The sequence below is a fragment of the Cheilinus undulatus genome, linkage group 24 (assembly GCF_018320785.1).
Source record: "Cheilinus undulatus linkage group 24, ASM1832078v1, whole genome shotgun sequence".
Lineage (NCBI taxonomy): Eukaryota > Metazoa > Chordata > Actinopteri > Labriformes > Labridae > Cheilinus > Cheilinus undulatus.
Window position 1 is genome coordinate 7,977,937 of NC_054888.1, and position 144,179 is coordinate 8,122,115.

The 144,179-nt window shown below is 39.3% G+C and overlaps 6 protein-coding genes across 8 annotated transcripts in view; 3 read left to right on the plus strand and 3 right to left on the minus strand.

The window, feature by feature from the left end:
- Positions 1-6,763: 6,763 nt before the first annotated feature.
- Positions 6,764-84,427, minus strand: cckbra (cholecystokinin B receptor a). Its single transcript, XM_041782208.1, has 5 exons — positions 84,143-84,427; positions 49,993-50,241; positions 26,372-26,633; positions 9,558-9,685; positions 6,764-7,338 (listed from the first exon to the last, which is right to left on the minus strand). The coding sequence occupies exons 1-5, from the start codon at positions 84,285-84,287 to the stop codon at positions 6,764-6,766; spliced, it is 1,359 nt and encodes a 452-aa protein (XP_041638142.1). The 5' UTR covers positions 84,288-84,427.
- A 9,626-nt stretch (positions 84,428-94,053) lies between these two features.
- Positions 94,054-105,557, plus strand: LOC121506528 (carboxypeptidase O-like). Its single transcript, XM_041782370.1, has 10 exons — positions 94,054-94,084; positions 97,914-97,986; positions 98,845-98,884; positions 98,983-99,084; positions 99,183-99,287; positions 99,367-99,483; positions 100,781-100,874; positions 101,720-101,922; positions 104,629-104,713; positions 105,292-105,557. The coding sequence occupies exons 1-10, from the start codon at positions 94,054-94,056 to the stop codon at positions 105,555-105,557; spliced, it is 1,116 nt and encodes a 371-aa protein (XP_041638304.1).
- Positions 105,558-106,588: 1,031 nt separating this feature from the next.
- LOC121506001 (carboxypeptidase O-like) lies at positions 106,589-116,038 on the plus strand. The gene is made up of 9 exons (XM_041781468.1): positions 106,589-106,760; positions 109,175-109,214; positions 109,289-109,390; positions 109,482-109,586; positions 109,666-109,782; positions 110,035-110,128; positions 111,185-111,387; positions 113,244-113,328; positions 115,588-116,038. The coding sequence occupies exons 1-9, from the start codon at positions 106,690-106,692 to the stop codon at positions 115,845-115,847; spliced, it is 1,077 nt and encodes a 358-aa protein (XP_041637402.1). The 5' UTR covers positions 106,589-106,689; the 3' UTR covers positions 115,848-116,038.
- A 1,725-nt stretch (positions 116,039-117,763) lies between these two features.
- nudt15 (nudix (nucleoside diphosphate linked moiety X)-type motif 15) lies at positions 117,764-119,082 on the minus strand. Its single transcript, XM_041781469.1, has 3 exons — positions 118,859-119,082; positions 118,109-118,305; positions 117,764-118,034 (listed from the first exon to the last, which is right to left on the minus strand). Exons 1-3 carry the CDS (start codon positions 119,005-119,007, stop codon positions 117,907-117,909), a joined length of 474 nt encoding a protein of 157 aa, XP_041637403.1. The 5' UTR covers positions 119,008-119,082; the 3' UTR covers positions 117,764-117,906.
- Positions 119,083-120,934: 1,852 nt separating this feature from the next.
- Positions 120,935-129,608, plus strand: trim25l (tripartite motif containing 25, like). Its single transcript, XM_041782300.1, has 16 exons — positions 120,935-121,555; positions 124,135-124,230; positions 124,336-124,569; positions 124,876-125,035; positions 125,128-125,160; positions 125,240-125,275; positions 125,378-125,422; positions 125,514-125,567; positions 125,661-125,708; positions 127,562-127,624; positions 127,814-128,011; positions 128,122-128,232; positions 128,355-128,390; positions 128,553-128,621; positions 128,728-128,793; positions 128,975-129,608. Exons 1-16 carry the CDS (start codon positions 120,935-120,937, stop codon positions 129,547-129,549), a joined length of 2,445 nt encoding a protein of 814 aa, XP_041638234.1. The 3' UTR covers positions 129,550-129,608.
- A 2,135-nt stretch (positions 129,609-131,743) lies between these two features.
- trak2 (trafficking protein, kinesin binding 2) overlaps positions 131,744-144,179 on the minus strand; it is a 25,635-nt gene continuing 13,199 nt past the window's right edge. The window contains exons 5-15 of one of the 3 annotated variants that reach the window (XM_041782139.1): positions 142,881-143,099; positions 142,604-142,682; positions 142,383-142,513; positions 140,104-140,178; positions 139,335-139,472; positions 138,929-139,008; positions 138,652-138,792; positions 137,375-137,661; positions 136,771-137,271; positions 136,569-136,668; positions 131,744-135,093 (exon numbers count right to left, since the gene is read on the minus strand). In XM_041782139.1, coding sequence (XP_041638073.1) covers positions 134,313-135,093; positions 136,569-136,668; positions 136,771-137,271; positions 137,375-137,661; positions 138,652-138,792; positions 138,929-139,008; positions 139,335-139,472; positions 140,104-140,178; positions 142,383-142,513; positions 142,604-142,682; positions 142,881-143,099 — 2,532 coding nt within the window. In that variant the 3' untranslated portion in view covers positions 131,744-134,312. The remainder of the gene's footprint in view (positions 135,094-136,568; positions 136,669-136,770; positions 137,272-137,374; positions 137,662-138,651; positions 138,793-138,928; positions 139,009-139,334; positions 139,473-140,103; positions 140,179-142,382; positions 142,514-142,603; positions 142,683-142,880; positions 143,100-144,179) is intronic. The other 2 variants (XM_041782137.1, XM_041782138.1) reach the window with 2 other exon arrangements.

The window sequence follows — 144,179 nt, forward strand, 5'->3', positions numbered from 1 at the left end:
GGATCTAAAAAGCTAACTATGCTAACTTTGACGCAGCCAGGCTAAGCATTATCTCAAGTCTTTATGTTATGCTAAGCTAACCTTCAGCTTATGTCAGCTAGCTGTTTGGTTTTTGTGGACTGTCAAATGCTACAGTTGTTTTGAGAGATGGCCACTGTAAATAAAAACACATTCAATTGATACCACTATTTTAAATAATGAGGGCGGCTCGGTTTGGCTTGACTCGGCCAGACTGGTGTAGGAAAAGCAAATCAGCCTGTCTTGGCTTGGTTTGGCTTGGTGCAGGCAAAAGTCGTAGTGGAAAAGCCCCATTAGAGTTTGCACATCTACTAGCTACATTACGGTAGTTAAGCTCTCAGCCTGCAGTGATAGATGAATTTATTTCTATATTTTTGTGGGACTATGCTTAAAAATATTTGGGTATTTTAAGGAAAATTTGGGAAAATTATCTGTAAATTTTGAGAAATTTTCGGGGGGATGGTTTCCTTTAAAATTTTCTAACATTTTCATGGAAATTTCCAGAAATTGGTATGAACGGCTAGGAAATTTTATGATAATTTTTATTGAATTAAGGGAATACACAGGAAATTTTTTGTATTTTAATGGAAATTTTGGAAAGTTATTTATAAACGTTTTGCAAAATTTGATGGGATGTTGTGTAAAATTTCAAGAATTTTCATGGCTATCATTTTCATTGAAATTTGGAGTATATAAGACACTGAAAATGAGTACAAAGTAGCTCAGTAGCTAAGACAAGTAGCCAAAATAAATAAGATATATAAAACTTCTGATCACTTTCAACTACTTACTGGTTGTGACATACAGACCCACAGTCCTACACTGGTCACTTGTCTTGAACTGAGGAGTCTTTTTCAGTCAAACTAACACGATTGTGTTAGTCTGTTGTTCTCTTTAAAAGTAGGATTGTTAGGGAGAAAAGCTGTTAAAAAGTGGTGTCAACCCCACTAGCCTGTTCTACATCACTTTGTATTCCAGCTCACTGTGAGAAATAAATAGATGCATTTTTTATTATCAATCAGGATCTGCTACTCTTGTGGCAATAATTTTCCATGCCAATGTTTCTGCATTTTTGCGAAGTGTGCCTTATACACTGGATTTTTCCAGTACCTTAGCATTACTGGAAGGTTAACTTTTGCAAACTTTGGATAGCACAACTAGTCCCAAGTCTCTTTAAAGACCTTAGCTTCGGTTTTGAACCTGTCAAATTTTGCCGATATTTTGAGTTTGTTATGACCACCCTTCTCTGGAACTCGCCAACCATTTCCCCAAAAACGAAAATGTGAAATAAGTTGGACTTTTGGGGGCTACTCCATGTTTGCTCGTTAAAAGCAGTAGCATAAAGTAAAGGAAGAAGGAAGAAGCAGCTCTTCTTGTTTTCCTTGTATAAATAATTCATATGCACACCTGCTGGCCTGCTTAGCTGAAGAGAAAAACAGATATAAAATTCAACAAAAGTAGAACATTTTCAAAAAACAGAATCTGGGTCCCTGTGACAGACTTATCTTTTAGTAAGCAAGCTTTGCCACAAGCTGGTCCTTTTAATATGCATATGAGATTAATTTAGCCTTGGAAAACAAAACCAACTCAGAATTAAGAGGCTTACCTTCATTACTCAAACTAAGCTGTGGTCATTAAAAATGCTTAACAGTCTGGGGTTCAGTAAATAATTGGACAAACTTTCTTCAGAGTTTTGAAGGAACTTGGATGAATACCAATGCAGTGAAGGGTTAAAAGGTGCACAGAAGTAAATAAAATAAATCCTGACTGAATCCTAAAGCTTTTTCCAGTGCAAAAATATGGAAATCACTCTTCGTCTGTCTGAATTACAACAGGAAACACAAAGCACAGGCCAGTGACACTGTGTTTACAAGTAAGCCTTGATTTTGTGCCAATTGTTTGTATCTGAGCCAAACTCGCCGCCACCTCTGCCACTGCCGGCACAAAAACTTTCGGACAGTGCTTGTTGCAAATCTCAGCTGTCACCCACACACTATTGTCATTCATGTATTCATACTCCCGCGCTGAAAAGGGATACAAAGGAGGGTGGTGGGTGTACGGGGGAGCTGAAGGGACAGGGAGTGCTAGGAGAAGGGAGAACATGAAAAAGAGGAGCGAACTTGAAAGCAATAGGAAATGACAGCACTAAGCTGTCAACGTACATGGTATGTAGGACAAAAGTATTACATCAGCACCAGAAATGTTCTGCCAAGGAGGCCAACTTCTAAATCCCATTGTCTACTTTCTGTCTTAATGGCGTGTTAAATGGTTCAAAGTAATGCTTTAACTGGGGATAAATAACTGAATTTGTGTATCCTGTCAAAGAAACATCATTTCAATGGAGTTTTTAACTTTTAAGGGAAAAAATCTGCCATAGCATTATAGATGTTTATCTAATGTGTACAGTTCAATGGGTATTAAAAGAGAAATTTGCTTATATACGAAATGTTAACTAACAAGTTTCAGCTAGTTTGCCCTTCCCTGAGTCATCAGAGTTTTCAGGTCAATAAATTTGACACAGGTCAAGTGCAAACTAAATATCCAAAAATACTTTGAAACAGTCTTAACCGAACACTTTTTATTTGACAGGATCATGGCAACAGGGGAATAAACCTGTGAAAAGTCAGTTTGTAGAATGTGGCTAATGTTAGCAGGGCTAGCACCATTTGCCTTAGATTCTCTTGCAGATTAACACCCACATTCCTGTGCTGTAAGTGCCTTACTTTATGGAACTGACAAAAAGTTTTATCCCCATTTTCTAGACCCTAATATAGCTAAGTATGTGGTCCTATAAGATGCTATCATTGCAATCAATTCGCTGTTGTTTACATCAGAGTTAGAGCGGCTACAGTGGCTGCTAGTGGTGGGAGGCTGTGTTACAGTTTAGAATTTTAACGCCATTTGACTGAGATTTTGGGCCTAAACTGACCAAGATTTGGGTTAACTGACAAGTAATTTTGATGCCAACTTCTACAGTAGCTGGTGTTTACTTGACTAGCTAGCTAATCATGCATATCTCCAAATCTAGCTAAAATGAGTAATTTAAAGGGAAAGAACACTGTTCAATTGGTTTACATCACTGATAAAATTCGGTGTGGGGGCATCAGGTTGTATTTTGAAGTCACCAAAGGTGTGCCTTAAGTGTCAGTCCTTTGGCCACTACCGTTCATTCTTTATATAAATAATATCAATCTCATGCTAATTTCTCTCTTATATCCAGATGACACTGTAATACACTGCTCAGCCCCAACCCAGACCAAGCTCTTCCCCAGATGCAGCTTGCTTTTGATACTATCCAGCAGAATTTTTATAACCTAAAACTCATTTTAAACGCAGACAAAACAAGCCATGCACTTGTAAAGTGCTCCATCTTAACTACTGAGCCCGCAATTTATCTGAAGGAGTAAGCGCTCAAGCAAACAAAATAGCAACTTGCAGATCTTGTAGATTTCCATGTATTGACTCTGATAATCTACCATCAAAAAACCCCCCAAAAAACTGAAAATAAACAAATGAAAGAGGAACTACAACAAAGGGAGGGTTGCGCTGCAGCAAAGCTAAATCTGAAAAGCTAATGGGTCAGAATACAGCTAGCTGGCTTGGGGGGAAAAACTGAAATTCAAAAAATTGAAAAGCTTTGGAGTCCATACAATGGAAACCCCAGTCTTTGTTTTGTCTTGACTGACCAGAGGCTGCTCAGGGTGCCCCGGTCAAAATCCACCCTGTTGCTCCTTTCCTGCATGTCATTCTCCGATCTCTCTCCCAAGTTTCAAATTCTATCCAATGTCCTTTAAGAATAAAGTCATAAAAGCCCCAAAATAAATCAACTTTAAATAAGTTGTTACAATGGGATATAGGTTGTTTGCAGTCATGTGATCTGGAATGTCCGTTGGGGGTCAGAAAGCGGGGGACAGCCTTTAAGAATGAATGGGAATGGAGGAAAGTTAGTAATTTGCAGCTCTAAATGGACCTCTACACTGCAGTTATCATCAAGAAATGTCTAATTACAGTGAATATGATACTTACATTTTATAGAAGTGATTTTTACCACAGCTTAACAGATTAACCTGGTGTGGAGGCAATCAATAATGCAGTTTATTCAGTTCTTTAGACTTCGTACAACTAACTTCGCCTATCCAGATAAGGAAGAAAAGAGTCTAGAGGAGTCTTGTACTGAGCTAAGAGGCTAGCTGAGCCCCTTTTACATTTAAAAAATCTGAATTTTGGCACTAATATGCTTCTAATTGAAACAGGGATATACCAACAACTGAATAAAGGTTGTGGGTTGAGTGACCAGGTAATGATGTGCAGTTTATGAACGAGCCTGTGCTACAAAATGGCTCTTTAATGTGAGGCACGGTAGCTAGCGCCGATTTGAGTGCCAGTTTTCTTTCCTCAAACCTTTGTGGTTATTTAATCCACATTTAAAAGCCAAATTGGTACCAATGAGGAGCCATTTGGGAGCCAAGCAACCAGCTCTAGATTTCTGTCACAACGAGAGAGGCTGGGCAGACATCAGCTAATGGACCATACATGAATGTTGTGTAATGCTGCTCGTCCAGGCTTTTGACAGAGACTTTTTATAATCACATTGTGAGATATTACAACAACAAAACTGTTTTTGTTTTTTCCCTAAAATTTCACTACTTTCAGGACTCAAAAGTATTATGAATAAAGAATGTTTTTATTTTTGTACTTGAAAGCTTGGCATAGTGCTTCTCTATGCAAAAATCACCACTTGCCCCCCAAGGGCAGTTCTCCATTATTGCGTGACATCATCTGCAAACAGCCTATACTTTATCACTGTGATAATAATAAACAGTCAAGACCTACAGAAAATAATCAAATTAGCTCATTTTAAAGTTTTTGCTAAGCTATGCTACCTAACTTCATTTTGAACTAGCCAATACGCAAGAGTGGTATCAATCTTCTCATTCTAGCTTTTAGACATTTAGCATAATTTACAAATCTCCCAAAACCTGAGCTTTACAGTCCATTGGCCCGTCAAGCATTTTATCCAAACCCCACATTAGAGATTCAAAAGAAAAGATGCACTAAAGTAGAAAGGACCACGCTGTTTACTTGTGTTTCCAGGCTAATTTTATGATTGTGAAACAGTTGTTGATGTTTTTAAACCCTTCTTGTAAAGCACATTGAACTTTCCTGAAATGAAATGTGCTATATAAATAAAGTTGATTTATTGATTAATTGATTAATTAATGCTAACTTTAGCTACACCTTTCCAGACCCAAGCTTCGATACTTTCATATTACTCAAGAAACTGAGTAAACTTTCAATCCTAAATGAGTGATTTTCATTCCGACTTGTATACTTGAGTTACCTTTGTTGTTTTTGCCCATTTCCTCGTGCTAATTTTCTTGATGCTTCTACCTGAAGCACACTTTTTTCTCCATTATCTGAATGAAACAGGTAACTTTAAAAAGTTTGTTGTTATTGTTAGTATTTAAGAACTGAGGGGCTCGTCAGAAGAGCAATTTGTCTCCGGTTTTACAAAGGCAAAGCCGTGAGGTTTGCGCTGCAGGCGAGGGTCCCTGAGAAACACCTCGTTAGTGCGAGCCTGGAAAACGGGCTCTTTGTACTTAGGTAGCGCTCGGAGTAATTGGCAGCACTGAAGCAGAAGGCAGAGCGAGTACATTAAAGACACCACAGAGATAATTGAGCAGAAAAGGTGAGTTTGACTAAAGCGCTTTGCAAGAAGGGGCAGAAAGGAGCACCGACAAGGTGCATTCAGCCTTTCATGGATGGACTATCTGCACTGCTCCTGATAATCCACATCCTGATGTTAATTTGCGCATCAGTATTCAACATACATGTGATTGGGAAGCAGCGGAAATAGGAGGTTTATGTTCCATGACCGGAGCTGTTTGATCCTGGTTTGTTACACTGCAGACTTTCTTTTTATGCATATCGAGCAGAAAGGCTTCATTTCCATCTCCACTTTAAGATGTTTAACCACCTGCCTCATCAGCTTGCATCACTAAGTGCTGCTAAAGCGGGACAAAAACATCCACGCTGACAAAATCTTCAAAACATACGTTTGAGTGAAGTGATGAAACATAAGTCAATAAGACCGAAACATTAAGTCACAGCTTGTCCAAAAAAACTGGACTAACTCTGTTCCCTTTGATAACTTTTTGGTGTAAACACGCTGACTTCTTGGCATTCAGCAATTTCAGAATTTGGGAGTCGGCAATGTGCAAGTAATTCATAGAATAATTCTGAAAAACGACAGAAAGAGAGAGAAAGATGCCCTGAATGAACATGAAACATTAAACAAAAAAGGATGAAATTCAAACAGAGTCGCTGCTGAGTGAATGTCCTTTTTCGTCTCATAAATAACCTTTGGCACAGGAAGTATTTACAATGTAGTTTTTCACTAAAATGTCTCTCAGCCAGTGAACAAACTACCAGAACAAAAGAAGCCACACAAAGAGCACAGGCACTTGATGTTCTTTTCAGGATGCAACAAAGCGGATGCTGCCTGTAACATTGAAGGAAAGAAAAGTCACCAAACTGAAACGGCGTTTTCCTCGCCTCACATTCTGCAGCCATGCACACAGATTTGAAGGGGACCTTTTAAAAAAGGCCTCATAAATGAGGGCAGGGGTATTACTCAGCTCATGACTCATAGCACGTTACGATGAAATTCAGGAAATTGGGAAAAAACAGATGGTGCACGGAGTCTCCTCTGCTCCGATGCCACCAACTTGGTTTCCCTGCAGGCTCAGCAGGTGCCGGTGCTGACGGTGGTGTAGCTAATCTTAGACATAGATGTGGCCATGGATGTAGCCATGGAGACAGCGGTGATGCCGTCTTCTCCCGCCTCCCTCTTCCTGCACCACCAGCACTGGCGACAGAGCCGGTTGCGGCAGCAGCAGGCGAAGGTGGAGAGCAGGGCCTTGCGGAAGCGCGTGTTCATGAAGCAGTAGATGATGGGGTTGACGCAGGCCGAGGAGTAGGACAGCAGGTGGATGAAGGAGATGGGAGCTCCTGAGAGAGCTTTGGAGGCCGACCTCAGGTCAAAAGCCTTCCAGGTGTTGGCCGAGTACAGCGGCATCCAGCAGATGAAGAAGAGCGCCACGATCACCATCAGCATGCGGATGACTCGCCTCTTGGCCTGCAGCTTGGCCTCGGAGGTGTTGCTGCGGGCGCGGTCAGTCTTGGCTTGGGTGGCAGCGGCAGGGCCAGAAAGGGTGGGGAGCTCCACAGAGGAGGAGGGTTTCTTAGACACCTGGATGTAGCAGCCATCATCGTCATCATTGGATCCTGCAAGAGGCTTCGCAACACCATTCTTCTGGCCTAAAGAGGAACAGAATATTAGACTCAGTGTTAGTAACTGGAATGGTTTGGTGAATTTGTGGTTGTTTCATCTTATATGAACCAAAGTGAATGTGGTCCCTCCTAGAGTTTTCAAAGCTCCAGATTGAAAACTATGACTGACCAAGCCTTTATTTATTCTGTCTTTTTAAAGAAAGATGGCTAAAGATGGCTGTGTACATGTCAGTCCAGTGCTGCTCAAGGTTTCTATCAGTTATAAGTACACTCACCATGTCATTGTCATTTAATAAAAGTCATAAATGGAAATTTTCTATTTTATGACTGGCACATGAAAACAATCATTTTAGTCAGGGTCAAAGCTGCCAATAAGAGGTGATAAAGGGGGCAGCTTTCCTGGGTCCAGCCGAATGGCGGGGTCCATGAAGGTCAGCAAAGTCATGAGCCATTGTAAAGTCAACCTATAATAAAGGCAAAAATGGGTGAGAGAATGGTGAAAAGTGGATAAAAAGCAGCAGAAATGGGTTAAAAGAGGCAAAAATGGGTGGGAAAATGGTGGAAAGTAGATAAAAAGCAGCAAAAATTGGTTAAAAGAGGCAAAAATGAGTGAGAGAATGGTGAAAAGCTGATAAAAGCAGCAAAAATGGGTTAAAAGAGGCAAAAGTGGATAAATTGGGATAAAAGTGATCAAGAAATTCAAAAAAGGGGTCAAACAGCCATTTTCCGTCAACTTTCAGCGTCAGGTGTTTTGGAAGATACATTTTCAATATGACAACCAATTCAACTTATTCAGCTAAAAATCTCAATCGCCCCCTTGTGGCTGGCTGCGATATAGGGACTGATCTCTCTGTTGGAGTCTAAAAATTACATACATTCGAAAGAAAACAAAAATACTGAAACAAAAATATGTTAATTAGACCATTTTAACACTTCTTTAGTTTATTTGAAATTTCTGCCACCAAAGTGTCTGTGTAAGAAAAAGCTGGCACTTGTGCAAATGTATTGATGGTGTGGTACTGTAAGTGTCATTTATAGTGAATGAAAAGCACAAGCATACATTTCTAGATTGAAATCTAATTTTAAATTAGCATAACTTTTTAAAAAATAGTCCCAGAACCAACAACACAGCCAGAACATTCAACTCAGGTCCCCTTTTTAATTTTATATATTGTCTGATGTACAGAGCTGGTGTCATGGTTTAACTGGTATTGAGTTAATTGGTGACACTCCATTAAACATTCTACCAACGCTGCACACTTCCTAATTATAAGATTTTATCAGCGCCTTCAGAGACTTCAGTGTTGCAAGGAATGAGCTTTGCAGATTCACAAAGTGTCTACAGAGGGATGAATATTAGCTAAGAGAATACTGATGGCATTGCAGATTTCTGATCAAAACGTTTGATGGGGGCTTGGTGACTTTACTCCATGACTCTACAAAGGTTTCTGAGTACTCTTAGTGTCTCAGAAAGTCAAGAGTTCAAATTTGAATTATGTTATAACAAAAAAGTCTTGAAACGTTTCACTTTCTATGAGATGAATCATGGAAGTTTGACATCGAGATGATTCTCATCCTTTCTTTTCAAAGGTAAACAAACTGAGCATCGAAGATTTAAGCCCATTTTTGCTACAAACTCTCTCTGTTTACAGCTGCTTCTGAAGGTTATTTCAGATCATCTCAACGGCGATGAATCACGCAAAAGACTGGACGCCATGGAAACTGGTGCACCTCATGCGCACGGTTCTGAGAGGAGTTATAATTAACCTGAACTGACCGTTTTCCAGCTTTACCTTTCATTTATTTCCTTCTTTCAACAGGAAACATTTGGTACAAGTCTGATCAGAAACTCCAATAAGAGCAGGCAGAGTGTATTTTTGGATGTAACAGGTGCAGAACCTGTAGGAAGCAACAAAATATGTCACTGTCTGCTTGAGGCAAAACAAACAAATCTCCCTCTGCAGACGTGTGGCATTATTAGTTTGGCTGTTTTAGCACAGAGCAGTCATTTGCATCCATTAGGAAGTACAACGCATTAATGCCAAAGCACTAAAATGCCATCCAGGGTTTTATTTTTACAGATTTTTTTGATCAATCCTGCTCTTTCCTATCTTTTTACTCTTATTCGTTGCAGTTTTATCCATGCCAGCTGAAGTAAAACTTACATTTTCATCCCCAGTTTGAGCTGAATCAATGCGAACAAAAAGCCGTTTGCAGTTTTCAAATGAATTTATGATGAATCTCACCGGTGGTCTCTTTGTTCTGGCCCATCTCAAACTGCATGCCTCGGTAGAGCTCTCTGGAGATCAGACCGTAGGCTATAATCATCACCACTCCCGGGACGAAGAACAAAGTGAACAGCAGCAGCACATACCTGAAAAACAGCCAGGATAGAAAGAAGAGGGGCTCAGAAACAACACTCAGAACTCACAGACAGAACAGAAAAAGTGAGTGCATCAGCCCTCAGGAGCAGCCGAGAGCATCTCACTCTTCTCTACACATCAGAATGTCTTTGCTCCTGAATCCTGCGGATGGTTAAACAGCCTTTTTTACTCTCATAGTGTCCAGCTAAAGTTACTGAAGCATCTTCGGTCAGTTGTGCAGCTTCTCCCTGATGGCTAATTTAGCACTACTACACTGATGCAATGTTTGCTTATGTGTGAGAATACTAAATGCAGCTGCGAGTAACTTCCCTAACATTCCTCTTTAAGAAGGGTCGCACTTTAATATTCCTGTTTTTCTGGCTCAAACCTAGAGTTTGTGTTTTGGGTATTGATCTTTTCATAAATATTTAACCTCTATTTAATTAGCTGTCTTGTTTTTATATCCTTTATATTCATTAAATTTACATGGTAGAAAGTCTGAGTAGTCTTCAGATGCCAGCTTTTACTGGCTAAAAAGTTTGGTTGGATTTTTAACTCAAATTACTTGGTTTTAGCAAAGTTTAAGCTCAATAACCTGAACTAATTTAATAACTATTATATAACTAGATAATAGTAATATAAATTATATAACTATTGATCTACAGTACTGGTATCAGTGCTGCAGACTATGAGTAGATTTTACTTTATGTATTATTTATTATCATTTTAATACAACCCCAATTCAGAAAAAATTGAGGCGCTGTTTAAAATGGAAATAAATGGGAAAAAAATAAAATGGGAATAAATAAAATAATAATCAAAATAATAATAATAATAATAATAATAATAAATAAATACATAAATAAATAGATAAATAAATAAAATAATAATAATAAATAAAATAATAAAAATAATTCTAAAAAAATAAAATAATAAAAACATATTTTGAAGATCAACAAAAAATATTTTTAAAAATTAAAAAAAAAAACACATTTCATTCACAACATAAAATAAACAACATAAATTATCTCCTTTTGAATTTGATTGCAACACATCTCATGAGTAGGATAGGGCCCTGTTGTGTAGCATCCCCTCTTCTTTTAACAACAGTCTGTAAACATGTGGGAAGTGAGGAGACCAGTTGCTGGAGTTTTTGGGGAGGAATGTTGTCCCATTCTTCTCTGATGTAAGATTCTAGCTGCTCAACAGTCCTGCCAGATTTTGGTTTTATAATGTTGTGATGGATGTGGTGTATGGTTTGGCATTGTCTTGCTGGAAATATGCAATGCCTTCCTTGAAAGAGACGTTGTCTGAATGGGAGAAATTTTAGTGTTCAAGGCTTTCTCTTCTACATCTTATAAGACAAAGACTTGATTCTCATCCCAGCCTCTTTAAAGTTTCAGATTTTTCTCATTAGTTCCTTTTTTATTTCTCCTAAAATTCACCAGGAGCAACGATTGAGACTATAGCTAAAGGAGTCTTATTTGAGACCTAAAGCCGGTATCTTGGTAATGTTTCATTGTCATCTCCAAAGGAGAAAATAATGAGACATAGAGAGACTGTGAGGTGCCTATAAACCTCTAATAAAAATTCACATCCATCCATTCATTGAAAAAATGCCTGATTTTAATGACCCCGTCCCTTTCACACAAAGATTTCTCCACATTCTCTGAATCTTTTGATGATATCATGAACTACAGATGATGGGATATTCAAAGTATTCCTAATTTTTGATGAACATTTTTTTGAAATTGTTCCACAATTTTCAGAAGCAGTTTAATTGAAGTTGCAATTAGAGAAGTTATTTTTTTAGTTGGGCTGTTTGCTAAGTTGTTAGCAAGGTCAACTAGAATTAGGTCCAACAGTCATTAAGCTGAAAGGAGCTGTAGTGCCATCTAGTGAGTCTAGCATGTTCCTGTTAATAAACCCTTTTCCCCAAAGTAGGAGTGTGTGCCTGATCCCAGATAATGTACAAATGATCCCCCAAATCTGAGGAATCATGGGATTGCTGTAGTTTGTCAAAGTAGGCTGCATTGAGGAGAAGCTTCTGCCATAAAGCCCAGATGAGTGGAGGGCTGCGGTGATGGTGGTCCTTCAGGAACTTAGGATCTCTGGAGCTCAGTACCAGTGGGCTCGTGGTCTCTTACTAAGGCCTGTCAACACTCCTGTCTCTGAGCTCTGCAGGAAGTCCCTTCAACCTCATGGCGTGGTTTTTGCTAAGCTGTGAGGCATTTCATAGAGAGGTGTGTGCCTTTCCGAATTCTGGTCAGTCAATTCAATTTACCATAGATGGACTCCAATCAAGGTGTAGAAACATCTCAGCAAAGATCTGGAGAAATGGGAGGACACTGTAACACTTTAATGCACCTTGTTATAGTAAACATGACTTAATATGACGATCACTGTCAGCTGTCAGTCAGTGTTCTAGTATTTTGTTAGTTAGACGACAGTCTTAAAACAATATTTGATGTCGGGATTAGGAAAAGTCTGACTGGTGCTACTTTGTCGTTCCCTAAAGGAGCTATTTGCTCATCTCATGCTTGTCTCCTCATCCCGTGAACCGTGTTGTTATTGTCACTCTGGGAGGAGTCTTCCTAAAGGGGCCTATTCACTAACCTACAATGCTGATTGTGTGTATGAAAGGCCACAGATAAACCTTTAGAAATATCCAACTACATTTGGACTAGGCTTGAGAAAAAAGACGCACAGATATGGACGATAAAACTTAAAAGATATAATGAGACAATCAACAAAATCATGTATCGTCAGTTAAGTGCATCATGCTTTTTTACATTTCATTTATAGCAGTTTTGCTAGCTTTTCAAGACAGAGAGACATGAGAGATAAGTACATTTACACAAGAGCCAGTTTCAGTTTTTACAGAGACTCTTGGGGCTGGACTTTTAAATAAACAAGAAGAATAAAATTCATATTTTGGTTTGATTAACATATTACTGTATTGATATTTTCTTTCAAAACACAGGGATTTTTTTAGGCATTACCAGTGAGATCTGTCCCTGTCATCTGTAAACCAGCAGGCCACAAGGAGGGCCCCTGAAAATCCCAGAGAATGAACCCTGCTGCACCAGTATCAACTAATTTTTGACACTTTTTAACCCCTTTTCACTACTTTATTTGGCCATTCCTACAACATTTTTTTGCAACTTTCCTGCCAATGATTGCCCCTGTCTGTCCCTGGCTGTTTCTGCTATATTTTCTCCACTTTTTGCCATTCTAACCCCTTTTAACACACTTTTTCTGCATGTATTATCCCCTATGTGCAGCTCTTTAATCAGTTTTTGGAACCTTTCTTCTATTTTTGCCACTTTTTACTCCTTTGTATTATTTTTTGCACAATTTTTGCCACTTTTTGCTCATTTTGCCCCTCTTCAACCTTCTTTGTTGTCAATTTTTGCCAATCATTGCCCCTGTGTGCCACTCTCTGACACATTTTTTTACTTTGCCGGGGTACTTTTGAAACTTTTAACTGTTGTTTGGTACTTTTTGCCCCTTTTGCCTCAAGGCCATGGGGCCAGTAACAGCCCATGGTACAGTTGTATCCGGCCAGCAAGATCATATGATCTTTCTATTATAACTAGCCCACCAGTATGAGGTCTGCAGATTTCCTCCAGTAAACATGTGAACTAAACCTTGATGATTTTAAATATCCTTGTTAAATTGTAAAAATTTGAAAAGGTAAAGAGTAAAAGAAGTTAGATGAAAAGTCAGGAAGGTGAGAAAAGAAATTAATGTTGTCATTTCATGTTTTCAATTTTGCATCTCACTATTCTGACTAAAATCGTGATTCTGACTTTTCATGTTTTGACCTTCAAGATTCACAATTAACATTTCTAAGTCATATTTTTACCTTTTAAACTTGTGATTTTGACTTTCTATCTCTTGTATTTGCCTTTTAAAAATATTATTTTGCCTTTCAATTTTGTGTTTTGACCTTTTGAACTAATAAGTTTGACTTTTTATCTCAGATTTTGAGCCTTTAAACTTATCATTTTTACTTTTTCATCTCAGCATGATTTATTATCAGTGTTATTTATATTTTTCATATTTAACTAATGGTGAAAATGAGGTTGACAGTTTATGCTGAAATGTTGACCTTATTAGCCTCTTAGGTCAGGATCTGTGATTGACTTTCACAATCCTGGCCTAAATAGTCCGGCCCTCAGGACTTCTCGTCGGAGCAAATCTGACCCCAGACTCAGTATGAGTTTGACAACCCCTGCTTTTGCATGTTTTATCCCTTTGTGCCACTCTTTTAACCATTTTTTTTGCCACTTTTTAACTCCATGTCATGACTTTTTTGTCACCATTTTAGCCACTCTCAACCAATTCTTTAAAACTTTTGCCCCTTTTTTCCTCTATACCCAACTTTTGCCACATTTTAACCTCCAATCTTTTTCCCTTTGTGCCACTCCAAAATCTATTTTGACACTTGTTACCCATTTTTGCCACTCTCTAACCCTTTTTCATCACTTTATCTGGACATTTTGGCAACATTTCTGCCAGTCTTCTCTCATTTTTTAAAAATATTTACTAATAATGGCTGATACGTGAATTTCTGTGAAAAGAGTTCAAATGTTAAGTCATTCTAAAACTATTTCTATGTCATTTTTTTTAATGGATTTAATTCAATCACTGATTTTTAATCAGTGCTGCAGACAGTGACCAAGTGAGGTGACTAAAATTTGGACACGTGTCTGCTAAATGCTGTTGTAAATAATGTGTTTATGGGATTTCCACAGAAAAGCTTTAGTGTTATCAGCCTTATATGGTATTTAAAGATAGTTAGGCAGACTTTGCACAGCTCCAAACATAAAGATGCAGTTCATCTTTAAAGTGTGCAAAATGTGTTGGCCCAGTAGGACCAGTTAGACCAGTATGCCTCTAAAGGGGCTACCTCCAACAACAGGGCTGTCTAGGACAGCAGCATCCACCCTGTTTAACCTATAGACCCTCATCAACACGACCTTATTAGACTGCTGTGTTGACATATTGACAGTTTACACAGCCACAAAGCAAATTTACACATGACAGTGACATACAGGAACAACCTGACATTGTATGTACAGAGCACATCACACAAGTCAGCGCTGAGGGCTGAGCTCGACCTGACACGCAGAATTGCGGCTATTTTTCCAAATATTAAATTACATTTCGTCAAACAAATATGGTTAAATATGACTATTGTGAGACATTTTCTGCTCCTTCGGGCTGTGTACTCGGCTGTTTTTTTGATCATAAAAAGATCCATTTCTCTCATGCAGAAAGAACAACCATAATGGCTCTCGCTTGCTGGAGTGCCTGGAGTGATGACACCTCAAAGAATAAAGTAGCGAACTGAATAAAGAGTGAAAAAAAATGAATAAAACATAGGAGGGGGGGTAGATTGAACAGTGTACAAAATTCAAAGGGCTCAGGGACCCTCACTATCTGTATCAGATTGCAGAAAGCTTTTTGCATATCGGCTTTATGAGACTTTTAACACTGCAACTTTGTTTAAATATGTTTTAAAGTAAGATGAATGCAGAGGTACTTGAGATTGTTTAAGTCGCAGTGAATTAAAGGAATGAGTGAAAAATAAAGGAAGGTAACAGACGGATATTAAGAAGGGGAAACCTATGAATAAATAAGACTAAAATAAACTGCAGATGTCACTTTGATCGCATTACATCTTTACAATCTTCTCAACATCTCCTTTTTTAATGAATCAAAGAATCCTCCTCTCAACATCAGTCACATAAAAGTGGCAGCAGACAGGACGAGGCCGGGGATTCATTCATTCTCTGATATTCTAATGTCTTCCTCGGTAATCCTCTGAACTCCACAAAGCCCACCGCTCTCCTTTCTCTGGTTTCAAAAAAGGCTTCAGTCGAAGCGTCTCATCAGCCGGCCGTTTGATAGCGTGGAAAAACGGGTTCGACAAAAGCTGTCAGGAAGTGAACATGAGAGAGCTGGTGGATGTCAGCGCTTGTTTTGTCTCTTGGGGGGAAACCCTGGAGGACATGTGATGAGAAAAACATGATGAATATTCACGGGTAGCGTGCTCTTTTTACTGCGACATCACCTGAATGCATCATCATCAACAACCAGCAATGATGTTATTCATCAGCGGTAATTAGACGCACTTGTTGCATCTTTCTGCACTACAAACAAGCAGAGTGATTTCCTCTTGTTTGTGTTTTAAGCAAATCATGGGGCTAGGAAATGAAGCCAAAGGGAAAAAAGCGCAGTTGATAAAGTGCTCATATGGCGCTGGACTGATAGTCATTCCCATTAGGCCCCATATTAAAAAGACAAATTCTACAGCAGGACTAATCATGTGTGCAGCCTGGTTACCTAAGCGGTTTTGGTATTGAGCGCTAATTTCTGCATTGATAAAAACAGTATAAGGGGTGAAATCAAGTTTTAATCCTGGGATCACACTTCGCTTGTAATTTCATCAGGATAGTTCCGCTGCAAAAACATGTTTGAGTCTCAGAGTGAAACTTAACAAGTAAACAAATCATGAGTCCCAGGGCTGTTAACACAGAGCTGAGAGCAACAAACCCAGAGGGAGTTTTTAGAAGTCTATCCTTCATCGGATATACCTGAAATATTCAAAGTTAATTTAAAGAATATGGTCGGTTATAAACGATTTGAATGAAGCTGTCTAGTAGGTATATCCTTAGCTGAGTCACGTAAACTGTGAGCTATAATTGAGGTGTTAGCGCCTTTTTTTGGAAAATTCTACCATCCAAAACACATGTAAAAATACTGCTATGCAGTTTTCTTTACTAACAAATTTATTTTTGTTGTTCTTTTTTTTTTGTTGCAAAGCATGCAAAAAAGAGCATCCATTAATGCATTTGTTGCTGCCTGTGCACTTGATTGAAGACTCTAATTTTTATTTTAATCTTTTTTTTTTAGTTTTATTTTACCTTTTTTATGCCAATGTGATCACCAAGGCTGGAGGCATTATATTTTTGTGTCCAGGTCATGTTCTGAACAAGATATCTGGAGAAAACTTTGAGGGATTTTCCTCCAACTTTGTGCTAATTTCCACTTTGAGTCAAGGAAAAAGTTTATTAATTGGGCCTCATGTTCATCCCTTGCTTGTAAACAAAATAGTTCAAGAACTATTTGAGGAAACAGCACATGTCTATGGAAACTCACGGATGGATTTTAGGCCTCATGTTCATCCGTTGCTTGTATACACATGATTCAAGTGGTCATCCTCAACTGTACCACAAATGTCCACTCTTACTCAAGAATGAATTGATTAGACTGAGAAGTCAATGTGGCCCACATACTCATCACATGCTTGCAATGGCAATACTTCAAGAAATACTTGAAGATAACTCTTCAAACTTCTCACAAATGCCCACTCTGATTCAAGAATGAGCTTTAAGAAATCATAGGTCAAAGGTCACAATCAGGATCAAAACCTTACATTTTAATAACTACTAATGGTACACAAATTTGTAGAAATGGTTTAAAAGTGGGAAAAAAGGGAGCGCAGATGGTCGAGTGGTTTAAAGGCGCTACCCATGTACGCGGGCAGCCTGGGTTCGAATCTGGCCTGTGGCCCTTCACCGCATGTCTCTCCCCACTCTCTTCCCTGTTTCCAAATCTATCCACTGTCCTTCCTCTATCAAATAAAGGCATGAAAAGGCCCAGAAATAAATCTTTAACAAAAAACAAAAAAAATGGGTAAAAACACTGGTGAAAGGGGTTAAAATCTGGAAAAAATGTATGAAAGGTAGCAAAGTGGTTAAAATGGGTTAAGGAAGCCAAAACTAAAGTAAATAACTGGCAAAATGGGTTAAGTGGCAGCAAGTTGCAAAAATGGTAGTAAAAAGGTAAAAAAGTGGGGGAAAAAAATTGTTACAGTTTAGATAAATTGGTGCAAACTGGAAAAGGTATAAAAATGGGCGGAAACAGTGGTGAAATGACTATAAATGGGCAAAATGGATTAAAGATGGCAAAAAACTGGTGGTTTATATCTTAAATGGTTTCAAAGTGGGAAAAGTAGCAAAAAAAATAGGCAGAGTAGCAAGAAAAGTTGCAAAAATTAAAGTAAAATGGGTTATAGGGTGGCAACAATTGGTTAGAATTTTGATAAATTGGTGTAAAGTGGACAAAAGTGGCAAAAATGGGCAGAAACAGTGGTAAGAGGGGTAAAAACTGGCAAAAATGGGCAGAAACATTAGTCAAAAGGTTAAAATTGGCAGAAACATCAGTCATAGGGTAAAAAATGGGAAGAAACAGAGGTGAAAGGGGTAAAAAAAGTAGCTAGATTTAGGCAGAAACATTGGTGAAAGGTGTAAAAATGGGCAGAAACAGTGGTGAAATGACTATAAATGGGCAAAATGGATTAAAGATGGCAAAAAAATGGTGGTTTATATCTGAAATGGTTTTAAAGTGGGAAAAGTAGCAAAAAAATAGGCTCAGTAGCAAGAAAAGTTACAAAAATTAAAGTAAAATGGGTTATAGGGTGGCAACAATTGGTAAGAATTTTGATAAATCGGTGAATGTGGACAAAAGTGGCAAAAATGGGCAGAAACATCAATAAAAGGGCTGAAATGGGCAGAAACAGTGGTGAAAGGGGTGAAAAACTACATACAGTGGAAGAAACAGTGGTAAAAGGGGTAAAAAGTGGCACAAATAAATAGTTTGAACATCAGGACCCAATAATAGCTGGACATCCTTCAGCTCCAGAAGGAGGTCACTGTTACGCTAGCACCAATCATCAATAAGGGGCCCGTTCTCTGGGTTTTTCAGGGATCCTCCACAGGTCTGTGGGCAGGCCGGGGTGAAATTACAGTGGCTAAACTCAGTAGCTGTGCAGTATTGATTTTACAGCAGAGCTGTGATGGAAGTATCAGTCTGCAGGACTGTAATATCCCAACTTTGAGATGGATTGTCCTCTTTCTTTTAAAATTCATAATCCCCAGAGGAGGCCTGGTGATTTCTGACGATGAGATTTGAGTAAAATGAGTCAGCAACTATTCGATGATAAGTCGCAGCATTTTGCAATTCGTGCCCTATTTAGGATTTAATACTAAAGTTTCACCAATTTTCTTTTAGTGCCCTCATTTCTTTTCAAAATTCTATTGTAAGGTAGATTTACTTTATAAAGCTAGAGTCTGGCCCTTAGTCTTTTCCTTCGTGTGGAGAGAATTCAGTAAAAATGTTTATACCCAGAACTGCACTAATATTAACTTTGTCCAAAGAGCGATGAACGTAATGATGAGCAGAGAGTCCCCATTTGTCTTTAGCTGTGATTTCTGCCTATGAGGCTGCGTACAGGCTCCTCTTTATTCTTGCAGGAGGATGAAGAGGAAATGTGCAGCCTTGGATTGGGACTGTGATTGTCCTTAAATGATATTAACATCATAAAAGAGCTTTATAGGACACTACATCTTTGAGTTGAGCTGTGTTTAAGGCAGTAGTTTCAGTTTTACCTTAGGTGATTTTTGGATTAAGTGTGCATGCCAGGGTAATCTGTATAATGTCTAACAGAATGAAAAGTTAATGGTTGGGAGGAAGGGTTGGCGTTCAGTCATTTCAATATTCAGGCGTCCTTATTACCTTCCATTACTGGCAGATATTTGGCTCAAAGCTCCCAGTGGACTATTATAGTTTCTCAAGTGTGCCACTCATCAGTAGACGGGTGTGTTGGACGGCGTTTCAGCCCTGAATGAAAAGACAAATCATGATAACATGACTGCGTGGTGAGAGCTGTCAATGAGCTGCCGATTTGTCGACACGTTGTAAATCAGGCCGTGATGTTTCCGTCAGCTCTCAGTGTTTCCCCTCCTGGCTCACTATCCATCAAAAACAAACCTTTATTTATAGAACTGATGTAACTTATTTGTTTCATTTCAGCAGAGATTGAAAGTCTTTTGTGTTTCAGTGTTCTGAGCAATGCTCGGCCCACTTGCTCCCACTGAGGCCGAGTTTTCATCTTTGACACCGCTGTACCGACTGACACCTTTATGATTCTTCTCAGACGCGGCGCCAGGATATGATTCCTGGCTGAGCCTCGTACCTGAGGAGAAAGACACATCTGTTTCCCTCTCATACTCCACTGGCTTAGATATTTCTCCGAAACAGTTTTTGTTCACCCTCTGACTCTTTATACATATTTCAGCAGACACATGTGAGTGCTGCTTTTGTAGTGCAAAAATATTACGGATGGCGTACACCAACACATCCATTTTTTACAATAGTGATTGTGACTCTGTTTTTAAAATTCTCTCTTTTGGATGATCTGAAATGATTAGAACAGATTTATATTTAGAGCAGAAAGGGAGGGAGACTCTGGTAGGTGATCCCATCAACTTTCAGTGAGCGAGATAGCAGAGCCACCATGCCGTCTGTTTTGTTTTTGAGACAATCTAGACAATCAGCTCTCAGCACTACACCCTGCTTTTCTCCTTTTGTTTCTTTGATTTTTTAGTCTCAGTCGTGATGAAACCAGACAGAGGCAAAAGGAAGAAGAGCTTGATAAAGGACAGACTTTAGTTCTGGGTGAAAGTTGAGTCCCTGTCCTTCACTTGTTACCCTTTCTGCCCAGTCAGCAGAGTCTAATGACCTGATGCTAGCCAAAGTCACACAACATACAGAGCCTACAAAAAGTATTTCTGCAAAGTAATGTCGATAAAACAAATTAAACTAATAGTCTCATTATTAAAGAACTGGGAATCAGTGAATGTGTGTCAAGTGATTATAGTATAAGGACGCCTGTTTCTGGAAGAGGGGTGTGGGAGGAGCCTATGGAGAATGACTTTCATTGGCCGCAAAGATGGTCTGGCAAACCATGAGGCGTATCAGATTCTCAGAAGGTGAGGGGAACTGCTGACCTGGAGTAGGGACATTGGAGGATTAGAAATCCCTTAACACTATGAGGAACTTCTTAAATCCAGCTAACACATTCTCCAAGGAGGAGGCAGAGCCTGATGATCCAGGGGAACCTTTCAAAATCCTTAGCAAAGGTCACTGAGGTAGTCAAAAAGGTCCCTGGTGGCAAGGCGCCAGGTGTAGATGAGATTTCCCCTGAGAGGCTGAAATCTTTGGATGTCGTTGGGCTGTCATGGATAACACGTCTTTTCAATGTTGCATGGAGGTCTGGAATGGTGCCTGAAGAGTGCCAGACTGGAGTGGTGGTTCCCATTTTTAAAAAGTGGGAACGGACAGTATGTTCAAATTATCAGTGTATCAGGCTACTCAGCCTGCCATAGAGGGTTAACTCTTGGGTGCTGGAAAGGCGGCCCTGGCCAACTGATGAACCTCAGATTCAGGAGGAACAATGCAGATTTTGTCATGGCCATGGGACTTTGAACCAGGTCTTTACCCTTATAGAGTTCCTTAGGGGAGCATGGGAGTTTGGTCATCCAGTTAACATGTGCTTTATGGACTTGGAAAAGGCTTATGCTCGTGTTCCTCAGAAGGTTATGTGGAGGGTTCTGCAGGAATGTGGGAGTCCGGGGTTGTTGCGGCGAGCCATCACGTCCTTGTATAACCAAAGTGAGAGTTGTGTCTGCATCCTTGGCCCAAAGTTGGAGTTGGTGTGTTGGCCCCACCAGGGCATCCCCTTATCACTGATTACATTTGTGATTTTCATGGACAGGATCTCAAGGTGCAGTCAAAGAAAGTGGTGGATTGTTCTCTCCAGGGTGGGGAATGAGTCTCTGCCTCCGGTGAAGGAGTTCAAGTGTCTAAGGGTCTTGTGTGCGAGAAGTTTACAGACAGACTGGTGCAATGCAGCTGTACAGCGGCATTGTGTCGGTCTGTTGCTGAGACAGAAGGCAAAACTTTCGATTCACTGGTTGATCTGCCTCCTGGGCGCCTCAGGAGTCATCCTAAAACAACATGTGCACAAGTCGTAATATGTTACTTTTTATCAATGAAATCATATCCATTACTGGTTTGGAAGTTCCTAAATTGGCTGGGAAGTAGAGGGACTCTAAAACTGTCAATGTCATGAACTTTATGATAATTATATAAGTTAAAAGCACTCATTTTGCCTTTCACCTGACAAGAAATGGCCCTTTAGATCTATTTCTTTCTCTTCTATTATCGGCTTCAATAACTCCATGTACTGCTTCATTAGCTGCAGAAGAGGGTCCCATTTTCCTTTAGTCAGAGGTACAGAAAGAGAAGGTGTTTTAACCCCAACTAACCCTGGTGTAATTCAAAAGATAGCCATGATGGCTGAAGATGAAACTGGAGAATTCAAACTTAAAAGGACATCACACTTCATGACACATCTGGACTTTTGACATTTGAGCTCAGACTTCTCCTCTTTCTCCTCCTCCTTCTCCCTCTCACTGAGCAGACTAATTAACCGCTCTCCCACTGCCTCGTCTTTCCCAGAGAAGCTTTACACTTTGATGGACAGTCGGAGAACGGGGAATTGTTCCAAGTGTTAACCACAAAAGGCTGTCAAGTCAAGAAATGTACAAGCTTTTGTTATGTTCAGCTTCCTTATTTATTTTAATCGTGCTTTCCCGCAGGATCTCGAGTTGTTTACAGGAAAATCCCTGAGCGATGTATCCAGAGATGCTGTCCATGTTGCTTATACATCTACTTTTTAACAACAAAGCAGCATTAATCAGCCCTCAGAGGGCAGTAAGATGGATTGGTGTCTTTCCAAACATCGAGCAGTCAAAACTACCCAGGCAATCGTTTCTCTCTTGACCTTTATAGGCTTTCCTCTTCAGTCTTCTTCGGCGTGCGGTCAAGAGCAGAGAAACTATCTGGTTAATTGGAAATGATGGCAAACTAGTATGTTGCATCCGAGATGGCAGAAATAGAAAGGGCAGAAAAATTATCTCGAGTATCTCTGTCTAATGGAGTATTCCACAGCTCCTTTTTATATATCCGAACAACCTCTGCTATGATAGGAAAAAGCTCCATTTCAAACCGTCTTTAATAAAGGCCCAAAAAGTATTACCTGGGCACCTTTTAAACCCGTCTCCCATTTAATGATTTCATTCTTTTTCCAGACACTGCCTCTGTAACCCCCTTTATGGTTTCAGTTCAAGGGTTCAAAAGAAACGACAAGACTTTTAGGAGACGTCTCTCCACCATTAGCTACTTTTTACCTCTCCTTTTTCACTTCTTATGTAGTTATAGAGGAAATACCCAGTCCTGACAGCTCTTTCCTGACAAAATTAAGAAATCTTTTGAGAAAAGTTTAGGTGAGCATTCACATCCTTCATCTCTAATACCAGGTTTCTGAAGTTTTAGACTGTCATGAGACAGGTTAGTTTTACCCTACTGAAGGTGTGTTGAATCCTGCCGACAACACCAAATATGCAAAGGCAAAAATTATAGACTAATCTGCTATTTCCAACCAAGTGCAGGATTTCATTGAAGAGTCATCTGGATGTAAACCGGGGCTTCAATATAAACAGAGCGAGCAGCCTCTCTTATCTTACTACAATCAGTATATACATCGCCTATAAGAATAGTACTATCCTACATGGGTATTTTAACCTTTTACTGATTTTATTCTAAATCAATCATGGTCATTATAATTTCACTTTTTTAAATAAAAAATTATAAAAAATACCACTTTAATGTCAAAGTGAAAACAGATGTCTACAAAGTAATGTAAATTAAACAAAAATAAGTAAAGTAAAATAATTGACTGTGGAGTGACTGCCCTAATTCAAAAGAGGTCCAGCAAATTAGTGCTTGTAGTCTCACAATAAGTGAAATAGGGATCACTTTATTGCAGTGAATGTGTTTCAAGTGATTGTATAGTATAATAGACACCTGTGTCTTGAACATCCAGTCCCTGGTTCATCAGTATTCATGGCTACCATTACACCACGAAGACAAAAGACAAACACTTAACTTAAAGAAAAGATTTTTTGAAAAGTGCAAGTCAGGGGATGGATATAAAATATTCCAAGGCGCCAAATGTCCCCCAGAGCTTAGTTAAATCCATCATCAAGAAGTGGAAGGGATATGGCACATGCATAAATCTGCCTAGATCAGACCGTCGTCACAAACTGAGTGAGTGTGCAAGGAGACTAGTGAGAGAGTCCACCGAGACACCTATGACTACGCTAAAGGAGTTACAAGCTTCAGCAGACGATGCATACAACAACTGTTGCCTGGGTTCTTCACCAGTCAAAGCTTTATGAGAGTGGCAAAGAGACTCACATTGAATCTCCACTTGAGTGACCAAAAGGCATGTGGGAGACAAAAGTTCTTTGATAGAGACCAAAATGATTCTTTTTGGCCATCAGACAATTACTGCACATCACCACAAACACACCATCCCAACTGTGAAGCATGGTGGTGGCAGCATCATGCTGTGGGGATGCTTCTTGGCAGCCAGCCCTGGAAGGCTTGTAAAGGTAAAGGGTTAAACTAATAGGCAAAATACAGGAAAATCCTGCAGGACAATCTTATCCAGTTTGTAAGAGAATGATGGCTTAGGAGAAGATTTATTTTTCCAGCAAGACAATGAGCCGAAGCACAGAGCTACACAGCTGCCTTCTGAAGAGTACATCTCTCCATTTGTTGTAACTGATGTAAATGCAGAGCAATGTAAAGCTATATTCTACATATTGGTGAATGGCTAAGGCTTTGCACCACACTGAGCTCTTTTTGCTGTAAGAAACTTGTAATTAACTCCAAAACAGTATTAAACTTCAAGTGTATTGACAAAAAAGTTAATAAAACTAAAAAGCAAAGCTTTCTTGGAGCATTACTTGTTTTAATAAATCCTGTGATTCTTTGTAGGCCAGCTGAATCCGCTATCTTCTTCCTGACGTCAGCAGGAAGAGAGGCGTATTTCTCTAACGCGAGTCCTTTTGGTAAGAGCAAAGTCTATTGAATCTTCAGCTGAACAAACATCTCTTTGAAGGGCCATGTGGTCTTCTTTGGAGCTTTTTCCTTACCAGGATGTTCTTGACAAGAGGCTCTAAGAGGTGCAGGAGTGGAGACGTTTCAGCACTTGAAAGGACATGAAGGTTTTCATTCAGTGTTGGAGGTGAACAGTCTGTCTTTGCCTTTTCTGATATTAGAAATCTCAAGGTCAGGTCCTCCTTGATGCTGGCCCTATGTCCATTTATGAGCTATGACATAAAAGGATGAAGTTCCTTACTGCGTCTACAATAATGCCTCTATCATCTCCAGTCTTCCTCAAGAAGTAGGTTATTATCCTGACACCAGTAGGTTCTGTTTTTTAAGTGTTCAAGTAAGAAATTTTCTTTATTTCTAATCAAATCCATCATAGCTTTTTCATCAGCAAACTTCACTATGCTGGAGAACTGGGCAATATTAAAAAAACAAAGATCTGAGATTGTTCACAGCAAACTGAATTCCACTTTTGGGGTTAAAATGTGAGCTGTAGCCAAGTTTCAAAAGCGCATTATGTAGTTTATATCATTTATCAATACAAATACAATTTTCATTTTGTTATTTACCGTAAAATCAAGCATATAGGTTGCCCCTAGTCTTTAAATCTCCCAAGGGAAAATAGGTTTAAACCATCCTTTGTGACCATTTCTTTCATTCTGCAAAGTCCAAACTATGCAGTTACTCTGCAGCTGTGTTGCTCTTTTAGTACCATCCGGGGCCTTTTTTGCCAAAAGAAGTTGGTGCATCTACTAGCAATGGTAAGGTAGATGAGCTCTCAGCAGTACACAGTAATACTAGCGGTATACTTCCAGTCTAGATGCATGCAAAGAAGTGGAGTGCCGGTTAAGACATGAGCTACTTACACCAAATTTGTTGGGTGCAGCAGGCTGTAAACACGTTTATATCTGCTGTAGAAAAAAACATCTTAACATGGGACCCAATGGGGATTCTTTGACTTTTGATGCTAGCCTCAAGTGGACACTTGTGGAACTACAGCTTCTTCTACTTCTCATTTTTCAACACTAAAGATTGTGGCTTGAGAAAAAGGCTCTGCAGAGCTATTTTCTTTGTTCCTTTATGGCGTGACCAGGCTGTAACCTTGTCACTCTTGACTAGAGAAAAACTCTTAAAACCCTGAAATATTAATAAATCCATATAAAAGAGCAATCATGAAGTTCCCCATCTGTGAGAGAAAATTTTGCCGGTTAATGCTAATAAAAAGAAGCCTTTTTTTTCCCTGGACACCCATATAAATTAAGAGGCTCATGTGGACTGAATGTGCTGCTGTGAAAACAGTGGAAGAGCTGAAGTTTTATGCAGATATTCGAGCTGAATTCCTAAAAGGTCCTCATCAAAATTCAATAGGTGTTCAAACTGTGAGTAATAATTTTAAAAAAAAGTCTGATTGTTTGTCCTGCTTATCATGGAGTGAAACTTTAAATTATCCAATTACATGAAAATGCAAATCAGGGCATATCTGCCTATTTTGAACCAAGCCGAGCTGACTGAATTAATTTCATAAATCTCCCTCTATTTATCTTTTTACATCCACTTTCTGGGGTTATGGGTAAATATCCAGCAGTTTAAAGTCATGCATGGGTTATCTCTACTAAGTTTTTACTGGCTTTGTGCAGCTCTCTAATCACTACGGCATCTGTCACTGCTTTAAAACTTCCGACAAGCCTCATTACCACACGTCATGCTGGCAAGATGGATAGTATTCCTTCTGTCATGAAATTCACATCAGAGACTAGTTTGATGTGCTGATTAATGACTACAAACTGGCTCTATATTATTTATTTTAGGTGGAAACCTACCAGGTCTGCTCAGCCTGCTGGCTCGGCCAGTCCAGGCGGCACATATGGCCGACAGTGCCGTTGGCCTTGGGGAAAGTCCTGATGACGCTGAAGACGGGATAGGGCACCATGATGAGCAGCGACACCACCCATGTGGCGGCGATGACACGGTAGGCATGGGATCTCGTCTGCCACGACCGAGACTTCAGAGGGTTGCAGATGGCGCTGTATCTCTCGATGGCAATGGCAACAAGGCTGAAGGTGGAGATGCTGACAGAGATCCCTGAAGAGAAGAGAAGGGGGGTAATTAGATAAACCATGGCATTTTGATCAAGGCCTGAAATCAGAATGTTGTCAAGATTGCTATGAAATTTGGTCTTGATATTCATAGTACAAGGCCAATACTAAAAGTATGCTCTAATGGTGTGATCAGTCAACCTTTAAGAATGACTTCTCGACCATTGATGCTCCTCAGAGTAAAAACCTTTACATTTTAGACACACCAAGACTTTTTGGTATCACCAAAGGACTTAGTATCCTCTGCCAGTGTGCAAGCACAATTTGAACTCTTGTACCAATGCTTTACCTGTATTTTTGTGTATTTGAACCCTCTAACTGTTTGATGTTAATGTCAAAATCCCCTTTTACATTGCCTATTCAAGACAGGACTGCTTCACATGTCAGGGAGGGAGAATGGTGGAACAAACGGGAGTAATAACTAATTCAAAATGGCATAACTGTCATCATCAGACCTTGTTGGGTTTGATATCAAATGTGAAAGTACAAAGACATCATTGGAGCTTTGTTACAGAGCTTCCGTGTAATATTCATGTAAAAAAGGCTGACAAAGAATAATACTAAATTTAAGTGGGGTTGTTTCAGGAGGGTTTTGGCAGCGTAGCCCATGTAAGTAGTATGGTACCACATGAAAAAAGAGGCATTAACAGTCTGTGTCTGTGTGGGTAGGTCTTAATCAGGCTTGCCCATTTTAGGACACTGCAATTTTACCCCATTCTTCTTTGACAAACTGGTCAGGTTGCATGCAGACAGCCCATTTCAAGGCCAGCTGCTAATTCTAAATTGGACTGAGGTCTGGGCTCAGTCCAGAAATTCACCTTGTCTTCCTTTAGACCGTTTCTGTGTAGCTTTCCCTGTGTGCTCCAGGTCATTGTCTTGGTTGAAAAGAAATCTCCCAAGCCGTAATTCTCTTGCAGGCTCAGTAAGATTTTCCTCCAAGATTTTCCCCTCTTCTTTTACCCTCAATGTTTACCAGCCTTCCAGAGCTGGCTGCCGAGAAGCTTCCCCACAGCATGATGCTGCCACCACCATGCTTCACAGTGGTATATTTGTGGTGGTCTCTTGTCTGATGCCTAAAAAAGGCACCAGCTTGCTCTCATCAGACCAAAGAACTTCCTCCCACCTGACCATGGAGTCTCCAACATGCCTTTTGGCAAACTCTGGTGGAGATTTAAGGAGTCTTCTTCAACAGTGTCTTTCTCTTTGCCACTCTCCCATAAAGCTTTGACTGGTGAAGAACCCGGCCAACGGTTATTGTATGTAGAGTCTCTCCCATCTCATCTGCTGAAGCTTGTAACTCCTTCAGAGTAGTCATAGCTGTCTTGGTGGTCTCTCACTCGTCTCCTTCTTGGACACTCAGTTTGTAAGCAGATTTTCTCTGAGTTGCTTGGAGTGTTCTTTTGTCTTCATGTTGTAATGGTAGCCATGAATACTGATTAACCAGTGAATGGACCTTCCACTTCCTATTCCTCTAACTGTGAGACTGCTAGCACCGATTGACTTGACCTCTTTTAATCTGCATTCCTAAAAAAGCCTCAAAATAAATAGTAAAAAGGTAAAAGTGATCATTCTGGCAACTAGTTAAGAGTGCGCAGAGCATGTAGCTCCACTCCAGAGAACTTCAATAGAGGGATTATACCAGAAACAATGTTTTTTTATTTGCATTCCCTAATTTTTCCAACGAAACCCAAAAATAACCCTTCCAAATGGGAAAAGACCAAACTGGACTTATTGGTTAGAATTGGCAAATGGGCTTGAGCTTATATCCCACTTTTGTGTTTGTCTGATATCTACAACTGCTATGTAAAGTGTCTATCAGAAATATTCAAACCCATTTATATAACTTCATACAAATGCAAGTCCAGCGCTAATGCAAATTGACTAAAATCTCTGGAGAAAAGCTGTACAATTATGATTTATTTCAGACTTTTTGGTTTAACAAGTCTTGATTATATTCACATTAATCAAAATTAAATAAAGATCTCCATAGACATCATTTTCATTCAGTAAAAAATAGGTTTATTGCTAAAAAAAGGATTCGAAAACATCATCTAGCCTTGTATTTGCAACAGAAAGTTGATTAGCAGTTGAATTAGCCTAATTAGACTCTATAAAACAAGTACACAGGAGCACTTCAGTGGCTGTTTACGACACATGAGCTCCCCAGCACCTTTCTGCCAAGCCAAGGACACTGTCTCTATAGGATGTAATAAGGGCTAAATGCCTTCATAGAAAATTCAAGGCCTAGACGCATTTGCATGTATGAATATGCATCAGCTAAAGAGGGGGAGGCAGTTTCAGCAGCTCAGTCACTGCATAGCATGTGATCCAAGAGTGAGCCAGGTGAGACAAATAGCATTAATAAACCTATTTGTGTGGTACTAGCTGCTAGAGAGAAGCCCCATAGGAAATAATCCATCATTCTGATCCGGTGTTGCAACAATAAGGAACATCCTCTCTCCACTGTTTGCTTGTCACATATTAATCCCCATTCATTGTGTCGTTACAAGCGAGGAACTTATCCAGGCCAAACAATAGCTTTCATTATCATTCATGGGAGGAACTCATTATGCATTCTCCTATAAGCATGCAGCTCAATCTACAGGAACCATGCTGAGCGTTGGACCGCTCTGTGGTTTCGTCAGAACAGTCTGTCCTCTCTGGAAACGGCGGTGATCTCGCCTATAAACCTGCGATTAAATTTGTCTTTCTTTCTCTTGTAAAAAGCGTTATCAGGAGCTTTAGGATTTTGCGGATATTGTCGAGGGCAGGGAGTGCAGCAGTGGTTTGTAAGACGGAGAACAGTGTGGGATTTGATATGGAGTATGATAGGAACAAGGGAACGGCTTTGTCTTTATTCCTGCCTTTCAGAAAAAAGGAGGTTACTTGAATGGATACTCCAGAACAAAGAGAACATCACTGCAGCAAAAAAGCCGTCTAAATGTCTTTATACTCCAAAAGCAGCTGGAGACACTCTGCTGTACATGATCAAAATCATTTCTACTCATTTAGAAAGGGACAATTCTCTTGATTGCTGCTATACTGATATAAAACCTGACACGACACTACATTCAACTGCACATTTAGCCGAAATGAGAAGGACAGGTACATATTGTAGTTCCAGTTCTATTTCCACTACATAACATGGGGCTTCAAACAGTGAGACATACCTCCTAAGAGTGTGCTAAAAGAGAAGTGTGAGGCATGAGAGTCTGGTGAATATGATCATTTAAAACAACAGTTATACTAGAGTTATTTAAACTAGAGCAGAACTGGCATGAATGACAACAGAATGACGCTGATTAAGTCAGATAAAGCATAGAGGAGGAGCTGGGGTGGAGAAGGGTTGCAAAAGGGAAGCTTGCAGAAGGAGCAGCGAAGCATAGCCAGGCTAGAGCAGTTTCAGTATGGCGATTAGCCGGGGCATGGCTAAGACGTGGGACGGGGACGGGGCATTTAGAGGCTGGAAAAGTAAGTGAAAAATACCTGGAGGAGCATTTTGCAACTAATCTTACTAGGGCTGCATGATATTGGATTTTTGATGAAATCCAGATTCTTTTTAGCTGATACTGATACCAATATTTAAACATGCTATTCAGTTCAGTCCTTTTAACACACTTTAAGGTTTGAGGATGAACAAAGAAATGAAATTAAGTCCTTAAATCACGCTTTAGAGTTTAACAAATGAGGATAAATTTAAAAAAAAAAACTTAAACTGATATAAAGTGCTTAACAAATTTATTAGACCACCACCCAAAGTAAGGTTTATGCCACAGCTGCCCTAAATTAACAGCATTGGTAATTACCAAAATCATTTTTTATGTTTCTGCAATGGTTAATACACCAATATGTAGAAGCTCTTTAACCCAAATGATATTTTTAATGCTAAAATATAATTATTATTGTTATCCATGAATTTTCAAATGTACTGATTTAAAAAAAAAAGAAAAATAGTAAAGCACATCATTATTTCTTGATTAATATGTCAAATTATAGTTATTTACTTGCATTCCTGAACAGAAAAATGAGTTTTAGAGGTTGAATGTTATGCTTGATTAATTTCTGACTTCTCAGAGAAGCCCAGTGAGCCGGCTCAAATTTGGGTGAATTCAGTTTGAAATCCCTCATTCCTGTTTAAAATGGTAAAACGTCGAGAGCTCACTTAAAAAGTAAAGAGTCCACATTAAAGCACTTCATGATGCTGACAGGTGGTCTAATAAATTTGTTAAGCACTGTAGGTCTGTTGGTCCAACCTAAAACTCCACAAATTCATTAGCATATATAGTCACCATAATTGGTGGCCATATATTCTGTGCGTCTGCGTTAATTTGCACGTCACACCATTGCTCCAATTGTCCTTGATAGCTCCCAGAAGAGTTCTTGGGTGCACTGTTTTGAAATTGGTGCCATGAGTAACTCATAAATATGTACAGATTTTCAATAAAATCCAAAATGATCGTGCCTTTTACTTTAGTTTACCCCCCTCCCTGTCCCATTCCTCCATTATTCCCCTGCATAACACTTACGCTCGCTCCGCCACAACGCTGAAGAGGAGACGGCCTTCTCTCTCAAACATGTGAACTAAAAGAAGGAACAGGCTCATGAGTCTGCTGCAGGCACAGGCAAGCTTCTTCATTATTGTTCCTACCATGACTACTATAGCTTGTGCAAAGTTTGGTGAAACATCACATGTCAATACGCTTTGTATTGTCAGTTAATTACTATTGCAATGTTGTATAACCTTCTGCTTTTGCAAGCCCTAGGTGACACAGCTGTTTGCATGTTTTAATGATAAATGTCAAGTTTTTATACTTCAAATCATAGTTAACGACAAGGTATGGTTATCAGCAAAAGTCTGTGACTTACTATGAGGGCTGCCAGTCATTTCTTAAAATATGGAATCATCCCAGGTCAGTAACATGACAAGGTATAAAAGGAGCAATTTGGAGAGGCAGTCTATCAGCAGAAATCATAGGCAGAGGTTCAATCTGCAAAAAACTGCCCTTTGGCAGTTATCATGCTAAGATGATGATATTTGACAGAGATGTTCATTTTTTAAATGATTTTTTGAAATTTTATTATTCACACTGTGTTGACAGAATTTCCACTGTGTAGACAAAAAACACACTCGCCCTCCTAATGCCCTTTTAGGCCTCATTGACTACAATTAAAACGACTTATTTTCATTGTACTACCACTGCAATACAGAAAGAAGAAATCCTGTTAATTCCTCTGTAATTCAGTCATTCAGAGGTAAAAATATTTACACACCAAAAAAAAGACGCCAAATTTTCACCAATTTTTAATGTTTGCAGAGGCATTGTGGGAGATAATGGCCTTGTTTGAACTAACAGGATATATCAGTGACTGTAGGCAAGTGAAATTAATTATTTCAACTAAAACTACTTTGGGTGTTTTCTATGGATGTCAGAGTCTGGTGAAAAATTAAAATTATGAAAAAGAATTCACATCTGCTATCCATGATGAGGACTGGAGTTAAGGACCAAAAATAAAAAAAATAAAAAAAAAAGGGTTTTCTTTCATGTTTAATATTTCTAATTATATCCAATGTCCTAAAAGGGCTTTAAGAGGGAGAGTGTGATTTTTTTTTTTTTTTTGTTATTACACAAAACTCAATAGTATGTCAAAATCAGTGTTGCTGCTAATCAATGACATATCCAAGACTGATAATCCCTGCACACAAAAAAAAAATCTGATTTGCATTTTTCCAATAGGAAATGGTTCATTTTTTGTCAGAAAATGTGGCATTGTGTAAATAAACTGGCATTTACAGGGTAAAAATTATGAAAAATAATTCACATCTGTTATACATGATGAGGACTGGAGTTAAGAACCAAAAATTTAAATTAAAAAAATTCCATTTACTTTCAATACTTCTAAATATATCCAATGTCCTAAAAGGGCTTTAAGAGGGAGAGTGTGATTTTTTAAAGGAGGGCCTGAGGGTTAAGACAAGACATAACACCACTTGTTCCCAAACATGTTGTGCCCTTGTCCTCCTATGAAAGGATCTACTGGAATTAAATGTGAGAATAGAAAACAACGATGGAGACTCTGTGATGTATGAAAAAGCAGAAAACTCAGAGGTTATGAGTTTAGAGAAAGTAACAAAAGTAATTTAAGTCTAGTCATCTTAATGCTAGTGTTTATTAAGTCACTGATTCATCAGGAGGGCTGTATTTATATATCTGCAGTGACAGACTTCAGACGACTCGCTAAGTCTTGTAAAGAGTTATTTCTGTGCACGGAAGAACAGAGGAAAGGGGTGACTCATTAGCACGCTCCAGCTGACATCATAAAACCAGTGTTACAAATTCTCTCACACTTTCTCACGCTGAGGGTGACAAACTTTTCTGCAGAGCACAAAGTGGAGCGGCCACCAACCTCGTTCAATGCCACAATCCTGACTGACCGCTGGCCTCGGTGCACTAACGATCGCCTACGACGTCCAGCCGAAGCTCCGGTGAAGCAGAAGGACTTAAGTGGGTGGTACAGTCGACACATGCAGATCTTATCGCAGCGCCGGCACTGTAAGAGTCTCGCACAGCAAGTTTCTCACACCCACACATCTCTTTCATGTTCACAGAGAGGACTGAAAAGCATCGAGGAAAGGTGAGGGACGGGGGGCTTCCAGGGAATTGTTGATGCTGGAAGGTGTTCATGCCCAGCTCTGATTGTGTAAATGAGGAAAACAGAATACAGAGGTTTAGGGGGGGGTTGGCCTTTTTGTTTTTCTCCTCAAGGATGCACATTTATCAAAAGAAACAACAGAAGTAATGAGGAGAAAAGCTGAAGAAGAGACATTTTAGTGGAACTTTACAAAACAAACAGACACAGCAGGATTAAAGGATAATGGGCATTTTAAGAAGAAACAAACATGCTGTAAATGAAGATAATAAAACCATTAATTTACGCTGCATAAAGCTCTTTGATGATTGTTGTACTTACTTGAAGAAATTTACCTCAAAATCTGCTGTATTAGACTCACTTTAAATGCCTAATTTTCATCTGAAAAACTGGCTTCCTGTGCAACCAAATACCAGCATAAATGGTTTAATGAACAAGGCTGGCATTGCAACCTTTTAGCCGCTTTTCTCCTTCAAAATCATGTTATGGAAAACGGTGCATTAATTAGTAAACAAACCTTGAGGAGAGCTGGTTTCATAGAAAAAGACTACAAGAGTCACAAAGACCTGCCAAGACAGTCCTGATATTTCCATTGATGGGTATTTGGTGAAGTTTTTTGCAGAAAAACAGAGGCTAATAAATCAGTTTTAAAAAACAGGGATAATTGAGCTGTTTAATAAATATTTAAGGGAGTATCTGACATGATCACGTCATAAGTGCAAGAATGATTTTGGCTGGATTAAAGCGTGAATAAGTCCAACAAAGTGGAGGAAATAATGTTGGTAAAAATGCATTTAAATGAATAGATGGCTGTCAATTTCATTTCTCGCTTTGTCAACTTCTTCGCATCGAAGATGGTCGTCTTCAAGAAATCTTTAAAATCCCGTAACAAGAGCTGACTAGAAGGTGGGTAGTGTGACTCTGGTCTGCATTAAGCAATTAAGTAATTGCATAGGCATGGCAGAGGAGGCCAAACGACAACACACTAACAGTGTAGACCAAAACCTGGCAGCCTCCTGGTGAGTTTACAAGCTCAAATTTACTCAAAATGCAAATATCTAATAAGACTTTTGTTCAATATACATATGAGAGATACAAAAATCTATCCAATTAGGTGAATTCGTCTGATCATGTTGGGTTCCTTTTAAGAGTTTTGCTCTTATATTCCTTTAAGGTCGTCCTCTAAGTAATGTCTCCTTTTAAGCTGCAGTTTGGTCAGGTTTATGATGGTCTGAGCTGAAATAAAACATCAATGTTTAATCTTGATTTCACACAGGATATAACAACAGTCTCAAAGATGAGAGGAGAAAAAGCTCTGTTGAGACAATCAAAGAGTTTCAGGATGTGTGAACGGCTTCATCCTGCAAAACTGCTCCCAGTCGGGTTTATATCAAAGTTTAAGGAGGGCACAGCCCTGTTCTTGGCAAAAACAATTTACTAACCGTTTCTATAAAGCTTATGCACATCACTCATTAGCATGTTAAAAATACACGTTCATTCAGGAACTCTCTCATCACACGTTTAACCATTTTATTGGCTCATAAGATGCTCCCTGGGTTAGTCAAGCAGCATGCTTAGACTTTCCAGGGAGGTCATGGATAGAAAACCCCACGTGGATAGATATATTTATGATAATGCGTATTAAGTACAACAAAATTAGGTAAAAAGCAATTAATCTATAGCAGCATGAATCTGAATATGAGAGTTCAACAAGCTTTATGCTATAAAGGAGGAGGCTGGGGTGGAGGAGGCTAAGCTTAACCCTAAATCTACTCATGTAGACATTATGCAATACTTTTCAGAAATGCTTTGCATGCAAGAAAACAGGCAAGTTAATGTAAAATTAGACATTTTACACCACCAAATAACTGAAATAGGATGGTCAGGTGTTTGACTCTAAGATTTGTAGTCCAATAAGGCTCTTACAAACAAATCGTGACATTATTTTAGGCTTCGGGACTTGAATTTGAATTAATTTTGTCTTATATTTGGCATAAAGGAGATAAACATATAAAGAAGTAAAAGAATCTCGTCAAAGTGACAAAAAAACCTTGTTAGAAGCAAGGCTGGTGTTATGTTTAAGAGTGATGTGTCCTGAGGAGGCAGGAAAGAAGAAATGACTGTTATTTTTCCTAACAGTCATGATAAAACTGCATTAGAGGTAAGGAAATATAGCTTTCTATATGGCCAACCACCATTAGTCTGAATCATTGTTCAGCAGTATTGATATAGATAGCAATTTTACAGTGTAAGGAAATGCAAAGACTATAACCTCCGCCACACTACCACTTTAAATCCCTACACTTAAATGCTAAAAGCTTAGTTGTATTGACATACGGTGCACTGCCAGGTGATGCTCTCAGCTCCCAGCATCCTTCGGTAATTTAAATAAATGGCAGAGCTGTAGGTAAGCAGACAGCTCAGAGAAATTCAAAGTGGACTAATATACTCCTTGTCCAAGGATTTAAGAGTCATGTTCGAGAGCGTTGAGCCAAAATTTATCATCTCATTCAACATTTCAATCCAGGTTCACTCGACCATCCGTCTCATTACAGGGGACGCCAAATCCGAGGCCAGGGCCAATTTGTAATGGAGGCTAGTGGAATGAAATAAGAAAACTTAGACGAGTTAAAGAATTTACCACAACAACTTTTATTTCATACTCCGCACGTTAATAGCGTTTATGCAAATGTGAATTTCTCAGATTCATTACCTACACTGGCTCGAAAAGGTCTGCACAGCCCTGTTAAAATGCCACGTTTTTATGCTGGAAAAATATGCAAAGAAAAATCATTACAGAGCTTTTTTCCACCCTTGATTTTTCTTGGAATAAAAATGATTGAATAAAAAAAAAAAAAAAAAAACATTTTTGTGCAGCTGGAATTGGGGTTTTAGTTAAGGTGGAGGGAATTCTGAACCATTGCAAACACAAGTCTGTTCGGCACAAACTATCAGGTATCTGCTAGACAGTTTAAAGAAAACATCAAAATCTACAGACTGGCCCAGCCAGAGCCCAGACCTGAATCTGTCTGAAAATCTGTGGGGTGACCTGAATAGTGCTGGGCACAGGAAATGTTTGTAATCTGACTGATTCTGAAAGGAAGAGTGGGAGAATACTACCAAGTGGAGAAGGGTTATGCAGATTGACTCCTACCTAAAAAGAATTAATGTTGTAATAAAATCAAAAAGTGTGTCGATGAAGTTTTACTCTAGGAGTGAGCGAATTTATGCAACCAGGTTTTTATTTCTTATTTTTATGAATTCCTCTTTTGAATAATTTTCATGTTTTCTACTGAGTTGTTTTTGTTATGAGCTGCATTAAAGGTGGGAAAAGTTCTGAAATGATATTTTCACTTCATTTTGACACAGCAAAAATGTGGCATTTTAACAGGGGTTTGTAGACTTTTCAGAGCCACTGAATTTCTGCATTCATCACATATTTGCTTCTGTTGTTTAACACTCCAATGCTGTTTCTGTGTCTCCATGCTGGGCTGTAGTTTTGACTCAGAAATAGTAAGGAAAAAAGGAGTGCCTGTATGATTGGCTCAAGCCCTACATCTTTAATACAGTACACAACAATTCTTCTAATAATAGATAAATATACAAAAACATGCCACCTGGTTCTATAGCATCCTTTTCCATTGTCTTGCTGTAGTGTCGGCATCAGGTGCTGCGGGACGCTCCCTTGTTTTGAAAATTCTTTTGGCTAAATTATTTCACAAACAGGCTACTGGATTAGCATATGACACAGCAGCATTACAGACTGTAGAAATGCTACATAATATACCTGCAATAAATCATGATTTCTTTCTTTGAATTTCTTTGAATTAAAATGACCACAGCAGTGATGCTAATTTTCTTAGCCTATTAAGGCTAATTTCCATTATGAGTTAGCATCAAGCTAACAAGCCAGTGAGAAATTGTGCCCCCTTTGTGGAATCTGCTGGTATATAAGACACTCTAATCATGATTGTTCACCATATTTATTGCTATAAACAACAGCTCTGAATTTGGTAGGACCATATTTTAGTGAGCCCTAATTACCAAGTAATTTTATGGGAAATAGTGTTAATTATCTAGTAATTTATCAAGAATAATGTGGTAATTACCCAGTAATAGGATGGCATTTTACCAAGTAATAACTTGGAAATATGGCAATATTAAGCAAGTATTTACCTTGTTATAGTGTATTAATAAACCAGTAATCCTAGTAATGTTGTGACAATTCTCTGGTTAATACATGTTTTTACCCTACACCAAACCCCTAACCCTGACCTTAAAAACTACTTGAAAATTATTCGGAAAGGACTCACTTTAATTTAGTAGAACAAAATAAAGAAATTACCAGGGAATTATCGAGCAATGTCTACAGAAAATTATCATCTTATATCTAAGAAATTACTTGGTAAATATCAGAGAATAGCCACAATATTACCAGGATTAAGGTAAGGATAAAACACCAACTTATGACTGGGTAAATACCGCCTTATTCTCTAGAAATTACTAGATAATTTCCACTCACCTCTATAAAATTACCAGGTGATTAAGGCCGACTAAAAGTAAGTGCTAGCTTAAATTTGATAGCAGCAGTTTTTAACAAATATTAGCATTGAACTTCCTAGCTAAGACTACCAAGGGATAGCGCTACAAATGACCTCACATGATGTGACAGAAAAGTTGTGACTTCTTTGTCTGCACTCATTTGTGCTAACTTGCAATACTGTGAGCTAGGAATTATCTAAATGCTAATATTAGCTGGCTAACTAATGGATTCTAAAATAGGCTGTTGAAACTAAATTTGGTCCAGTGAACCTACAGAGATTTCACTGTCCATTACCTTTTTGGTTTTTAGTACAATTATCATTATTTTATGTGATTTGCAACCTTAAATATTTGACAGTTGAGCAGTCTCAGTGAGTCGCCATGGTTTCTCAAGTGTAGTTTTGGAGCCTAGCAATGTCAGTCACTTTAGCTGAATTGCTTTCTGGGGCCAGAGATTTGCTAGCCGTTTTAACGTTGCATTCATGTACGCGTCTTGCTGTATCAACTGTACACAACTTCCTGGTGTGTAGGATGTAAACTACAAAAATGGATACACTTTAGGAGGTTTCTCTGCTGTTAATGCTGAGATCAGAACTAGCATTATATAATCAACAGTAATATCAGATTAGCTCAGGCTGATAACTCGTGGCCAGAGCACACCATCTTCACTTTTTTCTTTCTTTTAAGATTTTATTTTTGCACCATTTTGTGACTTTATTGGATAGAGGAGGACAGTGGATAGACTCTGATACAGGGACAAGAGAAGGGGAGGGACATGCGGCCCACACGTTTTTCTTAAACAAACTTAATGTGATTGTTACAAAAGACAGAAAGAGCCCTTGCAAATGACCCTTTGTTTAGTATTTTTTTACACATTTGACTGGCCACCACTTTTCAGGGCAACTTTTCAAACTGCTACACCTATTATACATTATTATACAGGTTTAAAATTGATTTTTAAAACAGAAGCTGCCTTTGCACTAACTAAGGCTGCCATGTTTGCTCCTTCTCCACTTCTCGCCACGCCCCTACCTACAGATAAATCTTAGCCTCGAATTAACCAATACAGCCAAGTCATTTCTAAAAATATCCACCTGTACAGTGTGTACCAGTGAAAGATGAGCTTTTCAGACCAAAAATATTTCTGAACCTGGCTGTAAACATGTGTATTTCTACTGTTAAAATGGGAATTCTAACATGGGTGTTAATGGGATTTCCTGGGACTTTGCAGCCAGCCTCTAGTGGACAATTGAGGAACTGCAGTTTCATGCATTTTTGCATCGTGTACATTTTCTCCGAATCAGGATGCTGCCTTCTGGCTTCGATAGATCTGCTGGTGTGATGTTGGAGGAAAAAGACCAAATGTGTAAATACAGACCTATAAACTGACCGTATATTTTATACTCATCCAGTGTCTCTCAGTTTCTGCAGGGTTGTCATTCAAGCTGTGATTTCAGACAGTGGTGCAGATCAAAGCTCCCCTCCCTGACATTTTCCAGTATTGAGTGGCTGATGTCTGAGCTGAGGAGATTCTGCTGTGACTCTGGCCAAGGTGCTGCCAAGCTAATTACCACTCAACTAACCAACTAAATACTCGAATCTCCCCCCTGTGCTTTATCCTTTCTTCTGGGGATTAAAAAATGGTCTCTAATCCCTTTTTCTTGTTCATTAAAGCCGAGTCAGGCGAGCGCTCACAGTAGGCTGCTTGATAACTGCCATGAGTTAAAAACAGCGAAGGGGTTCTCAGTGTAACACAACCTGGGAGAGGAGTTTTAGATTCAGCCGAAAGTGCGCCTGTTCATCCTCGGCTCACGCCTATAATTCTTCAAGTGTTCAGCTGAGTGCTGCCCTGCAGGAGCCTGAAGGCAGAACGACTTCTCAAACCAAGACATGTGTTGTAGCTGCCAGTAGTCCTCAGAAGCCACAAAACAAAACACAAATTCTAATACATAATGCAGACGTTTCTCAGGATGATGGGTAGGGCTGACGTGCTCAGCTGGTAGCTGGTTTGTGATTGCATCATATGATCAGCAATGAAAAACAAACATAGATACATGAATGTGAATGAGGACTGCACAAAAAGACCCAGAATATTACAACATTGACCTCACATCTGCCATTAAAACAGTGCTGGGTTTATGATTTATGACCATCTGTCGCATGGATGAAAATAAGGATGGACGGAGGATTATGTCTAATGGGTGCATGCTAACAGATGAGTCTGCAGAACGACTGATACAGAATCAATGAGACAGGATAGTCACAATGATCCTGTGCATTGATTGGTTTGGGCTGAATGAGGGTTTGCTTATGAGCTCAAATTAGACACTCCAGGGAATACTTATTGCTATGGATTTTCTGTATGCAGATGATGTTAATATCTATCTATATATTACATTTAGCTTGAAACAATTCTTCATGTAAAGAACAATCATCAAGTGCTCCCACTGCACCATGTTTTCTTACATTGCTCACTCAGAGCTTAATTACTTATTGTTGGAGCAATAGGATGATAAAAGAAATCGGGATTTTCCACCAGAAAATAAGAGTCTGTAAATCCCAAACAATACAAAAACATACGAAGCCAAGTAACAATGCAAATGAAGAACATAATCCGTCAGAGTACTCCATGCCTTTAGGGGGTCCGGCTTTGTTTTTGGAAGAGAGACTGGGACAAGCATTGCATTAATTACTCAGACCAGAAATTAACTGTCGCTGCCTTGGCCTTGCTTTCATTTGGACTAAAAACTTCCACCCTGTGGTTGCCAAGTTCATCTCTGAGCAATTTCCAAAAAAAGTGTTCCACTAAACTCAGTTGTAGTGTGTGTTCTTGCCTTGTGACGAAGAATGCCTTGTTCTGATCCTGTTATAGGATATCATCTGACACTGAATTAAGCCCTAATCACACGGGATTAGTATTACCTGGGGATCTCTAATAATTTGTGACAACCAAGGAGGACGTCAGTGGATTTAATCCTGTTTCATACCTTTTTCACAAGGGATAAGTATTATATAGGGGCCTCTGGTAATTTGGAAAAATCCTGTGGGATGTGTGTGTTTTTAATCCTGTCTGATACCGTATTTGCACAGGATTAGTATTACCCATGGACCTTTGGTAATTTGTCATATTCCAGTTGGACATATCTGTGTTTTTAACACTGTGTGAAACCCTGCAAGGAATGAGTATTACCTAGGGACCTTGGGTAATGTGTAAATATCCCCTGGGACGTCTGTGTGCTTAATTTACGCTATTCAATATGTTACGCTATTCACATGGGATAAGTATTACCTAGGGACCTCTGGGAATTTGAACTCATTCCATGGAACATCTGTGTTTTTATCCTGTGTGATACCCTATTTACACAGGATTAATATTATCTAGGGACCTCTGGTTATTTGTAAAAATCCATAGGGACGTCTGTGTTTTTTTATCCTGTGTGATACCCTATTTGCACAGGATTAGTATTATCTAGGGACCTCTGATAATTTGTAAAATTCCAGTGGGATGATTGTATTTCTTATCCTGTGTGATACCGTATTTGCACGGGATTAGTATTACCTGGGGACCAATGGTAATTTGAAAAAATCCTGTGGGACGTCAGTAATTTTAATCCTGTGTGATACTCTATTCGCATGGGGTATGTATTACCAAGAGACCTCTGATAATGTATAATATTCCAGTAGGATATTTGTATTTTTAATCCTGTCAGCGCACACAGAGGTCCACAGGTAAATACTAATTCTGTGTTAATTGCCATGTCTGTAATTTAAGGTGGTAATTATGTATTTTGTACAGTTTGTGAGGCTTTTTCTGATCAAAACATGATAAAAGAGGCTGTGTAGAAGATTGTCTTTAATGTTTTGACTCAAATGAGCCATTAATGTGCTTTTCTTTCAGCTGACTACGTCTTATTTTGGAATGCACGTCTATATTACCCAATTCTGTTGTAGCTTTCTAACATTATTCTGTTATTACTGCAGATTTTACACTTTTTAAAAATAATTTATAGTCAAATTAACACCAAAATATACATTTTTTAGCATCACATTTAGCAGAAATTGTGAATTTTTGACCCCACAAGAAAACAAATGCTTTACATTTTTTAACACTCCCTTAAATTCATAAGCATTCAACTTGAAGGGTATTTTCAAAGGGTGTGGTCCATCCATGTTATTTATGGCTATTAGATATGAGAAAAACATATTTATTGACTAAAAACTTTAAAGGTGGGTCAAAATCGACCCCAGGTAGACATAACAGTTAAATTAGTCTGAACAAAAGCAATGATGCACACCTCGGCTCTCTAAATACACACAGTACTTCTGCTTTCATCCTTTACATGTGCCATCACTTTCCTCATATCTCATGCATCACTTAGTATGTGCGATGAGATGTGTCACTCTGTATTCAGTGATCACAACAGGTGATCTGCATATGGATAAGGGTTGCAAATGTCTGTGTGTAATGCAAAGGTCTAAAATTAAAAGAGTGAAGAAAAACGCTGACAGCGTCAGCTGCAGGAAACTGTTAAAACACTGGAAGGAGAGGTTCATATTTGACATCTCACTTCTCTCATATGAAACAGAATAGGCTCTCTGTCTGATCACATGTTCAGTAAATAGGCTCTAGTTAACAGTACGTAAAAGATACATAAAGGAAACGTCACCTGCTAAAAAGATGCACTACATTTCCTTGTTTTGTGTGGAATTTCAAAACAAAAATGAAAAATATGTGTTGCATTCCCATACAAGTTATCACTGTTCCCTATAGGTGCCAAACTAAAATTACATACCTTGTCAAATGAGCAACACACTGAAAATGCCCACAGCATAGTTTAGATTTGGGTCCAGCCCAAACCAGCCATTAATGAAGCTTTTTTTTTAATGTATGACAGTCTTGTAGGGATATTTTACCACCTTCTTCCCGCAGTCAATTTGGTTCCTCTTGAAAAGGTTGCTTAATGATGAAATAGATAACAACTCAGTGCCTCCAACCATGCTATGTTATATACAGAGGAATCCCAAAAGCATTGAAAACTGAGGGTACTATTGGATCCAACCAAGTGGAGAAACTGCATCATAGGGCGTCACGCAGGTTTTGTTCTTTCTTTAAGATAGTCTTGTTATTTTTTGTACAGGCCTGGTTACAGCACATCAGCACATGGAGGAAAAATCATACAAAAATGGCAAAATTAATGGCAGACAGAATTATAAAAGATCAGCAAATAAGACTCAAATAATACTCATAGCACTTTCATTATGTTTGCATGTATATCTATATTTAAGTATCTTATAATAAGTCGAGGCTTTTTTTCCTGTTAGGCACTGGCTCTGTATATTTAGGCCTTATAAACTTTATAATTTCCTTACAATTCTGTTTTGTTACTCTTCTTTGAGCATGAAATCTTTGCACTCTCTGTAATTAGGATTCCTCTTTGGATTGATTTATTTCTGTATTTTCTTAAGACAAAAGAAAAAGATGTGAAAACCAGTGTGAAGGAAAGCCTCAGGTAACACTGCAAAAGCAACAACAAAGAAAATCAGCGTGAGTTAATTACATTCAGCCAATTATTTTTTTCTTAATGAATACGTTTGTTTCTCTAAAATTGTTTTCTCTCATTACAGACCATAGAAAAATTGTTTACACTGAGAGAACACCACATAGTTTGTGGAGTTAATAGCTCCTACAATTTCAGAATTGATTCAACCTTTTGACTTTCTCCGATGCATTTAAATCAGAAAGATTTTGTTAAAAGAGAGCTATTCATTTGCATGCAATTTAATGATTTAACCCTTTGAGCCCTACGTAGGCATTTTTTTTTTACCATTGTGTCTCATCTGGACCTTTTGTCTTAAAAAAACATCAACCCTGTGGTTCACAGTCAAGCTCTAAACATCTTTTTTTCAGGTCACCCTGGGCTTTAATTATATGTGGGCTGCAGTGATGTCCCTTTAATTTAAAAAAGTCATGTGACTATAAAGACAAAAGACAAAACTAAAGGGAAATTAGAACTCAAAAGATTTTTATGTATTAAACACAGTAAACAGTAATGAGTAGGTTGTTTTTATTTTTGTTTGTTTGTTTTTTGTACAAACTTGTTCTCCCATCTCTTTGGGACAAAAAGTAAAAAAAAAAAAAAAATTCCTTGATTTAAAAAAAAAGTCTTCAAAACATTCATGTTTTTACATTAAAACAAAATCCTTGCACTTTTGAGAATTCAAGTCATTTTCAAAGCAGTTCCTGTCTGCAGTGGTTCTGAGGGACACGTCACAGCCTCTCTGTGTCTCTTTCTCTCTATTATGAATCATTTATTCTCAAGTTTCTAAGTGTTTGCACATGCTCTGTTCAGCAAAACATGACATGATGACAGAACAGCCTGCCGTTGTTTGTCAAGGTCCAGTCATAGTGCATTCTGGGATACAAACAATCAATATGGTGACAGTATTAGCGGCTAGCTGAAGGAACGCCTGAAAAAGGGATTATAAATGATAAAAAGACATTCAATATTGTTACTGGTGTGGATTTAATCTTAAAGAACCCCTGGAAAGTCACCCAAGTTCCAGGCTTATTAGAAAACATTCTGTAAGAGCTACAAAGGCTTGGATAGCATCATTAGAACGGCACAATGGAGGGCTCCTAGAAGAAAGTGGCTACGAGTTATGGTTTAAAAGTTAAGTTAGTTAACTTAGTTCATTTAACACGTGTCTCTTCTTGTAGTGTAGGGTTAATTATGAAAAAAAGCCTTTAAAATCCTCCTAAATTTTGATAACTTTCGTCCTTTTTCCAAACTTCTTTCTCTCCGAATTCCTTAAAAACAGTCACGTCTCAGCTCCATGCTCACTAATCTTCAAATGACCTTTATGAAAAACTTCAGCCTGATTTCCACCCCCTCAATGGGACAGAAGCAGCCTTGGTTAAAATCACTAATGATCATCTCATGCCATCTTAAGGCCGGCTCAGACTACACGTTTTTTTGGGGGGGTTTTTTTGTTTTTTTTGTGGTTTACGACTTCACCATGTCAGACTATGCTACAAAAATCTTGCTCTGGCTTGGCCAACAGCCTGGCCACACTGAAGAAAACAGACAATAAACAATTATGGCTCGGATTATGGATAACAATTCTGGATGTATCAAGAGGAGAACAATATGGGCACATTAGTTCTCCAGAGGGAGAAAAAGTAGAGGTTCTTGTAAATGATGACGCAAAGAGCAAAGCTCCCCTTTTGGCAGGTGTCAGGATTCACATGGTTGACACCGGATCAGGGTGTCCAACTAGACGACAATGTAAGAAAATTTCTGACATGCTAGTCTTGTTGAATCCCGGTCGTCTGTCGTGCTGGCTGTCGGGCAACTTCACCATGCTGCTGCGAGGCTCTCTCCCTTCCCCCCGGAGGTGCTGAGGCTGATCTGACACACCTGAGGCTCATCTTTAATCAGCTCACTGCTGAAGTAGGCTGCAGACTCTCTCCTCGGCGCCAATGTATTAACGACCTCTCACAGTGGTACATCGGCTCCTCTAAGTTATCTTATGTGATCAACTTTGAGTAATTTCTTGAGAAAGTTTTTTGATCTTTTACTAACCGTGCCTCTCCTCCCTCTTTTCCAGTGCCTCACTCCTGCCTCTCATCAGCCCCAAACCCAGCACACTCTCACTGGATCCCCTCACTCCTCTGGACTCACAGACCCACCCCCAACCTGCACACTATTATCTTCAATAAACCTGTTAAACTGTCTTCCTCGTCTGCTTCTGGGTTCTAATCACACTCCACACGTAACACCACAAGACCATTTTTTCTTCCTGACGCTCAGAATCAGGCCGATAAGCTGCAATGTTGCAGTCGAGCCAGAATCCTGCTGAATTTGTGAAATCTGCCTTTACTCTGGACTGTTAACCATTTCTATCCTTCTTGATCTGAGTGTGGATTTTGACACCATTTCCCATCACATCCTCCTCGACAGACTAGCCCATTGATGTCATAAGCGAACCCTGGCCACACTCAATTCATACAACTCAAATCACCAAGATCCCACCCTTTCCCAGCCTCTACTGGTGTTCCTCAGGGTTTTATCCTGGATCTCCTTCTGTTTGTTATTTATTTACTCCATCCTGGATGTATCTTAACAACTTTCCCTGCTACATGGATGACATTTTTACTGTCAGAACTTTAAATAAAATTAATAAAATTTATTCCCAGATTTACTTTCATTTTATTTCTCTTCTAAAATCACAGAAAATGGAGAAACTTGATATACTCATATCATGGACACCATATTATAAAAAATGCTGTTAAATATCATTCATGTCGTTGCCTATATGGTTAGTGATTCATATTTTAGTCACTCTTTATCTGTGGTCCATACATTGATTAAAATGACAAAAATATAGCTTAGTACAGAAGTGACCACATAAAACAAACTTTTCTTTTTGTTTAATCCAGAGGCAGCTGGCCTTGCTGCCCTCCTGCTCCTTATCACAGCTCAGAAAGCTCAGTAATTGAAAAGGAGATTCAGCCTTGCCTGTTCTCACAGATGGTGCATAGCATTTCCCAGACAATAATAGGATTGTGAACCTTGCCATTCAGTAGCTCTTCTCAACCATTCAGACCTCAAAGGGAGGCGAAAAGACACAAGTATTGCAGCGGATCCCGGTTTCTCTTTCGTCTCTTGTGCTCCGGTCTGACTCGGGCCTCACGTGGCACCTTGGCTCTGGCCTGATGGGAGACAACTCATCGCTAACTCACACTCCTGAAGATGTGTGACTGTTCGAGTACTTTCAGCATGATGATTACCTTCTGACAGGAAAAATCAAGCCCCGAGAAAAGCAGTTTGAAAAGACAGGCTTTTCTTAGATATAGAGCAAGACTGCATGCTGTAATAGGTCCCTGATCGTCTCAAGGAAAGGCCAGAGTATACCTTTGGGATATGAAAATCAGTATTCAACCAAATCTCTGAGTGATCTGCATAAAATATCCAATAATTTCAAACTCCTTTCTTGTTCCTGTCATTTCTGTTTAGGATAATTGCGACAAGGTGGAAAGGATTTTCTGAAAGTATGGGCCTTCTTCATGCAGCTCTCCGGCATTTAATTCAAACAATAAATGGAGAGGAAATAAACAGCTTACAAACAAGATTTGAGGTTTGCAATTCTCAGGCATTACAATTTTAAATTCATTTCTTTTCCACATTTGTCACCAATTTCCAAGCTGCTGCTGAAAGTGATAATAAGAGCAAAGTGAACACAGATACCTGGGTCTGACTGGTTGACATAACAAAATACAATATGACATTATCACTATATGTGGGTCACGCTTCAATATTATTGCGATTTTAAACATTTTGCAACACAGTGAGATACAAGATAGTGCGATATATAGCAATCTATACAATTTTTTTCAACTGTTTAGCTGATCTAGCATTAGTCTTGACCTCATGTTTGTTGTGTATTTGCAGTATTTTTTTTTATTTAGCACTCCTTGCAAGCCTCATGTATCATGTCCATCTCATTTGTGTCCTGCTTGCACTCCTAATGTCCTTCCCCTGGTGCTGCCATGTTTGTTGTACTAACGTTCTCCTGCTCTATGTGCGTCACCTCTGCTGACCTCACTGGACAAACAATTGAATTTATTTTTTTCATTATATAGACTTCAGTTCATATTAGCAATTAATTGGAAAAAAAGTCGATACTTGGTGGACAAGACGATATGATACATCGCCAGACAAAATATCATGATACTATACTGCAATGATTTTTTCCTCCCACCCCTATTCAATACGATACGAATTAATGTGAAACGATACATTACGATTTGATAGAATACTCTATGATACTAATTGACCTAAGGCTAAGTCCTGCCCTCAAATGCGATGAACCAATCACAGTGCGTATAGCCACTCCAATACACTCGGACATCAGCTGCCTGGACGTCCATTGAAATGAATAGGAGAAAGTCAGTTTTCGTCCGGTTTTATGAGATTTTAAGTTTAAAAATGGTCAAATGGTGTTGATGCGGTACATGCGACTCCAACACAAGGTATCCTGAGAGGCTGGGCGAAGGAGTGTATTTTTTACCCTTTCCTAAGCCACATCTAAACCGAGAAAAGTGTTTTCTTTGGATAAAGTTTTGCGATAGACCACAACATCAACTCAGCGTAGGAAACATCGGTAAGGTAAGCCAACATCGTACTTCAGGCAGCATATTGTGACTTTGCTTTGGTGATTGTGCATCACTGTTAGCTGTTGTCCAAAGGGCTCTAGTTAAACTAGCATTAACTTCTAGAGCTTAGCTTCATTAACTTATCTGTAATAGCTGAGATAACAAAGGTTGGCAAATGTTATGCTGAATGAGTCAATGTAAATACTGTAGCACCAAACTAACAGATAGACACTCTTGGTAAAGATGGTAAAAAGGCCATTATATTTTTCTCATATTCTGAGCCAAAAACCTTAACTTCAGTGGCACTTTGATGCTGATCCTCTATCTTTTGGCATGGTTTATCAGGTTTGCACTGGGACCTGTAAATTTTGGCTTGTAACTGAAGCTTTTTATCGACCTTCTCAACAATAAAATGATAAATATATCCCTCCAATGCGTAGTTTAGACCCTTTTGGTGACTTCTAGATGGTATGTGATCTTTCTGTCTCCAAAAATCATCAATGGCCTCCTGTGAAATGTCTCCTATTTTGACAACTGCAATAGCGTCTGTCACTGAATGTTCATTGTTTGTCCGAGTGAGTGGAGGGGGTGTGGCTTAGCTATAGGTCAATTATCATGATACAATATTGGTTGGATACATTAGGATACAATATGATACAAATTACCATGATGGGATACCATTCCAAATGATACATTGCAATTTGATATGATAATATTGCCATTATATGACACATTACAATACGTTAAGATAAAAATATCAATTTATGCTATGTCAGGTTTGAAATGAATTATTACATTACGATATGATACAGATTATTAGGGGTGTGAATCTCTGCTTCTGAAGATGTTTCTATGCATTGACAATTCATTAAAATACAGAACAATTTGGTCTGATCTAATCCAATTCGATTCGTTACAGTCTGATTATGGAATAAAATAACTTTTGCTCTAACAAAAATTTAAAAAGGGGGAAAACACGATAATTTCATAATAGTCTAAATGTCTTTGAGCTTATTTATAAACAAGATGAAATCCCAGATCTCCTTTGCAAACATTCTGAAATTATGTTTAAGAAAGTTTATCACACATATGCCCAGGTGTTTCACTTTGGCAGTTAATTAGAAGACTAAAAATAAAATGAGTTTACACTGGTACATCCATTTTTGTTTTTCTGTACTTGTAACGTCTTTGGCTTTATTGATCCTGATGCAGTAAAACTAAATATCAAATTTGCCAAAGAAGCATAGATTAAAGCTAATTTAAAGATTAAAGGAAGATTACAGAGCTCTGTGTGTCTGCTAGTACAGGAAAACAGTGGGTTATATTGAAAACAGTAAAATAAAACTATACATTAAATTTTCTCCTTTCATAATTCCTATTAATGTGAGTATTTAGTCTACATCCCTCCTCTCTCTGTATCTGACTGATTGATCTTGTTTGTTTTTGATCCTGAATTTATTCCCTCTCCAGCTCAAGTCCTCTCTGTCTTATATCAATCAGTGGGCTCGGATGTATTGATTATGTCACCAAATCAATCACTGTGGTTAACACGTTATGGTTGTAAACCCCCTGAATAAACTGGCTACATTTGTGCTACATTTAGCGTTAGCATCTTAGCTAGGGTTATGGTTAGCTCTAGCTCTGCCGTCCTAACAGGGGAGATTTATGAGCTGACGTGGTTCTTAATCGCTTTTCTCCAAAGTGAGCGCACAGATAGGCAGACATTTCGAAAGTTAGCTCTCTTTTATATTAAGTCCACATGTCTTGATCCCTGAGGTGCAGAACTGTAACTGAGAGATGTTTCGGTGATGACCGGAGAAACACATCCAGCTACCTACCTGCTTTCTACTGCTTAGAAATCAATGCTGATCTCACATTACTGCTAATCTCTTCACACTACTGCATCTCTTACTTAAAATACAAGAAAGTAAGCCGCTTAGATTTATGTGACTGCTCATGTTGCTTTTGTAATTTAAAAATGGAACAGCTCCGTCCTTACCCATTAAGTAGGTGACGGCCTTGCACATGGCTCCTCCGAAGATGAAGTCCTCCAGGATGTTGGGGATGAGGGTGAACGGCATGCAGAAGACGGCCATCATGAGGTCGCTGACGGCCAGCGAGAGCAGGAAGGAGTTGGTGACCGTCCGCATGCGTTTGTTCAGCATCAGGACCACGATGATGAGCAGGTTGCCGAAGACGCTCAGGAGGAAGATGAGCGTGTAGAGGAGGATGCGAAAGGAGTCCATCTCTGGTGGAAAAGAGAGCAAAGATTTGATTTATTCAGTTGAACATTTTTCCAGTAAATGAGCAGAACCAAAACTTGTTAAAAAGATATGAAACACTTTTTAATCTGTACTCGTTGCTTTTTCTCATTTCCATTTTTACAAACGCTGTATTAAATTAAACATGAAACAATAAAACAAGAATGCTGAGTACAAAAGTGAAAGTAAACCAAATAAACATCGATACATGAAATGAGCAAACTGTATCAAGCTGTTCACCTGGGAAATAAGTCTGCGGGCACATAAAAACCCCAAAAGTCTATTATGCGACAGAATAACCACGCATAACAACATCTTAAATTGAGCCGGTGTCAATATTTTTCTTTCACACCCTCTGAGCCAAGTGTAATTAAAATGATGATATTGACAGGAGAGGATGAAGACAGACATCATCAGAGCTGAGCAGCCAGAGCCAGGAGGTGAGCTGGGAATATAACTCAGTCTGGGAGAGCAAGGCTGTCATTTAACACTTATTATTTGCATCATCATCATCATCATTATCTTTTCTTCAGCGTGGGTTTGTGCCTACATATGGCTTTATTCTGTCGGTGTTTGATGATCCATAGACTCATTAAAGAGGGGTCGAAGCAGGGGTAGCCAAGGTGGAATGATCCCATCTTAGAATCTGTTTGAGGACTGCTTTCTCTCTACAGGAGTCTGAAGGTGATCGATACTTGGCTGATTGAAATCATGAGCTGATTTGGGGTGTATGTCTACGCTCCCCATGTATAAAGACCGGGTTCAGGCTCCTCCACCACCCCTGCAAGTAAAGAAACATCTACAGCCTGATAGGAGTAATCAATATGTGTAATTTATTGACCTTTACATTGATCACACACCCTTTGGCCTACTTTAATCGATTAATGTGGCATTCATAAAGCCAAAAAAATTTAAGTAACAGTTAGTTTATGGTCTTATTTTGAGTAGAAGACAGAGCTAACAGCAGGGACAAGCAGCGAACCGGCAGCGTGTGATAAAAACACCCTCCAGTTAAAAATATGTTATTTAACTCCAAGTATTTTTATTTTTTAATTTAACCATCTGGCCAGAATCCCCAAGATTTTATCTCATGACCCAAACAGGGGTCAGGACCCCTCGGCTAAGAATGGCTGCTGTAATTCATTCATTATAGCAATCTATAGATGGTTGACAAATGGAAACACATGTCAATATAAAACATCTGTCCCCAAAAAGCATTGATTTCAGTTCATTATTGATGAAAATGTGAATCTAATTACCTATGAAAATTGATGACTGATACCTTAAATTAGCCAGGTTACTGCATGATTATTCTATCAATGTTTTATTCTTACTTTATGTGAAAGACACTCCAACTTATTCTGTTTGGATCTAATTAGCTTACAGTTCAACCAGGCAGCTATCTCTACCATGAAAGGCAAACAAATTCAAACACTTTTTCCAAAATCCAAGCAGTTTTCAAACCTTTACAACAAAATTCAAGCTTTTCAAGGACAGCATTTGCCACAGAGCGTCATGTTTACAGTCATGTTCTTTGATGGACACCAAAACTTCCAGCTTTCTTATTTCAGTGACGACAGTTAGCCTGTCTGCCATGATATCACCATCAGCAGTCAGAAAACTGCACATGCAGAGTTTGAGTGCTCCTCAATGTGAAATATTCGGGCTACGGATGATGTTGCACAGATACACCGACATGATGCTCGAGGCAGATGCTCAATCACAGATTTGAAATGAGTGAGTATTATTGTTTGAAAAGCACAGTGGAAGTCCCCTCTTGGATGCCTTTACAGTGGATACATGCCCTCTAGAGTGCTACCTAGGTGGACAAATCGTGTCAGATACCCCTAGGGTGTCCTTTAAGCAGAAAAAAAATGAGAAAGTGCCTTCTTGTTTGACTTAAAAATGATCAAACATTACAGCTTTCTAGTTTGCACTTCATGTAGACAAAACTAATTAAAGGGCCCACTTTTATAGCCTGCAAGTGGACGGAACATGATAAAGCACCCTGCAGAATGTCTCCTGAGTGACAAAATATGTTAAAGTGCCCTGTAGGAAGCCTCCTAAGTAGACAAAATATGATAAATTGCCCTGCCGGAGGCAGTTTTCCTTAAGAAGAAAAAAACGTACTAAGGGCACCCTAGGATGCCTCCTAAGTGGATAAAAAGTTAAAAAGTGACCACTAAGACTTGCCTTAGTAGGCAAAACAAGATGAAGTGCCCTATAGTACGCATGCTACGTGGGAAAAACATGCACAAGTGCCCTGTGGGATGCCCCTTAAGAAGAAAAAACATGTTAAAGTGCCCTCTAGGATGCATCCTAAGTGAACAAAATGTGTCAAATGCCCTGTAGGAAGCCTCCTAAGTGGACACCCCCCCCCCCCCACAACACCCAAAGCCTCGCGCACCCTCAAAGTGACCACTTTGATGTCTCCTAAGTGGACAAAATGTGTCCTGGAGCAAAAAAGATGCTAAAGTGCCCTCTAGGATCCATCCTAAGTGGACAAAATGTGATAAAGTGCCCTGAAGGATGCATCCTAAGTACAAAAAAACAAGTGTCCACTAGGATGCCTCCTAAAAGGACAACAAGTTAAAAAGTGCCCTGTAGGATGTCTCCTAAGTAGACAAAACATAATTAAGTGACCACTAGGATGTATCCTGGTGAGCAAAAAAGATGTTAAAGCGCCCTCTAGGATCCATCCTTGGTGGATAAATGTGATAAAGTGCCCTGAAGGATGCATTCTAAGTACAAAAATCTAGTGCCCTCTAGGATGCCTCCTAAGTTGACATAACTTAAAAAAGTGACCACTACGATTACTCCTAAGTGGACAAAACATGATTAAGCGCCCACTAGGATGCCTCCTAACTGAGCAAAACGTGATCAAGTGTCCTCTATTGTGCCATTTCTGTGGATGAAACTTGATAAAAGTTTTTTTTAGATGCAAATAATTTCCATAAGACCCTTGCTTTAAGGTTTATTTTCACTGACATTCTTTTCTATGTATCTTTGTGATATCAATGGCATAATTTCGCATTGACTTTATCACAGAGATGGAGTGGGTATAGTTTCATTATTAAAGTGTTCAATCTTAACCAGGGCTGTTGGCTTTATCACTAAAAATGTATAACAACTTATACATCAGTTGTCTGTTTTTTATTTTTACCCCTGCCGCTCAAACATCCTGAGTCCGTTGCAGGTACATGGTGGGTTGCCCCAGTGAAAAGTTTGAGAGCTATTGATCAAAACCAACAGGGGCTTTTACATGCAGGTTTTAATATTTGTTTGAATAAATGAAATAACCTTTGTTATAATGTTAAAAGAGTGAGGTATCTTATTTTTCCCAAAAACAAACTAAGAATCAAACAGTTTTAAGGAGGGAGTGTTACATATGGTTTCCTTCTCACAGCACAGGCATGCAGCTGAGCATCAGTGAGAGCAGGACGGCCCAGCTAGAGGCTTTTTGGGATGCTCTCTTCACTCACACCGGCCTGTCACTGTGAATCTGGTCTGAAATGAGGGTATGTAACAGGACAAGGTCGGGGCAGGCCATGTGCTGCGCTGACTGAGTCCTCGGATTAAAGACAGCGACATGGGACAAGTCTGCAGCAGGGCCCGGATCACCTTGAAGGCACACACGCTCCCCCCACATGAGGAGTCGGATCAGGACACAAACAGTACCGTGTCTTTAAGTATTTAGAGATAAATGTGGTCCCTAAAATATTCTCTGTGGTAAAGTTGTGATGCACCAGGAAGAATCATATTAATTCACTAAAAAGTTTTCTGACTTCCACATTTTCACAATGTTCCTTTAGTAGAGGCAAGAAAATCCTCCCATTCTTTGGGATATTTTTTTTTTTAAGATTTCAGCATCTTATTGGGTTGAAAGTCCCCAGTAAACACAATCATGTTTATACCATAACACCAACATTACATCAGTTAGCATATAAGACATTGCTGCGGAATATGCAGTTTTATACTTCAGGTATCTTATACTACATGTCAAGTTTTCTAACTTTCCTTGTACAAAATGTGCACTACACAGCTGCCAAATCTACTGATGTATTACTGTGATCTTCTGCCTTACTCTTCATCTTTTAGAATACAATAGAGGGCTACATGAGCTTTTTGTAAATGCTAGAAACCAGATATTACCATAGGGAATTTGTGGACAAGAGCATTTATTTAGCACTGGCTTCAAGCACATCTCCCTTGGGACAAGACAGACGTTGAGATGCCAATGAGGAGCTTTATTTTTTCCTTTTCATCAACAACAGCATTAACAGCTGTCACATCACTGTCATCATCCTCATGAATATTCTAATCAACATCAACAACGTCCTCAGTAACATCACCATCAATAACATCTTCATTAACACCATCCGTTGCACCAGTATCATTAAATGCATGGTGAAAGAGCTGAGTCGTCTGATTAAGGTGGGAAATTAAGAGTTTGGTGATTCATTCCTCCACTGAAGGGCTGCAGAGAAGAGTCTATCTGGTGACTCACGGCTCTGTTATGAGCGTAGGAACACTGTTCCTTCCCTTGTCAGATCAGGGGGGCGTGTCTTAAAGAACTAGACATGGGATTCCCTGTTGGATGCCTCCTATATCAACGAAACATGTGAAAGTGACCTGTAAAATGCCTCCTAAGGAGAAATGCACGATATTGGATTTTTTGCTATCTGATATGCAAATATTTAGAGAATCATTTTAGCTGCTATCAGTATCGATAATGATATTTAATTATGTATTTCAGATCTAAAACTTTAGTCCTCTAAACACATTTTAATGTTTAAGGATGAACTAAGAAACAAACTTGAGTACTTAAAACACATTTTAAAGTTTAAAGATTGAAAATGAACAAAGAAAAAGACCTAAGTCTGTTGGTTCAGCCTTCAACATTACACATTTTCAAAATTTACAGTCAATGCTGATATTCCCTGCCAAAATATTGGTTTTAAATATCGGCTGAAGTTCTGCCAATACACATAATTACCAATAAACCAATATCTACCGATACTGATATCAAGCCAATAATATCCTAAGTGGAAAATCATGATTAAATGCCCTCTGGGATGCCTCAAAAGCTGACAAAAGGGGTCAAAGTGCCCTCTAGGATGCCTACTGAGCAGAAGGGTCATGATAAAATGCCCTGGAGGATGCCTCCTCAGTAGACAAAACATGAGAAAGTGCTCTCTGTGATGCCTCTGAAGAGGACAAAACATGATTAAGTGCCCTCTAGGATGCCTCCTAAGAGGATAAAACATGATAAAGTGCCCACTTGGATGCCTCCTAAGTGAATAAAACATGAAAAAGTACCCTCTAGGATGCTTACTAGGTAAACAATACATGAAAAGTGCTCTCCAGGAAACCTCTTTAGTGGATAAAGCATGAAAAAGTGCACAGTAGGATGCCTCCTAAGTGAAAAAATCATGTAAAAGTGACCACTAGGATCTCTGAAGTGGACAAAGCATGTGAAAGTGCCCTGTAGGATGCCTCCTAAGTGGACAACATGTGAAATAGGGCCCTCTAAGATGCCTCCTAAGTTGATTAAATGTGTTAAAGTGTCTTTTAGTGCGCCTCCTTAGCAGACAGAACATGTTTAAGTGCCCTATAGTTTCCCCCCTAAGTGGACGAAACATAATAAAGTGACCTCTAGGATGCCTCCTAAGTGGACAAATGTGATCAAGTGCCCTCTAAGATTCCTCCTAAGTGGACAAAACAAGATAAAGTGCCTTCTAGCATGCCTTCATATTACACAAAACATGTTAACAAGCCCTCTAGGATGTCTCCTAAGAGGCTGAAACATGATCAAGCGCCCTCTAGGTATCTTTCTTTGTGTAAAACTGCGATAAAAATGCCCTCCAGGATGTCTTCGATTGCGGGTTGTGAAGTTCGAAGGATGAAATAGAAATGTCAGATGAAGCAACAATGTTTGTCCTTGAGAATATTTTGCCTTCAAATCGGTGCTATGTGTAGTTGGATATATTCACAATATCAACAAGTGAGTGGATGAGAGCAGTGTTGCCAGCATGAAGCAGTTTTATTACTTTGCACATGATAATCACACCAGTTTCACACCTCCCATACTCGCTCGTGGTGAATTTTTTGGATACCTCCTGCTGTTTTCACTCATCAGCCCAGCCCAACTTCAAGCAGAAATTTTCAAGGCTTAGCGAGAATTCAGTGCAAGTGTGAAAGCACCTCAGGAGTCCACAGTCAGGCTACATGTTGTTTTGACTTGTACGATGGCATCGAGACAGAATATGCAACAAAAATCTTGCCCAGTCTTGGCAGACATACTAGCGATACTGCAAGTAAGACCCTGATGCTGCTGTTATGACATATCTGCCATCTTTGTGACTGTGCCTGAGTTCAAAGGTTGTCAGGGAGGCAGGTCAAGGAGTGTCAGTCAGCTGCGACAGGAGCACTCAGTGTAAAGCTAGCAGCCTTGTGCTCTGAAAAGGAGAATATAATAATGAAGAAGTGACAGTGGATCTGTACCTGTGTATCAAGAAGAGAACAACATGGCCTAGACCTTGAGGTATAAATGTGGTGAGGTGTAAAGAAAATACATCAAGTTAGCCTTGCTGGATACCAATATGTCCACCAGCTAAGCCAGTTACTGTAGAACAGAAGATACCCTGAAGAAATAAAACACAAAGGCATGTGAAAAGATTTAGGTTCTTTGTTGTAACAATGCTTCTTTGCTGTTGGAAAGCCTGTTTATTTCCCTTTTAAATGGTGCCACATTAGTAAGGAGCATGTATTTGTGGGATGAGCAGCAGAGCTGAGTATGTGGGTTGTGGCCATGAAAAATTTGCCAATCAGTGTCATTTTTTCGCCGCCTGCCCCCACCTGCAACAAAGTTCAAACTGCCCGCTCCCGCCAGATTTGCGTTGGGTCCCACTGGGTCTATTCCTGGCTCACAACAAAGTAAGTCATTTGGAAGTCACATGTGACTAGTGCTAACATAAAGACAAGTAAAACTGCCATGTAAGATGGGAATGCAATGTATTACTGCCTCTGCATTCATGCAAAATCGCCCACATGCATGCACATCACGATGCATTGTTTAAAAGATCTTTTCCACACCGCTACGTCCCACTATAAGAGTGTCTGTCATTCCTGAGGTTCATATTTAGGCCTGATGTTTACAGTCTGGTCAGAGCCCTTCTAAATCGTGTAGTCTTATCCTGCCCTCAGGGTAGTTTCATTATCTGAACATTGACACCACAGCCAATAACAAAATCCATCCATAAAAACCGTAACCCATACCTGCAGCCAAAGCAGCAGGCTTTCTTTTACAACAGCATAATTTGACACATGCATAATCAGCACAATCTCATGAGACTTCCTACACAAACACAAAGCAGGCAGCCCAGTCTGGCTCAGCAGCAGCTCCTATTGTGTAAGACTTTTGTGCGATGCAGCCAAGTGAAAATGAAATTATCTATTCATTGAGCAGCAGAGGTATGTATGCTTCCCTGAGCGACTGCAGGACTATTCACTTTGGATCCTTTGACTCCCTCAAGCGTGACAGCCGAGTTCAAAAACCCAAAAGCATCTATAAATACATCACAGGTAAGAGAGCGGCGTTCACCTCTGCGGTGCTCACATTCAAGCGGAGTCGCTGGCGTGGAACATTTGAGCCGTGACCCTGAGTTTAAAGAGGAAATCTGCAGCTTGTGTCAGGTTGATGTTTGTTTGTTTAACCTCCTGTTGCTCCTTTTGGACTGTAATGGTATCATTCACTGTTTACTAGCAATGATCAACATTTTTACCTTTTTTCTGCAGCACTTCAACATCATCTAAAGGTTGGTCAATTACAGGCAGGTCTAATGGAGTTGGATGTCATCTGGGTACATGATTAATGAGCAGTAACAATCTAAGAGGTGACTGAGATCCAAGAGTGAGAGCAAAAGCTCTGAAAAATCCTTTTAATAACAACCTGGAAAGAGGTCACATGTCATTTCAAGCACCAGTGAGGATGATAAACACTCCAATCTGATATTAACCGTAGTCAGCCCTGTCTAAGCCTGATGTTATTGCTAATCACTGTGTAAGTGAGCAGAGAGCCCTCTCCAATGAACCTGTGAAGCAATAAACATTAGAGAGGAAGGACGTCCTGATCTTGTGGGAGAGAGAGCAGCTAAATACCTCACTTCCAAGAACAGTTTCAGTTAGAGCTAATATCAAACTCTCCCTCTGCAACACTTCCTCTAGAAAGGTCATTTACATCTTTCTATAACCAGTTTATACTCTCTAATAAGGTTTAATTCAAACATCTGCTCAGTTATGTTTGGATGAATCAATCAATCTTCATTTAGCACTTATTCATAAAAATTATACCCTAAAACACTTTTATAAAAAAGTGAAAGCCTAGAATATACTCTTTATATGTAAAAAGATCCAATGTTAATCCACCATGGACACTAGGGATGCACTGATCTGACCCTGGTACTGGATATCAGTCTGATCCTGACTCTAATAGTAGAGGCACCTTTGTCTGCGATCAAAGCAGTGAGTCTGTGTGGATAGGTCTCAGTCAGGCTCTCACATCTGGACTCTGCCATTTTACTTTATTTTTTTCTGCTAAACTGCTGAAGCTCTGTCAGGTTAGATGTGGACCAGGCGTGAGCAGCCATTTTCAAGTCCAGCCACAAATTCTCTCTTGGATTGAGGTCTGAGCTTTGACTAAGCCACTCCAAGATATTCCCCTTGTTGTCTTTAAACCATTTATGTGTAGCTTTCTCTGTATGCTTCCAGTCAAAGTCTTGCTGAAAAATAAATCTTTTCCATCTGTTATGCCACATCTGTCTTCACACTTTAGCCACCTTTGCAATTTTTTTGCTACTTTTTTGTCTATTTTTGCCACTTCTTGCCCATATCTGCTTTTTTTTTTTTTTTGCTTTTTTGCCACTTTTTGCCAATTTCTGTAAAATCTTTTTGCAACCTTTTGCCTACTTTAACCAAATTTTGCAAATTTTTTCCTCTTTAAGTCACTTTTTTGCTGCATCTGAAAATATTTTGCATCTTTTTTAAAACCTTTATTCAGCTTTTATTCCATTTTTGCCCTCTTCCACCCACTTTTTTCTTTTTACCAAGTTTGAGCCTTTTCTTTAAAATCTTTTTGCACTTTTGGCTGCTTTGTGCCACTTTCTTGCCACTTTTTTTTGTCATTTTTGGGCACTTTTCCCCCGCTTTTGTCACTTCCTGCCAAATTTTTTATCTTTTTTGTGACTTTTATCCCATTTTTGTATTTTTTTCACTCATTTCTGTCACTGTTCTGTCACCAAGTTTGCCTATTTCTTTAACCTATTTTTGACACTTTTTTCCATTTTGGCCAGTTTGTTACATTTAACCCATTTTTCCACTTTTTGCCCATTTCTGCAACACCTTTTTGCAACTTTTTGCCTCTTTAAGCCTCTTTCTTGCTGTGTCTGACAATTTTTGCCAATTTATTTTAAACATTTTTCCACTTTATCCCAATTTTACCATCTAGTCTGATTTTTTTTTTTTTTTTTTAACTTAGTTTACTTACTTTTTTTTTACTTTACTCAAGTTTGCCCATTTTTTGCCACTTTCTGTAAAATCTTTTTGACCTTTTGGCTGACTTTAGCTGCTTTGTGCCACTTTCTGCTAATTTCTTGCCACTTTTTAGGTCTTTTTTGGGCACTTTTGCCACATTTTTATCACTTCCTGCCATTTTTTCTTTTTACTTTTTTGTAACTTTTGTCCTGTTTTTGCACCTTTTCACTCATTTCTGCCACTGTTTGTTGGCACTTCCTAAACCATTTCTGCACATCTTTTTGACACTTTTGGTCCATTTTTGCCAGTTTTTGCTTTCAGCCCATTTTGCACATTTATGTCATTTTTTACCACCTTTTGGACATTTTTGCCACTTTCTGCCCCTTTCTGTAAAAACGTCTGGCACCTTTGGCCTACTTAAGCTGCTTTGTGCCACTTTCTGCCCATTTCTTGCCACTTTTTTTGGTCATTTTTGGGCACATTCCCCCATTTTTGTCACTTTCTGCTAATTTTTCAACTTTCAAACTTTTTTGCAACTTTGTCCCATTTTTGCACCTTTTCACTCATTTTTGTCGCAGTTTTTTTTTACCACCTTTTTGCCCATTTCTGCAACATCTCTTGGACACTTTTTGTCCATTTTTGCCCGTTTTTGCTATATTAAACCCCTTTCACTGCTTTACGCCAGTTTTTTTTTTGCCTCTATTTGTGTCATCTTTTGTCACCTCAAGCCCATTTTGCACATTTGTGCCACTTTATACCACCTTTGGACCAGTTTTGCCACTTTTTTGCCACCTTAACCCATTTTTGCCACTTTTTCCCCATTTTTTTGTCTCTTTTCACAATGAATCAATTACATACTATTCTTCCTAAAAAGTTGTCTCAGTTTATTTTATTTTATTTTTTGGCATCTTGACATTTGCGCCCATCATGGCTATAAAGTCTGACATTTCTTTCCTAATAGTTCAGTGCGTCTATCCATACTGTTGACATTATAAATAAAAAGGTAAATCTACTCTAATAAAAGGGGTTTACATTTTGAAAAAGGTTATATTGTACTACAGCATAAAAAAATGAAATTCATGTTTTGTTGCTTTGATAAGAGTGGTTATTATTCAAAATAAATCACAGTTATCACAGCTTAACTTCATAACTCACCTTGGGTGTCTTAATACATCATCGTGCACATTTGTGTCCTTATGCATGCAGCATGCATTCTCACTGCAACTCTATTTCTGTTCAACTGACAGAAAACATGAGACTTATCAGAAAAGGCGGAGTGAAGGAAAAACCATTTAGCAAAAACAGATGTTAGCAGGCTTGTTTGGAAAAAAACTGAAATGTGTCAGGAGAGAATTGAATTCTGGGGAGAAGAGGCTGATATGAACATAGGGATGTTTGTTTACAAGAGCAACTTCAGTATGAACATATGAATGTACCTCAAATTGAAGCGGCTCCTCTAATAATGCAGCTGTCAAACAGGATTCTGGTTTAGTTCTGTCTGACAGCTGCGATATTAGAGTAGTCGGGTCAATATAATTACATTTCCCAAAAGTACTATTCTGTTGACACATTTCTAATATTTCCTTCAGGGCAGAAACATCCTAAAAAGCCATTTTATTCTCAGGAGATTCTCAATAAGCAGAGAAATAACAGGTACATTTACACTCATCCCACCTGATCTGTGGAGTTCAGCCGTTTTGAATAGACATTAATCAGTCTTAAACTCGGCTGTCTTAAACTTCTATGGTGTTTATCGGTGAAATAACATTTCAAAGAAATGGCTGGATTTATTCCCTCGCACTGATTCATTCTGACCTTGCCAAGCACAGGGAGTTAGAGGCTTTATCAGATAAACATTTGATTTTGTCACCATTAATGGCTGTGTTTTGGATCTACCTCATCCTTGACAAGTAAACACTTCAAAATGTGAATAAACTGCCACGGACACGCTTCCTTTTAATGTCTCCTCAGAGTGGACTGCTGCTTTGAATGTCTGAAGTGTGTCCACATGGGCAATAAGTAGCAAATCCCCCTATCAGAGCACTTAATAGCTCTGGGTTTTGTCCTTATTTTTGTTTTCCTGGTTCGAATTAGATGCTGCCTCTTTCCAAATTGCCTCGGAGAATTGACCGCATCCAAACAGACTCAATCAAAAGATAAGGCTTGTGTTTGACCTCTTCTTCATGCTCGGTCCAATCATAAAAGAGTCAGATATGTGGATACCCGTCTGAAAGGATAATACCATAACTGTGGGCTTCCTATAAAGCACCCCAGCATGGATCCTACTTTATCTGGATTGTATGAATAAACGCAACCTGACTCATTGTGGATTTAACCCGCTGGCCCGCTCTCAGCTTTGTACTCCACACATGACCGCACTGCATTAACAGCTCTCATCTAGTAGTGGCAAATGAATCCTCTGACAGCAATTTAGCACAGTGCTCAGTGTGCAGGAGCCAGTCTGTGTGTTGCATTTTATCAATGTAATGAGGCGAGTTACTGTTACAGTCAGCACAATTACACTCTGTCTTTCCCCCGTGCCACCCCATGAGAGAAGAATATTGATTTTATGTTACTTTGGGAATTTACTTGGAGGGGATTGCTTGTGCTATACCAACAAGCTCAGCACATATTCGATTACCCATGAGGCTTTGACATGTTCGTTAGCTAGCGATGCCATTTATTCTCTCTTTCTTCATTAATAGATGTGCCTAGATTGATACTGTGACTTGAAATTACTCTGAAAACATCTAAAAACATGGAACTTACTGTTGCATTATGTCAGCATATGCTTGCTCCCTTACCTTGGGTTTGCATGCACAGCCACCTGCATCATGAGTGTCATTTACTTGATTGGGCTGCAGGATGCCTCTAGAGGCGACAAGAGGGATCAGGCTGTAACTGCATAATGAGTTGGATAAACACAACAGGCATGGAGACACTAAGCTCCTAAATGTTTTCAGGTGAAAACAAAACTTTTGTAGCGTTTTTGGCCATCCCGCTGCACGAGAACGGCATTTTGGGTGCCTGAAAACGGAACAATTTGAGCCCCAGACTGCAAAGTTTTCAAAACATCCCCATCTCCAGCTCTGACACTTTCTGAAAGGTCACATGCACTCTATGGTTGCAATTAATTGCCATGCATGAATGTTGCATTTTTGGGAACTTCCCCCATTTTTGTCACTTTCTGCCAATTTTTCAAACTTTTTTTTTACAATTTTTAGCCAATTTTTGCATTTTTTTCCACTCATTTCTGTCACTGTTCTGTCACCAGGTTTGCCCATTTTTGCCCCTTTCTGCCTTTTTGCCCATTTTTTCTACACCTTTTTCAACTTTGTCTCTTTAAGCCACTATTTTTTAACCTTTTTGCCTCTTTTATCCCAGTATTGCCCTCTCTTCTATCTTTTTTCCTTTTTACCAAGTTTGCCACTTGCACTTTTGCTGTTTTCTTTGAAATCTTTTTGCACTTTTGACCTACTTAAGCTGCTTTTGCCACTTTCTGGCCATTTCTTGCCATTTTTTTGGTCATTTATGGGCACTTTTTCCCTACTTATGTCACTTTCTGCCAATTTCTTGAACTTTTTTAACTTTAGTCCCATTTTGCAGCTTTTCAGTCTTTTCTGTTGTTATTTTTTTGTACCTATTTCTTGCACATTTCTGCAACATCTTTTTGATACTTTTGTCCATTTTTGCCTGTTTTTGCTACATTTAACCCATTTTGCTGCTTTGAACCCATTTATTGCCTCTATTTTTGTCTTTATTTTGCCACTTTTTGCCCATTTCTGCAACACCTTTTATCCACTTTTTGCCCCTTTAATCCACTTTTTTTTGCTGTCTGACAATTTTTTGCCACTTTTTTTTTTACTGTTTTGCCACTTTAATCCAATTTTGCCCTCTCTTCTGTCTTTTTTTCCCTTTTACCAAATTTGCCACTTGCACTTTTGCTGCTTTCTTTAAAATCTTTTTGCACTTTTGGCCTGCTTTAGCTTCTTTGTGCCACTTTCTGCCCATTTCTTGCCACTCACTTTTTGTCACTTTCTCCCAATATTTGTCACTTTCTGCAATTTAGTTGCAGCAGTCTGAACTGAGTTGTTGCAGCTGGAAATAAGCCATTGGTGCAAACAGTTAAATGTGAAAAAGGAAATATTCCTGTTTTGAGGCCCATCAGTGCCAGTTTCATTAGATAAAGTCATTCTATTCATTTTGGAAATGATTACATCAGAAATTTTAAGCAAATATAAACACAAAAAAGCTTTGCTAGCTCAGTCTTGTTAAAACAAAGATGTCCATTGAGAATAATTCATTTTCCACTGACAAATTCAGCTCTTATAGCCTTTAAATTCTCATAGATTTTCTCATAAAGCGCAGCGCTTCCTGCTTATGAGCGCAGCTGAAAAAGGAGAGCCTTTTCAGAACAATATTTCTATTTCCCCTTTTTCAAATTTATCTACTTCCTGGAAATAATTTAGCCTTTATCTTTCTTCTTAAAGTTCTCATATGGAAACTTCAGCCCAGAATCTTGAATTTTCTATGTTAAGGTTGAAAAAGAGAGTTGTAATCACATCCAAAAAGCTGATAAATTTGTAAAAGAGGAAATAGAAATATTATTATGAAAAAGGCTCTCCTTTTTCCTGCTGCACTCATAAGCAGGAAGCGCTGTGCTTTATGAGAAAATCCATGAGAATTTAAAGGCTGTGGGAGCTAAATTTGTCAGTGGAAAATCAAATATTTGTAGCGGTTATCTTCATTATAACAAGACTGATCTAGCAAAGCATTTTTGTGTTTATATGTGCCGAAAAACGTCTCTGTGTGATGACATTACAGGGTTGAAGAGGACAATTTAGTGATGAAATAGAGCGAAAGTTCAAGCAGGAAGACTGCTCATCCTTTAGTCACTACTCTTCATCTCTCTCTCTTTTCCATTTTTTCTCTCTCCCGCTCTGGTGATCAGCTGATTATGGGCGTCCACTCTCCTAGATACTCAGCTAATCAGATTCTGCTACAACCTCGTTTGACCAATATTATTTGAATCTGTCATTCTCTCTTTCACAATCAGCCAGTCATTCTGTGCTGATGCTGCAACCCTCCTCCACCCCAGCCACCTCCATTCAGTTAATCAGGATCTAGTCCAGATCTTCACCAGGAACCCTGCTCATCTCATTCTGCATGCCCCAGTCTCCTCCATGCCACCTCATTGGTTCCTGGGCCAGCTTCTCAGGAGTCTACTCCCCATCTGATCCTGCATCTCTCAACCCCACCACAAGTGTCTAGACTCTACCCCTACCCCTTCAAATACATGGAGTCATCACAATGAAGTCCAACTGCCAAAGACTTTGCACATTTCTCTGTCATTAAATCTGTAAAATAAATTATTGTTAAACCCACATTAAGTCTTTCCTGATTGGATTACTCTCATGCACCCGTGTATGATAAAAATGTTACACATTATCATGCTGACAAAAACATGAAAAACACTGAATGTGTGGTACTGTCCTTGTTGTACAGACAGATTTATTGTGCAGTAAATCCCTTTACTGTAGCATTTTTGTGTTTCCTGCAGTCTCATGTGCACGGAGATTGTTCAGTATAAACACCAGATTATCTTAGACCACTGATGACTAGTAAACAGCACCATCTGCAACTGTGTTAACTGGTGATTTTCAGCTAAATGCATCCATAGATGTCGTAGCTGCAGCACCTGTTTGAACCGGAAAGTCCTTTTTGTTCAGTTTTTCATTAAAATATCAAAATATACTTATCAGATATGTTTTAAAAGTAAAACTAACAAACAGGCATGGATGCACTCAGATGAATGGAAGGATGTTACCAGTTTACAGGTACAATCAGTGGAAAAAAAGCAGCGGCCTTGTCAGTCATTAGTTTGGCAAGCTTGCACTAGAGCTGGGTGATTCAGATGATATCTATATCTCTTTGCAGCAACAGTATTTTATGCCTCAATTACACATCTCTGACATTCATAGTTAAGGCAAAAAAAATCCCAGGGGCATAAATATTACACCTTGGAGCTTGTGGCATCCTCTCTGCTTCCTACTGTAAACAGATCCTACAGCCATGTGCATGCATATTGCATCTCAAGCCCATGTATGCTTAATTTTTGCAGACATGCACAGCCAGCACACACCAAACAGATGCGAGGGGCATGTGGCAGTCATCATGGATACACCTTCACATGGTTAAAAGCAAGTATGTTTGCACCTTTAAACTTCTGATGGAAATCCTTCTGGTTTCGGGCTGCATAAAACAACTACAGTCATTTTAAATTCTAACATTGGAAAACTATAACAGTTTTTTCATAGTTTGTTACCTATGTCAGTGACTTTAAGACGAGATAATGCAATCAGTAAGAATGTTATAGAAACATTTCAAACTAAAGTGAGCGATTAAAAGTGAAATCATGCATCATACATTCACTACAGAGACACTTGAGAGGATAGTAGGCAGCATGAGACAATAAGCCTGATTGCAGATAGCTCATGTACAGTAGGTGTGAGCTCGTTTCTATTTAAAGTAAAGCATTTGGCAGACAAACACAGTTACTGCACTGCAGCCTCTTCAACGGGTGACGAATTCAGTAAATCCCTGTCCGTTCGGCTGTCTCTGCAAACACAATAAAAGGAAGCCAGATGCCTGCCAATTGCCTGTTCAACTGACGGTGCATGCAAAACTGTAAATCCGATTCCTATGGAGGTCTTGTGTTGAATAAGAGAGCACACCATTACTATGAACGCCTTATGGAACAGTAATGGTGGCTTTAATGTGTATGCCGCATCAGGAACAACTAATGAGCTTCACTTAATCTAATGGACAGCTTTTAAATGCACATTATATAACTCTTAATGCCAGGGGGCTCTCGATCAAAACAATAACAAAAGATCAGAGCAGAGACGTGCTGCTAAGCTCACCTCAGTTGCTTACTTCCTGTTTTTTAATTTTAAAAAAACATCTTTTTTTTTTTATGGATCTCTTTCACATGCATGGGAGAAAAGCTGTTAAAGTTGCGCTCCCAGAATGCTCTCCAAGAAGTGTGCAGCAAAAACAAAGAAGACTACTTAATATTAGCAGTTAAAGTAGATATAATCAGCCTCCCTGACACTAAATTCCACCACTAACCTCAACACCTAACCCTCTGACCTCCCTCATTTCAATTTTCAGTTTTGGATTATTTTTCTGGATTTAACAGCGATGATGTGGAATTTGTTGAAGGTGTTCCTCATGCATTACAATATTACACACATTTAAAGGGTTAACCTTTTTTAAGTCAAGGATAAAACAACTTGCCATTGGTTGTCACAGCCCAGTCACAATGCATTCGGGGATACAGACCGACACCATGGTGGACGGCATTAGCTGCTAGCTGCAGAAACGATGGCAAAATGGATTCAAAAATGGATGAAAAGACGTTCAATATCAGAGTTACTGGTGTGGATTTAATCATCAAAGACTCCAGAAATTCAGCCAAGTTCCAGGCTTTCTAGAAAACTTTCTGCAAGAGCTACAAAGGCGTGGATAGCGTCACAAGAACGGCACAATGGAGTGTTTTCAGAGGAGAAAACAAGTGGCTACTTTGAATAACAGGCATCTCTTGTTCTGTGTGTGTCATCCCTTAAGGCACTGAATCCTAAAGCTGACACATCAAGCTGCCAAAATTAGATTTGCAAATATTGACTAAAACCATGATAAATTAAGTACTTTATACATAGGTCTTTTGATAAGTAAAGCATGTATATGCCTTTTTAGGGTTTTATCAGCGAAACAATTAAAATCGATGTTGATTTTTGATGGCACTGTGTAATTTTTTCTTCTCTCTTGGGTCCTGGGGGAGCTCTGCTTTTCTTCGGGTGCATTCACACTTGGCCATCCATATCGTGCCATATTCTAACTGTGCTGGCCCATTTGACCCCCTCCCCTGTGCCCCCTATGGCCCGCACTCACACTGCTCAACGCATCCAGGCCTGGGCACGAATACGTCACGCGCCGACGTCGTCACATGAAGCGTCCACTGTTGATAAATTTGTACGTGTTAATGACTCAGTATATCTAAGTGTTGTTTTTCAGGCTGTAAAATAGCAGCAGATTAATACGATATCTGATCTGACACCGGAGTTATTTCAGCTGACCTCAGTAGCTACAATAACTATAAAGAACACGGAGAGAAAAGAGAGAGAGAGAGAGAGAGAGAGAGAGAGAGAAAGCGGTTCATAGCGGAGAATTATCCCTCACATATAAGGATATAATCTGGAGCCTGATCAGAGTTCCAAGCACTTCTGATGAATGAAACCTGGACTTTTTAACTCCTATGAGCCCCTACAGCCGCTCTTCTATGTGTCAATATACTATCTGAATCCCCGTGGAGTTCTTTCACACGCCATGAACTGAGCCTTTTCTCTGCATTTGGATGCCTGTCAGTGCTGCACCAAACAAGCCCTCATGTCACAGGATAGCCTGTGTCCAGAGCAGGATTAAATGATCAGATATAAGATTTTTTAATGGTGAAAAAAACGATTTTAACCATCTGATGAGAGCTGGAGGTGAATGCGCCTCGGGATTAATAAACAATGTTCCGTCCAAACGTCGGCGATCAAGACCACAATTTCACTTCTTGGTGACATGAAATAGAATCAGAGGTAAGTTAATTCAGCAGATGATAGTTTGGCATTATAATTTTATAATCAGAGAGGTTTAATCACCCGTGTGATTAACCCCGGTTAATCGCGCTTGTGCTCCTTCATTTGCATCCCTGCCATGCCTCGCTGCGAAGTGTGCGCGGAAAGATTGCACTCACACTGGCCAAACATACCGGACTTTAGGCTGAAACGGGCCCAGGCATGGTACGGATGCCCTAGTGTGAGTGCACCCTTAGGCATATGTAAGGGTAAGGGGAAAAATGGATACGACATAGTATCAAGATATTTTGTGTGGCATACACCGTATTTCAAATTAATTGCTAATATGAACCGAAGTCTATGATACTGGATAAATAGCATCATTTGAGAACTGAGAGCAAAGAGGACACAGTAAAGTCTCCTCATCCCTAAAGGTTTTTACCTGTATTCTAAGTAGACTGATGGACTTAATTTTATTCAATACATCTTGTTAAACAAACCAATATTACTGTCCGGACTTTAAAGCGCAGTTATCACAGACAGCTGTCATTATAATTAAAATCTGAACAGTATGACTAACCATGGGGGAAATTTCACTCTGGCTATCATTACCGCCAGTAATGGTTCCATCCCTATTGACTAAAACATCATTGAGTGGGAGAGGGAAGCCCTACAACCAACAAGAGAGGGATAAAAATTAGGCATGAGCTTCACAGGGTGATTCAGGATAAAATAGGCTGTACATGCATTATAATAACAATAAAACCATAATACAGCGACTCTGCTTTAGTTAAGTCATTCATTAAGAAGTGACTGTGAGTGAAAATGCCAGGAAAATCTGTCAAACCACTCAGGACAATGATATTGACATTCTGTCCCATCCTCTGTACCATCCTTAACATACAGCTCAGAGAGGTTTCAAAAAGGACTATTATTCTTTTAAAGCTGGTTTCCCCTCTCCTTTTCACATTTTTCTCTATTTCTTCTTCATAAATACATTTACGTGTCTTCCTGCTCATGGAATCTGAAACAACCTCTTTGCTTAAAATCGAGGAACCAGAAAAAACCCCTCTCTAAGACTGTATAATATCATTAACAGAGCAGTCATCTTTAATTGCTGTAATTGCTACTAAGATACTTATTAAACACGTCATTAGCTGCTTTGACCGCCACTCGCTAGAATAGATTTAAGGAGACTTTTCTCATTTCCTCTGCTATAATCTCACAGCACTGAGCGACACAAATCTATTAGCAGAGCTGCACCTTTAGGGAATCCCTTGCAGAGTTTAACATTCAGCTGAGGTCTCTGCTACTTGATTGCAATAAATCACCATGTAAACAAGCTTACACTGTGGGAGTAGTGTGACTAAAGGGGAAACAAAGCAATGCAATTGGGCTTGCTTATTACTTTATGGTGACCTTAAAGTTTGAGATACAAACTTTATTTTAAAAAATCCTCATTTTCTACAGCAGCACAGGGGGAGGAACGCCTACAAACAGGGCTGCTCCTGCTGGTAGGGAATCACATGGCTGCGGATTAAGTGGCAGTGAAATGAGTCCCTCATCGTATGCATTAAGTCAAACTGATAACAGACCACCTCATAAACTCCAGCCTCGCCTCCCTCCATTCCTCCTCTGTAGACCGTTAATAAAGCTGCTGTGCAGACTGACAACATTACAGCTCAATACAGCTATTGCACGGCTGAGAGAGCTGCACATGTTTGAGGGGATCTTTATATGTGCCTTCACACTAGAGTGGCTCACAATAAACCGTCACAAATGTGCATGGAGTGACCTGATGAGATAAATGAATAAAAGCTATAATCTTGCATTGATTTTTCTCTTCTAAGTGAATACAAACACTGTGATGTTGTTGTGCACAAAAAGCCATTATGAAGGAGGAAGCTCGGAATATTTTGTGCTCTCCGTGCTTGCATGGTTCTTGTTCCAGCTCACCAGGTCGCTTTAAATGTTTCCGATTATTTGATCTGATTACCATGATCACGTTATGACAGTTTACATCACGGAAAACAAACCAAACGGAATGAGATGCAAATTTCTCCTCCCTGTTGTAGAAATTGGTTGAATATTAGATCCTCCCAGTCCTTCCCCCCTGCGGTGACAACCCTTTCTTCCTTCTTTACCCAGAACACAAGGTGACTGGCTGGGTTTCAAAGCTTTGTTCATTTATGAGACCCACTTCATGATAACTTATCTCACGTGTGCTCAAAAAGGACGGGGCGAGCTCAGCAAAGTGTCACTTTGAATCAGCGGGGAGCGGACGGGTGTCCAGGGCCGAGCCAAGGTGCAGCTACAGATGTTGCTCTGCATAAGCACGGCTCTGTCTGAACTCAACCGCTCTCCAGAGCCCTGGAAGATTACTATAATGTGATGCATGTCAGATGTTGTTTTGTTTTGGTGCTGTAGGAGTTTCACAGCTGCTCCTTCAAATTGTAACAGGGAAAAAAAGGCAGACGACAGATGGAAGAAAACAGTCTGTGGCTTTGGAATTAGTATGTAAATACAGGACGCAAAGGAAATATTTTTGTGCATGCGCCATAAAACTGTAATAGTCTGGCCTTTTTTACATCCATATATGAAATGACTCTGCCTTTATTTAGGACAGACTTCAATAAGACACAGGCCTTTTGTTATTTTCAAATAAAACTGATGTACAGCAAATATGGAAATACAATAAAAATATACATTCATAGCAAAAAGAAGAAGATATGCAGATAATTTGACATGGGTTTTTTGATTATCTTAGATAAGGAGCTACATGTAGAGACTTATGATGATAAATTGGTATTATCAGTTTACTCCTGGACTTGATTGTATCTTAGTATCTGCAATTTTAAGTTTCCCCTGCACTCAAAGTTATGTTTGTTTAAAAATCTCTTAAGCCAGAGACATACTTGCTGTTTAGGCTTATGCTATGTACACATCTAGCTGGGTCACAAGCATTCATGTGAATATAGTTGCCTTTACAGGATGAATGTAACTGGAGCATAACTCAGGGCTCAGCTAAGGCTGATGTGTGGGATGTAAACTACAAACATAGCAACACTTGTTGATGCTACTATCAGTCATTTGCAGACAATGTAGAAAACTCCCCTTGGCAGGCAAGAAGTGATTTCTACATAGAGAAATGCTACCAAAAAGGTCATGTTAAAGCTGATTACAACTATGTCAAGCATTCAGAGCTCAAAAATATAAACATTCTTATTCTTCAGCTACTTTTGGCTACGTTCATACAGCTGAATCTGATTCTCTCATATGTAGAGATGGTCCAATACCATTTTTTCCTTCCCGATTCTGATACCAGGGTGTTGGGTATCAGCCAATAACGAGTACCGATCCGATACCAGTGTGAACTTTCTGGACTAACCGCGCAGACTAGCAAATTCTTTTAGACCTGTATTTGACTCAACAAATAGAATCATAATGTAAAGCATCTCTGTGACCCTAAAGTTGTTTTTCTCCTGATTACTGAGTTGTACTGCTGAATTTAAAGGTCACATATTATGCAAAATACACCTTTTCAGACTTTTCTAACAAGAATATGTGCCTCTGGCCTGTCCCCAATCCCAACAAGATCCCCCCCCCCCCCCCTTTTTTTTTCCTCCTTTCAGAAAATTAGTGCTGAAACACACATTATGGTTATAGCTCGAAATATATTTAATTTTTGATAATGTGTGTCACTTCTTGTCATGTACGACAGCACCGGTCTGGAAGGCGTTTTAACTATTACATTCAGAGAAAAACTGTCACCCAGCCACCATTCTCTGCTGCTGCTGTGGGTCCTTTAGAAGAAGCTCATGCATGCAGTGTTTTCCTGCAGTGAAGAGGAATTGACTTCCAGTTTACATTGCTAAAAGTTAGCATTGCTAAACGAAGCCAAACATAAAGCTAAACCAAACGGTATCAGATCACTGCATAAGCTTGTGTACTCGCCGATACCAAAACCTGCATTTTAAGCCGTACTTGGCGTATTTTACGATACTGGTATCAGAATCAGAACAACTCTACTCCAATGTGACTCATGTCTTATTTTTTTCTGACAGTGTGAACAGCACAAGTCACACTGAATCTGACCTTTTCAAATTGGATTCAGGCCACTTTCATTTGTGTTTCTTTATCAGATACATATCTGATCTCTGCAAATTTGACTGCAGTGTGAAAAGCCAAACAAAAAAACTCCGAAAAAATGCAAACTGAGCATTACGGCCTTCAGTGAGAACGTAGCCTTTGTGTTCTGAAAGTAGTGAAATATTTAAAGTTTAAAAAACTCTTCCTGACCCCCAGAGGGCATTCAAGATCATGTGATTGCAAACAGTGAGAGCTAACAGTATACTGAGAGTCAAACGTTTACAGGGTCACTAATTGAACCAATACACCAATCTCATTCTGTTTCCATTAGTTTTACAAGTATAAACACTGACTGCTACAACAGGATCCATCTGTCACCAGCTAGTTTGATAGACAAGTTTGTCCCAGTGCAGGATAACTGTAGACTTGTTTTTGTTTTGGCATTAACCTTTTTCTCACATAACCCTCCTGTCTCCTGTCTGAAAACAAGTTTTTAATTGTGATAGAATTTCAATGGATAAAACAATTTTTAAAATAATTCCAGTATTCACTTTATGATTTTTTTATCCACTTACTTGGTCAAAACTTGTCGCAACATCAAGCTAGTAAAGGTGACTTGTCCTGAACTTGTGTTGAGCTTTTATTTGAAGTTTTACAGTAAATGGTAACATCTGTGTAACCTCTATAGTTTAATTCCCATTCGGCTCAGGTTGACATCCTCCAGTCAGAGGCTTTATTAGTTGGTTGATGAGCTTATGTCCGACTACAATCTCATTGTTTGGACATTCACAGCGAGGGAGAGGGATCAGGAAGTTGTGGACGATCAAGTAGAGAGTGAGCACCGGTAGTTACAAGTTTAATAGTGATGCAGAGAAATAAGATTCTAACTTTCTGGTTGTTTCAGAGGTTACAATCTGTGAAGCTTAAGCCGTTTTTACACAGAGATTGCACAGTAAAGGTGAAAAGGAGTGACCATCTCTGTTCTGCAACAAGCAATTCACACAAAGGTGTAACAGAGCCGTGCACGCTCAACTTACACACACACCCGGTGTCCCGTAATCAGATGGCAGCCGCTACCCGAGCTGCTGCTTTCAGTGAAACTCGAAACTCTGGATTGATCCAATAGAGTTTTTTTCCTCCATGTTTCTGAGTTGAAGGTCTGACTTTAAGCGGTGTCACAGCGCACGTGTTTACGTTGGAGGTCGGGAACTTCAGAGTACCGAGCTCACTTGAACACATCATGGAACTTTTCAGACGCTGCTGTGAGCAGAGATGTCTGCTGTCTCCTCTCCTGTACAGTGTGTGATCAGATCTCTAACCTCGCAGTCTCTCCAGCTAATCCACATCATTCTTTGTTCTATCGCCCTGTTGTTTTCTACGATGAAATGCAGCTCGATTAAACCGCGCTGCTTTTTAAATCTCCCGTTTATGGAGACAGCAGCGCACGCTCGCCGTTGCGCAATGCCGTGACGTCCTTTCACACTCATTGCGGAAAAATCTGTTACGGCTCTGATACTACCTCTCAGTCCGGATCAGAGGTGGGGCGAGATCAAGCCCCCATTGCGGAACAGTCACTTTCATACAGAACGGCGTTACAGAACGAAGGCGTAACAGACACAGAAAAGAGAGGCAGTGTGAAAGTAGCTTTAGAAACACATCTACACAAACGTGCAGGAAGGAGCTGGATTTTGTTAAATTGTATGACCAATCGCTTTCATAAGTGGGTGTAATTTCAGTCTAGCAAGTCTGCTCTACATTTGTCAAACTGGTAACATTAATGTTTGCCATATAAGCCAGAAAGATAAGGCAGTTGTTGAACCATGAATGCACAAATAATCAGGACTGGATCACTCAGAAAACTAAGAGAATTTGAAGCCAAGAACAGCATCCATAAAGGTGCTTTTTTATTCTTAAGCACAAAAGAGACAGGGTTATTTTCAGAAAATATAAACCGCACTGACATAAATATACTGTGCATCATGTCTCTATGGTAAGATCTAATGGAGTTGTGCCTCTAGCAAAGAGCAAAACATTGCCAACTCTACTCTGATCTTATTGACAAGCTGAACAAGTCACAGAGCAACACAACAACTAAGCCAGTGATATTCACACAGTCCCAGGGATCTTACATGGTAACTTGTCAGAATATCTTCTCTTCCACTCCTCACATCAACTTTCCCACAGCTCCCTGGAGAAAAAGCCTCACAGTTTCTATAGAATTCATACTTTAAATGGACAAGAAAGAAAAACTATCCACATGGGGAGAGCCGTGTAACAGAGTCACATATGGTGCATGTTTGAAATCTGATCAGCAGACATGGGGATACATCCAGTCCTAGATATCCGGTATTCCCACTCATTAGCCTGGGAATGTTCATAAGAAAGGTCTCACTGTTGAAACTAACTTATTTTACTGGTTCTCTGACTCTGTATTTAATCTTCCCATTTGAGAGGATTTCAGAAAGTCATCAACCAGAAACCAACCTGGTTAAATTGTCCTTTTTAATCAAATCAAATATAAATATAATCACTGGTTACAGCTTCCAGAATCAGCCTATTTTCTGACATTTTAATTAAAAGAATTGAATTTTACACTGTTGCTCAGACAAATCGACCTTTTTAAAGATTCATCGTTAGCTCTTGGAACCTGTGCTGACTGTTTTTAAATATTTTTGACCTTTAAGACCAAATGATGGGTTGAAATTTTAAGACTTAAAATAATTAAGTGCTTTTTATCTAAAACAGGAAAAGAAAAATACATGAAAAATAAAATTCCTGTTTCTTTTTTAATTAAATGTTCAATCCTTGCTCTCCTGTTTGTGCTCAGTGCTCTGGGTACAAAGTAGAAATACGCAGATTTTATTTTAATAATTTTGGTAACCCAGGGAAGTAACAAGAGCTGCAAAATTCTGGTTAACTCAGAAACAAAGTTGGACTAATTAAGACAAGAGAGAAGAAGCACTGCTGGGTGTTTGTAGTTTCACTTTCAGGTTTCTCTTTGGAAACTCTGGGTTTGCTTGGCTCAGTTCATCTGGTATAGGGGTGGTTACATGAGTGGAAAAAGGGTTGTAATACAAAAATTTAAAGCCAAAAAATAAAAAAACAGCAGCTGAAAATGAAGAAAACAACCACTGGCAACTATACTTAAAGAATTACAGTTCTCCCGATTATGATGGAGCCTCCTCCACTGTGGGACCTGTGGGACCTCCAGTGGGCTCTCTTTATCATGCCAGTAATGTTGAAAGCCATCAGGACCGTCCAGGTTAAATTTTTTCTTCCACCTTTCAATGTCACATTTCTGGTGCTCCCTTGCAAAGTCCGAACGGTCTTTAAGCCCTTCTCTCACAGATGACTTCTTATGGTTGCTGGGCTGCAGTCAGCATCAGTAAAGACCTTCATGTATCTCACTGTATTGTTCGATATTGTGAACATTTGCTGCTTCTTTATCTTTTATTAATTAAAAATGAAATTAAAATTAACACCTTTGGGTCATTCGAAAAACTGTCAGGCTGACTGGGCCGCTCTAATACCTGATCTCAAGTGTCAAAATTAAAACTGCATAACAATAGCTGGGTTTCCATTACTCTTAGAAATGTGCAAAATCTAAATAACAAAATAAGAAACTGGCAATGGAAACACCTTAGTTTCGAAAAAAAAACTCTCAAACATCACAAAAAAGTTTTCATGCTCTCATGAGGTTTTTCAGACGTTTCGATATTGAAATATATAGCAAAAGTGCAATGGAAACATTTTTTCCGCATTTACACGACACAGGACGTAACGTACAGTGTCACATGACCAGTTCCCTCTGAGACAACATGGCTCGGTACGTGTGGACAGAAGAGTAGACAACATTTTCATTAACATCATACCTATACCCTTATAAGGCCTTTGCCATACATATGGACGTTGCCTCTGAACTGTCATCCGTTGCCTTCGTCTTTTGTTCAAAATTATCAAGGCAACTGCTGTAGATGTAACCATAACCGTACCAACACAACAGGTTTTCAGTGTCCAGCTTCCTTGCAGTGGAGTCTCGTGAGGAGAGATTTTCCGAGAATTACAAAGCTCATGCCTAAAACTCCTTTCAAGGGAAACACATTCAAACAGCAATTGTACTTAGTTGAAATTTAAGAAATATCGCTTTTATTTTGCAAAAAACTGTAATGGAAACTCAGCTACTGTTGAGAATTTCAGGCCAGCTGATCAGGTTTTAGGGGGGCCCTCACTGGCCCCGGATACCATTGGTTCTGCCTCTGTTTAGTATGACTATGACGCTCCATGCAGCAGAGATGCTCATGGCATACCTCTACATTCAGACTCAAAACAACATCAAACTGCAGGATGCTGCAAAGCTCTAAACGATTGGAGCGATTTCATCTGGAAATCAAACCTTGGGACAGAGCAGACAGAGGAGCAAACGAGCGCTGCTACTGGCCGCTGTAATTAGGGATGCCATAATTATCGGTATAATATCAGTATCAATAGATATGAACATTCCTGCCATCTTTACAACCAATATTTTGGCTGTAAAATCTGCCTATATCAGCTGTAAATATCAGCCGAATGAACAAACAAGTCGGTGAAGATTTAGGCTGAATTAAGTCTTCTCTTAATTCATCATCACTGTTTACACTTGAAAGTGTTTTAGGGAGTGACGTTTTTTAATTTGTCCTCAAACTTTCAATTGTGTTTTAAGGACTTAAGTCATCAGTCTGACCTACATGTAAATATCGGCATACCGGATATTGGTGAAAGTCCAAAGTTGTGCACCCCTAGCTGTAACCATTCTGTTATGATTCATGGTGTCGTTAGCTGTATTGTCCATATGATATCTGATTACACTACCATGTCAACTCACTCATGGAAAATGTCAAATCCCTGTGAAAATGTTTGTTTACAGCTGCACCATTAATGCTGAAACTAAAGAGTACAGTCAAGCGCACGCTTCATGGTCTACTGGCTATATTTCACATTTTATTTCCTTTCATTTCCAATGGGCCAATAAATAAAAAATGGACCAGGAATCTAACCCCCGGGCCAAAGCTTGGACACCCATGCTTTTGAATATGTGGTGCAAAACAAACATTTTAAATGTTTCTAAACTACAGTAGCTAAAACTTGATTCTTTTGAGTTTTCAGTCTTAAACATTATGAGCTTTGTGTTTTTAATGAGCAGCAGTTTCAAACATCCATCCATGCATGCATGAGTTTGGCTGCAGGATTAGAAAGTCAGCCTAAACATCCCTCTCCTCAGCAATGCTTTCCCGCTCCTCCTGGGGGATTCTGAGGCACTCCCTAGCCAGATGGGACATTCAGTCTCTCCAGGGAGTTCTGGGTATCTCCTCCCAGTTGGACAAGCCCAGAAGACTTCAACAGGAGGCATCCTGAAGACGACAAAGCTCTATCGCTCTATTCCTCACCCTATCTCTGACGCTGAGCCTCGACACCTTCCTAAAGGATCTCATTGTTTCTGCCACACCAAAATCTCAAGACCACAGGTGATGGTTGGAACAAAGACCGGCAGCTCAGCTCTCTACTGACTATCACAGCTCAGTAAAATGTCTGCAATTTTGCCGGTGCTTCTATGATACACTTGGTAATCTCATGTCTATATACTTGATCTTCTTGAACTACATCAAAAGCATCAGACAAATGCAAAAGAGTAATGAATCTGTCAAACTTTTGTCTAAAAGTATCAATATAATTTGTTTTTCATGCTTGTTTAAAATTCTGGTAAGATATCCTACACATATGGGTGTAACACAGGGGGAAAAGGGTATTGATTACCCGGGCCAACAGTAGGGAGGGGCCCTTGGGAAGCCTGCGATGAAAAGTGTATTGTGATTTATTTTTTTCTTAGTAATTAGTGACATTATTAAATCAAAAGTGACTAAAGCAGTGATCCTAAACGCCTATTCAAATCACTTTTCACTCATTTTTTTGTCATGTTTTTGCCACTTTTCCTCTCAGTGTTTGCCGCTATTTGACCATTTTTGCCACCTTTAACTCATTTTTTTGTCATTTGTCACTCTTGTCCCATTTTTGCCACTTTTTGCCCTTTATTGCAATTTTCCTCCCAGTGTTCATCACTTTTAGCCCATTTCTGACACTTCTTTTTGTCACTTCTTGCCCATTTTTGACACCTTTATCCTGCTTTTTGCAATTTTTTTCCCACTTTTTGCCTCTTTTTGCAACTTCTCGCCTATCAAAGCTGCAGTTTAGTCTCTTTTCACTCATTTTTTTGCCACGTTTTGCCACTTTATGACCATTTTTGCCACCGTTAACTCATTTTTTTGTCACTTCCCACCCATTTTTGCCACTTTTTGCCCTTTATTGCCATTTTTCTCCCAGTTTTTGTCACTTCTCACCCATTTTCAACACTTTTATCCTGCTTTTTGCAATTCTTTCCCTTTTTTTCCTTTTTATGCCACTTCTCACCTATTTAAGCCACCTTTTCCAATTAAATGCCACTTTTTGCCCATTTTTCTCACCCTTTTTCTGATCTTTGCCCAGTTTAGTCACTTTTCATTCATTTTACTGCCACGTTTTGCCACTTTGGGACCATTTTTGCCACTGTTAACTCATTTTTTTGGTAACTTCCCACCCATTTTTGCCACTGTTTCTTCCAGTGTTTGCCGCTATTTGACCATTTTTACCTTTAACCTATCTTAATCGTCACTTTTCACCACTTAGATCGTGGCTCTTGTAAATGCATTTTTCAACAATTTGGCTCTTTGGTTGAGCAGGGTTGAGTAACACTGGACTAAATGAATCGGTCAACAGACTGAAATCCGCATAAAAAAGAGTAAAATACAATACTGCTCCTCCCTTAAAAATGTCCTAATGGCATAGTCCAGCATAATTTCATTTAACCATAGTAAAAATGTTGCTCAAATGGGGAAATTATGTTTCAAAAATGCATTCAAATGCATAGATATTTGTAAAAAAAGACTCAGCATATGTTGCTTGTCTCACCGGTTAAGGGGGGCCCTGTGTAAATTCTTTCTCCGGGCCCAAAATCCCTAGCTACGCCCCTGGCTGTAAAAGAAAATAATTAACCAAGAAACAGGATGAGAGTGTGGGGATAACTAGTGTCTACTTAATGAAAACGTTTCGGTCTGTTGCTCCATATATTTGATTTCTGCACCTTTTCCCAATATAATCAACAAAGGAAACCTTTTTCCAATACAAACTAGAAGGGAGAGTATTTTTCCCGTGCATTAGAGGCGACAGTAAAGCACCAAATTTCCAGCTCAATGAATCAGAAAGCGGCAGGTCAACAAGTGTGAGGCGGGGTTTTGGCTTTAATTTCCTGCCTTGGATGCCGAGTATAACAACAAAACAGCTGCATAATGAGGCTCCACTGCAGAGAAGGAATGGCCCCACTAAGGACTGTGGTAAATAAAACACAGGCAGTTTGTGTCTGTCACCACATCAGCGTGTGAGGAAGGGAATGAGATCCGTCTGCAGGACATTTCTCTTGGTCAAACAGCGAACGCGCCCTGCAGGGTTTAATTGCTCTCCGGGTATTTGAGCCTGTGCTGCTGATGATGCCGACTGTATGAGGTCAATAAAAAGTAATGCAGCACAGATTCAGGGATGGCAGTGAATTATTTAGTAGGTTAAGACTTGAAATTTTTCTCCATACTGCAGCAGTGGCAAAAACTATTAAACAAGAAGTCTCGCCCACGTTCAGACTTCATTACCTTATCAGACCTTATTTTCCACCACTATCCTGATAGCTGGAGAAGCTCCAAGAGGCCTTATCTTCTCTGGTGTGGGGTTTAATCTCCTCAACTGTTAGCAAGCAATTTGAGAATTATGAGCGGGGAAGATAGAGATGCACGAGTAAACACGGCTCCTCGTCCTGAATGTGGCATTACTGATGGGAGGAGATGCAGCAGCAAATTGGGCAGCTTGGTGATTGATTGCTCAAAATCTGCAGTTACTTGAATTGAAGTAAGCTGAATGGACGCTAAATCATCTGATGAGAGAGCAGGAATGCAAGGAGGAGAAAAATGAGGAAACCGGTGATGGTTAGCAGGCAGTTTGTAATTAGAGGCAAACAACATGATCAAGCTCAAGGCTAGTCTTTTCTACCAGGAGGCGCGTTTATTTGCACAAAAGCAGAAAATCAATGAGTTATGGGGTTTCATAACTGTGATCTCAATATCAATCAAAATGATAGTGATTAGCAGCTCTATGTTCCAGTGTATGACATCCTCCATATCAGGGGTTCTCAAACGGTGTGGCAAGGCACACTAGTGTGCTTTAAGGGAAGCCCAGGTGTGCCGTGGGGATTTGAACACTATGTTATTACTACAGCATGATGGCAAGTACTGTAACCAGGCTGGACCCCTGAAAAACCCCACAGAATGGACGTTGGGATTTACTGATGATGTGTGTTGGATCAGAATCACTGGTGCTAGCATCCTGGCTAATTACCTCATTAAGAGCCGAAAAGCATGGCAAGCTATAATTGGGTTGAAACTGGTGTTGAAATATTTAATTTATGCTATTTTTAACCAATTTTTTCCACCCATTTTGCCATTTCTTTTGACAACTTAAAGTATTTTGCTGCTTTTTTAAGCATTTTTGCCACTTCATATTACTACTTTTAACCCATTTTTGCCATGTTTTTGGAACTTTTTGCCACATTTAACCCCTTTTTGCTTCCTTTTTGCCACTTTCACCCAATTTTGCTATAGTTTGGTCATTTTGCTATTTATTCCCATCACTTTTAACCCCTTTTTACCAACTTTTTACAACATTAAGCCCGTTTATGCCACTTTTCTGACACTTTCAATTCATTTATGCCACTTTTTTTAGCCAATTTTTGCCCACTTTTGCTTTTGTTTGATCACCTTGTTGCTTAATTTGGCCATTTTTTATCACTTTTAAACCATTTTTACCACCTTTTTACAACATTTTATGCTTTTAGGCCACTTGTAACCCTTTTTAAGATAAAATAAGATAAGATATTTCTTTATTAGTCCCACAAGGGGAAATTCCAAAAATTGTGTGCCACTATTTGACACTTTCAACGAGTTTTTGCTAATTTCAACCCATTATTTGGCAACTTTTACCAATTTTTGCCCATTCCTGACACTGTTTTGCCACTTTTTGCCATGTTTTTTTCATCACTTTTAACCCATTTTTACCACCTTTTAGTAACTTTAACCCTTTCTTGCCACTATTCTGCCACTTGTGATCTATTTTGCAACCTTTTTGAGACTTTCAATTCCTTTATGACACTTTTTAGCCAATTTTGCCCACTTTTGCTTTTGTTTGATCACCTTGTTGCTTAATTTGGCCCTTTTTTATCACCTACAACCCATTTTTACCACCTTTTTATAACATTTACGCTTTTAGGCCACTTGTAACCCTTTTTTCCACTATTTTGACACTTTCAACCCACTGTTTGGCAACTTTTACCAATTTTTGCCCATTTCTTACTCTGTTTTGCCACTTTTTGCCTAATTTTGCCATGTTTTGGGGCACGCAAATGGTCGATTGGTTAAAGGCGTGTCGCATGTATGCGGGTTTTTTTCATCACTTTTAACCCATTTGTGCCACCTTTTGCCCACCTCTGACATCCCCCAGTTGGCTGGGCCCCAGAGAGCTCTCCCCTTTATCTTCCCTTATAGGTCACCTTGACTGTAAAATTATTTTAAAAAGTCTATTTTTTATGGATTTAATTATGATATGCCATGAGATTTTGGCTTAACCTTCAGTGTGTCTTGGGGGAAAAAGTTTGAAAACCACTGCTCCATATAATGTAGCTGATAAATACATAAAAGAAATACAAAATCAGTGAATATTTTTTACAATCTTCTTACTTTCACAAAGACATGAGACGCTGTTATTGCAAATTTGACCATACAGCTAAATGCAAAATATCCTTTTCCCTTCCTTTTATTTCCCATTTTGTCTATTCCAGCCCACATTTACTAACACAACAATGCCTGTTTTATCTCAAAAGTGGCACTAATCGAGCTTTTGCTGCTTCTTCAGCGAGTGATGTGAAATGGGAAGCCAAGAGAACATAGGGCTTTTAATTTGAAGGAATAAATCAGTGTGAGGCTGGACTTGAGATGCATTTTTCCAGCCATAAGAATGCAAAATATCACTTTTCCTCAATTACGGTTGTAAATTTGCTAAATATGTTTGGTTATGGCTTATATTTGCCCATATAAATATTAATATTTCCTTATAAATAGTACCAGAAATCAGTATACTGTAACTGCTTCAGCTTGTGATTTGAAACAAGAAGCATACAGAAGAGACGGCTTTTAATCTGAAAGAATAATTCAGTGTCATGTTAATCATGAGATGCTGTTATCGGAATTTTCTGACCATAGAAATGCAAAATATCCATTTCCTTATTTGTACTTGTAAATAAAAGATTGTTTTTTAGGTTCAAGCCTGCATTTACCCACAAAATTATTTTTGCTTTCTTAAAGATAGTGCCAGAAATAAGGACACTGTAAGCTAGTGATGTGAAATAAGAAAGTTATAGCAGATACGGCTTTTAATTTGAAGGAATAATTAAATACAAGTTTAGACGTGATGCTGCTATTGGAATTTTCTGACCATGGTAAAGCAAAACATCCCTTTTTCTTACTTTTTCTAAGTTCACGCCTATATTTACAGATAAAAATTACTTTTATTCCTCATAAAAATTGTCAAAAATCTGCCTATTTTTACTGCTTTGGCTAGTAATGTGAAAAGGAAGCCAATAAAAGATAGGGCTTTTAATTTGAAGGAATAATTTAGTGTTAGGTTAGACATGTGGAGCTGTTACTGAAATTTACTGACCATAAAATGCAAAAAAAATTCAATCCTCATATTTAAATCCAATAGCTTACACTTTTGGCTTCTAGTTTACATTTGTGTCATTGATTGTGCTGTTGTTACTGATTATCCGACAGGAGATAGGGCTTTTAATTTGAAGGAATAATTCAATACTAGATCAGACATGCATTGCTGTTGTAGTGCAGTGTAAAATATCCCCTTTCCGTACTTAAATTTGTAAAGGTAACACATTTTTTAAGGTTCTAGCTTACATTCACCGATTAAAAAAAGCTTTTTCCTTACATCACTTATAGTGCTGTTGCTGCTGCTTCAGCTGGTGATGTGAAACAAGAAGAAAATAGAAGATAGGGCTTTTAATTTGAAGGAACAAGTCAATATTAGGCTAGTTACACCATGCTCTCCTGAAAAATAAGAGTTTTCCAGCAGAGGAGCTGTTTAAAAATGCATGAAAATGAAGGTTATTTTTAATGTGAAGGAGTAATTAAGTATTCGGCTTGTTTTTGTGAAGAAAAATAAACGTTTTGAGATTTAAAAATGCCTAAAAAATTACGATTATTTCCAGTTTTGAAGAAATATTTCAGCGTTAGGCTAGTTAAACCTTGTTTTCATGGTAAAAAAATAATTGTTTTCCAACACTTACGTTGTTCATTATGCTTTAAAAATGAAGAAAATTTTCAATTTAAAGAACAAACTAGACTAAAACACCTGCAGGCTACGGGGTTTCCCTTTGCCCTAATGAACTACTTTGCTAGCTTCTTAAGACGTTAGCACCCCTGTACGATGATTTATGGCGGTAAAAATTGGATTAAATAAAAGTATTTCTTACCTTTGACCCTGGCTGGCGGTCTGGGGAGGACTGAGCTGTTCGTGCAGCTGATATTATAGTCGGTAACTTCCACGGTGAGGTTTCCCTGCTTCACGCAGCCCTCCAGCACCTCCGCCTCACTCACATTCACCGTCTGCAGAGCCATCCTCTCCTCTCGCGCGCCAACAACAATCACAGAGTATTATTACACCTGCACGCGCTGTTTCAAGCTGGAGCCGCGCTGGAATCAACTTGGAACGGTCGCGTTTTTCTTCATAACAGCAGGAGAAGGGAGGTTTTGTTTAAACTTGGGAGAAAGCCCAAGGAGGAGTTTGGCGATTAAAGCAGGTAGCACGGTGGGATGACGGGAGAATAACCAGAGAGTGGAGAGTTAATTAATGAAGGAGTGAGGGGGAAACCCCGTGAAGCGCCGTGAAGCGCAGTGCTGCTTTCACTGCTCCGGATTGAGGTCTGACTGTGAAGGAATGAAGGCGCGCTGCTAAGGCAACTAAGCTGCTCTCTCTCTCTCCCTTTCTCTCTCTCTCTCTCTCTCTCTCTCTCTCTCTGTTAACACACACTCTCCCTCTCTTTTTTCATTCAGCTCACGACTTTCATCATAGGCCTGCAAACTTAGTCAAGGCAGCTCATTAGGCGCTATAACTGCCTGCAGGGTGGGATAACTTTAGGGTTTTCTCCTAGATATGGCGAAAAATTAGCATAAATTTCCATTTTTTGAGGTTCAATGGAAGCTTAATGTATAGCCTATTGGATTTGTTGCGGTTTATGAAATATTCTGCCCTTGGCATATAAGCTGGGGTGGATGTAATTGTGACACCCCTGCTCGATTATGACTCCTGTCCACCTGGACTGTTAGCCCAAGGGAACATATGGGCCAGAATTATATTTTACACATTTTTCCTGTTACAATCAGCCATTTCTATTTGTTTTTCAATTTCCCAACTTATTCAGTTTTCTTCATTCAGAGCAGGTGGCGACCTCTACTGTTGAAAATGAAGAAAATGCTGAAAAGCTGCAGTTCCAGGAGTGTCCACCGGAGGGAGGCTGCAGAAGCTCTGGAGGCCACATACACACCCATTCAAAAATGCTTGTTTTTTACTGCAGAAATTACACGTTTACAGCCTGGTTCAAAAAATGAATTGAGTCGGAACAATTCATATCTTTATCGGCGCACACTTTTACAACAAGGCCAGTGCATCATGTTTGTCCATGTTTTGGTCTGGTGAAGCTTTTGTCAGGAGGTCTAGGATCCACCTCAGCTCCAGCTATTATGCCTTTGGTGTTAGACTGACCAAAAATTAGGTGAAGCCTCCTTCACTTAGATCTTGTCCATATAGAAATGTATACTAGTAGATATGTAATATCACCAGGGACGTTGATGAGAGGAAATCTCTCATTGGTGGACTTCACAACCCTAACCCTAATATAATGGCATTCTTTGGTGATAAGGTGGTATTTTACCCAAACCCTAACCTTCTATCCCTAACCCTCATGATATTGTGGCTGTTTTTTGGTGATTAGGTGGTACTTTACCCTAACCCCGTAACCCTCTTAAAATTTTCTAGTAATTAGGCAGTAATTTACCCTAACCTTAACCCCCTAAACTTCACCTTGGTAATACTGTTACTATTAGGCGGTAATTTACCCTTAACCATAACCCACTAAACTTCACTTTTGTAATATTGTTGCTATTAGGTGGTATATCACCCTAACCTTAACCCTCTTACCCGAGCCCTAACCTCAACCCTCTTAATATTGTGGTAATTGTCTAGTAATTAGGTGGTATTTTACCCTAACCCTAACCCCCTAACCCTTGTAATATTGTGTCTATTCTCTGGTTCTTAGCTGGTATTTTACCAAGTTATTTCTTAGAAATAAGATGTTGATTTTCTATGTACGTTGTTCAATATTTCACAGTTAATTCCTTTATTTTGTCCGACTAAATTTAAGGGAGTTTTTTCTGAATAAAATTTCAAATAATTTTTAGGGTTAGGGGTTAGGATGACAACCACCATGCTCATGAGTGAAATTGAATAACTCAAGAAAGGAAGGTTGTAGAGACTTGGAGTTTGTTGCATTGGATCTGGGAGGCCATAAGCTATCTATGTTATATGTTCATTCATGCTATAATGTAGGGAACTGGAGTTACAGCAACTACATTCCGGTTTAAACTTAAAGGGGTGAGAGGATCTGTGAAAAAAATCAAGTCTCCAGAACATGTCTGGGAACACATTTCAGGCCATTTGGAGTAGATTGGTGCCTACTTTCAAGTGACATTTTTGATAAACGTTCCTTAGGGAAAAGTGTTGGTGAGATATCTGTTGAGTGTATGCGGGGTTATGGTAAAGGTAAAATACCACTTAATTAGCAAAGAATTGCAACAATAAGTAAAGGAATTACTTGATAATTAATACATTATTAAAGGTAAACACTTCCTTAATATTACCATATTTCTGAATTATTACCTGGTAAATGCCAATTTATTACAAGGTAATTACCACCTCATTCTTGAGAATAGCTACATAATTACACTTATTACTTTAGAATTAAAAGATAATTGGGCACACTAAAATAAAGCATTTAATTTAATTGCTGTCACAGTTTTCTAATGTACTACCATTCAGTCTAGGGGTCTGTTTTTATCCAAACAGGGCAGGAAGTGTCTGCTCTCATCAGTAGACAGTTTAGAAAAGAATCCCAAAAACATGCTGTGATTTCTGCAGCATTTAGGTGAAAGGGTGCCCTGGGGGGCTCCATTAGTCCCAGTCTCCCTCAGGGCCTTAAAAAATCTCAAGCCACCCCTGCTGAATGGCTCTTTTTTTGCCTTCCGTCTCCAGTTTTCATCTCCAGGTTCCACGTTCATTGACACCAGTGTTAATTCTTCCTGGAAATCATTTCATTTTTGCATACTATTTTTGGAAGATCGATCCTAGAACAACCTTGTTTTCTCGAGGAATGGATGCTGTTGTTTTCTCTGCTCATGTGAAAAAACCTCCAGGTCTCACAGGCTGTCAGAGGGTATCATCAGTGTGACAAAGAACCACAATTCTGCAAGGTCTAGAGGAGAGAGAACACCACTTTTCCCTGAATTGTCTGGCGATCTAAGGCAGGGGATGGTCTCGTGGCTGCCATTGTTTTTTGGCACATTCCTGTTATTTTGTTGAAAGATTTTTGTTGTTTAAATGTATCTGTCTTGTTTACACTTGGACTGTTTCAAATGAATAGTTTCAAAATGTCTTGGAGACATTCTGTAGTGAGTGGAACGACTGTGAGATTTTCCATTTGGCTATTCGGCCCACCCGAGGGAGAAAGGTGAGAGGTTCATGGACTCCTGATGTGCATCGTGACGACTTTGTTTATGGGAACGATCTTAAAGTGCCTCTGGGTTAAGTTTATGTTTCACAGCTTGAGAAATTGCACCGGTACTATAAAAAATGTCTACGGCTGTGGAGGAGGAGGGGGAGTAAGTTTGCACTGTGGGGGAGGAGAGTTTAACTATTTGTGTTTGTCATATGTTCGCTGCTTGCTGTCAGTCCTTGTGATGGTTTTACAAGTGCTGCTGCTGCTCTTGTTTCTGCTTTTGTACCGCTTTTGTGTAGGAGGTGTTTGTATGTGTGTTGTACCAGCTTGGCCGCCTGCGTTTCTTCCACATTTTTAAGATAAAAGCCTTTAAAGTAAAGCCAAAAGTCTCTCCCTTCGGCCCTCTCTCAAACCTCCAGCGCTGTGATTTCAGCAGCTGCTCCATATTGATTTTCACTGTACCAAGGTCTTCACGCAGGTCAAGCCCAGCATGTCTGATGAGAGGGGGAACTTGCATTCTGATACTCCAGGGTGTCAGAACATCAGGCTCCAGTAGAGACATTTTGTGAGTGTTTTACTTGGGTACAACTGAAACTTCTTGTTTAAAACCTCCCGGAGACATAGCAATACATGTCCAAAAAAAAAAAAGTGAGCCATGCATGAAAGGGAATGTCAGTCCACCCATTTAAAAAATTCATGAGAGCCCCAGGAAAGTTCAGTAAATACTAATGAACCTCCACCAATTTTTCTGAAGGGAAACTGACCTTTAAGTTTGCAAACTCATTGATTCTAGCAGTGGATCAGGCATGAAAATATAACTACCTTAGGAATCAGAGTTCATAAATGAACTCTTGAAAATTGATGTTTTTATGAATGACAGGAGCAGGAGATGAAGGTAAAAGATTTAGACCTCCCCCTGCTGGCTGGCTGCAGTATGGGAATTAAATCCTGCCTTCTCCATAGAAGCAGATGGGACATGGGACAGACTTTAAAGATGAAATACAGTTCAAAAATATTTCCTTTAAACATATTTTCTGTCTCCATAGTTGCTTCTTATCATGCCAAATAATGTCAAAGCACTGATAGGCTCATGGGGGGCAATTGCGCCATCTGGTGCCCTAGTATTGAAAATAGTCTGCAAAAGTGCCCCCAACAATTTCTATATGTTGATAAAACTTGATAAAATGACATCCAGAGTACCCTCTTAGTGGAAAAACATCATTAAGTAGCCTACAGGCTGACCTTCCAGTAGACTATATATGTCAAAATGCCCCCCAAGGGTGCCTTTCCAGTTGGCAACACATTATAAAGTGTCCTCAAGGGTTCCCTTTCAGATAAAAATTTGAAATTAAGTGCCTTTCAGAGTACCTCATTTGTGGATGAAAGGTGTTAAAATGCCCTTCAAGGTGCCATTACAGTGGATGAAACATGATAAAGTGCCCCCATAGGGTGCCCTTCCAGTGGACAAAACATTATCAAGTGCCTTCCAGGATGCCCTTAAGGGGGAAATACAAGATAAAGTGCCCCAAGGGTGACCTTCAGCAGGAAATGTGTGTTCAAGTGCCCTTCAAGGTGTTCTTACACTGGACAAAACACAATATAGTGCCCTCTGGACAAATCATCAATAAGTGCCCCACAGGCTGACTTTCCAGTGGACAAAACATGATAAAGTGCCCTTCAGGTTGTCCTTCAGTGGGTAATATATGATAAAGTGCCCCTCAAGGTGACCTTCAGTGGGCAAAACATGATAAAGTGCCTTCCAGGGTGACCTTTCAGTAGATGAAACATGATAAAGTGCAACCATAGGGTGACCTTTAACGGGCACAACATGATAAAGTGCCCCCCATGGTGTCCTTGCAATGGACATTTCATGGTAAAGTCCCCAAAGGGGTATTTTCCAAGAGTGCAATATATGATAAACTGCCCTCCAGGGTGTCCTTTTACAGGGCGTAAGATGAGTAAGTGCCATTCAAAGTGCCCTTCCACAAAAAACTATGAAGTGCTCTTCCAGATGTCCATCAGTGAGTAATATATGATAAAGTGCCCATCAAGGTGACCTCCATTGGACAAAGCACGATAAAGTGCCTTCCGAGGTACCCTTTCAGTAGATGAAACATGATAAAGAGCTCCCAGGGTGCCCTACCAGTGGGCCAAACATTATTAAGTACCCTTCAAGACACCATTCCAATGGACAAAACATTATCAAGAGCTTTCCAGGATCTTCTTCAAGGGGTAATATATGATTAAGTGCCCCCAGCCTGCCCTTTAGTGGGCAATGCATGTTAAAGTGCCATTTAAGGTGCTCTTCCAGTGGACAAAACACGATATAGTGTCCACTGACTTTTCAGTGGACAAAGCATGATAAAGTGCCCTTCAGGTTATCCTTCAATGGGTAAATCATGAAAAAGCGCCCCTCAAAGTGACCTCCGGTGGACAATACACAATAAAGTGCATTCCATGGTGATCTTTCAGTGGATGAAACATGATAAAGTGCCCTCATGGGTACCTTCTTAGTGAACAAAACTTGATTCAGTGGCCTACCTTCCAGTGGGCAATATAATATAATACTAAGTGCCCCCATGGTGTACTTGCAATGAACAAGTTATGGTAAAGTTCCCAAAATTGTTTTTGTTCAGAGGGCAATACATGATAAAGTGCCCTTTTAGGTGTCCTTTCACATGGCGTAAGATGAAGATGTGCCCTTTAAGAAGCCATTCCAGTGGGAAAAATGTGATCAAGTGCACTCCAGGATAAACTTCAGTGGACGATACAAGGCAAAGTGCCCTTCAGGTTGCCCCTGCAGTGGACAAAACATGATAAAGTGCCATAAAGGGTGCCCTCTTAGTGGACAAAAATTCAATAAGTGCCCTACAGGTAGACCTTCTAGTGGGCAACATATGACCACCCAGGGCGCCCTTCAATACGACAACACAAGTAAAGTGCCCAAAACGGTATTCGTTCAGAGGGTAAAACATAATAAAGTGCCCTCCAGGTTGCCCTTTTAGTTCGCAGTATAAATGATAAAGTGCCCTTCCCTAACCCCCCAAATTAAAATACCAGGCCACACCACATGGTATTAATTCTAAGGCTTCACCCATCAGACTCCTTCTCTACATGTCTTGGATTTGAATGACTTCCCCTGTACAGTGCCAGTGTCAGTGTGAAAATACTGCTTTAAAGTAAGTCTTCCTATATGTAGTTATCATATAAAAGCCTGTCCAAACATCAGTTTGATTAGAATAAAACATGAAAAATTAACAGGATTTTTTGTACTTATGCCATGCACAGAATACATTATTTTTCACACCATTAATTATAAATAAGAGTACAATTACCATAAAATATGGTTTCATGAAAAGCAGTGCAGAATGATGTTGGTGCTGCAGCATGATTGGCATATGAAATTTCCATTTTTTGTCCTTTATGCCCTCTTGTCACCCTCCTGTCTGGTACAACACCAACTTGTCTGCTTCCCAAGGATTTTACATGCTTTGTGCTGCAAATCAGCCCCTTGCTGCTGACACTGAATGAGTCTGAATTTTCTCTTCTCTGATTGTGTATACTGCAGGCCTGAGCTGTCACGTAGACATAGGCGATTGGCACTTAAACTTAAGGGGATTGAAATTGTATTGAAAACATACAATTTGAGAATATCTCAATAACATGTAGTCAGTGGTATCTAATGTCATGTGATCCCTTGCCTTATTAACTTCTCTGGATGTTCCACACATGTGCAACAAGGCATTTAAATGACAATAAAGTGAAACCTGAGTGAAAGTTCACTGCGAGCGGGCATGCCCAAGGTGTTTGTAGGCCTTTGACAAGTTTTGATAACTTTGTCAGGCTCTCTTTGTCGCCCAAGGATATGTGCCTAATCCTGTGATGGGATTATTTTAGCAGATGAACCTGAAGTCTGGGAAAGAAGCTCGTCTTTGTCAGTGAAAAGGCAAAAAGAATGCACTCAGGCATCTCAAAGGCTAAGTAATAAGCTGTTTGTCTCCCCTGTGTTTTAACCTTTAGGTAAGCTAGCTGCGTCCCCTTGGGACAAAAATGAATGTTATGCTAATAATAGAGAGTGTGATTGTTGCAGATTTGCACTTACAAAGTCTTTCTGGAGCTTGGGCAGTCTCAATCAAACTGGGGCATACGGTCACCTTAGAATAAGGAATATAAACTTAGCACAAAAAGTAAGGAAATTGTGTTTGCTGTAGACAAAATCTGGACTCATCACTGAACACAACATTGGCAACAACTCTTGGCAACCCTACGAGACTGGAGATTGGCTGTTCCAGACTGTCTAAGCAGAGAGCCAATGATCATATTGTCCTGCCTGCAGGTCCTAAGTGCTGACAGGGCAAGGACACAGCCTTCTTGGGGTGTCATCACCCACTTCATGGCTTGTCTCTGGCATCCCCCGATATATGGAAAGTGGCCTTCAGTTTCAAGATGGTGCTGGGGTTCACGCCAAATAATGCTGCAACTTGGTTTTGCAGAACACCAGCTTGAAGTTGCCCTAACACACAGGCCTGGTCCAGATCAGTCAAACATTGCATGCCGATTCTTGGAGTAGATACGTACTGACCAATATGGCAGGCTTATGCTTACACAGTCAGATGCCAATCAGGCACCAGAAGCTCAAAACAAGAACCAATAGCAGAACAAGCTGCTTGGCGTTGGCAGAAAAGATTAGGCAAATTTTTCATGGATGCGACTCACATACTCAGCTCTGCTGCTCATCCCAGAAAGACATGTTCCATGCAAATGTGGGACCATTTAAAAAGGAAATAAACAGGCTTTCCATCGGTATAAGATTTATTATAAAGTAGCATTGTTACAACACAGAAATGGTCTACCGAACACAAATGTTCTTAATTTTTGTGCTAAGTCTAGAATAAAGATTTGGGTTCAGTTCAGTAGGCCTTGGTAAATGAGTAACGTTATGTATGACAGTGACATAGGGTCAGTCTCACACCTCCACTTGTCCCTACCACTTAGCCCGACCCCTAAGGGGTAGGGTGTCCCAATTCTTGCTGGAATAGAGGGGTAGGATCTAGTGCTAGGGCCAGGGCCATTCAATAAGAGAGTTTTCAGAGGCACACCTCAAACCACATGTTACAGGTAGCCTAATCTTCCAGAATGTCTTGCAAATCATTGCCAAGATTTGAAAGTTCCAACAACAACCAAATATAATTTGATGTTTACATGCATCATGGTTCTTCTGATCTAAAACAAGCTTTTCAAAAAAATCCCTTGTATGAGGAATGTTGATGACTACCAGTGACAAATCAGGAACTTGAAGGTTCGACCCCTTTTGTAGAGAAAGATTTCAGATCTACCTTTTATATCTCTGTTTAAAGGGGCAAGGGGGGCTCCAAATCGAGAAGTAGCGATATGTTAGAAATGGGACTAAGCCTATGTTTATGCTTCTGGTGGGACTATTAAACTGGCCTTGTCTTTATTGCCATCTTCTATCTATGGGAGGTTTTCCGGATGGATGTGTGAAACAAATCCATCTGGCATGTTAGGTTAGACTCATTGCTCTCCTTGCTGAATACTATAGCCACCAGGGGGCACCAGCGAACTTAAAACATAAAAATGGGTCACAATAAGCTGAGTGACATTATATTTAAAGGTGTAGGGCATATTTTTATAGTAGTTAGGCTTTGAGGCACAAAAATATTTCATATCAAACATGGTCCCTCTTTAGGTGCTGTATCACCAGTGAAATGTCCCCCTAAACCATGTCCTCAAACCCACACTTTTGTTGCAGCCACTAGAGGTCACCTCCTAACTCAGAACATAAGACTTCACCATAGGAGGCAGGGGAAAGTATAGAACACATTTACAGTGTAAATAAAGCCATGTAGCACTGTCACGTCTGATAACAAACATGGTCCCTCTATAACGTCATTGCCTCACCAGCTAAATGTCCTCTTAAACCAGGTGAACCTGAACAACTCAAAGACCCCTCAGGAATGTGTCCACTGAAAATTTGGCTAAGCTGTGCAGACTGTCCAGATGTTGACACAGCTTTTCCTCACACCATGAACTCTCTATGTTCCTACACCTCATAAAAGAAAGAATCCAGTCCTTAAATAAACTAGAAGATTTACCATAAAATGGAAGATTGAATGGGTGTGAATGCAATGCTTGAGTTCCAGACCAAAATATGAGCAAGAAAGGAAAAATACTTGTTTATTTCAGCAGTGCATGCTCCCTTAATCAGCCTTTAAGATGCTATAAGTAAGGTTTAGGTAATATTATACAAAGCACACACTCAGAGACAGATTTTAAGATGTAAGCGCGTCTGAGTGCAGCGCAACGGCCTGCCTCTCTCATCCAAAAGCATTAGTGCTTTCATCAATCACTATGAAGAAACCGCCTGTGATTCTGCCTTACACATACACATTGTGGCTTTGTGCACACAGGGCAGAAGCAGAGACAGGTCTTGTCTTTGTATCTTATGAGCGGCTAATAAACAGACATGATGCACATGTCAGCAAAGGGCCGGGAACAAAGACGAGAGGTGCTGAGGCGTAGTTAGCATGCAGGAATTTACTTTCAGGGTTGAGAGAAATACTGCACCTCTTCACTAATTAATCTCAATGGGCAAAATGATGACTACAAAGCATAGTGTGGACCTGAGTGAGAAATTATGCATGGACTCTAACCCTTATACACCGTGTTAAGTTTTAAAAGCAAATTCAAATTTACAGCACTGGTCTGCAGGAGGCTTTTTGAGGAAGTAGCAATATAAAGCAGACAGCAGGTGTTATAAACAACCTGGTAACAAGAAGTACATGCTCTTTTTACAAGATATTGTTCCCTCTGGACTTCATGATGTGATTTACTCCCGTTAATGGACTGTGCTTCAATAAAAATGTCCTGTCATGTCATGATATAAACTGTGTGTGTTCAAGCCCCTTACATCTGTACATGAGCATTTATGAAGTACTGTGCTGCAGGTTACGTTTGAAGTCAGCATTATACTGACATCTGCTGGTCAGGTTTCATTACAAATATTTGTACCACTTTCTACAATGTTGAAAATTAAAATTGACTTACGTGTGTGTGTGTGTGTGTGTATACAGTGCTTCACAAATTTATTAGACCACCTGTCATATTTGTCTCAAAGACCATCCAGCATCATGAAGTGCTTTAATGCGGACTCTTTCATTTTCAGTGAGCTCGCCATGTTTACCATTTTGAACAGGAATGAGGAATTTCAAACTGAATTCACCTTTTTAAACCCAAATTTGAGCCGGCTCACTGGGCTTCTCTGAGAAGTCAGAAATTAATCAAGCATAACATTCAACCAATTAAACTTATTTTTCTGATCAGGAATGCAAGTAAATAACTATAATATGACATATTAATCAAGAAATATTTATGTGCTTTACTATTTTTTTCAGTTTTTTGTAATTCAGTAAATTTGAAAATTCATGGATAACAATAATAATTATATTTTAGCATTAAAAATATCATTTGGGTTAAAGAGCTTCTACATATTGGTGTATTAACCATTGCAGAAACATAAAAAATCATTTTGGTAATTACCAATGCTGTTAATTTAGGGCAGTTGTGGCATGAACCTTACTTTGGGTGGTAGTCTAATAAATTTGTTAAGCACTGTATATATCAGTGATACTCAGTGTGTGGCTCTTTTATGTCTTAATTTTAAATATCGTTCCCCCCGAAAACCTTAAAAAAGAACAACTTTGACCTTAGAAGTTATCTATTTTTAGTCATTTTAATGTGTTTGTTTCCAGTGCATATACAGCAGGCTTTAATTGTCAACCCTTATTTATTTTTTGTGTATATAGATAGATTTTTATTTCAGACTCAGGGTCCATACAAATGTATACATATATTTCCATTGCCCTTATTTGCAATTTTTTACCCCTTTTACCCATTTTTTGCCACTTTTAATCAATTTTTACTTCTTTTAGTCTATTTTTGCCACCTTTTTTATAACTTTTCGCCCACTTTTGCCACTTTTTGGCTATTGTTGGCCCTCTCATCCTGATTTTTGCATCTTTTTGGCCCTTTAAGTCATTTTTGCGACTTCTTGCCAATTTAAGCTGCCTTTTGCCATTAAAGGCCACTTTTCCCATTATGCCAATCTTAAGTCGTTTTTTTTTTTTTTGCCCACTTTTCCCACCTTTTGGTGGATTTTCGCCAATTTAAGTGACTTTATAACTCATTTTTTGCCACATTTTTGCTGTTTTTTGACAATTTTTGCCACCAGTGACTGCTCTGTTGTCTCTTCTCACCTATTTTTGCCGTCCTCTGACCTTTTTCCACATTTTATCCCCATTTTTGTCATTTTATGCCTATTTTGCCCCCTTTTCATCCATTTTTGCCACTTTTTTGCCACCTTTGGACCAATTTTGCAACCTCTAACTTATTTTCATTGGCAATTGAACCCATTTTTGCCACTTTTCACACGTTTTTTTTCCCTTTTTGCTGCTTTTTGACAATTTTTGCCACCTATGAATTATTTTTATTGCCACCTGAACCCATTTTTGCCCCTTTTCACACATTTTTTTTCACTTTTTGCTGCTTTTTGACAATTTTTGCTACCTATGAATTATTTTCATTACCACCTGAACCCATTTTTGCCCCATTTCAACCATTTTTTTCCACTTTTTGTCACTTTTTGACCATTTTTGCCACCTATGAATTATTTCTATTGCCACTTAAACCCATTTTTGCCACTTTTCACCACTTAGATTGTAGCTCTTGCAAATGTAATTTTCAACAATTTGGCTCTTTGGTTGAGCTTTATATATATATTTTTATGTATAGATTTTAATTTTCATATTCAGTTGTCATTTTACCAGGTAATAACTTTGTAACATTAAAGGAGTATTTACCAAGTTAGAATGCAGAAATTCTCAATTACTTCCTCATAATATCGTGCTAGTTCTCTAGTAATTAGGTGGCATTTGCCTTTACCTTAACCTGACCCTATCAATCAATTGATTATGGAAATTCTTTGGTAATTAGGAAGTGTTTTACAGAGTAATTCCTTAGAAATAACTAACTTTCTATTCAACTTGCATTAAAAACTATTAGGTAAGTTCTTCATTTTACTATATTAGAGTGAGTCCTTCCTGAATAATTTTCAAACAATATTTAGGGCTAGGTTTAAGGGTTAGGGTTACAGTAGGTTAGGGTTAGGGGTTAAGTCAAGGGTTAGGGTAAAACACCACATAATTAAAAGAGACTTGCCACAATATTAAAAGAAATTCATACATTATTAATGATAATTAATACATCACTAGGTAAAAATGTCCTTAATATCACTATATTTCCAAGTTATTACATGGTAAATGCCAACTTATTACTAGGTAATTACTACCTTATTCTTGAAGAATTACTAGATAATTAGACTGATTACTATAAAATGATAAGATAATTAGGGCCCACTAAAATAAAGTGTTACCAAAAACATTGGGTGCATCATAAAACAAAAAACAGCAAAGAAAACCCAGGACTGATGAGCAGCTAGCACCCGTCATCACACAGGAATGGGACAACATTCCTTTCCCAAAACCTTAGCCACTGCTCTCCTCATCACACAGACATTTACAGGCTGTCAAAGAAGAGGGGATGCTATACCATGGCTTTGGTGGTGCAGGTTTTTTTGGTGAGGAAGACTTGATAAATTGTAATTTATTAAGGTCTGTTTTAAGGAAAGTTTTAGCTTTGTTTGTAGGATATACTGAAAAATTACTGTATCTATTATCTACACCCTAACTAGCCTCTGGTTGCTAGGTTACATGGTCACATGTGCACCATCTGCATTTATGACCCAGACCCACCCAGAACTTTGCTCAAAATCACGCCCCATTGTTTACTGTCATTTCTATGATACCTGGCTTGTCTAATCTTTGCTTGATAATAACATGCTCTTTATTTATGCAGCTGTACAACTTCATAGCATGCAGGGAGGGGCTGAATTTGAATTTAAGCTGCAATAAACTTAGTTGATATGTTTAGTCTTCCTGTTTCTGAGGCTATTACCTCAGACTTGTACAAGCTGTCCTAGTTAAATCTACAAAACATGACACCATCTAAACCTGCGAGAAAAGAATGAGCTTGAGTGAAAAATCAGGAGCTGAAAATGTCAAAACGTCAAAGGAGGAGAAGGGCAGATAACAGCTGTTTGAAAAAAATGCTGACACAGCATATTTGTTTAATCAAAGTCTATTTTTTATGGCCAAGCATGTGATTATCACCACCAAATATTCATATAAACAGTTATCACTGGCCATTTATTTTAATTTTAAAGCACAGCATTATCTAGCTCCATGAAACATTAACCCACTCAGTGATGGGGGTGTGGTGGTCTTTGACTCAACCAAAGGTGTTTCTTTATCTGATGGATGTCCACAATAAAGGCTTGTAACATTCTGAAGTCAGTGTCAGTTGTGAAGCCGGTTATAAGCAAGGAGTTTATTTTAAAAAGTGACGATGTTGAACTCAGTGGGACTGAGCATTGTGGCGTTGCTGTCAGTGATTGGAGCAGCTACAGTAGAGAGGTGAGTGTTAGTCTAAAAATCCAGCTAGGTGAAGCTTTGATTGGAAGTACTCTGTTACATAATTGGGTTTTCAAGGCCAATCTAATTGACCAATTCAAAATTCTTTATGATCATGATGCATATTTCTTTGAATCTAAATACTATTAGCGGTTCACGTGAACAGTAGCTGCTAGTCTGTCTTGTCAAAAAGCCCCAGTATTCATGCCCCTACATTCATTTGGATGTTTTACCCTTTTATTGATTCTATAAATCAATCATGGGCAATATAATTTGGCTTTGTTGACAAAAAAATCCCTCTTAAATTCATTACATTTATTTTACCATCTACTTTTACAAGCCTTCCAGGAGCGGCTCCTAAGAAGCATCCCCACAGCATGATGCTGCCACCGCCATGCTTCACAGTGGGGATTGTGTGTGTGTTGTGATGTGCAGTGTTTGGCATCTGCCAGTCATCTATTTCTAAATAATGGATTTAACTGAGGGATATTTTCAATACACTTTTCTCCGAGTTGCGTGGAGTGTTCTTTTGTCTTCATGGTGTAATGTTAGCCATGGAAACTGATTAACCAGGGACTGGACCTCCCAGACACAGGTGTCTTTATACTGTAATCTGTGCACTCAAATAATCCCCATTTTCACCAGTTGTGAGACTACTAGCACCAGTTGACCGATGACGTTTCTATTACTGTATAAGTGATTCTTTTAAAATGCTAGTAATGGATGAAACAAGGTTAAACAGATCTGAATTAAGCTGCACGAATGGTTGATATCAAGAGTGGCAGTTATAACTATTTTTGAGTGTGAGCAAAGTTTCCTGTCATAAAGTCCTATGTGTCTCATGGTTTGGTATTCCAACAGAGCTGGGTATGATTACTACAGATACCACCCCATGGCAGAGGTGAGGAAGCCCAACCACTGTTCTCAGACATCTGAAACTTCCACTACGTAAAGACAACAATGTAACGACCTGATGTTTTACAAAACGACTCTTTGCAGATCACTGACTGGATGGTTCAGATTGCAAAGGACAACAGTGATATTGTGAAAATCATCGACTATGGAAAAACCTACGAGATGAGGACTATTAGCCTGCTCAAGGTAGGACACTTTTCATGTTAAGTGAATAGACTGGGGTATTGAGATATTTTTGAGTGATTTAATAGCCTTGAAAGATTTGATTAAAATGTGACTTCCAGATTGGCGTTGATACAGGAGAGAAGAAGAAGGCTATCTGGATGGACTGTGGCATTCATGCCAGGGAATGGATCGCCCCGGCCTTCTGTCAGTATTTTGTCAGACAGGTAAGAGGCGCACAGTCTTCTAAAAAACATGGTGTCTGAATGGTTGCCGCAGTGTACTTTCACATATCCTCCTACTTAGATTCTGGACGCTTACAAAGCAGACTCCAAAATGGGAGAGATGATGAAGAATATGGACTTCTACGTCACGCCTGTTCTGAACATGGATGGCTACCTCTACAGCTGGAAGGATGATTCCGTAAGTGCTTGAATTAAGTGGATTTATACCATGGTCTTGGTGAATACTCGATTCTGATTGGCTCAGGATATTCCATTGGTGTCCATTAACTTCTGATATATGGAAACCTTTTGAACTTAGTAGTTATGGTCAAAAAAATCATTACACTGTTCCAAATTAATGCGCAGTAGCCATTAGCCATTATCCGTTAGGAGTAACTATAGCAACCTTAGACAGTCATATTTTCGGAGCAGGGAGTACGGCACTGCCAGCCTAAGGAGCCTGTGGACCGGCATCAACCCTCACTTAACTGACATAAATATAATGACAGACTCCAGGTTTAAGACCAGTAATGTAAGACGGTCTTATCTTCCATATCTGATGTACATCTTGTTTCCAGGCTCACCTTAACACTGAGAGGTGTCGCAAAAACTCACTTCCCTCCTGTTCTAACTGCTATAAACTACTGTCAGAGAATTCAAATAACATAAACAAAAGAAAAGAAGTCATTATTTCTTTGTAGAGCCAAAGGAAATGCTTCTGATAAACTGGCATGATAATATCTGATAAATATTGACGTGTCTGATGGATAATCATCACCTGCAGGGCGTGGACAGCTCCGTCTCACATCTGTGACCTCAGCTGGTCTGCTAAAACTAAGCTTTCTATCAGATGACTGTTCATCTTAACGTACAGATTTATAGTCTGACCACAGATGACTCTCAGTCTCACTTGTCTTCATGTCTTTTCATTGATAAATCTGTTAAGCAAGTGCGCTGAGCGGACTAGTTTTTTTTTGTTCCGTTGTGACTTCGTATCTATGGCCTGTCCTATTTACTGGAGTACTGCACTATATTTACATTCCCCAAGAACGTAATGGAATTGGAATGGCTATTTCAGTTATTAGTCAAGCCCTCAGGCGTTGCTAGGGGAAGGAAATTGTTGTTTTAGTAAAACTTTCTATTTTGATCACAAAATGTGTGAAATTATAAATGAGTAGTTTTATTAATTATTTTTGTTGGCAAGTGACCATGTTATAAGCGGGTTTATGCCCTTCGAGGTGTCTAGTTATCAGGGATTAATGGACCTTGCAGAGGCAACTGTCCGACGTGCAGTGGACACCTCGTCGGGTAGGCTAACCCCTACATATATCAAGCTACTGACTGAGTTCCAGTGTTCAACATGGCCAAAGTACATCAAATTAGCAACAATCCAAGGCACAATTTAAGTTCAAACAGAGATAATACATCTGCATTTTATTCATTACTAAACTGATAAAAGGAAAAGAGCTGTTGACTGACTATTCTGACCTGTTTAGACTCGACTGTGGAGGAAGAACAGGTCACCTGGACCGGCAGATTGTGAGTGTCATGGCACTGATCTCAACCGCAACTTTGATGCCTACTGGGCAAGTGAGTCTTTTTTCTTTCGTAGTCAGAAATTACACATTTTTAAACAATCTAAAAGGGTTTTTTTTACCGTCTTACTACTGACTTGTTTCAGAGATATTCAAGAAAGAGAAAGTAGTGATATCCTGACACCAACTTTCCATGAGTAATATTGCCAGGTCCGGCAGTTCCTACAATGCAATCCAAGAACATCTTTTTGTCAGATTCTTCACACTTAGAAAATAAGTACCTATTTGAATCTACTGCATGAACAATACGAATGAAGTCTCTTGAATTTTGCTAACAAATTGAGCTTGTTTCTGCCGCCCCCAAGTAACCAAGAATCACCTCAAACAGCTTTAAATTTAATGGTCCTGACAGACCAATAGGCAAGGTGGGCGTCAACTTTTGGCTGCAGGCCAGTAAATGATCCTTAAGTGCATACTAACTTCAAACCACAGTAATGGCGCTAAATGTCCAAAGTTTGCAGTGACAGTAGGAAACCTCCCTAAGGGGGCCCCATCAGACAGCTTTCACTCTTGGCACTCCGCATAGAAAAAAATGGAAGAAAATGAGGAACAGAGAGGAAATAATAAGGCAAGACAGGTTTTTCGTCTAATTATAGCTTAGCTTAATTTAGCTTAACACCTAGTATTCCTGGCTACCATTACACTATGAAGACAAAAGAACACTCCAAGAAACTCAGAGAAAAGGAAATCTTTGTAGTGGCTCATTATTACTGTAAATGCATATCAGTTCCAAATATTAGTTATTAGTCTTATGAACTACTGATAGGCTAATCCATAACAGTATCAATAAAATAATCAATATCGTTCAAGCTTTTATTTATGCTCTATCTCTGTTTACAGCAATCGGAGTATCTTTCAACTGCTGTTCGGAGATCTACTGTGGTAGCGAAGCAATGTCTGAGCCAGAGGCACAGGCCGTCACTTATTTTGTAGGAACCAGGAAAGAAGACTTCCTATGTTTCCTCACCATCCACTCCTACGGCCAGCTGCTGTTGCTTCCCTATGGAAACCCCAACTACACTGCCGAAAACTACGATGAGCTGGTAACTACATGTGCTAACACTATAATGCATGTTTCAGGATACAAAAACCCTACAAGACAGTACATTAGGACAAAAGTCCAACCCATTCAACAACCAAGAGCAGATAGTCCACAGAGCAGAACAAAGAACAAGAGGAAGCTGTGAAACATTAACAGAGGAAAATGAAGTGCCGGTTGCTGTTCAAAGAAAAGCAGTTGGAGTCAGTAACTCACTGGTGCTACAGTGCAGAAATAATTATGCAGAACAAGATTGCATCCATGCGTCTGTACAGCTTTAGCATGACTTGAGCAGACAGAAGTCGGCCATGCTTCTTTGACCAAGCTCCAACATACTGGGAGGATAGAAATTTCTTTAAGCTGCCTGGTTGCATGCTTCCATGAGGTATGCAATTGGCAGACAGGGAAAGTACAGTGGTGGGTCAAGAAGAAGGGCAGAGGTGGTTTTGTGATAATGCGAATGATAGAAAACTTATAAGCAAGCGATGAACATAAGGTCTAATGACCTTGTTCTTTCACCTATGATCTCCAAACTCATTACAGACTGAACATTTGTCTTAAATCTAAAGAAAATCCCTGAGAGTGTTCTTTAGATATAACCTTCACAAGCAGGGCTTGACATTTACACCAGCCAACTAGACAAATGCGGCTAGAGTTCAGCTATGGCCGGTACTAGAATGACTCCGACTAGCCACTTTGGCCAGTGGAATTAATCAGTGTCACAACCTCAGCATTCTCTGGTGGAGATTTGTCTGAGTGAGAATTAGATATGTTTATGAAACCAGCTGCATTTCTTATTTTTTGAATAAAGTTAATTAACAGTAACTAAAGTTAGTATGCATTAAAGAGGGAAATGGAGCATGTGTTTCATCTCATACCAGATGTACCCAATTTGGCATATAGCACATAGTTTCCCAACAATAAATCTGTGGCTAGTGGAAATGCTCAGTGGCTAGTAACTTTTCAAAAACAAGTGGCCACAGTGGCCAGTGAACAAAAAAATGCTATTGTCAAGCCCTGTTCATAAGAATGGCACAGGCAGATGGACAGACAACATGAAAACATGATTACTCTGGCCCCTGGTTATTGATGGCCCAAAGGCATAAAATCTGGTTTAGTCAAATCGTTGGTCTACATGAAAGTGCTGGCGAAATTGTTTTCAACTGTAAAGTGGGCCACAGAATGTACACTATATTGACAAAATTATTTGGCCCCTGTAAGTGATATTTTCAGAACGTGGAAGCGTTTAGAAACTCAGCCACAAAGCAGAAGACCATGTAAAATCAAAGAGCAGGGCTGACTGCTAAAGCACATGGTGTGTAAAAGTCACCAACACCCTGCTGATTCCATAGCAGAAGAGTTGTGAACTTCCTGTGGCGTTAATGTACGCACAAAAACTGTGTGGCAGGAGCTTCATGGAATGGGTTTCCATCACTAAGCTGCTGAATGCAAGCCTCAAACCAGTAAGTGCAATGCCAAGCATTGGATGGATCAGTGGTAATATGTTTGGTGGAGTGATGAATTACAGTTCTCTGTTTGGTAGTCAGTCTTGGTTCAGCAGATGCTGGGAGAACTTCACAAGGAAGGATAATGGTATGGGCCTGTTTTTCAGTGTTTGGATTAGACCCCTTATCTCCAGTGAAGTCCGACCTTAATGCAACAACATACCAAGATATTTTGGACGATGCTATGCTTCCAACTTTGTGGCAACAGTTTGGGGAAGGCCCTTTTCTATTCCAACATGGCTGTGCCCCAGAGCACAGGACTATAAAGACATGGTTTGAAGATGGTGACTGGCCCACACATAGCCCTGATCTTTGGGATGAGCTGGAACGGAGATTGCAAGTCAGGCCTTTTTGTCTAATATCAGAGCCTGAGCTCACAAATGCTCTTCAGAAGGATTGGGCATGAATTCCCTAAGAAACACTCCAAATATCTTGCAGAAAGGCCTCTGAGAAAATTGGAGGTTGTTGTACCTGCAAAAAGGGAACCAACTCCATATTAAAGTATTTGAATACAATGTCATTTCAGTCACTGTTGGTGCTACGGTCATCTTGGGTAGAGTTTGAAAACACATTAATGTAATCGCATAGCTTCTATAAAATTACATAAAAAGACCTATCAGCCAATACTGATATGAGTGGGAAAAACACCCTATATATATTTAAATAGCTAAAACTACAGGTAGAATAGGTCTTGGGATATAAAGATCCAGTCATCCATGCAACACCAAATTTATTTGTAATTCAAATATGAAAATGAAAAAAGATGCCAACCCCTGAATATCTCCAGAGATGTAATAGAAAATTATTCATGCTGTGGTAAGACAGCAGATCTAAGCGCACCTTTGACTTTGAACACTTCAATCGTGTAGGTATTTTTTGAAAATCCACTGTAGATAACACTGGGTCGCCGTATGTTCAGTCAGATATCTCTATCAATCATACCCCAGTGGGTGAAAGTGTTTTACACCCCCCTACACAGGACATGCACACCTTATCAAAGACACCATCACACGCCTGTACTTAATTCTCACGTGTCTGGCATAAAGAAGGGGTGACAATATCTGTCATGAATACTGATGAAGCCTCGAGATATTTCAGTGTGTATTCCCTTCCTCACGTACTGAGGTGGTTTTCTAATATATGACTCCTTTTGGTTATAGAGGAACATTTCTATTTGTATGACTTAAACCTTGTCTTATCCACAGATGGAGGTTGGTTTGGCAGCAGCAGATGCCATTAGAAATGTCCACGGGAAGAACTACACTGTTGGAACCTCACCAGATGTATTATGTAAGTCCTAACATCACATCTACTCATGGATTCATTAGGGTAAGCTGTGCTAGCATCATGATTCTAGGGATGTCCACCATTTTTTTTAATGTTTACATATCTTAAATGTTAGCTTCTCTGAAATCTCTCTGTCTTATAAAAGAACATCTCGAAGGTCTAAAAGTATAGGCAAGATAACAGTCCTGTCACTTTAGCTTCATGTGCTTTGGCTAAAGCTAACATAGCTTTGCTTGCTATGTAGTTAATGTTTCTACATTAGCCAATTTAACAGCATTAGCTTTAGCTAAAGTGAGCCACTGTTTGTATAACTACTTCTAAAACAGGTCTAGCTTAGCAAACATAGCATTATCTAATGTAGCCAACATAGCTTTGTTAGCATGAGCTTTAGCTAATGCAGAACCTGTCATTTCCTGGTGGTAGTACTATAAAAACAGATATTATTAAGGTGTGATTAGGCTGAGACTTGCACATGGACAATCTGAAAACCAATGACCCACTGTCATAAAAACTCCCTCTGGTAATTTAAGTTTAAAGAAAAGTGGCATAAGATACCTTAATATCTCTGTCTCTTATCACAGACGCAAACTCCGGGTCATCCAGAGACTGGTCTCGGAAGCAGGGCATCCCCTACACCTACACCTTTGAGCTGAGAGATGATGGGACATATGGATTCAAACTTCCTGAGGATCAGATCAAGCCGACTTGTGAGGAGGCCTACGCTGGAGCCCTGCACATCATCACCCACGCCCATGACAAGACCTTTAGCAGTGCTGTGGTGACTGCTGCTGCAACCTTGTGGACCTTACTGTTAGCAATCGGTGTCACTAGCAATAACCTGATGTGAAGAGAGAAATATCATGGAAACTGATCAAATCTTTTACGCTTAAGTTCAAGTTGTGGTTATCTAATGACTGTAACAGTTGACGGTTTCAAGATATTATGTTTGCAAGTTGTTTTATCTTCATTCAAGGTAGAATTTTGTTGTAAAAGATAAATACTGATGAAAAAATGATGTATATTTATCCAAATTATTATTTAACTGATGTAGAGTATTTCAATGACTGTCAAATTTTAAATAAATGTTCATAAATAACCAGTGAATCGTCTTTTTTTAACAAACAAAGGCACTTTCTGAATCCATGTAAACAATTAATATTTACTGGGAGATTGACTGAGTGCAGGCCACTCTAGTACCCACATTCTTATACTGTGAAGCCATGATGTTGTAACTTGTGCATAATGCTGCTTGGCATTTTTTACCATCATAAGCAAGATGTTATCTATATGAAGGAATTCTAAAAACTTTTATGTACCTCTCAGTATTAACTGCGCCTTCACAGATGTGCAAGTAACCCACGTGTTGGAAACTAATACACCACCACACAATCAGAGATGCTTGGTTTTTAATGTTGCCTTGACAACAATCAAGATGGTTGCATTCCAATCAAAAAGGTTACTTTTAACAACTTTTCACCCTCCTCATGTAACTTTCATAAATGAAACCAAAACAAAGTGTTACTGATTAGTAAAAATACCTTATGGAGTGCAGTTTTTGCCGTACAGAGTCCTCAATTCAAAACAGAAAGTAGCATTGGGGTTGAGCAGAAGCTGAGCAGTGCATCTCTACTTGTCATCTTCTGTTGTTGTTTTGATCGAGTGCCCCCTGGAGGTGGAATTTAGGTGAATTTAGGTGGAAAGGTGCAAATGGGCAGGTAACAGCCATCCAGAAAAACAACAGCAATCCCAGGTCATCAAAGTTGTAATGTTGCAGTTGTCATCGTATTTTAAAGGTCAAAGTTCACAAGGTACTTAGCTCAGATTAAACATTACCTTTGATGGGCGGTGTGCTGACGGTGGTCTGTGACTCAGCTAAAGGCAGGTCTTTATCAGATCTGTGTCTTTGATAAAGGCTTTTAATATCCTAGAGTCACTGTCTGCTGAAATCAGTAAAAACTAGAACTTTTTATTAAAGTCTAATGATGTTTAACTGTGTCGGACTGAGCATTGTGGCGTTGCTGTTGGTGATTGGAGCAGCTGCAGAAGAAAGGTGAGTATTAGCTGTAAAATTTCATATCAGTGAAGATTAGGTTCACGTTTATTAAAGTGCAAAATACTTGTACTATGAGCCCTCATATATACTGATTCACTTTAGTGTTATGACTGTTTTGATAGCAGATTATATAACTGAAACCATCTTTTAGCTAACAAGATAGCAGTTCTTGATTGCTATTTTTAGCTATCTGCTTTTAAATTTAACATCACTCTTTCAGCTTAAGAATACTCCACTGAAAAGTACCTACTGCTGCTGAGGTGAAGTGACAGGGTTAGTCCTGAGGTTAGCAACTGTGGGCACAGTTAATCAAAATACTGTCTAATATTACCTTAAACAAAGATGTTACCTTCAATAGTGGTTTTAACTTGTTGCCTCCCATACATCATTTATGTGGCAGTGAGGTCTGGTAATACAAATAAGTAGAGGCATATTAGCCATGGCTAGTGTCTCTAGAGAGGGGTCTGGCTACAGACCGCGGATCTGAGGCAGTAGCGATCTCTTTCAGATAACTACTGTGAGATGCTGCATCTGTCAGAATGGAAGGGTTGTAATTTGCTGGTACAATTTAGAAGTTTATTTTTATTTATTCAACTTTATTCATAATAAACTAAGTCTGGCAGTTAGATTCATGAAATAACAACAGTGGAAACATTATAGACTAAGCAACATTTCATAAATAAAATAGAAGAAGGTCCTGTGTCTAATCTGGTATCAAATTTTGTATAGACCTGTTTTAAAAGTTACGTACATAAGCAGTGGCTTGCTTTGGCTTTGTAAGCTGTGGTTAGTGTAAAACACAGTTTTGTGGTTGTCTCTTGACTTTTGAAAGGCATTTGATGGGTGCAATATAATTTGTGGCCCCTTTGAGAATTCTTTGTAAAACCTTTTATATCATCTAGTGCATATTTGGCATTTCATCAGGCTTTGTTTTACGACTTAAAAATGAACATCAATGCTATTTCTGTATATTCCACTTAGCCTCAGCTCTATTTACTATTGGGCCCTTATTAGCAAATGTTAGCATGCTAATAATGAAACATAGGAGGGTATATGTGATGAACATAACATCTCTATATCAAGTGTGTTGTTCAGCTGTAATATCTTCCAATAGTTGCAAAATCTTGTTCTTCTTCAGAAAACATGTAGATCTGATCCGGCCAGAATTGTCATCATTTATGAAAAATCTAATTCAAATTATACATTTAATAAGAGAGATACTACCACATGATTCTACTAGATAGTGCAATGGCTTTAAGTGAATATTGGCATGTAAAAATGCTAAAGGGCAGACCATGATCTTACGAGTAAGATCTGAAGTACATTGAACATTATATGTGAGAGTTACGACAACTTCCTGCTTCACGGCGAATCCTTAACTTTGCTGTATCACTAAGGAGATGCTTCATTGAGATCTCTGTCTTATAAAACAACATCTTGATAACAGTCTTGTCAATTTAGCTTTGTGAGCTTTGGCTAAAGCTAACATAGCTATGCTAGCTATGTAGTTAATGTTACTTTGTAAGCTAATGTAGCTGTGTTAGCTCTTGCTAAAGCAAGCCACCTTTTGCATAATTATCTCTAAAGCGGTTCTAGCTCAGCAAACGTAGCATTATCTAATGTAGCAAACATAGCTTTGTTTGCAGTAGCTTTAGCTGCATTAGTTATGTAGCTACATCCCCCATGTAGCTTACATAGCCAACACACCTTGGTTAGTGTAGACTTGGCTGCACAGCAATGCTGTTGTTTTTGTTAGCTTTAGCCTTAGCTACCTTTGCCGCATTGTTTTCATAGAGGATGGGCTTCTTTCTTGTAAGCAGACTGTTTACTCGAGTGTTTTTTCTCAGCAGGTTTAGCAGGTCAGGTTTTTGAATTTTAAGTTTTAGTGGCCTAACCCTTACCTGAACCCTGACTGGAAGTTAAATTCTATTTTATTTTCAAAGTTTTAGAGTGCATTTCTGTTCTGACAGATGCAGCGTCTCACAGTAGTGGTCTTCAAGGGGGGTTTGTCTGCTATTTTTGGTCTGCAGTCAGACTGTGTTGTGTCTCTTTAACAACTTTTCTCCCTAATTTTGTCATAAACAAAAACATCCTTTTAAAGGTTACAGTAATACAGTAACCTCAAAAATAGCTTGCAGGGTCAAGTGAGTTCTGATGTCAAGCTGTCACTGAAGACGTATTGCTTATTTTTAATATGGATGCACATACTAAAGTGCAGTCACTTGATATCCAAATGCCAAAAACACAGTTAATGCATTGATCCGTCTTCTTTATCAGGTAAACAAATAGACTGTGGGTCTACCTGGTACAAGTTCAATGTGTTCAGAGTTCAGTTCAGTAGCAGAAATGGTTTCTATCTGGACTTTATTTCACTGCCTCTCACATGTCTCATGTTTTTTGGTTCCATGTAGAGCGGAGTATGACTACTACAAATACCATCCCATGGTTGAGGTAAGAAAGCCAATCAATGTTCTTTGATTCTTAACAATATAAACGCATATATGTGTAACAAGAAATCTCTACAGATCACTGACTGGATGACTCAGATTGCGAAGGATAACCCTGATATTGTGAAAATCATTGACTATGGAAAAACCTACGAGCTGAGGACTATTAGCCTGCTCAAGGTAGAACAATTTTACTGGGGTGCTGAGTAATAGTGTATGCTTTTTAGTAATTTAATAGCCTTGACTGACTTGATTTGAATGTGTCTTCCAGATTGGCGTTGATACAGGAGAGAAGAAGAAGGCCGTCTGGATGGACTGTGGCATTCACGCCAGGGAATGGATCGCCCCGGCCTTCTGTCAGTACTTTGTCAGACAGGTAAGAGCAGACAGTCTTAAATAAAAAAGGTGTCTGTATAGCTTCCACAGTGTACTTTCTCACATATTCTCCCATTTAGATCCTGGATGCTTATAAGAAAGACTCAAAAATGGAAGAGATGATGAAGAACATAGATTTCTACGTCACGCCTGTCCTGAACATCGACGGCTACATTTACACCTGGATAAATGAATCAGTCAGTGCTTGAGTTGGTGGATATTTGTTCAGTTTTATTTCTAAGGTTTTGATCAGTGCCTGAAAATGCCCCAGGTGCACAGAATATGGATAATATGGAATCAGTTAACATGAGCTACAATGTAATCAGTGAGAAAATGGATGGCTAATGCTCTAACTTGAAAATAACAGCAATCCAAGGCAGCATTTAAGTGGATATTTTAGTCTCTACCATATGAAATGTTTCACTATGTGCCTGTTTTGATCCGTCTAGACTCGACAGTGGAGGAAGAACAGGTCACCTGGACCTCCAGGCTGTGAATGTTATGGCACTGATCTCAACCGCAACTATGACGCCAACTGGGGAAGTGAGTCTGTTCGTAAATCTCCACCATTTTTTTTTATTTTGACTGTTCCTAAGGTCATTGAAATTTCACCAGTACAAGAAAAATACGTTTCACAAGATGTTTATGATACTTTCTTATGACTTATTGGTTTCAGGGATTAAAAAAACCTTAAAAACTTTTGTCTCATCAGTCCACAGAACATTTCTCCAGAAGTCTTAGGGATCAGAAGGATGTTTCTCGGCAAATGTGAGATGAGCCATTGTGTTCTTTATTATCAGCAGTGATTTTGACCTTGGAACTCTCTCATGGTGCCATTTTTGCCCTATGTCTTTCTTATGGTTAAGTCATAAACTCTGACCTTAACTGAGGCCAATGAGCCCTGCAGTTCTTTGGATGTGGTTCAGGGTTCTTTTGGACCTCCTGGATGAGTCATAGGTGCCTTGGTGGCCTCTCTCACTAGTCTCTTTCTTGCACGGTCACTCAGTTTGTGAGGACGGCCTGATCTAGGCAGATTTACATATTCCTTCCATTTCTTGAGAATGGATTTAACTTGCCTTTGTGTCTTTCCCCTGACTTATACTTTTAAACAACTTTATTTCCTGAGTTGTTTGGAGTGTTCTTTTGTTTCCATGGTGTAATGGTAGCCAGGGATACTGATTAACCAGTGACTGGACCTTCCAGACAGAGGTGTCTTTTTACTACAGTCACTTGAGACCGTTCACTGCACTCAGGTTAACCTCACTAATTCTGAGACTACTAGCACCAATTGACTGGACCTCTGCTGAATTCGGTCAGTCACTTTGAAGGAGTGAATATTAAGGCAGTCACTTATTTTACCTTTCATATTTTTGTTTAATAGACATTACATTTCAGAAATCTGTTTTTACTTTGACATTAAAGAGATTTTTTGTTTGTTTTTGGCCAAAAAGCCTTATTAAATTGGCCATAATTGATGTATAAAATCTATAAAAGGCTAAACTATCCAAGGAGGTGAATACTGTTTATAGGCACTGTATGTAGGAAGAACATATGTCTGTTTAATTCAGGTTATATAAATCAAATTTTTGCTATTCACAGCTGTGGGAGTCTCGTTCAACTGCTGTAGCATATTGTACTGCGGCAGACAAGTCCAGTCTGAGCCAGAGACCCAGGCCGTCACTTATTTTATCGGAACCCGAAAAGAAGACTTCCTCTGCTTCTTCAACATCCACTCGTACGGCCAGCTACTGCTGTTTCCCTATGGACATCCTGACTTCACCGCCACCAACTATGAAGAGCTGGTAATGACACTGCTAACACAATCACAGACTATAAAACATGGATGTAGCCGTTGTGATGTCTCCCACTGGTTTCTGAAGAGGCGTTTTGAAGTCGGTAGAAAACGCAGGTTAGTTACAGAGTTGCACTGAACAAGATGGTAATCTTAGTGGACAAATTTTATGAACGCATCCTACCAAAGGAAGCCAGTCCTCATCCACCAAAGGCAGAGCAGAAGTAGAGTGAGCTGTGCAACACTGATAGAGGAAAATAAAGTGCTTGCTGCTGAATAATTATGCAAAACAGGATTAAGTCCATTCGTCTCTCCAGCTCTAGCATGACTGTAGCAGAGAGAAGCTACTGTAAGCCACTCAAACTCTGCCATGCTTCTATGACCTGGCAGGATGTAGAATCACAGACGGTCGTGGATGGGGTGGCAAGGCTTTCACTGAACATACTCAAACTCTAAAGTTGCTGCTAAAACATCCTGTAGGGTTTTTTTAATCAGTAAGTCAAATTCAGTTAAAAGAGATAACACCTCGATGATATTAGATGACCATCATACGTAGGGATCTCTATCTATCACTGACCACCAATCTGTTTGATTTCAACATAATATGCCTGTGGAAAAGAATAGGGTTCTGTGCCGGTTCTTAAACTGAAGCAACTCAGAACCAGCTCTAGCTCTAGTCAAGCACCAGGACTGGGGCTGGCTTTTTGGAATAGGGGTATCAGTTTGAGAGTCCTAAAGGTACTGTCTTGCAAACTCCAAGCAGGTTTTCATGGGATTTGCAGTGAGTAGTGGCTTTCATCTTGCAACTCCGCCACAAGACCCAGAACAGTGGTTGGTTTCTGTGAAGTTTGTCCTTTGCAACTTCCTATCTCCACAGGATCCCTGGAGCTCAGTCAGAGTGACCACCAGGTTCTTGGTCACCTCTCTTACTAGGTCCTTTCTCCCCTGATTGGTCAGTTGGCCAGGTGGCCAGCTCTTGGAAGAGTCCTGGTTGCGCCAAACTTCTTCCATTTGAGAATTACAAAGGCCACTGCGCTCTTGGGAATCTTTATTGTAGTCTTCCAAAGACCTGTATCTTGCAACAATCCTGTCTCTGAGCTGTGCAGGCAGTTCCTTTGACCTCATGGCTTGGTGTTTGCTCCGATATGCATTACCAGCTGTGAGGGCTTCTATAGGGAGGTTTGCACCTTTCCAAGTCACGTCAAATCAGTTTAATTTACCACAGGTGGACTCCAATCAGGGTGTAGAAACATCTCAGCAGTGATGGCACCTGAGCTAAATTTCAAGTGTTGTTGCAAAGGGTCAGTGTGATATTTCACTTTTTAAAATTCTGATACATTTGCAAAAATGTCTAAAGCTCTGGGGGCCTGCATGCCTTTTGAATGTACTGTAAATAACACTGGATTGCCCTGCTTGTTTAGTCATATATCTCTGTCACTCACAAACCAGTGTGCCTACTGGCTGTTAAGGTGTTTCATACTCCTCCCACATATGGCATGTGCTCCGTATCAGAAACATTATCACATGCCTGCATTTATATCACATGTCTGGCATAAAAGAGTGTCATTATCAGCCATGAATACTGATGGAGCTTCAAAATGTTTAAATTTGCCTCACCTTCCTGTTACCTTGGTGTGTTTCCCAGTTATGACTGTGGATGGTTACAAAGCAAACCTACAGTTATATGCAAAAAAACATAAAAGTGCTTAAATAGCCTCATTTTAAGCTAAAAAGTTGTTGACACTGATAACAGTATCTCTAATGGAAATCAAGTCCAAGTACTGAATTGGGTCATTAAAGAGAAGGGGAAAATAGTATTGCATTGTCTCTATTTGTCTTATTCAAAGCTAATGTCTTGATCCTCAGATGGCGGTGGGTTTGGCTGCAGCAGATGCCATTAAGAAGGTCCATGGGATGGACTACACCGTTGGAGCTTCTGCTGATGTGTTATGTAAGTTCTTACTGCAGATCTGGTCATAGATATATGAGCTTTAGCAATGCTAGAGGCATAAGAGTCTTTCATCATAGGTGGAGTTTATGGACTTTCTGCAGGTTTTCCTCTTTGCTGTATTATGACAATACTTTACTTTAATGGTCATCAAGTACTCAGCGCCCTGATGTCTTGGTTACAGTGTGTTAGCAAGGTCGCCAATCAGGCGGGAGAAATGGGAGAGGTTTCAGGGGCCCAGCCAAATGGGAGGCCCATGGAGGTCAGGAAAATCATGGTGCCTTGTAAAGTTGGGCTGTTATAACTGTATTTGATATTTGTTTTGCCCTAATAACAACCACCATTATCAAAGCAACAAACAATTTATTAATTTATTCATGCCAATGTATATAGCCTTCTTCAAAATGTAAACACCTTTTCTTACAACTGATTAAAAATGAGTTGTAAGTGGCACAGATGAGTTAACAGCAGCAAAGAAATGGTGGAAAATGGCTTAAAAATTGTTAAAACTGGCAGAAAATGGTGAAAAAGGGTTAACAGTAGAAAATGGCTTATATGCTGCAGAACAGGTGAAATAATAAGGGGCAAAAAAAGGCAATGTTGGTTAAAAGTGGAAAAAAGGCTAACCAGCAAAAAAATAAGGTAGAAAGTGGCAAAAAAACGAGTTAAAAGAGGAAAAAATGTGATTACATTGTCAAAAGTGGCAGAAAAAGTGATGAAAAGCAGTTAAAAAGTGGCAAAAATAGGGAGAAAGCAGTAAAAGTGGGTTTTAATTGTCATAAAGGGCAGAGAAAGTGGTGAAAAGCAGTTAAAAAGTGGCAAAAATGGGTTTTAATCGGCAAAAATGGCAGAAAAAGTGGTAAAAAAGAAGTTTAAAAAATGGTAAAAATAGGGAGAAAGAGGTAAAAATTACAGGGTTTACAGGTGATAAAATGGGTCAAATGTGGCAAACACCGCAGAAAAAAATGGTGAAAAGGGGTTAAAAAGAGGCAAAAAAGTGGGAAAAATGTATGAAAAGTGTGTAATACAAGTGGCAAAAACTGGCAGGGAAAAAATGGTTAGTAGACGTTAAAAAGTGGCACAAATAAATATCTTCAGCATCAGACCCAATAAAAGCTTGAGTCTCTGTTCAGCTCCAAAATGAGCTAACTGTTAGCTGGGGTAGCTAGCACCAATGCTACTGATCCAACACACATGGATATCATCAATAAATCACAACTGGGGACGGCCTGTTCTCTGGGTTTGTCAGGAGCCGTCCCAAATCTATATATATATATATATATATATATATATATATATATATATATATATATATATATATATATATATATCGAAGAAAGTTACATTTAAGCTAACACTGTAAGGATTTACAGACGCGTCACAGATGACCCAAAGAGTCGTTTTCTAAAACTGTTTTCTGTGCATATTAATATCTATTTGAAGTTTATAACCCTATTATTTTAAAATCAACCAAAAGTCAAGTTGGATATTTCTGTGATTTTTGCTGACTGTGAATGATAACACAAGTGTTAAAATTCATGTGGGAGGGAACAACAGACTTTTAGATATCTAAATGAAATAGGCCTAAAAGGTTTTTTCTTTTCTTTCACAAAAAGAAGCTATTTAATGATGAAGGAGTGAACAAATACAACAGTGTCAGACCTCTACATTTTTCTGAGGGAGGACCTCCCTCTAAAATATATTTCAACCCACTGATTAATGTACCTCCTGTATTGTAAACCCTAAATGTTGGCAGGTAAGAACTGCACATGTATATACATTTTTCACACAGAGAATAAATCATTTATCAGAATTTCTCTGTATAACAGATTAAAAACTGTGGAATACATGTATGACTATTATTCTCACAAAGCTGCAGAAGCACAAACAGCAGCACAGACTGAGCTTTAATTCCCTAACTGTTCATCAGTCATTGGATCCTACTGATGAAGCATGATCTGTTAATGAAATTCAAGCATATAACCCCAGTAAAGTTGTTCTGCTCCATGCAGTCAACTCTTTTTTGCCATCTAATTATAGAGAGAAACTTGGATGTGTGCACTTCCAATCTGCATGGACACGCTCTCATCCCACACCCTCATCCTAACTCAGTTCAGTCCACATTTAGCCCTGATAATTAGCTGGAGGAAGTTTATTCTGAGGCCAGAATTCAAAGATTTTCTATAAGAGGTACCATTAATAACACAGCATCTTCCTTAAATCAACCATTCTCACCAGTAACATTATTTTGTCTCTCTACAGACCCCATGTCTGGTTCATCCAAAGACTGGTCTCAGATGCAGGGCATCCCCTACTCCTTCATCTTTGAGCTGAGAGATAACGGGACGTACGAATTTGAGCTCCCTGAAGATCAGATCAAGCCGGCCTGTGAGGAGGCCTACGCAGGAGCCCTGCACATCATCACCCACGCCCACGATAAGACCTTTAACAGCGCTGTGGAAACCACTGCTGCCACCCTGTGGACCGTAATGGCAGCAATCAGCCTCACCAACCTGATATAAGAGAATAAAGCCAGGATGAAGAATCAAATCTTTACCTTCTTATCATGCATAAATGGCACTATTGCTTAATATTGATGAATTGTATTTATTGATGATAAATGTTGTATATTTTTTAAATTAAGACAAAACTCATCTTAAGTTATCTGAACAATGAGAACCATTTACAACTGTAAATAAATGTCCATAAATTACTGCTGCATGAGTCTTTTTTTAACCAAACAGCCATTATTTTTCTGCTTCAAACACGATTAAAATCTTTACGTTTTCTTTTTTTGAAAGCAGATTTTCTTGCCTTAATGTGGAAACTTTTTCCATATACATTGTTTAAAATCACACAATCTCTGTTTTTAATGATTGATAGAATAAAAACCTTGACCTTTAGTCATCTTCTCAACCAGACCTGCTATGAGGTACAGCAGTGGTTCCCAACAGGGGGTCCAGGTACCCCTAGGGGCCAAAGATCTCGGGGGGCGCTGGACCCTGTCTGCTCTGACGCTGTCAAAATTAGATGCATATATTTTTTAAACCGTAAGTATAAACATAATGTATAAGGACCAACCTAAAAGATGAAAAAATAAAGAGATTCTGTTATTTTTGTGCAAAAAAGGCATATTTTTTGGAAACAAATCCTCTACATTTTTGAGATTTTAAAGTCGTGTATTTCTGAAATTTCTGAAAATAACAAGAAAAACTTCAAATTTCAGAGTTTAAAACGTGAAATTTACAAGAAGAATTTCAGATTTCAGGGTTAAAATGTCTGAAATCCACAAGAAAAACTTCAGATTTTAGAGTTTAGAAAGTCTGAAATTTAACACCCGAAACATAAAAATTTTAATTTATAAAAACTGCAAATTTACAACCGTGTAAATTTAAAATTTCAAGAAACAAAACTTAAAACAGTGGCTGGATTTTTGGCTTTAAAATCTCAAATATGTAGTGTTTTGGTTAACGTACATTTACAACTTCTAAAGTCGTAAAATTAATTTCTTTTCTTGTAATTCAATGACTTTTAAAAACTTAAGAATTTTGAGTTTTCTTAAAAATTAACAGATCCTCTTTTCTAGAGAGACCCTAATACACTGTTGTAATAATGGATAGTTTAAAAATAAATCTTTTGTCAGGAGCATGTGTATATAGGCCTTTTATGTTTGGATTTTGTCAATGAAAACCATCAAAATTTCTGTTTGGTTTTTCAAAGTGGGTCCTCGGGGCCCCTGACACTCCACTGAAGTAAAGGGAAAGCAGCAGTTGTCAATTCAAATTTGCAGTTCGTTAATATTTTTATCTAACACTCTTTTAGTGTCTCTTTAATGGATGGGTTACAATTCTTTCTCTTAAGCCCAGTCCTGTTAAAACTATGAATTCTGCTGGAAACATTTTAGGGGACAAATTTAGGTCCTGGAATCTTTAATCTCCCATGTATTAGCTTGTATAGCACCACAGAGAGACAGGAGCGTCTGTAAGGCTGTAGTTTACGTATTAAAAGTTTATTTAAAACCATTTCTAAAATTCACAGCACGATTCTATCAAATTAAAAATTAGACTTGGAATATTTGTTGGCTTTTAGTTTTTCAAATCGAGATTTCCAGTTCACATTTATCCACATGCAAATCTTAAATCCCAGCTTTTGCCAGTTGACAAAGTGAACTGTAGGAAACACCATCAGTCAGTCTGATCTGTTAAAACTGCTGCAACTATTCCAACGTTTCCAAACAGCAATGTTGCATCAGAAATCTTGGGTCTGTAGTAGTTCTGAAACAATTATGTGCAGTGAAATTAACATTTTTGGTCTCAAAACTTTGCAGGTGTATTTGTGCAGTTTTGCCAATGTGCAGGAGTTTTCTTGCAACTTTTGGCATTTAAAAAAATCCTCACATTCAGTACCAAGGACTGTCCATAGTAAGACACAAGCCTAGAACTGTACACACATTTAATGACTCCAGTGTGTAACATTACCAAAAACAACGTGGTGATAGAGGAAAAGGCAAACATGTCAACAATCCACAGGTTTTAAGGAGGTGTGTCCATTTTATCCCTGAGAAAGAATATTCTCAGTGTGTCAGTGTTGAGTTTCAGTGTTTATTACTTTGTTACTAAAAGGCTGGAAGCCTTGTTGTCTCAGCCCAGCCAGCGGTAAAAAGAGCAGCTCCTGAGGAGGAAACTGGTCCCACCGTGTCCACGTCCAACCTGAAAGAAATACAACCCCACAGTTTTTAATCAGCTACAGGTTTGTGGGAGTATCTTTATGCGTTTATGCATACCCTCATTCTTCTCGGGCTCCAGGTTCTCGGGCTCCCCAGACTGCTCCCGGTCCAGTTCTCCTTGCATGATAATGGTGATGTAGTGGTACTGCTCCTCCAGTTTGATGGAGTTCACCACTGATGCAAAGCGGACGTTCACCAAACACACCCCTGCTTCCTCCAGCACCTCTCTGTGAGCGCACTCCTCCCACGTCTCTCTTACAGGACATAGAAATGAGTGTCACACGCACTAAATCATCACAACAGGGTTCATCCTCATTAAACGAAGAAAGAGAAATACAACCATCTAAGGAGGCTAACAATAATGTTGGCCTCTAATGTGCTCAACTAGCTTGAGCTTTACTTTTAAATGACTCACTGAAAAATGAAGGATGTAAAAATGATTATCTTTCCTCTCTTGCTTGAACCAAAGTTTATTTAATTTTCAGGAAATTTGTATTTCTCCCACTTTTATGGGACTCAGTTATTGCATTGCTTACTCAAAATATATGTTCATAATTATTTTTGCAATTTAGCATAACTATAATTATAACTACTAAGTTTTTACTGCACTGAAATTTATATCTCAATAACGACGTAAAGCACGTCGAAGTAAAGAGAAGAAATAAGAGTTTTTGGTAACTAGAAAACGTATCTGCTGAATTTATGAATGACAGCCAGTATGAAACATTCATAAATGTCATTACGTCACTAACATACGCTGCTAAACAGCCAGTTTTATGAATGGGCTATGCTAACTAGCATACCTACCCAAACTCCAAGTGGCCACCGGGGAGCTGATATGTCCCTCTGCCCATTATACTTTTCCTTTTACCCAGGAGAACACAGCCTGGGTGGGCTGTGTCTGTAACCAAAACCCCCACGCCAACCCCTGGACGTTTAACAACTTTATTCGACATATTTCGAAGCTTAAAAACGACCCTGAAATGTAAAAAAGTTAGCGAAACAGACGAGGGATGCGGCAACCTCGCTGTTCAGGAGGTACAAGAGGCTTCACTGCTGTGTACTTCCGCCTTTGACTTATTTGAGTCACATTAGCTTCTCGGTCGACTCTGACAAATGTAATATGAAAAGATGTGAAAATATGGGTACTGTGACAAATGAAGAACACATAATGTCGCTACCAATGCTTCATTTTAGTTATCTTTTGACCAAAAAGTCTTTAGTTATATGATCTTGTCGACCAAAACATCTTTTTTGCGTATGTTGCAATTTTTCTTTCAAAATAAAATTCGCCAGCTTTATCAAAACGTGATGATATCTTCCTGAGACATGGGCTTTTGTTTGGAACACATTTTTGTTTTTCCCACTTATTTAGAGTAAAGAGGGCCTGATAAATTTTAAGCTAAGCCTTGACCTTAACAGGAAATAGTTTTTACATTTTCTTTTGTTTTTTTTTCTGTTTGTTTGTTTGTTTGTTTGTTTTGTTTTTTTGTTTTTTTTTTGCTTACCCCCATAGTTCCCATTCCCCTAAAATTTACAAATAAACCCGCCATATCCCCCTGCAAGTACATGAATGATGGAAATTCCTACAAGTTTCATAGCAAATTCTCCTGATATTTCAGGCAAACTGAGCTAAACCTCAGTGGGAATTCCCGACAAATATCTTAAAAATGCTAACAGCATAAATTAGAACAATATTGTAGGAGAGCAAAAATGTAATGTCCTCATATGTACGAATCTGAAATGTAAAGAAAAGTTATCTAAACTTGGGCCTCTGCCTCGCTGTTCAATGGGTACAAGAGGGTGCCCTGCTGTGTACTTCCGTCTTTGCCTTATTTGCTTCATATTCCCCAAATTCACAAATTAATTCCGCATATTCCAAAGAAAAAAAAAACTAAAAATAGAAATTTTATAAATCGACGAAAATTTATGAAAAATTAATTTCAAATTCTCCAAACATTTTAGGTAAATTACTTAAATTTCAATGGACATTCTGGACAATTATCTCTAAAATTCTGATAGCAGAAATTATTACTACGTTGTAGGAAAGCCAAAATGTCATGTCCTCATGTGTACGAGCAGGGCTTTAAGATACAACACGTTAAGGACAACATTCAACTCAAACGCTCTTAAATCAAAAGGCGTGAAACAATGCCCCCTAGTGTCTACTGTATGCTATATTATTGTAGATTGACAATGAATATTAAAAGGAGCCCTGAATTTTAAGGCATGTTTACTTTGATAGCTTAACTTTTCTTGCCTTATTTTATAATTTTTGTAAAAAAATAAACATATTACAATAATCCAGTCTGAGACATTTTAAAACATATTCACATGTAGGCAGTCATTATTGTTCAATGCACTTTGGATAGTAATGTCGAATGGTTGCAGTGCTGACCCCACATCTTTTCCAGTGGAGTTTCATCCTTAAAGCCTGTAGAAAGTCCGTATTTCTTGGATTCCACATGGGACTTTTGGCGGGCTAAGCTGACAAGTAATGTCATAATAATGTCACATTCCCCCGTGGATTCTTCTGGGCCAGCTCATTATGTTTGTAGGATTTTAGATTGGCTTGTATGACCATGTTTAATCAAAGAAATGGTTTAAATACTTTCACCACCGGTCTGAGATGATAGAATTATCCGTCCACTCACACCTTTTCTCTCCTGGCATTAAGCAGTTTTCCACCGACACCCGTTTTCCCCGCTAGACCTGCCTGGTGGCTCTGGCCCCACCCTGCTCACCTCTCCCTGCTCTCACCTGAGACAGAAACAGCATTTCCCTTCTGTCTCTGGATCCTTCTCTTCCACTGTCCTGTTTGGATTTTAAACCTACTCTCCGTACCTCTATTTCTTCTGAGTTACATCTTTCTTTTGCTCTAAAATGAGTTCTAAACTGTGGACTGAGGAGCAGTTCAACTGCCCCGTGTGTTTGGACCTTCCAAGAGATCCAGTCACCATCCCCTGTGGGCATAGCTACTGCATGGCCTGCATCAAGGACTACTGGAGCAAAGACGACCCAAGCGGGATCTATAGCTGCCCCCAATGCCGCCAAACCTTCTGCCCCAAGCCACCCCTGTCCAGGAACACCATGCTGGCTGAAGCTGTGGAGCAGCTCCGCAAAGGGGCCAACAAGAGTGAAGTACGTGAGTCCATGCGCAGTGCCCGTAGTGTCGCCTCCAAACCCAAACCCAGACTCTCCTCTTCAGCAGTGCTGTGCGACATGTGCAAAGGAGAAGAGCGAGCGGCAGTCAAGAGCTGCCTGGTGTGTATGAGTTCATTCTGCCAAGCCCACCTGAAGCCCCACCAGACCAAGAAGAGCCTGAAGCAGCATGAGCTCATCGGACCCACGAGCAATCTGGCCGAGAAGATCTGCACCCAGCACAAGTACCTGCAGGAGTTCTACTGTCGCCAGTGTAAAATATTCGTCTGCTGGCTGTGCACCAGTGACATGCACAAAGGCCATGAATGTGTGTCTACCAAGGCTGAGCGCATGGAGAGACAGGTAGGCAAGACAGGATGCTACTCTCCCCTAAGGTACCAGATAACAAGCTACAGAAGGCCAGTGGTGACCATTGGTCGCTTTTATAGGATGTAACTTTTGAGTAATCCAATGTCAAATTTTAGTGTTTATAGACTGAACTAAAGACCTAGTATTAAAATGGTAAGTAAACAAATTGTCTTACATTATTATTAAATATTTAAAGATAATGTCCAATTAGGCATATATGCCCATTTATGGCATGGGATTATGTTGTTTAGTGAGTGCTTTACTACTAACAGTGTGCATATTTTAAGATTCAGCAAGTCTTAATTGTTTCCTCTTCCTGTTTGAACAGCAAATATAAAACAATAGATACTGAAAATACTAGGTATTGGTTTATATGCAACAGGTCAGATTTGAAAGCCAATGTTGGGGTGCAGATGGCCTAGCAGTTAGGCCAGGCCCCATGTATGCAGATAGCCTGGACTCAAATCTGGCAAGTAGTCCGGCCTATCTCTAAAATAAAGGCATAAAAAGACCAAAACATATATCTTAAGAATTGAAAAAAAAAAAAACAAGAATTGAGAGCCAATTTTGGGCATTCACTCCTCTGGTGGTGTTGCATTCAGTCCATCTTTAGCTAACACTGAGACACAAGCTAGCAAAACAATACCACTGAACAATCCCCTGAAATAGCTTAAGGACACTTCCTGTTTGCTGGCATGACCAGCTTGCCTCTTCTAGTCATAAAAACTAGCTGCTAAAGTCCTTGCAACACAAATAACATATTTGGTAACCCAACAGCGGCATTAACAATTACTAATTTGAAAATTCAACAACTTCTTATGTACTTACAGCGTACATGTGTATAAAATTCAACAAGTCTCAATTATTTCCTCTTCCAGTCATATTTGAAAGCCAGTTTTGCAGTCAGTCTACTGGTGGTGTTAGCATTCACCCACTTTATAGCAACACTGAGGCACAAGCTAGCAAAACAATGTCAAATAAACCTTTTTGGGTTTTTTTTTTTTTTTTTTTTTGACAAAACTTACTATTCTTTTGTATTGTATCTTCAAACATTAAGATTTTTGACTAATCAAAATAGCTTTGTGGCACTTCCTGTTTCCTGGCACGACCAGCTAGCCTCTTCTGGATGCTGCTAAAGTACTTAAAACATGAATAACACTCTGTCCGTTAACTTAATATCGTTGGATACATTTATGAAATTGAGGAATATGTTAGTTAACATGACTGGCTTACCTCCTTTTGCTAAGTGCTTGGAAAACAAATAGGCTAACAGACTTGATCAACTTTTGCCAGGTAAAGCAACTGCTAATGTTAGCATTCACACTTCTAAGTCCCTTATTAATTTCCATATGATTCTGTTTTTACGAGATAGTAACTTGTAAAAACAGGAATTTATTTGTTTTTGATTTTCCTGTTTTTACGAGATAGCATCTTGTAAAAACAGGATTTCCCCTGACCCCCTCCTGCGTGACTGGTTGCTGCATTTATCAGCCAGTAATTAGAGATGTGGGTAACACTATCCCACTGTTTAGTCCTACAATTTGTACTTTGATTAAACATAACTTAAATTGCTACAGCTTGAAGTCATACTTTAGTTAACATTTCCATTGAAATTCTTCTTGAAACAAAATTATATTTATAAAATATGGTAAACAAGTCAGATATTTTGATGTAATTTTGATGAAAAAGTTCTCACACTTGTGTAATAAGGCACCATAATAGTTTTTGATCCTTGGAGACTCCCTGAGAGCTAGCCTGTTAAGCTAGCTGCTAAGTTCATCTTGCCATATAAAACATGAAAAAGTGCTTGAAACACAGCTGTAGCATTAGCATAACTTGTACAACAGAAGACGACATATGATGGAGTAATATTGATAATATCCATCTATTTGTTTATTCAGGATTTAGATTAATTGTGCTTGGCCTCTCTCTTGCTAAAGCTAATGTTAGCATGGTGCCTTACGTGTATTCGTGATGTTTTCAGTTGCAAATCAGTCCTAAAGTAGGTAAATGGTAGCTATTTGTCAAAATACTAAGATTATTTTATGTAGTTAAGCTTGACACTACTTACAGGATAAAGTAATTATCTAAGTAATCGACCATAAATTTCTGAAGTCAACTAACAGGTTTAAACGGGTTTAACTCGAGCTAAAATAGCTACAAAAGATTTAGCTTTATAAATAACATGGGTACAAGAAGAAACACAATACGATCTATTAAAGAGCTTGATTTTCTTGCAAGAATGGTGTTAAAATGTTGAACTATATCCCAACAAAGAAGCTCTCCATTTGACTGAGCTGTGTGCACTGATAGCAAGCTAATTTAAAATATGACTAAAGGGCATCGACTGTTAAAAGAATAAGTTGGGTTTAATTTAAGGTGTCTTCCTCTCTCTTTTTGCGTTGAACTGTGGCTCCAGCCAGGTTGAGGACATTCCTAACAACATTCCTGTCCATACAAATCGCTCCACCTATTGATGTTGTCTTCTGTGCCACATGTACAGCTGTTTCCTTGTGCTTATGTTTGACAAAGAAAGATGTTTTGATATCATGTTTTTACTCATGCTTTCATAGAAAGTGCTGTCAGAGATGCAGACAGAGAATCAGCAGAGGCTAAAGGAGAGGGAGCAGGAGCTGAAAGACCTGAAGAAGATGATGGATGTGATGCAGGTCAGTTGGGTCATGTGCACGCTTTTCCCAAAATTAAAACATTAAAAATCCTACTAGTATAAAGCATACTCAGATACTGTATTGTCTCTTATTCTGTGTGTAAAGAATTCCACACACAGGGTTCATGACGACACGGAGCAGGCTCTGTCGGAGCTGCAGCGCTCAGTGGAGCGTCTGCAGGATTTGGTGGAGGAGCTGCTGGAGCAAGCCAACCAGGAGAAGCTGAGCCAGGCTCAGGAGGTGTCTGACAGCCTGGAGGCCGAGATCAAGGTGCTGAGGAAGAGGGACACCGAGATGAAGGACCTGGCCCACTGCGAGGACCACATCTACTACCTGCAGGTGTGTAAATTTCAATCTGGGCTTGCTTGAGTTGTAGGCTTTGGATGTGGGGAGGCATGATCTTACTGAAAACAAACAAGAGGCTGTATCTCTTGAAGTCAGCTTAGGCTCAAGTCACATTGAGAAACATAGCTATGGCAATTCTCTTTTTAGTAGACCATCTGCACCCCTGGTTTAAGGAAAACCTTCTGTTGAAAAATCTAGGTTTTGCAGTAATTCGTGATCTGAGATGTCCGGTCTGCAGCCATACCCCTTTCCAAAGAGAGAAAAATTAATGATTGCTAAAAAGTTGTGTTTTCCCTGCAGACTTGTGATTCCATGTGCAGCCCCTTGGAGTCTGGAGACCTTCCCGCTGTCGTGGTCAACCCAGAAGCTTCTTTTGAGCCCGTTAGAGACGTCATCTTGGACCTCAGGGAGAAAATCGAGGACATGTGCAACCACGAGCTGGGAAAGATCACCAAACAAGGTTGGCGACATGACTCTTCTATCAGTGTGTAATCGAGTTTAGATCTCCTTTGGTGAAATGTTATCTTTATCTCACAATCTTTTCTCTTCCAGTAAATGACACAACACTGTTTACTTTGGGAGACTGTAAGTTCGCATTTTTATTTACCATATAGGCATAAAATGTTGTTCTTTTGAGTAAACTTCCCCTTTTTTGTCTTCTCAGCGAGGCGGTCAGGACAGAAAGGAGGGATTTTAAAATGTGAGACTTTTCATTTTTTATGTAACTGAACTAGAAGACTACATATCCCGTGATCCTACAACCCCCCAGTCAGACCTAACTCCAGATCTGCTTCTTTTCCAGTGTTTTCCGGATTAGGTTCCCGCAACACAAACAGCCGCTCTCCAGGTGTGCTTCATGTTCTTTCGCTACATCTTTTTGTCCAATCATCTGCTACAAAAACAGAGTCGTTAGAAATGATAGATTTCATGTCTCACAGCTTCCATACCAAGCATCTCAGTTGGATCAAGAAGCACAGACAGACGGGGACTTGGTATTACATAACTGCATTTACTTTTATATGCTAAAATAAACAACATAATTCAACATACAGTTTTAAAAGACCACAGTGACCTTTTCATTTCAGGCATAGGCCACAAAAGTCCAGACGTGAGGAGCAGAGACACACCGAGAGGTGAGACTTTTTCTGTGCTGTTGGAAAACCTTTAAACCTTTTAATCTTCACAGAGCTGTTTTTAGTGGGCCATGAATGTGTGCCTGGAAATAGTAAGTCATTAAAAAGAAAAATAAAACATGTATGGAAGCCCATAGCAGGAAAACACCTACATTTAAAAAAAAATTTTACTCCATACTCCAGAGACAGTGGTAACATTTTGTTTGTTTTCTGTACGGAAGCTCCAGAGGCCATATATATATATTTTTAATCAATTCCATTTCTCAGCTACAACTGAGAAATTTTGATTTATTTATCTCAAGATGTACGGTAGCTCCTAACAGCTGTAAATCCATATATTTTATCTTTATCTATTTTGCTGTAATATTAGATACATTGCTGTTGTTTTCTTGAGATCCCAGATTATTTATCTGAACATGTATAGAAGCTCAAAAAGGCAATTCATCCATGCATTTTATTTTACTCGCTTTTGTTAGGAGGTATATTTTTGTTGTTTTCTTGAGATCTCAAGTCAAATTTCATGCTGTACGGAAGCCCCAAGAGGCAATGCATCCATATACTTTATTTACTTTCTTTCCCTATCATGTAACATTTTTTTTCTTGTTTCCTTGAGGTCAGAAATTATATATCTCATCATCTACGGATGCCCAAAGGAGCCACCATCCATATATTTTGTTTTCTTATTTTGTAATATTAGGTGTATTCGTGTTGTTTTCTTGAGATCGCAAATTAACTTTCTCATGATGTACAGAAGCCCAAAGAGGCTACACATCCATGAATCTTATTTTACTCTCTTTTATTGAAATATTTTGAACATTTTGGTGTTTTCTTGAGTTCTAAAAGTATTTATCTAATCATGTACAGAGGCCCCAAAAGGCAGTACCTCCATATTTTTTATTTCACTATCATTTATTTATAAGGAATATTTCTGTTGTTTTCTTGAGATCTCAAGTAAAATTTCATGACATATTTTTCTCTTTTGCTGTGATATTAGGTATATATTTTTGTTGTTTTCTTGAGATCTAAAACTATGTTTTCTCATCATGTACGGAAGTCCATTAAGACCATACACCTATATTTTTTTATTTTACTCCGTTATGCTGTGATATTAGATATAATTTTGTTGTTTTCTTGAGATTGCAAATTATTTCTCTCATGATGTATGGAAGCCCAACGGGGCCATGCATCCAATTATTTTAATTTACCCAATTTTGCTGTGATATATCAAGTAAATTTTGGTTGGTTTCTCAACTACTAATTTAATGAGTTATGGAAGTCCTAAGCTGCCATTCATCTTTATATTATTTTTGTCACTTTTTTGTGATGAGTACATTTTTGTTGTTTTCTTGACATCTTGTCTTACTATCAGACTATGTATAGAAGCCCTAGGTGGCCATACATCCATATATATTATATTTAACTCAATTTACTGTGATATCAGGTACAGTTAGGTTGTTTTCTTGAGGTGTGGACTTATTTTTCTCATGAAGTAAGAAAACCCTTAGCAACCATACATAAATGTATTTTATTTTGTTCAATTTCTGCCATAATGATGAGTACGTATCATGTTCTTATTGAGATCTTGGCTTATTTAATTTACAAAGTACAGAAGCCCAAGGTATCGTATTATTAAAATATTTAATTTTGCAGTTTTAATGAGTAAATCTTTGTTCTTATTTATCCTATCATCTCAAATAACAAATCTGGTTTTCCCTAATAATGTCTAAATATCTTGAAAAAATATCTAGAAAACTACTATGAATGTTATCACATGAACACACAGTTAAGTGTTGCAGCCATGAATAGAAAAGTAGAAAATGAGAGTTTAAAGATATGCTTCTTCCTGGTTGCAGATAGAGGAAACACAAACTCACCCAGACTTCGAGACAGACTGAGAAGAGACGACAGAGACACTGGTAGGAGTTTTTTTTCTTTGACAAGCTCTGATTTCAAAACTCAACTTCCTGGTAATAATGACGGCTACTTCCTGCTATAAGAAACCTTTTTGTGTTGATGTCAACACCTCATTTAGTTAGAATATAGTAAACATTTCTGGTAAGCTGTTTTCCTTGCGGCCCTCTCATGTAACACGTCTTCCCAAATAGCGAGGGAGAGCAACCACAGACTCAGCCCCAGACCCAGCCCTACTCCCAGCCGCAGAGAGTCCCAGTCTCTCTGGAGCAGGTCCAGTCAGAGCCAGGCTTCCTCTCATGCAGCGCCTGCACCTACTCCAACTCCAGTCCCTGCCGCCCCGACTCCTGCCCCAGCTCCAACACCAGCAGCTGCACCAGCATCAACTGGAGGTAAACCAACCTAAATGTTTACTGCTGCTGCCACTGCCTGGTAAAACATGTGTATTGCAGCTTTAAAACACAAATGTCCTTGTGAAAGTTGCAGTCTCTCTTTCTGACAGGATCAGGTTTCAGTCGAATGGCGTCCATCAGCAGTATCTTCCGCTCTCATCGGCGTGGCACCACCCCAGCTACACCAGTAGCTAACACCCCGTCTGCTGGAGGAAACCCATGTAAGACCTACCCTATTACCACCCTTTTTTTAAAAAAATCACTTCAAGTATGCGGGAAAATTGCCAAATTGCATGTTTACTGGGTTAAAGTACTAAGTGTATGACTTGTGTTCTCTCAATAGGGGGGATGGCCGCTGTGCCTGAAACACCAACAGTCGGTAAGAGAGCTGTCTTAATAAACATTTGCTCATTTCCAAATTAAAATGCCATAGATGTGATTGGTTTATAAAATCAATAAAAGGGTACAGCATCTGAGGGAGTAAATACTTTTAATACACACTGTATATAGAAGGCTCTAACAATGCTTTCTCACTGGACAGTCAACCCCAGTCTTTTCTTGGACACACCAACTCCTGACACCATGATCCAAACTCCTGCTTTTCCTGCATGTAAGTTCATTCAACTTTATTATAATCTTGCATTTATTTGAAGCAGCTTAGATGAGGTAAAATGCAGCTTTTTATGAATCAACTGTGATCATTTTTGCTTTGCCAGTGAGAGAAATCAACATTGACAGCATCCAGGCTCCCGAGCCGAGGGCCAGAGAGGAGTTCCTACAGTGTAAGTATCAAAATTGAGCTTTTCACTTTCACTTTAAAGAAACTGAAAACAACCATGATCATGTCTTATGTTAAAAATCTCAGGATAACCCTCCTTAATTGGACTGGAGTTGACTATGGCAAGATCTCTCTTAGTTCTTAAGATGATTTGAGTAATGATTATTAAATTCTCTCTTTCCCAGACTGTGTAAATTTAACCCTTGATCCAGACACGGCTCACAAACGTCTGGTTCTTTCTGAGGGCGACACTAAAGCCACCCTGCAGGGGGCAGCACAGCCTTACCTCGACAGCCCCAGGCGTTTTGACGGCTGGACCCAGGTGATGTCCCCAAGCCCGCTGTACGGTCAGCGCTGTTACTGGGAGGTTGAATGGAGGGGGCGGGGCTCCTCCATAGGTGTGGCCTATGGGGCGTTGAGCAGGAAGGGCTCAGATGCAAGATCAGGCCTCGGGTACAACGCCCAATCCTGGACGCTGGAGCTGTCGGACACCTGCTGCTCAGCCATGCACGACAACGAGAAGAGGGATATACCGGTCACCTACTCCCCCCGCCTCGGTATCTACCTGGACCTGTCTGCAGGGACGCTGTCCTTCTACAGCGTGGCAGAGAGCATGACGCACCTTCATACATTCTGTGCTAACTTCACCCAGCCGCTTTACGCTGCCTTCGGGGTCGGAAGTGGAGTCGGGGTGGGTCTGGATTTTGCTCTTGGCCAGTTTAGCGCCAGTTCTGACAGCATCAAGATCTGCCCCATGTAAAAACATTAATAATACACATTAGAGTAATCAAGGTGATCAAACCCATTGGAGGCACAATGACTGAACATTTTCAATCATCTTGACTGCACCAGATCCATTTTTTTTCATTATTAAAGGCACTTAATGAAAGACTATGAAATGATTTGCCTACTAAATGTATTAAGTACTAGCATCCTTGCTAGTACGCCTGGGATTTCTGGTGAATGAACAGTTATTTATATTTTTACCCGCTAGCCAACATTGTTAGTCCGTTGTTGTGTCGCAGCTTGCCACCAGCCTGGCAGGAACATTAGCTTCTAGCTAATAGGCCTTATTTCCTTGCTCCACTACCAAGATGTAAACAAGCATAGTGATCCAAAGACATCTCGCTGGCTGTTTCTCAGTCTTGTAAATAAGTCGGGAAGGTTGTGTCAAGATTAAGTGGCAGATCATCAGGAGCAATGATTAACCATATTCAGCACGTAGACATTTACCTGCAAGAAGTGGAGACTGGGAGAACTAAAACTGCCTGGCAAACCCATATAACAGAATTTACCCACGGACACTGTTATCCTGTGTATAGCTTTGTTATATTGTGCTCAGTCTGACTATTTTCTAAGTGTTACCTGAACTCACCTGGCTAGTCTTAATTAAAATGTTAACGTGTTTACTAACATTTCTCAACGCATTGATGTTAGCCTGATCGCTAAAACCCATTATTTCTGATCTCCCTGAAAGTATCTTTGAATATTGGATGACTTTTCCCGATCTTTTTAGATAAATTTATTGTCCCAAAAGATAAATTGTCCCAACAATCTAGCGTCAGCTAATTTCCAGCTAAAATTTTGGACTTTTGTTGCATCGTGTTACTACAGCAAAGTAGGCCAGGTATTCTCTCTTTTATATATATATATATATAAAAGAGAGAATATAAGCTAGTAAGTAACTTACTGCTAGCATTAGCTTTTGTTAAAGTTAAGCTAACTGCTTCTCAAGTATTTTATTCTTGAAATATAGCCATATTGTTTCCTTTATTTTGCAGGTCATGGAGAATATTACCGGCTAAACATCAGTTAGTTTGCATACTTGTGTTCCCATTTCAATAATTAATGCTAAAACATCTTTGTATGGGTTAATGCTAGCATTGACTCACTCTCTCTTTCTTCATTAAAATTACATTGAATAAAGAAACAAATTAGCCAATGTCATTGATGTTTACGTCATAGCTAATAATAGTATAGGCTAGTAAGTAGCTTGTTGCTAGCATTAGCTTTTGTGAGTGCTAAGTCAATTGCTTTACAGCATTTTTTAAATATATATCTTGAAATATGGCCATATTGTCCTCTATATTTACAGCTCATGGAGAATATTACTGGCTAAACATCAGTTAGTTTGCGTATTTATGTTCCCATTTCAATAATTAATGCTAAAAACATCTTTAGATAAGGTCATGTTAGCATTGAATCACTTCCACTTTCTTCCTAAAAAATGAAGGAGTAACAAATTACTCTAATTTTCTGGATTTTTAGAAACTTCTTTGCTAATTAAAGTATTGGCTATTAAGTAGCTTGTTGCTAGCTGTTGTTAGACCTTAGCTTACTGCTTTTCAAATATTTTTTAAATATTTTAAAACAAGCCATATTTTAATTTCCTGGCTAATGCTACCTTTGAATAACTTCCATTTTAATACTTAAAAGGCTATTAAGAAGTAACAAATTATTCTACTTTATTGATTTTGCTTTCTAAGCAACTTAGTAGCTAACAACAGTATAACTTTGTAAGTAGCTTTTTGCTAGTAGAAACTGTAGTTGTATCTTAGCTTTTATCTTATGAAAGTTTTTTTTTTACTTTAAACATAGCCGTATTGTCTCATACAATTCACAATAACTGGAAAATGTTACCTGCCAAGCATGATTATGTTAGCAAACTCTTGAGAGCATTTCAGTTATTAAGCATTAGCTTATCTAAAGCTAAAACGTCTAAAAATAAGCTAATGCTAGCTCTTAGCAACTTCCACTTCCTGGAAAGTAGTTGAAATTAGACTGCAGTTTGGCATTTTCTGTTTTATTTCTTAACACTATAAAAACAATTTTAGTTACACCAGTTTCTTGGCTAAAAACAGTTGGCTAATAAGTTGCTCAGTTGCTAGCAAACTAGCTAACAAGCGAGTTAGATACTTTATTACATGTAATTATATGGTTTTCAGTGTTCCAAATCTTTAAATATGGCCATACCACCTCAAAATTTCCAGTTCTTGGGTACAGTACCTGAACATTGTCAGCAAGCTAAATGCTAATGATAGACTTAATTTTGAGCCAAGACATTCTCAGATGCCCCCCATAGGTTTTGGGATTACATCATGGCAGACTGCTTTGTGGTTCTAGCTTTCACACCAAAAAACTTCAGAAAAAGCCTGAGGGTATGATACTACGACTGTTTTTTTGTTGTTTTTTTTTCAGTTACGGACATGTCTAGCAAATTTCACTGAAATGTTAACTTGTGATTCATTAAATAAAATGTGGTTGGATTCTATTTTGTGTGGGATTTAGGGGCAAGGGTTTTTGCATGCATGAGTAAAAGTTAACCAGTCAGTGGCTTTATTTCCAATGCTTTATTTTAAAAAAGAGGCAACTGAATAAAAGCCATGAGTACTTTATAGAGGATCATGATCTTGGAAGGGAGGCACAAGAATTCACAGGACATTTTACACTTGAGCCAAAAAAGGAAAGAAACCTGAACCGTCTGCTTTTCAAATGCAGTGGATATGACATCTACAACTGATCTAAAAGACATCAACAGCCTTTACATGCCTTCTTTTCCACTATCCAATCCTACAACGAATAATAAAGCAGTAGCTTTTCTTCCTTTAATAAATATGGCAAAGCTTAGTACAAACTGCACCACACCTGAACATGAGTAAACTAGAGTATTCCAATTCTTCATAATAAAACATTTGGCTTGTTTGAATTCCCTTGTGAGGCAAATTAAGCAAAACTAAACGTGCTACATAAATTAAAAGCTTACGTGAAAATATTAGCTGACATAGTTCAAACAGGCACACTTAAGCAAAAAATTTCTCAAATATGTTAGAACCAATAAACTCCAAACAGCGGTGTCAGTAAAACATTATAAAAAATAAAAGTGCGTTGTCTGATTCGGAGGCTCTGGTTGGACAGGTGTGTGTCAGGTATGGCATCACTTAAGGTTTAAGGATCACGGGGGTCAAGCATAAAGCTTCATTAACATAGTATGCAACACAGGAGTATGCAGGGTTAACCACGCTTCTTGATTTTCTATGGGTGCCCTCCCATCCGCTGGCTACATTTTAAAGCTCCTGTAAGGAATTTTAACTGGTTATAAAGAAAGAGCAAAAAAAAGGGAGTGGTGGCTCTTTGTGAGCAATGAGAGTAAAGGTGATCATCAGCATAAAGATGGAGTGTTTCTGGGCGGTTATATTTAATGCTAAAAGAAATGCTGTGATGGGGGGTAGGTGCCAAAACAGACTTAATTGTTGCTTAAAAAAACATACATGTACAGCACAATGCTTGGTACCAAATTGTCCACAGAGGGTGCCAAAATCAACATAAACCAACGTTTCTTACAGGAGCCTTAAATAAAAAACAACTACTAGAAAAACCTGAATGTGAGTTTTACATTTAAATTAATGTGTTAATAAATTTCCCTCTTTATAGCCCAAACTTCAAAGCTCCACTGGCCTAAGAAAATGTTGGCTACACACTGAAATAATAAAATTCCTATTTTTTTCTTTTAAGGGCTCAAAGTTGAGCTGCTTCCAACCAAGCGGTGATCCTCAAATGAAAAACCTCCAAATTCCACTGAGTGCAACAAATATATACAAAATGGCTTCACAGGAGCTTAATCAGAACAGTGCTGGCTTCTACTTAAGGCCTCATACAATAAAACACACAAAATGCATGGACCTGAAAGAAATAACAGACCATCTTTGCTTGGGATCTGATTTTGCCTTCAGTTCGACCCTACCTGTCTGCCGACAGGTGCATGCTGGGACCCGTAGGTTGCTTTTGATGTGTCATGCACACACGAGCAAGAAGAGGAGAGCACATGGACGGTCACCAGACATCCGTGTTATGACAGTAAAATCCTTATAATATTAATACTGGCATGTTAATAGCACGGTCTGACTACAAGATTAGCCTGGCAGTATTCCGTTAAGCCAGCTAGCACTTAGTCCTCAAGTCACAAAAGCATGTAGAATCCCTTCTCTTCTGTCTGTGATTTTCTTTGCAGATGATGCTGTTCTATTTCCATCTAAAGCTTTCCAAACCTACACAGAACAAGCCCTTAGAAGCAAAACTCTGGATGCTCTGTCCTTCTTTTCACTTTCTTTCTCTTTTGACATAAACATACAAGACCTTTTTATACATTACATTAGCTCAAACTGATTTCCTAGACACATCCACAAACCTTCGTCCACTTACAATTCGTCCCTTACTAATTCCTCTACAAGAGCATCCAGAGTCTCACAGGAAACTACATAACCTAGTTCATACATGACTCAGAAGGTACCTAGAGCTGCTCAGAGGCAAACTAAGGCCTCAGTAACTACTCACATCTACACATAGACACTGCAGTATCGCTAAAAACAGTCAGTTTAGTTAAATTGTGCTTTAAAATAAAGTCGTAAAAAGGAGGGATTGTTCGTTCCACCAGATGCCCTGACTCCTCTCTCCAAAAAGGCAGAAAAGAAGGAGGATGGTGGAGGAAATTCAAGTTCTAGAGTCTGTTCCTATTGCCTCTTTATTTCAGCGTTTGGTTGAACTCGAGACGGAGCCAAGGTGCCGTCGCCGCTCTTTGAGGTTCCCCCATGGTGGTGGAGGGAGGGCAAGAGTGGTAGGATGTTGAGGAGGTGTTGGCATACTGGACGACCTCCCTGCTCGGGCACCAATCATAGCAGGGAGGCTCTGGTTGCGCCTCAAGCCGTCCAATAGGCTTCCCCCTCCTGTTGACACAAAAGTTGCAGAATCCTGGCGTTGCACTGACGTGTCTGACTCTGCACCCTGAAGCACCTTGGTGAAACCCATCTGGCGCAACCTCTCCACAAGACCGACGTTACCCTGGTCAGGCCGGACTCGGCCTGGCTTAGGGGACTGGACAAGGCCTGGGGTTTCCTGGTTGGGGCTTGGTAGGTCGGGATGTGGAGCACGGCCGAGATTTAACCCATAAACGTCCTGGAGGAAAAGCTCAGCCGGTCGCGAAGCTAGGAAATTATCGGCTGAGTGCTGGCGGGATTCTGTGGGCACAGGGGAGGGAGAGGGTGAGTGGGAGGGTGAGTTAGGGGGCGTGCTAGGGAGGAGGCGGAAGAGGGGCTGTCGGAGTGTGGGTTTTGGGGATGGAGGAGGGGTTTCGGTGGAGACTTGTGCAGAAATTCCCCTCTCCAGGACTAGTTTTGCCAAGCCACTGGGGGGCACAGGGGAGCGCCGAGGGGGGAAGGAGTCACCGAGACTCAGTCTGCAGGGAGTTACAGGGGTGCTGGGACCTGTCCTCATGGAGCTGGGTGTGTTGGCCATGATGGATGACTGAGAGCTGGAAAACATTAAGACAGACAGGGTAAGAAAAGAGAGCGATATGGCACTGGACATTAAGTTTGGCATCTATGAATAAAGGGGGTACTGTCTGGTAGCGGGTAATGAATTGGAACCACTGGACAGTTTGTAGCCTAAGAGTCACGGTCATCTTTTCCATAACCTGAAAACAGTTTATAAAGTTTAAAAAGATTTAAATGTTGTCTTTAATTTTTCATCTGCTAGTGTAAGAGATTTTTATGGACAAAAGATATCACTTTTAAAGATACCAATCCCAAATCCAAAATGATGCCACTTTGGGTAATGTGAATAGATGGACTGACTAAGTGGAAAACTGTTCTGTGGTCGGACATATCCACATTTTAAACTGTTTTGGTAAATAATGGTCATTAAGTCCTCTGTGCTAAAGAGAAAAAGGACCATCCATATGGTTATAACACCAAGTTAAAAAGCCAAAATCTCTGATGATGTGGGGTAGGGATACACGCAGTAAGCCAGCTAAACTGTTAAATTTGGAGATTGAATTTGCCAGTGCAAGATTTACAAGTCAATCAACTAATTATCAATCAACTTTTATAGATACAGGCCTTAGAAAATGGTTAAATTCTCTTGTACAATTGTAATGAAGCCTCCTGCTACTAGCTTTCCAACGGAACTCTGCTGGACGTAAACATGAGAAGCGAAGTTTAGCGATTAGCATGATGTAGGAACAGTGCGGTATGGTAGTATTTTGAACTAGAAAATGAAAACAAAGTTCTATGTCTGCTGTTGGGTTATATATAACCACTCAACTGAAGTGACAAGTAACCACATTGAGCACGATATGAGCCCACAAAGGGAATGAAAACTGTGGCGCTAGCTGCTAACTTTAGCCACACTCTACTCATCAAATACCCACCGAAAATAATCCTGTGGTGAGTTTTCTGGGCACTTTCTACAGTTTGGACTACACAGTTGTCTGGGTACATTACTAGGGGGTGTAGTGGGGGTGTATTTGTGCCCATGGCATGGGTCACTTGCACATCTGTTGAGGCACCATTAATACTGGTTGTTATGTGGAGTAGCACATGTTGCCATCAAAGTCACGTCTTTATCAGGGACATCCCTGCTTATTTCAAGAAGATAATGACAAGCTACTCTCTGCATGACTTACAACAGCATGGCTTCACAATAAAACAGTGCAGATACTAGACTGTCCTGCATTCAGTCAAGCCATGTCTCCCATTGAGAATGTACGGCATAAACCCTGCACTGTTTAGCAATTTGAGATATGCATCAAGCAAGAATGGGAGAGAATTTCACTATCAAAACTTTAAAAATTAGTGTTAGTGTTAAACATGTTCATGTCCCAATTTTTTTGGAGCATGTTGCAGACACCAAAAATCAGATTGTTATATTTTTAAAAAATACATCCATGAAACTTTTCAAAAAGTGTGAAGCTTTCAAAGATAAATCATGTCAAAAATCGAAGCTTACCTTGTGGTGACCTGTGTGATGTCACTAGGGTGAAGGATGCGACAGGTTGTGAAGGTGTACGTGGAGAAGGTGGAGCTCTGACACTTCCCTGGATTTTGGACTACACATACAAAAATCACGAAAGAGATGCATAACTAAGTAAAATGCATAATTTCAGGCCATGTTTGTTGATTTCTATTCAAATATTTTAAGTAGTTTGTACCAGAGGAAGTTGTTGTTGTTGTTGATGTTGAGGTGGAACTCTGTGATTGGACCGCTGCTGTACAGGCTGGAATGGGTTGAGCTGGCAGGCTGGAGGTCTCACCGACAGGCCTGAAGTCTGATCTGACAGATGAGGAAGAGGCAGAAATCCCAGGTGACGTAGGGGAGAGAGGTGGGACAGGTAGGACAGGTAGAGGCGACACCGACAGCTTCCTGTCTCTCCTGTCCTCCGGCGTTGATGTGCAGTGCACCTTAAAGGTGATCCCAACTTCCTCTTCTTCTTCATCCTCCTCGTCTTTTCCACGCTCTGCTGCCCCTTTCTCTATGTCATTGATCCTTCTGAGCTCTTCATCCTCCTCGTCCTCCTCCATGTCAGACAGGCGGTATACTGCATCCTGAGCTAGGGGGCAGAAGCCTTTGGTTACCACTCCAGGGTGGGGGTCCAGGATGGTGGCTAGGTGGGGTTTTGCCAGCTGCTGCCAGTGATGGAGGGTCAGGGAACCTAGCAAAGATGTATAACAAAATTATACTCTTTTAAAGTACAAATATTCGTACTCCAATTCAGCCTCTTTTTCATGCATACTAAAATGAATAGGACAATCTACCTTCCATGGGTTTGACGATCTGAAGCTTCTCAGGCAGGAAGGTTTTGAAAACGCTGGAGCTGAACGACAGCTCTGACAGGTTGGAGAAAGACGAGACCACGCTGCCCATCGGCGAGCTGTAGCCACTGCCCTCTCCGTCCGCCAGTGCCTGCAGCTTCTTCTCTCGCTCTGCCTGGAAGAACTGACGCTCGCACAGGAAGTTCTGTCTTCTCAGGGAGAGGCGGTGGAGTGCTCTGGTCAGGTCGTTTCCTCCTGGAGATCCAGGCTGTCCTAGACGCACCTCCTCCCTAAAAGCAGATCCACAATTACCTTAAACCAGTGATACTCAACGTGTGGCTCTTTTATGTCCTAATCTGAAATATTATTCCCCAGAAAACCTCAAAAAAGGAAACTTTGCCCTCAGAAATTATCCATCGCAAATCACATTAATTGGCAACTTTAAATCAATTTTTGCTGTTTTTAGCCCTTTTTTGCCATTTCTGTTTGCCTATTTTTGTCACTTTTGTCCTGCTTTACGCTAGTTTTTTCTCCTTCTTTTGCCATTTTCTGCCACTTTTTGCCCACATAAGCTGCCTTTTACCAATAAATACCACTTTTTTCCAAGTATTGCCACCTTTTACCAGCTTTTTGCCAATTTTTGCCACATTTATGGTGTTTTTTGCTATGTTTTTGCTGCTTTGGACCAATTTTCCCCCCTCTAACTCATTTTTCTTGTCACTTCTCACCTTTTTTGCCTGTTCTGCCCATTTTTCCTACTTTTTCTCCCCATTTTACAACTTTTTATCCATTTTTGAAACTTTTTTGTTGCTTTTAGCCCATTTTTGCCACTTCTCATCTATTTTTGCCACTTTTCTCCTGCTTTTTGCTATTTTTTTCCTCTTTTTTGCCATTTTCTGTCCCTTCTGGCCCATATAAGCTGCCTTATCCATTAAATGCCTTTTATTTCCCCATTTTTGCTACTCTTTTACAGCTTTTTGCCCATTTTAGTCACTTCTCACTAATGTTTCGCTGTATGTTTTTGTTGATTTTGACCATTTTTGCCACCTGTAACTCATTTTTTGTCACTTTTCACCCATTTTTGCCTGTTACTGCCTGTTTTTGCTACTTTTCCTCCCAATATTTTCCACTCTTTGCCACTTTAACCTTTTTTGCCACTTTTCACCACTTAGATTGTGGCTCTTGCAAAGGTATTTTTCAACTATTTGGCTCTCTGGTTGAGCAGGGTTGAGTAACACTGCCCTAAAACAAGCAAGGACATTGTTTGAATGGAAACATACCCCTGATTGGACTGGAAAGGCTGTGCAGTCATGACCAAGGAGCTCTGACCTGAGCCCGGGATTGGGGGCGTGGCTGAGGGTGGACGTGATGCTGAGGCGTTGATGGAGCGGACTGTTTGGAATACTCGTTTTTGGGATACTCTACAGAAAGTAAAAGTCAAATGTCAGAGATAGGAGGATGATGTCATGAGGTTAACTATGACTGTGTCTGATGCAAATAAACACTGATAAATAAACACCAAATTTCCTGATTTCATAATGTAAAGTAGCTGAAAACCTTTGGTCCTTAAAGGCGGTCTCTTCCTCAACACTCAGCTCCCTCCTCATGGTGCCCTCGATCTCTGCAGCCAAAGAGTCCTGTAAAAACATACATAAACACAGACTTAAAGGAGCCTTCTGCACTTTTCTTGTACACAAAGATTTTTTCACAGCTGTATTTACATTGGATGTGAAGGAGTCATGTCCATCCTTCAGGATGTTGTTAAATTTTGCAGGTCCAACCTCTATTAACCGACACCAACATTATGGTGATAATAATATTGTTCATCCTCAATAGAAAGCAATACAAAATAGAATGCTTTAATGAGCCAAAACACTTTACTTATTTACTAATGCTTCAGACTCAGTTCTACTTTCATCCTCTCTTAGTACTGCTCTATAAACCTTAAGAGTCTCTCTCTCACCATGGGGTAGAGGCCGTAGGAGAGGTGCCTTCTCATCCCAGCAGAAGGAGTGTTTTTATTGCGCAGCTCTTTGATCTCCTCCTGGGATTCATGGAGCATCTCCACACACTCCGCATTCCGGTCTGACAACTCTTTCAGCTGCAGCACACACACAATAACACACAAGAAGGAAAATGAATGAATAAACTGTTGACTACAGTCATTGGTCAGGACAATTTAAGTAATAATGAATGCACCAATTTGTCAAAAGTTGAAATAAAAATTGAAATATTCATTAATTTCATTCTGTTATTTTGAACTCAAAATTCTATTTAGAGAATCAAAGAGTAAAAACAATCAATAGTGTTCTACAAATTCTGTATGTTAAGGGCACAAACCTCTTAAAAGCAGCTATGATATCTGAAAAAAGTTAACATTTTCAGTCTTTGTTCAGATAAACAAAGATGTTTTCCTGAAGCTACTTCAGGAGACTCTATGTGTGGGGAGCTGGTCTCTTTAAATCTTTTTAAAAGTGGATTGAAAGCATTGGAGGATGATGCTTCAATTTGTAAATGTTTTGACCAACGACTTTGAGCTCTGTGACTCAGGATTTGTTTGATCTGTGTTTTTAACTGTTATATTTCATGTCTGTAACTCTTAATTTTGCTGCTGCCTGTTTTGGCCAGGACACTCTTGTAAATGACACTGTTGATCTCAATGAATTTTCCTGGTTAAATAAAATTAAAATAAATAAAAAAAATCAGTGTCACAAGCATGTGTCGGGCTGTACCTCTGCTGTGAGCTGTCTCTGAGCATCTTTGGAAGCCTGCAAGTGGATCCTCAGCTCCTCTTTCTCCAGAGCCAGCTGTACAAAAACAACACAACAAAGATATTTAATCAGAAACACTTGACCCTGTGAAGTGTGATAACCACCGGCAACATCTGGTCAACAACTCCTTAAACCTTGATCTAATAAAGCATCAATACTTAGTAGAAAAGATGAACAATAATGACACAAGAGGTTTCACACATCAGCAGGGTGACCAGGGTGGCATCTTAAGTCAAGTCGCTGGTGAAAACCTCCTGATAATTGCTAAATCCCAAAGAGTCAAAATTCAACATTTTGATTTAGGATCACAAAATCCAGAGTTAAACATCAAGAAGCAGGGGTTTTCCACAAGGGCAAGCTGTCAGGCTACTCACTCAGTTACAGCTGACTACTTCTTCCAACTGAACTTAATAAAATAGTTTGAGGACCAAGTGGTCACGCGCTTTTCCTTCACAGTTTAGAACAAGATCAAAATTGCAATTTCAGCTGAAATTGTGTGGGGATGCTGAGAGCTGCATTGTGGAAGAACTGCTGAAAATAGCCAGAAGCACAAAAATAGCTGAAAATAGCATAAAAATAGCATAAATGTAGCTGAAAATGGCATTCAATAGCTCAAAAAAGGATAAAAAAATAGCTGAAAGTAGCCTAAAATAAAGCTAAAAGTAGCCTTAAGATAGCTGAAAATAGCATAAAAATAGCTGATTTTGGCCTAAAAGTAGCTGAAAATTGCGTTCAATGGCTGAAAAAGCATAGAAATAGCTGAAAATAGCTTTTTTTAATTATAAAAGTTAGAAATGAGAAAAGTCATGGCAGTCGAATGATGAAGAAACTTAAGTTTTTAAAGTTTAAACAGTGTTGATATGACAAAGTATGAAGGAGGAGATAGCCTGTGGGGAAGAAAAATAATACACAAAATGGCTGACGCGACTATCAATATCAGCATCAGCATCCCCATTAATTATTTTTCACAATGTAAGTTTCTTTGCAACATGAACATAAAGCTAAAACTCCTTGAGGTGAAAGCCTTTGACTATAATAATATATTACAGGTTTTTAGACCTTAAAAATTTATAATCAATGTAAGAGTGTAAAGTTTTATAAGCCATTTTCTCATTATACTGGATGAACTTTACACATAGCTGAGTTCCCACCATAAATCGTTGCTAAAATATTCACAGGTTTGTAGGAAAGAAAGTGTTATAAGCTCAAAATTTCCAGGAGTAGAGTCTTCATTTAAAGAGAAAGAGGGGGTTAAAAAAAAGAAAGACATTCTGTGTGTTCTGTGAAAAACCCTGCAAGTGAAGACCACAAGGTCTCCAACAGAAGTCCAAATCAAGCACACCAAGTCCAAAGATAAGCCCACTAATTCAATAGTAAAGAATCCAGAGTTAAGTCACATGCTAGACCACCAGGTCCCAAGTAAATTCCAACCAAAACCATCAAGCCCAAAGCTTCATGGCTTAATTCTGAAGAATTTGAAATACTAACCCAGGCCAGATGTACAGTGTATGATTTAAAGCTGATTCTGGCCCAGTTTTTGAGTCCCATGACCCAGAAGTTGGGCTGAATTTCAGCCTCACGACTGTTGATCACAACCCAATCAGCTGCTCCCAACCAGAATTTGTGGCACATTTGACATTTTAGTCGTACAACTGCACACACTGGCATGGTGAGAGCAAAGCTCCCCAACTACAGGGCTTTTTTCCTGATTTCACCTGCAAAAACTGTCAGACTGCATCTGTAATCCCTGTAGCGACAGCAGACATGCCTTCTTACTTAATATGTCCTCATCCTTTTATACTGAAAGCCTCAAACGAAGGGGTAATATCTGAAGGCTCCAGATGAAAGGGAATATTTGTTGTGTTTGCTGGTGATGCTGGGTGTGGGAATTAGTGGAAGCATTTTTGACTGAATTTGAGGGACCTCTTCTAACATTTTTCAATGTTTATTCTCTTTAATTGTTGTCTAGATATCATAGAGTTAATACAGGGCTCACTCCATTGGAATATTATTTTTTCTTTTGCTTAGGACAGTAAAAAGTCCTTCCAACTCAAAGGTTAAAGCCTGCCTGAGGTCAACAGTCCCCGGTGTTTTAGTTAAAGTGACAGTTCAAGTCTTTCTCTTTTAACTCCCCTAACGACAGTCATGTTGTTCATGAGGCTTAGTCAAAGAGCTTACGTGTACGCCTTCAGTATAAACAGTACATGATGTGTAACAGTAGTTTAATCGTCTCTCCTCACCTCCTTCACTCTGTGTTGTAGTTCCACTATCTGAGAGAGCAGCTGAGCGATTTCCTCCTGATGTCTGAGCAGCTCTTCATTCTTCTTCGACAGCTCGTCTGTTAGAGACACGATCTGGCCGTTTGACTCGCCTGAAACAAACATACAAAAACGTCCCAATGTTTAGTTTGACCTTCCTAAAAACGAGGCTGTAATTTTGAAAGTGTGTGCATTTTACTCACGGAGCTCCTTGACACAGTCGCTCACTAGCTGCTGCTCCTTCTCCTCATAACTGATGGTGTCTCTTTTCAGCTGACATGCCTGGAGGACAGAGGTAAAGAGGATCAATTTATCCCTTTTAGCATCATAACCATAACAATCCACACACTATGACCTCCTGTAAAAGCCTGTTTACCAGGACAATGACAATAAAAGCTCTGCAAAAAGACTGGAGGAAAGTGCAAATCCATCCTTTTACAATGTGGTATTTACATTTTGAAATTGTGGTCTCACATATACCTCAGATCTCAGCACGAGGTTCTCCTCCTCCAGCTCCTGCAGCTTGCTCTGCAGTGACTCAAGCTGGCTGAGCGCTGCAGCAGCGGTGGCTAGTCCCACTGGCTGAGGCTGCTGCTGCGGCGTGGACACGCTGGAGTCCGTCTCGCTCTCCTCCGAGGCACTGGCCACCATCCGCAGCAGTTCATCCTTCTTACTGAGCTCATGCTGCACCTGGTGAACCTGAACAGGTGGGGGGAATGGGGAAAGGGGGATAACTATGAGCTTAGTTTAAAAATGTGAGTTTGTCATAATGGAAAAAGGTTGCAATGCAGTCATTAACTATATTTATCAAGTGGCATTATTCTTCACTATCTGGGGTGGAAACTGCAAGTTAAGTCATGGTGTGAAACCCAATATAAGAATAATAATATTACAGTACGATTACAATACAATTCTGCTGACAAACATGTAATTATACTTCAAACTGAAGAAAGCATGCCATCCATAAAGAAGTAAAGTGCTTTAAATAAATAATCATTTTTCTTGATTTCGTTGGTATTGAAATCAATATTGAGGGCAAAAGTACCTGCAAAAAATCTGTCTAAAAATATATTGCTATATTGTTAATTGGTCGAAGGTAGTTGGATCAAGTTGAGGTGTATAATGTCCTTGTTAATTGATTGTTTGCAGATGATACTGTGATATACATCTACTTCTGACAGCTCTAAAAGAAAATGTCTGCAATTATCAGTATTCAATGCATGGCGAATCTTTACTTTATGGATGTAGGCTAAGTGTTATTTTGGTCTAACTCATCTTCACAATTCGTATACAAGTTTTCAAGAGAGGTGTACCTCAAAGATCGAGTTTAGGACCATTTGTTCCCCTACAAGTGCATGCTGACTAAATCGGTTTCTGCCAGATCTAAAACCAAATGTCTGCAAGAAATAATCTTACATGCATGGGTAATGTTTTTATTGTGGATGTGTGTTAAGTCTTTCTTTTGTCTAACTTATCTTCATAATCTGTATTCAAGTTTTTGAAAAAGGTGTACCTCAAAGTACAAGTTTGTGACAACTTCTTTTTTTCCTACAACTGTATGCAAATGACACTGTAATGTACATCAAAATCTGGTGAGGCTAAAAAATAAACTCTCTGAAGTAAGTCTATTATCAAAAATTGTACGTGGTCCAAGGCCTGTGCTAGCTGTTCCTCTCAAGGATCAAGTTTAGGATGATTTCTTTTTTTTTCCCCTACACCTGCATGTGGACTAAATCTGCTTTTGACAAATCTAAAACCAAATTTCGGCAATTAATTACC

What these genes read in the sequence shown, in the direction of transcription:
- LOC121506528 (XM_041782370.1), top strand. Translation starts at nt 94,054, where the DNA reads ATGATGACTACAAAGCATAGTGTGGACCTGA. An exon ending in GGAGCAGCTACAGTAGAGAG is followed by an intron (nt 97,987 to 98,844) that starts GTGAGTGTTAGT and finishes GTATTCCAACAG; the next exon opens with AGCTGGGTATGATTACTACA. An exon ending in GGACTATTAGCCTGCTCAAG is followed by an intron (nt 99,085 to 99,182) that starts GTAGGACACTTT and finishes TGTGACTTCCAG; the next exon opens with ATTGGCGTTGATACAGGAGA.
- LOC121506001 (XM_041781468.1), top strand. Translation starts at nt 106,690, where the DNA reads ATGATGTTTAACTGTGTCGGACTGAGCATTGTGGCGTTGCTGTTGGTG. An exon ending in GGAGCAGCTGCAGAAGAAAG is followed by an intron (nt 106,761 to 109,174) that starts GTGAGTATTAGC and finishes GGTTCCATGTAG; the next exon opens with AGCGGAGTATGACTACTACA. An exon ending in ACACCTGGATAAATGAATCA is followed by an intron (nt 109,783 to 110,034) that starts GTCAGTGCTTGA and finishes TGATCCGTCTAG; the next exon opens with ACTCGACAGTGGAGGAAGAA.
- trim25l (XM_041782300.1), top strand. Translation starts at nt 120,935, where the DNA reads ATGAGTTCTAAACTGTGGACTGAGGAGCAGTTCAACTGCCCCGTGTGT. An exon ending in GTCTGCTGGAGGAAACCCAT is followed by an intron (nt 128,233 to 128,354) that starts GTAAGACCTACC and finishes TTCTCTCAATAG; the next exon opens with GGGGGATGGCCGCTGTGCCT. An exon ending in CAGAGAGGAGTTCCTACAGT is followed by an intron (nt 128,794 to 128,974) that starts GTAAGTATCAAA and finishes TCTCTTTCCCAG; the next exon opens with ACTGTGTAAATTTAACCCTT.
- cckbra (XM_041782208.1), bottom strand. Translation starts at nt 84,287, where the DNA reads ATGGCTCTGCAGACGGTGAATGTGAGTGAGGCGGAGGTGCTGGAGGGC. An exon ending in ACCGCCAGCCAGGGTCAAAG is followed by an intron (nt 50,242 to 84,142) that starts GTAAGAAATACT and finishes CTTTTCCACCAG; the next exon opens with AGATGGACTCCTTTCGCATC. An exon ending in CAGCAGGCTGAGCAGACCTG is followed by an intron (nt 9,686 to 26,371) that starts GTAGGTTTCCAC and finishes GCTGTTTTTCAG; the next exon opens with GTATGTGCTGCTGCTGTTCA.
- nudt15 (XM_041781469.1), bottom strand. Translation starts at nt 119,007, where the DNA reads ATGTCGAATAAAGTTGTTAAACGTCCAGGGGTTGGCGTGGGGGTTTTG. An exon ending in GGTGGCCACTTGGAGTTTGG is followed by an intron (nt 118,306 to 118,858) that starts GTAGGTATGCTA and finishes ATGTCCTGTAAG; the next exon opens with AGAGACGTGGGAGGAGTGCG. An exon ending in GGAGCCCGAGAAGAATGAGG is followed by an intron (nt 118,035 to 118,108) that starts GTATGCATAAAC and finishes TATTTCTTTCAG; the next exon opens with GTTGGACGTGGACACGGTGG.